The 121,896-nt window shown below is 47.9% G+C and overlaps 7 protein-coding genes across 7 annotated transcripts in view; 5 read left to right on the forward strand and 2 right to left on the reverse strand.

Moving 5' to 3' along the window:
* LOC149340538 (solute carrier family 2, facilitated glucose transporter member 6-like) overlaps positions 1-7,269 on the forward strand; it is an 11,493-nt gene extending 4,224 nt beyond the window's left edge. The window contains exons 4-5 of the mRNA XM_089551284.1: positions 4,207-4,479; positions 6,898-7,269. Of these exons, the coding sequence (XP_089407410.1) occupies positions 4,207-4,479; positions 6,898-7,261 (637 nt within the window). The 3' untranslated portion in view covers positions 7,262-7,269. The remainder of the gene's footprint in view (positions 1-4,206; positions 4,480-6,897) is intronic.
* Positions 7,270-11,482: 4,213 nt separating this feature from the next.
* Positions 11,483-18,939, forward strand: LOC149340539 (solute carrier family 2, facilitated glucose transporter member 8-like). Its single transcript, XM_089551146.1, has 5 exons — positions 11,483-11,547; positions 12,833-13,194; positions 13,783-14,006; positions 16,886-17,164; positions 18,907-18,939. Exons 1-5 carry the CDS (start codon positions 11,483-11,485, stop codon positions 18,937-18,939), a joined length of 963 nt encoding a protein of 320 aa, XP_089407272.1.
* A 302-nt stretch (positions 18,940-19,241) lies between these two features.
* On the forward strand, positions 19,242-21,266 carry LOC149340540 (uncharacterized). The gene is made up of 2 exons (XM_089551285.1): positions 19,242-19,508; positions 20,262-21,266. The coding sequence occupies exons 1-2, from the start codon at positions 19,318-19,320 to the stop codon at positions 20,614-20,616; spliced, it is 546 nt and encodes a 181-aa protein (XP_089407411.1). The 5' UTR covers positions 19,242-19,317; the 3' UTR covers positions 20,617-21,266.
* Positions 21,267-22,567: 1,301 nt separating this feature from the next.
* On the reverse strand, positions 22,568-34,957 carry LOC149340541 (cytochrome P450 3A8-like). Its single transcript, XM_089551287.1, has 10 exons — positions 34,846-34,957; positions 34,241-34,329; positions 32,243-32,379; positions 30,696-30,811; positions 29,803-29,950; positions 28,283-28,443; positions 27,495-27,586; positions 27,026-27,169; positions 25,622-25,778; positions 22,568-22,729 (listed from the first exon to the last, which is right to left on the reverse strand). The coding sequence occupies exons 1-10, from the start codon at positions 34,927-34,929 to the stop codon at positions 22,649-22,651; spliced, it is 1,209 nt and encodes a 402-aa protein (XP_089407413.1). The 5' UTR covers positions 34,930-34,957; the 3' UTR covers positions 22,568-22,648.
* A 21,371-nt stretch (positions 34,958-56,328) lies between these two features.
* LOC149340542 (endothelin-converting enzyme homolog) lies at positions 56,329-58,207 on the forward strand. The gene is made up of 2 exons (XM_089551288.1): positions 56,329-56,478; positions 56,951-58,207. The coding sequence occupies exons 1-2, from the start codon at positions 56,329-56,331 to the stop codon at positions 58,205-58,207; spliced, it is 1,407 nt and encodes a 468-aa protein (XP_089407414.1).
* Positions 58,208-65,350: 7,143 nt separating this feature from the next.
* LOC149340543 (uncharacterized) lies at positions 65,351-108,872 on the forward strand. Its single transcript, XM_089551289.1, has 3 exons — positions 65,351-65,673; positions 102,863-103,097; positions 108,352-108,872. Exons 1-3 carry the CDS (start codon positions 65,388-65,390, stop codon positions 108,590-108,592), a joined length of 762 nt encoding a protein of 253 aa, XP_089407415.1. The 5' UTR covers positions 65,351-65,387; the 3' UTR covers positions 108,593-108,872.
* A 6,734-nt stretch (positions 108,873-115,606) lies between these two features.
* Positions 115,607-121,582, reverse strand: LOC149340544 (uncharacterized). Its single transcript, XM_089549346.1, has 3 exons — positions 121,427-121,582; positions 117,674-117,842; positions 115,607-116,058 (listed from the first exon to the last, which is right to left on the reverse strand). The coding sequence occupies exons 2-3, from the start codon at positions 117,816-117,818 to the stop codon at positions 115,853-115,855; spliced, it is 351 nt and encodes a 116-aa protein (XP_089405472.1). The 5' UTR covers positions 117,819-117,842; positions 121,427-121,582; the 3' UTR covers positions 115,607-115,852.
* Positions 121,583-121,896: the final 314 nt, after the last annotated feature.

Raw genomic sequence — 121,896 nt, forward strand, 5'->3', positions numbered from 1 at the left:
GGTACCTAAGGAGGGTGGAGGCTCCTTTTCGAATCTACAGACGAGCCGCCGCCATTTTCGAGTTGCGACACCGGTACTACTCACGCGGTAAAACTATGGATGCAAATGTTCCCGGTTCCCATAGTGTGCACGGTGTCTATCTGGTGGCCCTTTCAAGCGATTGTGTTACGTAACATGCTGTAACCACAAAAAATAAATTCCGGTAATGAAAGCCACATGGGGGTACACTAATGACAAAGCAAACGTGCGCCAGAAGGCATTGCAATACCATTCTGCATTTTGCTCTTATGAAATGTCGGCAATGTCTTCCTCATGGGGCAGTGAGGATAACAGAATGACATTTAAACCTTAACGTACTAGAATGGACGAAAGAAACTTCACCCACCGCTCACAGTTATTCAGTGTTAATAACCAAGCCTCTGATTCCCTCCCAGTAATATTAGGCATCCCTAAAAGGCATGTGCTCAGTCTCTCTTTGCTTTTATATCTATCAATGGCTTGCACACGCATGCTTACTCTAACAACCCCATGTTCGCCGATGACTGCGTTGTCTCCAGCACAGTTACTAACTCATCCGATCAGCTTGTTTTCTAAAAACACCTAATGTGTGTGCAAAACTGGTGTAGCCAGCGGCTCATGGAGCTTAACCCAAATTAATGCAAACACGTGTTATTTCACCGCAAACGCAACCCCATTTTATCACCTTTCGTAATCTCAGGCGTAAAACATCTTGGCGTAACCTTGCGCGAAAACCTAACCTGGAATGCACATGCCACTAACATCCTATCGTCAGCTAACCCAACCCTTGGTTTTTTAAAACTGAATTTTCGCCATTCGCCGCCAAACGTCAAGCTTATTGCAGAGTTCGAACAAAACTAGAACTTGGATCTCGTTTATATAGCCCTAACCAAGTCTGTCTGGTCTGGAAATACTTATCTCCTTTATATAGTTCTAGCCAAATCTGTGTTACACTTTACTTTACTGTGTTACACTTTACTTTGTGTCACGACAAAATTGAACCACTAGATTCATTCATTCGTGCTGTTCATATAATGTCAGCATATCATATTTGAAAGTAATGTCCGGTCTAACAAATCTTGCTTGTCGTCGTCGAATTGCCAGTATGCGCTTGTTTCATAAGGTTTTTTGCAGCTCATTTAATATTCCGCCCTATTAAGCCCTCTGGCGCGTATTCCACTCCGCATCGGTCGTCCCCAGCAAGTTTCCCGTCCACACGATCATATACTATGACGTTTGCTGCATCATCCTTTACTCGCCCAGCCATAGTCTGCAACGGCCTTCCGCGCGACGTCACTGCAACCACCGTTCCGTCCACATTTTCGCATAATATTGCTGGTTTGGTTATGGTTTGTTTGTGTTTTACGTCCCAGAGCGACTCAGGCTATGAGGGATGCCGTAATGAAGCCGAGCACCATAACCACTAGGTCACCGCCGTGAACTTAAACTATATATAATATTGCAAATGATATTGTGAATAAAGACGAGGTGAATGAAGTGTCTCGGTGGAGCGCGTGTTCTGGGCTTGGGTGGCTTGGGTACCCTGTGCTCTGTGCGGACCCTGTTCTCTCGGTCTGTGCACTGTGCTCGGGTCGTTCTTAAGCCGTCCTCGCTTTGGGCCGCGTAACAATATAACTATTTAACCGATAATATTTTGTACATAAGCTTATTTGTACCTATATCCACCCCTTTGTAATACCCGCAATTTGGGGCTCTTTAAGGTAAAAAAACGATGCAATGTGGTGCTCGGCAAGGTGAGATGCAGCGAAAATAGGATGGTGAAATCTAAAATTAGACTACATTTGAACAGGGGATGCGAAAAAAACTGTAGTCAGGTGCAACCACAATCACCTTCAATATCGATTTCACTGAAGAAAATTCAAGTTATGTGTGTCTTGTTTGAGTGAAATAACTAGAATAAAAATTTTCCAGGCACTCTAAGATGACGAATAGCAGTTTACTAATATCCCCCATTCGAGTTGAAATGATTAAGAAATGGACTTGGGCTGAGCATGTAATGCGAAGGCAAGACAACCGATGGTCGTTAAGCGCAACGGACTTGATACCAAGACAAGGCAAGCATACAAGGGGTCGCCAGAAAATTAGGTGAGCGGATAAGATTAAGAAGTTTGCGGAGATAAGGTTGCCGCTGCTAGCACTGAACAGGGTTAATTGTAGATATGCCTTTGTCATGCAGCGGACGTAGTTAAGTTGATGATGACGGTGACAAGGAATACAACTCGTTAAAACCAGTGGTGAAAAACTTGCATTCGAAACGAAGTTTATGACAGTACAGAATGCTCTCGTAACTACGATGGGCAGGTATCTATCGGCGTTGTCCTAAATTCGGGCGCCAACAATCAGAGAGGCTATTATTTAAATTTATTAAATACCCTTTAGTTCCTCAAAATAAGGTATTACACTGGGGTCAGAGGTTAGCAATTACTATTGTGAGACAGAACAGCCATCGAGGTAGGTGAACGTGTGGTATCAGATGGTACTTCAATAAACCTGGATACAACGCAAAGAACACATGAGACGCAGCAGGAAGGGCAAAAAAAACTTTTTCTTTGTCCCCCATCATGCGCCATTATACTCCTACAGGGTTGTTTTCATACACACCAACTCTAATTTCATTACACGTTGTCGTAATCAGGCTTACAGTGAAACAAAGCTAACCATTTACTAGAATTTTTCGGCCATGTTTCCAACACCTCTAACCTCCACTGACATCCATGTATGGTGCTGCAGCTGAGAGGGCAGCAAGAAGGCTCGAAATTAGATAAATGACTTATATCATCGCATGTGAAAATGGTATCACAGGAGTAATTCTTGACAGGTACCACTGCAGCAACGAGAGGACGGGATTTTTCAGTAACATGTAATTTGCGGAGTAGATAACCGACGATTGTTTAGGGTGAGAGTGAGGGTTTGAAGGGAAATGAGACACAGCCGAGGGTGCCAGAAGTCGGACGAGAATCTGTGAGGAAATTTGAGCCAAGTGCAATACTGGCCTCGGCGTGTTGGAACGGGTGTCTGTAATCTGGACACGAAGCCTAGGATAGGCTGACTTTTCGTCCTTTAAAGGGTGAAAAGTTTTATTTTTATGCGAAGCATATAGCTACCACTCACGCCGTCGCCGTGGGACCCCCACGTGACACCGTGACGTCACACCACGTGACATCGGATGAGAGAGCCGGCCTCCACCTCGCGCCGTCGCCGTGGGACCCCTAGCCGTCACACCCGCGCATTCCCGCGCATTTCGAACGCGCGTTCACACTCGGTGTAGGTGAAACGCTCGCTCCACCGGGCAGGCAGACGCGGCTTCCGTGGCAATCCAGGCGCTCACCCAACGCGCGTCTCGGGGTTAGTCGGCGTTCCGCTGTAGCCATGCCGTTGTCTTCCCCCACGACGAAGGCTTCTAGTGGTTGTATTAAAATGACCAAGCATTCAACCAAGGAAAGCCATGTATTACCAAGCCTAGCCACTAATATGCTTCGCATTCCCCAGGCTTAGCCAAGCTGAGCCTCAGCAATTTTTTTTCTTTTTCTAACTGAATCTTAAGCTTTATGACCATGAGCAAGAGCTACGGGTTTCTTTTTCGTGGACCGCAGCGGTGGCCTAGGGATTTGAGCTTCGCCCTAGTATGCGGGATTTGCGGGGTTCGATCCTCAGCGCCAGCGGGTGCACACCATTTTTTTTATTGCGCAAATATGTCCTTCAGCATAAGAGAGTTACATGTACATGTGCAGGCAGGTGTCCGCTACAAATTCCAAACAGGCCCTGTATTAGGGCCCATGGGTCCAGATTCAAGTGTCGGGTGGCCGGCTGGGGTGGAAACCCTAAATGCCGAGATGTCGCTTGCGTGCATCCCGAAGTCCGGGGCAAGTTAGCTTAAAGTGAGCTAACGTTGCATCTGTAGCAGAAGCAGGGCAGAAGGGGCAGTTCAGAAGCGGGTTCTGTGATGTCCTGGAGGCCCTAACCGCAGGCGTCAGCGCAGCAGTTTTCGAGTTGTAAAAGTTTTCCCTTGGTCTCGTCCTCTCCTCGGCTTCTATGAGGAGAAATGCTTGGAAAATGCATGCTTGACCCCACCTTTTGAAGACGAAAATGCATTGTGACATGGCGCTTTTTGGCCGGAAGGTGTCCTTGAGCCGTTAAAATTCATCACCTCCTCTTCCTTTGCCCTAGGATGCTGTCCGTGTGCCTGCTGCTGAACCTGCTGCAGACCCTGTCGTGCTCGCCGTTGCTCCTTCTGCGGGCCGTGCAGGTGGTGGGCCCGCTGCAGGACATCATGTCTTCGCACGAGGCGGCCACCCTGGTGGTCGCGATGCACGTGGGCAGCTCGGCCCTGTTCACAGTGCTGACGCGCTGCGTGGGCCGCCGACTGCTGCTCGGCGTCTCGGCCTTGCTGGTCGCCGTCGTCTTGTCCGCCATGCAGCCGCTCGACTACATGGTCTTCAGGTTGGCCTCATGTATTTGCGCCGCGTACGTTACGCTTGTCCACAAGCTCTAGGTGGTTGAAATTAACCCGGAACTTATATCTCCACTTAACCTTGTCCTGTGCCAGCTGCGGCCACCCTAGCTTCGCAGGCTTCTTAACCTTATCCACCCACCTAGATTTATGCTGCCCCAGTTGCGCTTGCGTTCTCTTGGAATCCACTCCGTTACCCTTAAGGACCATCGGTTCTCTCGCCTTCGCATTAAGAGCCTTGCCCAAGCATATTTCTTTCTGTTGATTTCGAATAGGATGTCATTAACCTGCGTTTTTTCCCTGACCCACTCTGCCGTCTTCCTGTCTCTTAAAGTTACACCTATTTTCCTTTCCACCTGTAGCCCGCTGCATTGTCCTTAAGTCGAACACTTTTCGTTGTCAGAGGAAACCTGACAAATGCGCTCCACTCCATTATTATTTCAGTTATTTGACTCTCGTGATTAGTATCAGCGGTCACAACATGCCCTAAGTAGACGTATTGCCTCACCAATTCCAGCATCTCGTTACCAATTGTAAACGGCTGTTCCCTTCCGAGACTAGGTAACATTACTTTGATTTTGAGCATATTAATTTCCAGACCCGCCGTTCTGCTGTGTCTGTGTAATTCATTGATTTCTCATCTACCTTCATTCAGTGTTCAACAAGCTTATTTGTTCGTTTATTTTTCTTGTAGCGAATGACACTCGGAAACATATAAGTAAGAAACAGCTCTTCGACGTCGAAGCGAAACACTGACGAGTGTACACATAAGCGTGCTCATGTCTCTCCATTAAGAGGAGGGGGGGGGGGATAGAATTTCATGGTATCCCTTGTTTATGCCTTTGTGATATAGAAAGGAACAAAACTAAACTTAATTCGCCCTTCCCCTCACTTATCCATATTAGGGGGACCACTGCCACTCTTGACTTCCCTCCTCCTCCCTCTCTGCGCTTGCCTATGCATATTACTATACCATAGCATCAAAAAAAAAAACTTTATCCTGTCCTTGTCAGATGGCCGAGATACCTTGGGACCTGGCGGCTTCGAAAGCTTGTCTGATGATGGTCTTCTGCTCTTCCAGGTCCTGGCTGCGTAACAATATCTTCTCTGACTCCTTACTGTCCACTAAAGTAATGGGGTGGGCGCATCCCCATATCTTATGGGCCAGTGTGACCCGTTCTCCACAGCCCCTACATTTTCCGTACGTACAGTCATGGGGACAAGAAAGGGTCCCCTCCCTGGTTTTCCGAAGCTTGCTGCTCTTCATGGTGGCGCTACGTGACGAAGCCCTTTTGCTGCAGAGAGCGGCCCAGTGCGCCGTTCTCAGCAGCAGCAGGACTTCGTCAGGTGGCTCCCCCATGGCGAGCTGCAAGCTTCGAAAACGAGGGTGGGGGGCTCTTACTTTAGCCCAGCGCTGTACTTACAGCTGCTTATACACGACTTATTACCCTTGTATTGGTCATCTCAGAAAATATAAAAACAACATAAAAGAAAGAGAGAGTGATCCCGGACTAACAACGCTTTGCCAGGCTTAACGCCAATTAAAGATAAATGAAAAGGAGGTAAATACTCAAAAGAAAAAAAGACAACCTAAAGAGAAAAGCAGAGCAGTAAAAAGCAAAAGCAAAATTAAAAAACTGCAGGGAATGTTTACTACATTCGAATCGGAGCGAAAGCACGGATTTGTGCCACGTAGAAGACGACGGTGAGCAGGCAGTGGCGCAGGACGGAGCAGATGGAAGTTGATGAAGACGACGCTCTCCAATGCACAGTGCGAGAGTGTGGTGCAGTTAAACAGGATGCGTGCTGGCTGCGGCGATCGCCTAGTGGTCTCGCTGAGCGGCCCTTAAAGGAGATCTGTTCGCACAGCCGCGGGTTCGACTCGCAGTCATGGATATTGATTCAATTTCTTTTGCTCCCCAGGTGGTCGAAATTTCCGGAGCTCTTCACTACGGCGTCCCTCATAGCCTGAGTCGCTTTGGGAAGTTAAACCCCGTAAACCAAACCAAACCAAACCATCTTTTTCACGGTTTGACCCCTAACTCTGGTGAAGGTCAAAACTAGGCACCCGGTGATCGAAGCACGGTGTCCTGTAGTGAAGCTTTCGCTTCAAAACAAGAGGAAACCAAAGGCACAGCACAACCGCAGGCTTTTCAATCCACATGCGTTATGTGGTTCAGCCCAACGTTACTATATGGTTCAGTCTTATTAGGGCTACGTTTTCTTTGGCCGTTTAGGTTTATTACGACATACAACTGTGAAGCTTTCAGCCGGATTAAGTCTACCATGCAGCTCTAGCTGTGACGGAGAAAGACCGTACTCGGCTTATAAATTGTGTGTACTTCAAGTGCAACGATCTCCACTCTTCCTCAGTGATCAAAGAGCACATGCCTTCGATGCCCGTGCAGGCAGTGGTCGGCGGGGCAAAAGACACCCGACGGCACCCGCTGGGGTGCCCTGTGCTCCACGTGGCTGCTCGCGCTGACGTACTCGGTGGGGCTCTGCCACGTGCCGCCGCTGCTGACCTGCGAGCTGCTGCCCCTCAAGAGGTGGCGCTACTTGTCTTCCTCGTGCCTGTGGACCTGGCGCTGGCTGCTCGTCTTCGCGCTGATGCACTGCGACGAGGATCTGTTCGGCGACGAAGGGGACGACCGGCAGCAGCAGCTCTCTTGGGCGGTCAGCCTGGCGCTGGTGCTGGTCGCCGCAGCCGCGGCCTGCTTCGCACCCCCGACCGAGGGCCGCCCGCTGGCAGACATTCACCGAGACGAGTGACGCCGCTGGGTGCCTCGCCGACAGCCTTCTTCCGTCGGAAGACTCGTCCATCGATGCGTGCTCGCACGCCAGCTATTTGTTTTTTGACCATCTGCGCCTTGTGGATAGAAAACTGTCTTACAATGTTTCCCTCGTAAATGTTCTCGTAAATTCTCAGTGGATTAGGAAAATTATTGTGGCACAAAGAGCGCGATGACACACACTAAGTGAAGGGGGCACCAGACGCGCCAGACCACAATTACCGCCAATGATTTTATAAAATGCCGATCTTGTTTGCACGAATGCGTCGTTTTGTTAGGAAGTGCATATGGGTACTTTTTGTCAAAAAAAAAAAAGAAACAGATGGTATCAGCGCTAGTGTTATCCGTTTTGTAATGTGTGTCCCCTTTATTACTCGCAGAATTATTCGCACGCAACGTGGGCCATCTAGCTCAGAAACAAGTCATTCTCATCAGTAGGTCCGCCGCGGTGGCTCAGTGGTTATGGTGCTCGGCTGCTGACCCGAAAAACGCGGGTTCGATCCCGGCCGCGGCGGTCGAATTTCTATGGAGGAGAAATTCCAGAGGCTCGTGTACTGTGCGATGTCAGTGCACGTTAAAGAACCCCAGGTGGTTGAAATTTCCGGAGCCCTTCACTACGGCGTATCTCATAACCTGAGTCGCTTTGGGACGTTACATCCCCATAAACCATAAACCATTTTCATCAGTAATTGCTCTCTGCTTTGTATATACAGCGCCCTTTTAAGCCGCATGTGAGGAAGTGGACGTTCATAAACCAAACATGCCCAGAAATTCTGGACAAACGGATTTTTCAGCAGGAAATAGTTTATGAATGCAATTTTTCCATGTAGCGTCAGATTTCATTATAACAATATATCCGTAGATCTCCGATCGGCGGGCTTGCATTTTTTTTCGCTATTTTTGCTTTCGTCAAAAACATTACCCTGTCGTTTTTGCTATACATGGCAAGAATGGATCGTTGTCTTGAATATTTTTCTAACATGGCTTACAATATTCCAATATTCAAACTTATTGTCACACAATCCTGGATTTGTTCTTAGCATGAACAGGCAAGATGTGAAACGCGACAAAACCTCGCGCTGTCTGCTACATTTATTAATTATCCTTCCTCAGAGGTTCCCTCTCTGTTCGCTTGCATTCATCAAATTCAACGGGGCCAGTACAGGTTTCAACTGAACGAAAATGCGTGGTGCTTCCGTTTGTAGGCAATTAATGAGGCTCCTCGTTATGCTCGAATATGCGCGTCAAAGCTAGAAGGCAGCTGGGACGGATGTAAAGGCAGTGCCAACATGAGAGGTCTTCAGAAAAGAATGCGATTATAAATGGTGTGGCAGAACCAGGCGTGTTGGGTCATGGCAGCCATGCAAAAAGCGCTACGACATAGTTAGTCCAGGGCTACTTACGTCTCTAGCGATCACCACATGCAGAAAAACTGAGGACCTGCTGAGATATATACTGTCAGTGAACCGAATAAAATATTTTATCACTGTGGCTAACATGCCGCCATGCAACAAAAGTTTCACGACGACAGCAGCAAGAAATTGGCCCAGCTGGCCTGGGCACGAAGGCTATAGTTTAAGATGATAGTCCACGTGGTAGTGAGTGTGCGCCGTGTCAAAAATGTGCGTGATTTATGGATAACCGTGCCTCTAAGTGCAAGAAAAATTTAGTGTCTTGTCCTGTTTTTAGATTCGTCCTTTCAGCGCATCCGCCGCACACCTACCGCATCGTGGGAACACTGGTTGTCCCTGACCTTACCCGGCTAGCAGCTCAAACGCGAAAGCGTTAGGACTGCCGTTCTGCGCAACATCACTGTAGGGGGCAGTTCAGTAAATGATTGGTCGCGAATGGTTGTTCGGGAAGAGCACCTGCCATCGCAGGGCACTGGCGCATTGCCTAACCGTTGCACCACTGCGCCGGGTATGAGGACTTCCAGGGATCTGTGAACGCAAAGTCGAGGATAGCCTGTTCCGCACATAAGCTCATTAATCCATCAACGCTATTGCATCACACACTTAAGGTGGAGCTTAAGGAAGTATCCCCTTCAATTTTTTTCTCGAAGTCACCTGTTTTATGCCGCACTAAGGACCCGAGCATTGGCTTCACGCATATGGAGCCGGCCGAATTTGTTTGTGGTCTGACATCATGTGCGTGGTTGTGGATGGATTGGACTCATTTTTATATTTACTTCACTGCCTACATTTTTATTCAAGGTAGTTTGCTTCCCTATAAGAAAGTGCGCGCTCGCAATAATCTACAGCTTTGGTCAAAAGTCTTCATGCCACACGGTTTGCTTTTCAACTGTACAGTGGAGCACTCATACGATGCCGTTAAAAGATTGCAAGGTCTTTAAAAGTTAGGACTACGGTTGTCCTCGCCTTTCAGATATTAAGCTCTAGAGCAGTGTCGTAAGAGCTTCACTTAAAGGGTGAAAAATAATCAAATAGGCTTAAATGCTTTTGGTTTGGTTTATTAGTTTGGTTTATACTTCGTGTAACTTGTTTGACACGAGCTGTTCTGGCCTTTGTGCACCTTGCAGTGAGCACTCTTAAGCACTGAGATGGGAAAATTCAGGCTATCACAGCCTTATCACTAAAGCAGTTTAGCATATTATTACTGTGTATTATTATCGCATGTCGGTATACCGCCAACAGTGCATGGGCAAATCAACGTTTTTAGATCTAAAAACGTTGTGGGCAAATGGCCCCCAGGGGACTACGACAACAACGATGGTGTTGACGTACGGGCCAGTACCTTTGCGCACGCGACAAATGCTGAAATGCTGTTACATGTTTGCTCTGGAGGAAGGCGATAAGTGTGGGAGTGGCCCTTTTATCTCTTTTTTTTGTTGCTAAATTTAATCTTTACACTTGACTTTCTTGCGGTCATTTGTCATTCCAAGCCAGCGAATATTCTATAAAGCAAAAAGATGAGAAACAGGAGGCAGCCGCGTGAGAGTTCGTGCAAAGAAGACGAGGAATCAAGACTTGCGCACTGCCATTCATTCTCAGCGTAATCCTGGCGCATCGCAAGAAGTCTGACGCGTAAGCAAGTATTCCAGTATCTTAGTTTCGAGGACGTCGCTTGCAGAAAGAGTTTTGTCCGGTAGTGCTTACGAGGCCTCATTTACACATATAATCGCCGCGAAAAGGGCCGCAGGTGATTGCACCTAAGCGATTGCTAACGCAGATTTCTAACAAGTTCCATTGTAAAATCTCCACAGAAACTTGCGTGATAAGAAACCATACAAGCATGTTGCGTCTAACCGTATTCTACTGTTAGTGCTGCCGCGCTGGTTTGTTTTACGATGTCTAGACTCACCCAGGCTAAAGACAAGTTATGATACAATTGTTTTTCTTCCAATTTAAAACTTTTCTTGTAATATGCCGCTCCGAGGGAATAATTCCGACAAAAATCGTTTCTTGGCCGCGTTCGAGCAATTCAAAAAAGATGGAATGAATCAGAACGAAACAAATGAAATTGAAATGGAATATAATTCTATTTTGTCCCTTCCATTAGGAAAATACCCTGAAAGTTTGTCTATTTAAAGAAAGCCAGAGAAAACTAAACATTTTCAATGGCGCGAGAGCTAGCTTAGTCCGTACTCTATCCACTAAGCGTGTGCAGCTGCAAACATATCTACATATCGTGCATGCGACACGGTACTTTGTATTAGATTTGTACGGCCAGCGATGGTCGCTAACCTGGCAACAGTATGAAGGGGTCAGGTGACCGCCCATTTTGAAGCAAAAAACTTCATTAGGCTAGTCAACGCCGAGGCCAGCGTGGGCCTCGTCGTCAGAAAAAGCCACAGGTGCGCATGCGCGAACTGCGTGACGTCACGGTGGACACCCGAAGCGCGCCGTAAGGGAAGGAAAAAGAAAAGAAAATTGGTTTTAAGGAAAGGAGACGACGCCTGCCTCTCTCATATCTCGGTGGATACCCGAACCGCGCTGTAAGGGACTTAAGGAAAATGAAATGAAAATTGCTTTTAAGGAAAGCAAATGCCTGTGTCTCATATCTCGGTGTACACCCGAGAGGAATGCACGCCACAGTAAATCTCTAAAGCATCCTTCTAAGACAGCGCCGTATTCACTACACACGGGGCTCCTCCTCCGCCTTGCCGCAGCTTTTCGCTTCGAGATATCCAGGCTTAACCTGAGCTAAGCCACAGCCAATTTTTTCTTACTGAGTGGACAACATGGCAGAGCTGAGCAGCTCCACCGCCGAACCTCCGCCCAGTTTTCTGGCCTCACCAAGAAGGACGTGTACTAGTCCTGCAGTTGTCTCTGCACCCATAGGGGTGCAGAGACAACTGCAGGACTAGCACACAGGACGATGAGGCCTATAGGCCTCATCGGGACCCCTATTCATCGCAAAACTGACGCGAGCCACGCAATGAAATGTTTCGTTCGCTCGCTCGCTCGCTCGCTCGCTCGCTCTCACTCACTCACTCACTCTCACTCACTCACTCACTCACTCGCTCGCTCACTCACTCAATCACTCACACTCAATCACTCACACTCAATCACTCACTCACTCGCTCGCTCACTCACTCACTCACTCACTCGCTCACTCACTCACTCACTCACTCACTCACACTCAATCACTCACACTCAATCACTCACACTCAATCACTCACTCACTCGCTCACTCACTCACTCACTCACTCGCTCACTCGCTCACTCACTCGCTCACTCACACTCACTCACTCACTCACACTCACTCACTCACACTCACTCACTCACTCACTCACTCGCTCACTCACTCACTCACTCACTCAATCACTCACACTCAATCACTCACACTCAATCACTCACACTCAATCACTCACTCACTCACACTCAATCACTCACACTCAATCACTCACTCGCTCACTCACTCACTCGCTCACTCGCTCACTCGCTCACTCACTCACTCACTCACTCGCTCACTCGCTCACTCACTCACTCACTCACTCGCTCACTCACACTCAATCACTCACACTCAATCACTCACACTCAATCACTCACTCACTCGCTCGCTCACTCACTCACTCAATCACTCACTCACTCGCTCGCTCACTCACTCACTCACTCACTCGCTCACTCACTCACTCACTCACTCACTCACTCGCTCACTCACTCACACTCAATCACTCACACTCAATCACTCACTCACTCGCTCACTCACTCACTCACTCACTCGCTCACTCGCTCACTCGCTCACTCGCTCACTCACTCACTCACTCACACTCACTCACTCACTCACTCACTCACACTCACTCACTCACTCACTCACTCACTCGCTCACTCACTCGCTCATTCACTCACTCAATCACTCACACTCAATCACTCACACTCAATCACTCACTCACTCGCTCGCTCACTCACTCACTCACTCACTCACTCGCTCACTCACTCGCTCACTCACTCACTCACTCACTCGCTCACTCACTCACTCGCTCGCTCACTCGCTCACTCACTCACTCACTCGCTCGCTCACTCACTCACTCACTCACTCACTCACTCACTCACTCACTCACTCACTCACTCACTCACTGTCGGTCCAGGTCTCAGGCGTCGCTGCAAGCGCCTTCAAAAGGACCGTCCTCTGGACTCAATGAGAATGAGCAGTCGGCGGCGGCCAACGCGGCCATGGAGGCACTGCGCCACCTCCACCCTCCGGCCAGGGGCGGCACGCCGACCAGCGGCAGCGGCAGCGACAGCGCCGTGGTACGGGGAATCCATGTGCGCGGTATGTTGGCAGCCTGCCTGGGCTGCTGCGCCGCCGGCACCACGCTGGGCTTCGCGTCGGCGGCCATGCCTTCCATCGAGCGCGAGACCTGGTACCGCGTGGCGGAGAGCCAGACCGGAGGCCGTTGGCTCGCCGATGTCCTGCTGCTCGGAGCCGCCGGAGGAGCGCTCGTCTCGGGTACAGGATAAGCGAGGAGTCGCTGAAGACGTTCAGACGTTTGCTGTCTTTTCGAGCTAGTTAGCCACAAGGAACCTTTACCCTAACCGAAGGAAGAACGCCACTAATATCTTATACAGAGCGTTCGAGATAATGGGAAGCCGGAGGAGTTTTTTTTTAAGCAGGCGACAGCATGATAGCTCTTAACTGCAACGTTTTGTTTGCAGTTGAGAGCCACAACCAGCCCGAATACCTCCACTTTGCCCATAGTGTAGCGGAAAAATACGTTCTCCACATTGTACGTGAAGCAGACAGCACGACTTCTGCTGTAGATTTCTCTTGAGCAAAGGCAAACGGGACGTAGACATCTCTTCAACGTCTCCGAGAGGTCAAGACACGATGTCGTAGGCGTGTTTTGAACGAGTCTAGACAATAGCAAACCGGAACACGCCAGAAAGTGTCTTCGCGCACCTAGGAAACCTATGACAGTCCTTTCCCAGATTTCATCTAAAAGATTAACCTGGATCAGTACCAATGCCCCAGATGTTCATGTGTAACGGCTCCGCCTACAGGCATCAGAACCAAGCAACTCACCACCCGTCAATGCAGGCATTCCACTGTGGTGGCTGGGCAGCCGCAAAACGATGCTGGTGTGCTCCGTGGGACTGGCCACCTCGTGGCTGGTGCTGGCAGCGTCCACCAACATCGCGGTCCTCTTCGTGGCCAGGGTGTCGTGTGGCGCGTGGCTCGGCCTCACCACTATCGTCGTCAGCCTTTACGTGGCCGAGGTGGCACCCGCCGAGAAAAGGGCCCTCTACACGGGACTCGCCGAGGTCGGTGAGGAGTTTGGCGGACTTCTTTGCTACTCAGGGCAATCTGCGACTTTTGTGGCCCTGTTTGCCGTTTTCCTTACGTTTTCATTACGGAAAAAACTGGAGGCCTGTGTTCATGTCTAGCGATTTCAGAAAAATGTTTTGACAGTTGGAAAATTTTGAGATAACTTTGCGGAAATATTGAAGGTAGTGATCTATCCTTCCGATATTTAGCAAAATCTTTCTTGCAAATTATTTCCATCGATCGCATTGAACAGTTAAGACTCCCATAGAAAACCAATGAGGAATGGTTTTGACGATAACAAAAACATTGATAGAAAAAAATCAATAGTGCTGGCAGGTTATTGGCGGTTATATTAATTGTTAAAGTGAAATCTTGCATTATATGAAAAAACTGTGTTCATAAAAGCTTTCGCACTCAAAAATGCTTTAGTCCAGAATTGTTAGGTATGTGTGCGTTAGTGTGTGCACCCGCAGATGGTACAGAAAATCCCAGCGATGCAAGGAATATAAGGTGACGTCATCAAGCGGCCGTAGGACGCGCACAGCAAGTCGAGCAATGCCATTTATGACAATCATATTTATGCTTGTTCGCCTGTATGCCATACTATTTCTCGTTGCATATTAGCTTACATCTGCTAGTCAAGTTGGAGGCCAGCTTGCGACAGGGAATCGAACCGACGACCTATGCACCTTCAGTTGCGTACCTTTCCAGGCTCTACCTCTTCCCCTAATGCGCTGTTGAGGCGTGCACAGAGATGTGAGACAGTTGCAGCGCATTTCCTTTGTGCTCAGCATCAGAGCGCCTTATACGTTGAGTCGCCACTGACTGATAGTCGATTCTGCTTGGAAATGAGGCACATTCCAACACTGCTGTTTGCGTCCAAGACGGTCGGCTTCCGGTGGAACCTACCACCACGAGTGTACTTGCAAGAACAACCCCAGCAAAACACCATGGACAAAAACAAGAGGGACAAAGCGCTCCTGTCCGCTTCGTTCCTCTCATTCTTGTCCATAGTATTTTTCTTCTCTGATTCTTGAAATTACTGCAAACTGACTACCCCAGCAGCAGAGAGTGTTACTCAAGACGGTTGGTTCTAGTATTGCTCAGGGCTTCGAGATGCAAAAATTAGGAGTCACTTTGGCGACTAAAGTGGTGCAAGGCGAAAGCCTGAGTACAGCATTCTGCCACGAATGTGGTTGTCAATGATGATTCAAGTGCTACCAGCGAATGACGCGTCCATTGGCTGTCTGCGTGTGTTACTGATGTGTGGTTAACATGTTAAGCTTCGCCTGTAAGAGTGGAACGCGACAGCGTCTTGCAACGCTGCCAGGGAGTCCACAGAACGCCATCGCCAATTCGGCTGTACGCCTTGCTGGACGGTAAATTTATTTTTTGAGGAAAAGAAATGTATCTCTCTCGCATATCTGGGTGGACACCTGCACCTCGCCGTAAGGGAAAGGGGAAGATGGGAGTGAACGAAGAGGCCTTATTAGCTAGACGCGCCTTTGTTCATTCCAAACCATTCAGCTGGCATTACGGAGTGGCTAGCGTGCTCGTATCGCACTCCGGAGACCCTGGTTCGATTCCCCAACTCGACCAATTTCGTTCTCGGTTTTATTGATTTATGCGGTCTAACTAGAAAGGTTAATTAGGCTATTTCATATTTATATCGTATTTCTATCCATCGTGTTCTGTCATTCACCTGTCAAATGTTGGAACTGTCTAGGATGTTCGACACAACGTATATGAAACGAGCAACGTCGAACTTAGTGGGGAAGTGCGTGGTGGTGGAGCGAACGCGGCTTCGTACTTATCTGTTTTTTCAGCAGCGTCTCCTTCCGCGGACGCTGTTGTCGCTGCGACGCGCGTCTTTCTTTTGTATTCCTCTGTCTTTTGACCTCTTCATTCTCCTCTATCTTAATTAGGCTAATTGATTTATTAAGCAATTAACTAAACTCAGTCCCACTTAGTTGGAGCATCCCTATACGATCCCTTTGATTGGTTGCATGGTTACTAGCCAAAGTACAATTGGCCCCATTTGAAATTCGCGCACTGTGACGTCACGAGCATTTCGACCAATTGAAAAGCGTGACATTTTCTGTCGACAACTCCTGCTTACAACGATGAGGCATTAAAGGCTTCCGCCTTAATAGTTTTTAACGTGTCGCAACAAAGATGGAGTCATCGTAATCGATGTCTGCTGTCGGCATCGTTGACCGTAAGGGAAAAATCTATGAATAATACCGGAGCCGTAATCTATAGCAGGCAGGTGGGCAACCTTGTCCACGTGACCTTGCGGCTTCATCACAACCTGCCCACAGCATTCTGAGCAAGCGGACCACCTGTCACGTGACAGTGAAATTAATGATTTGTCGCGACAGGCTGCTCAGAAAGAGCAACCAGGCTCTCGCTATACCCAGCGGTGGCAGCACCTGTTATCCCAGGGCATTGGCACATCGCTTAACCGCCGCACCACTGCGCCAGGAGTGGCATGAGGACTCCCAGGAAACTGTTATTGTAAAGTGGAGAATGACCAATTCCGCATGTATGGGCATTAACCCATTAGCGCCAATGCGTCATACCTTTAAGGTGGAGCTTATGTGTACCCTTCAGTTTTTTTTTCTGTTGGACACCATTCGAGCAGAAAATTTCTGCTTCGTTTGGACATAAGTTATGATTTCGGTTCCGGTTTCGGATTCCCCGCCTCTTCGGGACCATTTTCGCCCGAGTTTGCCGAAAACTAAAAGCGTACGATGTGCGTAACAAGCCCTCCAAGCCCTAAAGCTTCTAGTCTTAACTGCTCTAAGTGCTACTATTTCTCCGAAGCAATTAGGCGCATCCAGTGCGCCTTGCTGTCCGCCCGTCGCTCCACCAGGCCTCCACCAGCGCGGGGATCTTTGCGTGCTACGTGCTGACCACCCTCTCATGGCGCATTCAAGCGGCGGTGTGGTCCGTGGTGCCCTTGGGCCTGCTGGGCGTGCAGCGATTCCTGGTGGAGAGCCCACGCTGGCTCCTCTTCTGGGGCCGCACCCACGACGCAGACACGGCAGCCACACGCCTCTACGGCTACGACCTGCCGCCGGAGCTGAAGCGGCGGAAGAGCCAGGACGACAGCATCAAGGCGCCCGCGTCGTACGCTGTGCAAGCCAAGCGAGTACATTTCACATTCCGCACCTCACACTTGGCCAGCGAATTTTACTGCGTCAGCTGTTGTAGACATAACCCCCCCCCCCCCCCCCCTTCGAGATACCGCGGCATCGTTATCCGCATAAAATGCCGTCATCACACATCAAGGTTTTGTGACCCATTGCTATAAGTCATGTCAGTCATGTGGCAGTGAAGATACGTTTGTCGTCCAAAACTACGAAATGATGAAGATTTTAAAATTGGTTTTTATTCATTCATTTATATTTATATCCATATGTTTTGTATCCCCTGAGAGCTCTTTCGGTAACTACATAGGACGGAATTAGTTGCTCAAAATTTATTACTACAGGCACATAAGCAAAAATTGCACTTCTCGATGTTCAGAGAGAAGTTTGTGGGGAAAAAATGGTAGGAGAAAGAAAGAAATTTCAGAAAGCCATCTAATGTTATACAGTTGTTATTGTAAAGATATTAAACAATTTACACAGTTTCAAACAACGATCTATCTGCACATATTACATCGAGCAGGGGATAAAATTCAGTGGAGGATACAGCCCCGTACATCAAACGGGAAAAAGAAAATAAAAAAACAAGCAGTCAGAAACGCCGTAAAATTACAAAAACAAAGCAAACCAGTGAGCTTGACATTCTAATCTGTCCAAAGCCTTCAGGAATAATTTGTGGTCAAGTATCTGGAAGTAACGTCTGTAGGCAAACTGTTCCATTCCGAGGTCGGAAATAGAAGGTGATTATTTAAACGAGGTAGCGCACGCAAATATCGGGCTAATTTTAAATGGGTAGTCTAAGCGAGAATACATGGGGAGAGCAGGGCGTAAAAAATGTTTCTCGAAGGTGGGATTAACCATGGTATAGTTTGTGGATGAAAGGTAAGCGGGAATTTCGTCTTCTAGTTTGAAGGGGCAGTAAGTTTATGCTTTTTACGCTAGTTAGGTTGTAATAATAACGGGCATTAAACCGGGCTACTTTATTTTGAAGTAATTTAATGGAGTTTGCTAAGTAAGCTTGATGAGGATGCCATATGATGGATGTACATAGGAAGACCGCTTCAACAAACTTGCAGGAACAGCACGAGGGCACGTGCACTAGAGCGCAAGAAAACAGAGCATGAAACTCTAGGCAGCAACAATTAAAGGGTCACTAACTGCCTCACTTCTCGGTGGACACCTCAACATCACCGTCAGGGAAGGGAAGGAAAGTGAGAGTGAAAGAAGAAAGACAGAACGGTGCCGCAGTGGAGGACCTCGCTGTAAGAAAAGGAAGGGAAATGGGAGGGAGGTAAAGAGATGCAGAGAAAAAGTTGCCGCAGTGGAGGGCTCCAGAATAAGTTGGGGAGGAGGGATAACCGCAAACTTGATTTCGATCACCCGGGGATCTTTAATGTACACTCACATCGCACAGCACAGGAGCGCCTTATTCGTTTCGCCTCCATCGAAAAGCGGCCGCTTAGCTCAGTGTGGGCACCTGTTTAGCTATCGTGGACGTGAGGAAGGGAGGGGGAGCCGTGAAAGAGTTAAGAGAATGAAAGAGAGAGGCTCACCACTATGCATCACGTAGCCATCAATCGGCATATACCTCCAGGGTCAGGAACGCGCTTTGCGTGTTCAACTGCGAGTCGGTCTAGTTAGACAGGCTTCAGGAAGTGCCAGCCAAGCAAGGCTCCATTCCTTTCAAGCCTCCTTCTGCGAGGAAATTGGGACCCTAGGGCATATCTTGGGCTTCTATCCACAGCACGAAGTTGAATGTAAATTCCTCGTCACCTAACTTCGGCCTCCTGGACGAAACAGAACATCTGCTCTTTCCCGAACGATACAATGACACGGCCTTCAAGTACACGTTAGAGTTCTTCGGATCCACCTGTCAACCGCCTCTCCCAACACCATCCACCCCCAACATCAGTGTCGTTACCCTGGACCTTTCCACTGTGTCTTTTCATACCCTCCTTCCTCCATTTCCTCATGACTCGGTTCAGATGCCCACCTCGAGTGAGATCGTTACTGCGTCTTTCCTTATCTTATAACCCTCTCTCCTCCCATCCCGCCGACCACCACCACGTGCAGGCACCTATGCGCCTGCCTGGCCCTACACGTGGTGCAGGGGTGCACGTGCGCGCACCTCTTCCTATACCAGGGCACCCAGATCATGGAAGCCCTGGTGGCCGATCTGACCGCGCCCGCGGCGGCCGCCATCGTCACCTTCATGCACGCGGCCTTCGTGGCTCTGTTCGCCTCCTTCACGAGCGTCACAGGTCGCAGGCGCCTGCTGGGTGTATCGGCGCTGCTCGTGGCCCTCTGCTTCTGCGTCTTCCAGCCCTTCGAGCACCTCATTTTCAGGTTCGCGATGGGTGGACAATGAATACGTCTTAAAATGTCTACGCAGGCAACTTTTGCTGAAAAGCCTCAACCACCTGGATCATTATTTTTAACGCCTGCAGCTTTTGCCAGCAAACCGAACGAGTGCACTCATAGCCGCTGAGCTACAGTGTTGGGTAACGAGGCCGAACCGTGGCGCCATCGTTGCAGATAACTCCAGTAGTCAATGTAGTGTGGATGGTACGCACGGAGCATTTTACCACATGGTTATGAGTAATAGCTCCTTTATTATGTTCTCTCAAAGAGGCATTGTGTATATGAGGTACTTTTACGAGCGCAAAATGACAGGGACCCAAACGAGGGACCCACACGCTGTTTATGTACTTCTTATGTGTACAGGCGCGGCCATAAGTAAACGGAGCACGCTATTGCGTTCGAAGTGCTATCACGCTTTCTCCATTGGCAATGAAGAAGCGTTGTTTGTCTGCAAGAAAGCCCACCAACCTCCGCTACCAGCATGCGCCTACCACTGCTGGAAATTAGGTGACGCGGGAAAGATATTCGAAGACAGTAGCGTGCTCCGTTTACTTTTGTCCGAGCCTGTACGTGCACTTTTCCCTAGTCAAGCTGCCTGAAATAATGAATGACCAACTAACCAAATAAGCGCTCGGGCATCGTATAATTTACAAATCTCTGCTGCGTTCACCATCTCGCACACACTGGTGCGTTGCCGCCCATTGCTGCTCCCACTCTCCTGGTGCACGCAATTCGCAGGCAGTGGTCAGCGGGACGGCGAGCGGCCGAGACGAGCTGGCGCGCCGTGTACTCGGTGAACCTGTTGGTGCTCAGCTACTCGGTCGGCCTGTGCCACATACCGGGGCTGCTCACTGCTGAACTGTGCTCTGGACCCGGCCTCCTGAACCACGCGGGCGCTTCGGTCGCCTGGAGCGTGCGCTGGCTGTTCGCCTTTCTCCTGCTGCGCTACGACCGCATGCTGATGGAGTTTGCGCAAAGGGAGAACGTGCCGCTCGTGGTGGCCGTGACGATGGCGCTTCTTACCGGCGACCTGGTAGTGTTCTTGCCAGAGACAGAGCACCGCAGCTTGGCCGCCATCGAGCACGGTCGCTGAGGCCTAGCTTGGCGTAGTGACATCGGTCGCCGCAGGACGTATGCGACAAGTGAAACTTTGTTCACTGAAAATTGGGTAGAATGCACTCTTCTTCCACAGCGAGAACACACCTGGATTTCATCGCACTCACATTGATGTCTGGCTGCATTGTAGCAGTTGGTGCCGCGTAAGGACTGTGCACAATCAAGAACACAGCTGACGGACTCTCCTCCAGTCCTTTGAGGTAAAATAAGGACATATCCAGCGAAGTTTTGTGCTTCCGTTTGGTAGCAGTTTTCAAGGTGCTCACAGACATTGTCACGCGCCCTTCGTGTTCTGCCTCTTGTGCAGCTTTGGCTGTACTCCGTACGTAGCACGGGATGGACGGTGGCCAACGTGTCTTTATCAAGCCTAATTCCAGAACAGTACTGCCTTAGAATATGTAACTTGTCGTGCGCTCAGCTAATGTGTTAAAACCACTATCTTTACTATTACTACGCCTTGCCCTTGCAATATTGTTTTTTTTTCGGTTTAGACAGCTTGATTTCAGATTTTAAAAAGCGACTTTGGTTAGTTCAACGTCAAGCCAATAAATTTCGCTGTATGTTCCCCTTCTCATGAGCTTGTCGTAGCCGAGAACATGCTGAGAACGATGAGGGGAAATTTGACATATGTCTGGGCTTTTTCTTAATAAACATGCTTTGTACGTTCAAATGAGACTGCGTTTCCAGTGCCGGTGCCAAGCTGAGCGCGTTTAGAGCAGTTGGGCAGGTGTGATTTGCCTCGAGAGCGACACAAATTATTGTTGTAATTCGATATACGCCTGGCAAAAAGCGATTTCAATATTGTACGTGACTTCTGCCAGCTACAGCTGTGCGATTCAGATTCATAGGATTGGTTCAATGTCTGAGCAGAGCAACGATACGCGTCATTACAGCACACGCGCATCAGACCATACGCTGTGTTCAGCGCGCCTACTGTTGTGGGTTCGAGTTTTGTGCGCTCGTTTAATGTGGCAAGTGTCGCTAAATGTGTCCTATTTCTCTCGCTTTCTTCTCTGTTCGCGCATAATTTATTTCCCCTCTCCTTTTTGAAGTGGGCAGATGTTGTGCCTCATCTGGCGCCAGTTGCCAGCATGCTCGTATTAAACTTTCTTTTGTCTCTATTCACGTTAACAAGCCGAATGGTAATAAATCATCCGGAGAACACTAGATGAGCTATACGCCCCCTTCTTTACGGATGCTCGTATACAGCTGTCGCGAGTCGAGGAGTCACGTGCTTTCGCGCGCTTTAGTCCCCGAGAAAACGTTTTACAGCGGTGTGCATAATGTGAATGGAACCTGCTACGTATGCGCCTCTACAAGGGCGTCTTGTTGCCACTAACTGGCGCGCAACGCTACGTAAAGGTAACTAGCCGCCTATAAAAAGACTACCGCTCACGTATTCGTCACGCGAAGCGTGATATGTGGAATACAAGGAGTAGGTGTCTATTGTACGGATGCCTGAAGCCGTTCGGAGTGACATGGCAGAAAACGTAGATCGACGATGTTTAGAGGTCGGTGTGATAGAAAAGGAGTGTTATTTCTTCCGCTCCTTCACCCATCTGCGTCCTCCTCTTCCCAGCGCATGTGTCATAATGGTAATCCTCTCACCTGACTGCGGTCTCATATTACCTTTTTATTTAGGTGGGAACCCGAGCACAAAAAAAGAAGACGAGAAGACGAAGACATGGACTCGCTGCTCGAGTCCGTTTTCTGTTCACTGTCCTCGTTCTTAGTGCACTGTTTCCAACCTCAGTCATGCACCAACTAGCTCAACAACAAGCTTTATTACCGTTTATTACCTTTTTATAGCCTTTAAACCAAGGTGCAAACTTTGAACCCACTCTGTATATCTTAACACGCCACCGGTCGTCCGTTCTTTCATGTAATTTTATTTCGTAAGCATCCAATGCTGCTTGAAACTGGGACGGGTGAGGGGAGGGGGCATGATGGTGAGAATCGATAGCCCTCTGGTATAGGTTTTCTTGCACAAGGCGTCGATGACTCAGTCGTCAAGGCATCCGTCTCCTCACTTTGAAAGACAAATGAGAGAGTTCGTCTTCTGAATTTCCGCTTCGGTACTTCGAGGAGAACTATAGTAAGAGAAGAAATGCGTAATGATTAAGTACAAAAAATAAAGCGCCAAACAGGACAGCGCAGAGGAAGAGGCGACGGGAAGGCGTGAACACGGGAAAAAAAGCGCCTGTTTGGCGCTTTATTTTTTCTACAAACCATGCGCCAACCTGCCCCGCAACGTGTTTTACTGCGTAATGAGTATTATATGGTCGGCTTCTTGCCGGTTGCATCTCCATGTACCGCTAGAAAGAAGAAAAGCAATTAGAAGCAACTGTTTCCTTATGTTTTCTTACCTCAGTATACCTCACCGAATAGTACCCCTCGTAAACACTGAAGTGCTGACCTCTAGATATTGGGATAATTGTCTCAATTGGAAAATTTTCGAACAAGCTCTCACATCGGAGGCGATCAACCAGACATAAAAACGTTTTATGAACATACACTTCTGACCAAGATTCAGCGAAGTTGCTGGCGCTCAGTTATGTTTAACTAGAGTATCCAAAAGGGGTACTGCAGACAGAGGAGAAATACGCAAGACACAAAGGTCAGCGCACTAACAACTGAGGGGAATAAACTGTCACTTCTTAGTGCGCTTGCATATTTCTCCCTTCTGCAGACCTCCTTTCTTAGCCCAATTTCGTGTAAAAATGCTGAACCTACTAGCCCAACGGCATGCCACCACCCACAGACTTAACACGAAAGCTCGATCGCGTAGTTTGGACTGACATTAAAGCCGCGGAGAAATGGTCGCTGTGCCCGAGACCACGCTGCACAGTGTGCTTGCGACGGCTGACGATGGAGGGTGCCCTACAGCTTGTCTAGCATGATGTCGCACCCAGCAACCAATGCTTCGGGTAGCCAGCGTCAGTCCAAGCCATTCGCTGGAGCAATCTTATCAAGTTTACGGGGGGGGGTGGTGCGGTGGTGATGGTGTAAAGGCACAGGCGAGATAGGCCTTACAGTGGCCTGTCGGCAATTACTCCGCGTGAGTCACTGATCTAAATGATTGCGTTATTGAGCACATAGTTTCTTATCAGCGGGCCGGCCGATGTGTAACTATAAAAAGAAAGTAAACCTGCATCACTGATACTGCGTCTATTGAAATGTGGATGGGCTTTTAGCGTGCGAATTGAAACGCTGATATTACTGCACAACCTTATGAAGGTGACCGACCTCTGGTACCTTCTGTGGCAATAACTCCTTTCTTGTGCACAAAAGAAATACTCGTCAACTTGCTTCTCGCTCTCTCTAGACCGCAGTTAAATTAAGAGCAAAAAAAGAAAACAAAACTTGCTGAAGCTGGTAGGAACGCTTTAATGGTATTCTATATTAGGTGAATTTAACATAGGCTACATGAATGTGTTTCTCATAAAGTGAAATTTGAGATTGACAGAGAGAAATCACCTGTGTTTTTACGGACCACGTCCGGCCCTTCGAAGTCTTTAGTCATCATATCACGCATGGGTTGGAACGGCCGAGCTGTATCTTTTTTCTCTCTCACTTGTAGTAATTCTCCCACGACCGGACGCCTTCCTTGTCCCATAAGCACAGATGTTCGCCCTTCCTACCGCGCACACATATCAATATATCTCCCACAGGTCTTGCTTGCACCTAGAGATCTCACTACCATGACAGTCCTAGGCGAAATCAAGGTGAAACTGTTGACACCTTGAAAACTCGCGCACTCTCTGTAGTCCAGCTGTGCAGCCATAAAACATCACTCTTTCGTCGATCCATCCCCTTCACAGCCCAACCGACTGGCACATATGGACAACTCCCCTCGTGGCACTAAAATGCACTCTTTGGAACTGAAGGAACCTGTGTGCCAGACGTGACAGGTATTGTTTCCTACTCCACGACAAATACTCGAACGTAGATGAATAACATTTTACGGCGAGAGGTGTTCTACGAATCCTCCCCTGACCCGAGCTTTTGTGTATAATCCGACGGCACAGCTGGCGCGACGCCAGAGCCATTGCGCGGACTAAGATGAGATAGAACTACGGAGGAGCTGATTGTTTCGTTCACGATAAGGTCGAGCCCTAGGCTTTAGTAGATGGCAAAAGCATACTCGGTGGTGCGGCGTTAGTGTGCTCACACCTATGTTAACTATAGCTGCTGTACGCTATGTAAGCAAAGCATGATAGCACAGCGCGAAATGAAACGGCTCTCGACGGAAACTGATGCGCAAGCAGCGAAGCTTAGCACTGCCTGGATTTTTTTCTCTCTTTCCTTAACAAAGAAGTTTGATAATTATTGATTTTGTTTGCCTAAAGTTGTTCGTGTTGCGCGGTAACCAAAGCGAAAGAGCAGGATCCTTCTTTGCTCCATAATTTTATCTTAAAAATTTATTCTAAAGAAAGAGGTACAGACTCGTTCAAAAATCTTAAGGCCAAAGGCTTTTCGCTTGAGCCCCATAATGGAGCCATTATGGACCTTGAAATGCTAGCAGAAGGTTTCTTCTGGATGTAAAGAAACTTCCTGCTTGACGTGTTCTAGGGACATTCATTTCGCTGCAGCTGAACGCTGTGGCCTTAGGACTATTGACCAACGCTGTGCATGCCTATTGCTGCGTTTCACTAATCCAGCTTTCCTCTTGCAGTTCCAAGATTTCGCCCAGCTCCGTTTTAGAGGAAGTTCTAATGTTTATTACAACCGCCAGCCACCTAGCGCCTGCCACCATGATAGAACCAATTTTTTGGCAACACACGCAAAAAGAAACGGTTCTTCATCACAGAAACCTGTTGTCGGTGACAGCCGTCAGCTAGAAAGATCGCTTCTGTCTAGAACGAAAGAGCTGCAAAGGAGGCCGCTCTCAGACCAACTCCGAAGAGTCGTCTCCCCTACAGTAAGATGCTGACACCACATCTCTGTCTATTCGGTTTCCTGAACTAAGAAACCTACGATACCTTCTCAGGGTCCACGAATTCGACGTTTCGGACGGCCTGAAGCAAGCAGACCTTCATGGCGTACAGAGCAAAACGCATGGCGATGCAGGTCCGAGGACCGGCTCCGAATGGCAAGTACGAGTACCGCACGATGGAGTCGTCGTCTCCTTTCAAGAACCTGAAAAAAAAAAGGCGGTTTTCTCTGTGTTATGCACGATTGTTGCGAACTTCTTTTTTTAAACATATCACTCCGTATGCATAAATACTCGTCACTTGATATTACGCTCATGTGGCAAATTATTACACGTTGGTGTATATATACATAACTGAGCTTTGATACTGGAGCGAAGTATTGTTTACGTCTCAAATCTTTACTTTTGAGCTTGTTTGTTGCCGGTATCGCATATCACTTTGTTTGCTGAACAAGAAGGCACCAGAGAGCGCTAGAAAAGCCATAATCGCGCTCACGTTGTTCCAGAGCAGATGACTGTCGTTCTTCCATGCCTCTTGCGTCTACTGCTAGATACTGTCTTTAAACTGAGCGTGACTGAAAACGGCAGAAATTCCGACCTTGGACGACTGCCAAGTGCTCTTACTGCTATAGCTGCTGTTGGTTTCTTCATTTCCTTGCGGACACAAAATCGTCCAATAAACAGTCTTCATTGGGAGCCTTTTGCTGTCTCCCACCTGCCGGACTGCCGTCACGACCACGCGACAATATAATAAGAATCCAGTGGTTGCTCATATGGGATATCGCACTCTTTCTGAATTGGTATGCAGGTAAGGCGACGTCTAGCAACTTCCTTGCGCTCTTGAATTGAGTACCTTTACCACTTTAGTATTAAAGAATCAGTCCATGAAGTCATCAAAATTATCCACAGGCGGCATCCTGGAACGGTGTCGGTGAATTACACTCGGCCTGCCGTTATAAATATGGTCTACAGAGTCTATAGACTTCTTATAGACTTCTTTAAGACTCTATTGCCTTCCTATAGATATTTCTTGTCTATTTATACTCTATAGACTGTCTATAGACAAAAGGCTATTAAAAGTGCACGCCGAATAAATCTATAGATTTTCTATAAGCGGTCTATAGATTATTCGCTAGGATTTTTCTATAAAGAGTCTATAGACCTGATAGACGGAAGTCTACAGACAGTCTATAGGCTATCTAAAAAAAATTGTTAGGGTGCAGCTTAGCTTTATGGCGTATTCCATTCGCCGATCCGGAGCAGCTCTCCGAAACAGCGAAAGAGCAAGATGTCTAGGAAGTCTAGGAAGTCTAGGAACCACACCGTCGCGGTCCAAACAAAACTCGGGATATGCGTCCAAATTGCCGCTTTGAAGCTTTTTGGTTTCACGGAGCAAAAAAAAAAAATTGCTCTGGATCGCCAACTGGAGTGCGACAGTAGATCAGTTGCTCACCTCTCTGGCATGAAACGTTCCGGTTCTGGGAAGAACTCCGGGTCATGGTGTAAGGCATAGAGTGGGACGAATATCGGCATGCCCTTGCGCAGTCTGATGCCCTGTTCGACAAGAGTGATGTCCTCGACGACGTAGCGTTCCAGTCTGCAACCAAAGTGATCGCACCACGTGTATTATAGCGTCATAAAGATTGATTTTGCTGCAGGCAATCAGTGCGACAGCTCCAAGAACAAACATCCTTCGTCTGTCTCGAAGAAACGCAGAACAATACACCATTGAGCTGGCATTTCAGACACCACCTGCTAGTGGCTTCTGTAATCAGCTGCGACTAATTTATTTTAGAAAAAGTGCTGGTCTTTTTTTTTCATTGCTTCGGAAAAAATAGAAAGGAAGCTTTATTGATCCTGCTTCTAAGTAAATCATTTTTTTTCTTCAGCATGTAATATATGCAGCTGGTCATCGAACTTACCTGGCAATTGGAGGATGAATTCGCAAGGCTTCAGATATGACAGCGTTCAGGTACGTAAGCTTGTTGATTTCTTCAAAGCTTGGTTCAGTGTCCTATAAATGTAGTAAGTCATGATGAAAAACAGGAAGTGGACATTGCAAAGCTATTCTAATACACTTACTGCGTTCTAATTTGTGTGTATTAGTTTTAACCCGATATCGTTATGGGTCCCGTATCGCAGAAAAGCCAGCGTCGTTGGCCATGCGCGAAGAAAAAAATCCACGAAAAATCTGCAAAGAAGCAACCTATGTGCCAGGTGGGTCACTTGGCCTTGTGACGTCATAACAGTCTGCCCCCCGGATTGTGAGCAAACTGCCCACCGTTGCAGGTGGCAGTTAAATTAATGATTGGTCGCCCCTGCACTACTGAAACAGGCGTGATATGAAGACTCCCAGGCATCTAGGAGTGTAAAGTAGAGAAAGACGAATTCCACCTACATGGGCATCCATTCTACTTGAGGCCAACCAACCAACACAATAGCGCTATCCCGTCATAGCCTTAAGGCGGGGCTTAAGTGTCCCCTCCAGTTTTAATGAAATTCTGCGCCGTTGAGGTGGAAAAACTCTGGAAGGCTACGCGTTACATACTGAGACACAATGAACGGCTTTTATCATTTAAAGAGACTTTTCTGGATGTCGAACAATACAGTCTGCATTGTCGGAGGCAGTGTTAACTGCGGAAACAGTTGAATTCAGTTTCTGAAATGCAAGCACCGGACAGAAATGAGCCATGAGCCGCAAATTTGTTACCGTTTCTGTGAAGCAGCTGTCGATTTCGTCCTTAAGCCTGGCTTGAATTTCAGGGTTCTTAGCCAGGTAGCTGGCCGCCACAGTCAAGGGTGTGACAGGCGTCTCAGTGCCCGCAATTAGATAAAGGGCGCACTGAGACATCATCTCGTCTGCAGTGACATCTGAAAGGGCGCAAAAATCACAACTGCAGCGACCTTAAGCACAACTACAACGCTCACTGAGGAAGCGCTAGAAGGCATTACATGCATTTAGGCCGCATTTATTCCACCAAGAGCATTTTTCCGATTTGCAGACGATAATAAGTCAAGGAAGGGCAGTAGTCCTAAAAGTACATTGAAGTGATCATGGCCACGAACATTTGTATTGCGAGTTTTACAAAACATTAAGACAAAGCAAGATAAATAGCTCAGATAGTTTTCCCGGAGGTCGGTCATCGGCTATAGTATAGTCTGAGGCAATCTGAGGTACATGCTTACGTGTGAGATAGTTTTCAACAGGAGCAATAAATTGAAATCATAGAAGCGGCCCCCGCGTCGATGTCTGTCATTATGCGCTGTTCTGAATGAGCGACCAGCTAATTTTCGCCTGTCGCTCTTGTTAACAACGTACAATAGTAACCATAACTTTTTTACCGAGGGTCAGAAAGCTTTGTGCCTTATCCCTGAAACGTTCACTCTTTTATGCGCAGAAACTAATGAATACTAGCACCATGCATGCATACGAAGCATAGAGCTGCGTGCGAGGGAGGGGAAAAACATTTATTTTAGTGCGCCGAATACAGAGCTACATTGCTCCTACAGCGGACCCAATACATCACAGATGTGTTGGGCAAGGAGAAGTTACACTCCTAATTAGCTCATTTAGAAAATGAGGACGAAATTTTACAGCTTATAACCGGTTTGTGCATGCGACCCATAACGCGCTGAGGCCATTAATTGTTTAAACAGCACAACCAATCAGCGTCTATATAACCTACCTTCTACTGACCTCTAGATTAAGATCGGGGGACATTTTAGGTCAGAAGCGTGAATTGCTTGTCCAGTTCGTTCACAGCTTACAAACAAACGAAACCAGCGGAAAGAGTGCTGTTTCTTTTTTTTTTATCCCTAGAATGCTGTTTTGATGCATAATTTTTTAATTATTATTAATGACGTCCGCCCTTCCCTAAGAGGAATATTCTTCATTGCAAAACCACACTGACGCCCAGTTTTGCGGCGAATAGATTCTAAAAAGTTCATGAAGTTCATGAACGTGCCATTCTTCCGGGAAACACTGGAACAAGTCAGGCACCATCGCCAGTATCGCCTCTCGAATGGTACCAAATGCAGCCGCGTGGCGGCGACACCTTACGTAAAACTTGCAAATAGCGCAACTTAGTTCAGAAACTGGGATCATTTTCACGCTGCAGCCTCGGCGCCTGGACTGTGGCGGCACCATCGATAGAAACTGAAACGGCCTGTCATGAGCAGATCAAATATGCCTTTACTTATCAGAGAAAGTGCGCAATAACAACAGAGTACCTATTTTTGAATATTCCTCCCTTTGTTCCGAGGGAATGCCTTGGCAGTGTTTGTGACCAGCAGTGGCCGGATCACGCCCCTCGAGGACCACTGTCAGGTCTTCCAAAGCGACTCGTAACAGATCCGTCCGTTCCTTCGAAGATACCTCCTGTTAAAGAACAAAAACAAAGTCACAGAAAATATAGCAGTGTCTTTGACAGTAGCGAGATTAGGGGAATTCCTTTACAGGCCGCAAATGTTCCGCGGTTGTAAGTTTATTATAAAATGGTTGGCGCGTCCCTTTGCAGGCTCAGAATTATTTGCTCAGGAAAAATATTTTCGAGTGGTTTCACGCATTTGAGCTTCGCATTTATTTTACAAAGCTGTCTTAGACGCAAGGGGAATGTTCGTGTTTTGTGCGCGGAAAGCTTTTGAGGCAAGTCTTCGGAGCTTCGTAGCAACGAACGAAACGCAGCTAACGTTTGTTTGCTGTTCGAACCATGACGGTCCAAAGTGCAAAAGGAAGGCCACAGCCACACATACCAAGGTCACAATATATCCATGATTGATAGTCTAAGATCTTTATGTCACCGATTCAACCTTTTACAGCGCTATAGTCGTCAATGAGATGTTCTGGCCCCTTCGCCCCGTCCTGTGTCCGTGGGGCCATCAATGATATACAGGTAGACGGAGTTAGCTAGCGCTGAGATTCGCCGCGTCTGGTTGTTTGGTGATTTTGCTTCGCTGGATCACAATTCGTAAAAGAACTTGAAAAATTCCAAGCAAGTAAGATGTAAAAAAAAGTGCAGAATTTCATGTGGCCTTATGTATGGGCTTAATGAAAGCAGCTAGCTTACTAAATTATGCATAATTATTTAGACGTGTAGAGCGTGTGCGCAAGCACATTCACTTACATTACTACGCTGCTTTCTGCGCTGAATCAGATTTCTCGCCGTGTGTTTGGCGAATTGAGCGTGACGCGGGTTGACAGGTCCAATCTTTAAAATTTGCGAGATGGTTGGAGAAAGATCTGCGCAGAAAAGGGTATCAGTCAGTTCGTCATCTGCATAGTCCCCTTTTGATGGGAATTTCAAATGGAAGCAAAACCAAGGCCATACGGATTCCCACAGAAAAACTATAATACTAAATTTATAGAATTTGACGGTAGTGTATTAGAGTTAAACATATTTTATTGAGTTTTAGTGCTCGGCACTGGCTCTCGCCTTCATGTAGAAACGTTTTTAATGCGACACCGTTATGGCCCCCTTTCACCAAGGTCGCTGTAGTAAGGCGTCTGGGTGAACTGACCACCATAGCGCCCCTAGCGGGGCGGAGCTCAACTAGCACTTGCGCCTGAGTTCCACCGGGGAGTGCGAGGAGGAGGCGCGGAGGGGAGCGCGAAACGGTTTGGTTCGTTGCATCACACCAGCGACGTCACTCGCCAGCTCTGCACCTCGAGCCTCGCGCTGCTTTGAGTTGTGCTCGAGGTTTCGTTTGCGATGGGTGCTCCCAGTCCCTCGTATAGCAAAAAAGTTGCCACAGCCCGGCGTGCTCGGCGTGTCGAACTGCGAAGGCTAAGGTGACCACCGCACCGCGAAGAGCAAGATACCAGGACTCAGCGCGCGAGCAAGCGAAACGGAAGCACCGTGATGCATCGTGATGCATGACTGATACTATTTTCAGGGGAAGTGTTAGATGTTTTGGAGCTACAGTTTCACCCAACGTTTACCGATAGCTCATACACTGGTCATCAGTTCTTAAAGACAAGTTGCGCAATAATAAAATACAGACACAGGAAGAGCACAGGAAGACGGAAAGCGTGCTCGGTCAATTCGGACTAGAGAAGGAGCGACTTGCCCGCTCATTGCGTTGCACGTACAGGGTGTGAGCCACGGCTCAAGAGCATTAAGATTCTGGGCAGGAGCAGAGACAAACAGTGCGTGAGCGTTTAGAAGCGTGCCACATCAAGAGACAAGACAGCAACTGTATCAGTGAAACTTAGGTAATGCTGTATAATGCAGAAAACATCTTCTTGCGTGGCTTTTGTTGACCAGTGAAAAGACTTGATTTGCCTTCCTTCTCACGTTTTCCCCTTTTTTAGGCACGTGGGCCCACTGCCTATGTAAGCCTTAGAGCTGTTAATAAATCTAGTTGATAGTTTGAGCTCTTTCCGTCTTCTTGTGTTCTTCCTGTGACTATCTTTTATGTGCGCGCAACTCGTCTTTAAGAACAACCATGTATCAAATAGCCGAGCAAGAAAAAAAAAGCTGGTCCTCAGTCCGCGAGTGACTGGGAAACGGGAAAGACGTTTTGGTGACCAATTTAAATTCCTGCTGAATTTCTTCGTATAAGTGACTTTCCTTCTCGGTCGGATGCGTATTTCTCACTGAAAGAATCGCCTCTGCACAGCATCTAATGCTCCCCATCGCATTTCGGGGATGAAACAATAATCAATTCTTACGTGCAATTGCTTGCCGAAGTGGTGCTGCTCTCCCCGGCGACAGTGTCCGCTTCACAAACTCGTCCATATCGAAGTAGTCCACATCGACTCCGAAGGCGCATCGCGCAATAATTTCCGCCGTGTAGTGGCCGAAAACACTGCGCGGACAAAATAAAAATAAAAATGCGCTTCAAAAGTGAGGTAACGTTCTGCTAGGGGGTGACTGATTAATCAAAGATTGAGAGATTTTAAACCCCTAGTCAGTCATTTCTTAGCAATCTCGAGCATCCGGAGCACTTTAATGTGCGTCAGTTTGTAGCATAGCCATGCCGTGCTCGCAGTAACGCCAGATCAGGGAAGCAGCAGCGTGGTCAGTAGAATCAAAAATTAACATTTATTCACAGGTATAGAGCGTATCTATAAGCAGCCGAGTGGCAGGAAGATAGGAAGGGGCACGTGTTAGTAGTGATAGTCCAAAGCCCTGAAGAATCGCCAGATAAGGCGATAAAAGGTGCGCGCACTTCGAAAACACACGTGAAGTTGCAACACAATTAAACACCTCACAGAAGTTTCTACATTTAGCCTGCACTGAACTTTGATTGCGCAGGAAAAACAAGCAGCGGCTTCGTGGTTTTAAGAAGAATAACGTCGTATGCACTGAGCCGTCGCTACCGGTCGGCCAAAAGGGAAACATGCCTTCGGTCTTGACGAGTTGGCTCCCAAAATGTCGGTATACTGTATGAGAATGTCTAGTGGCAAGAGTGTATATATAGTGACCATATTGATCTGCTACGACTGGGTCTGTGAGATATGCTTAATGAGGGTTCCAAAAGTCCGGTGCGTATTCTAGTTTAGCTCTCAGGAAAAATTTGATGGCATTCTGAGCGGCGTCCCGCAGGTATATTTTAAAAACCTTAATGTTTTGTTTACGAGCGGTATTGACACGCGCCTCAGCCGGTCCACCGCTGAGAAGCGTAGAGAGTGCCGACGCATTCGTGTGACCAATCAGCCGCCAGCAAATCCGGCTTCAACAATTCAACCTAAGTTTCTCGCTAGTTGTTTTTCCACTTCGGGTTTCTATATTTGGATATGCTGATAGAAATGCGTGCAGCGTGATAATAAACTTTCATGCTATTTTTCTCTATTCCTACCTTTTTTAAAGGCTCCTGCCCACGATTCATTTATTTTTAAGCCTTTACAGATGATGGTAGCGTACGTACTGGTGCACCAGAACACGCGTTCTGTACGCTTTGCGGTGAATGCATCGGACTCGCAACTGGACAGGCATACAGGACGGTTAGCGACGTAAGTACGACATTATGCTATCTCCGCACAATTTCCTCGCGCTTCTCATTGCCCTAGTAATGGGCGCTTCGGGATAGCGGCTAGCAATTACGATTTTGCTGGCCGGATTGCGCATTTTCCTGTCATCTCTGCACCCTTCCTTGCTGTGTTTGCTCCCATCAACACCATCATCTCAACAACGTTTCTCTGACACAACTATAACTGTGAAAATAATGGCACGAGTACTAGAACCCAACCACTGAACAGGTTCAAGAATTGACTGTAAAAATGCTGGTAGCTGTTGCAGAACCCAGCCAAAGCCGGATTTCTGTCTTCTTCTCTGGTGTTGATTCTCTCACATTTCTTCCTTCTATCAGATTTCCGTGCCATCCAATAAGGGACCGGGTGTCAAGTAATCTCAAAACCTTTCGTTCAGGCTGCCAATTCGAAAGGTATTTTATTGTAGCCTTGTACTTAGTGCGCGAGCTAACAATACAAAAGCCGATCCTTCATTGCCTTTTTTTGAGGCAGTACAGATAATTTTCTCTACAATAGAGACGCTTTGCTAACGCATATGGAGAACAAAACAATGAGGAACCACGCATTCGCAGCACCTAGTGGACTTGTGTAGTTCAGTCGTGAGCGAGTGAGAACAGCTCACTAGTGGAATCCTCAGCATCGCGCTCGTAGCTTTCACTTCGCTGGGAGCAAGAGCCACGGCGTCGGCTCACTTACTTGTCAGCGTCAACGCATTCATCCCTATCTGCGAAGTTGATCAAACGCTGAGCCGTTTTTCGAGCACATTCGTGGAGAACGTCGTTCATCTGAAAAAAAAAAAGCATTTATAGAAATATCGGAATTCATTGAACTGAGGTCTTAAATTTAACAAATTATTTGTGTTTCAGTTTTCAGTTACATTTACTTTGGCCTGACAGAAGAAGCATCATTAACACTCACTTGAGCTTACCGATATGGCTGCAGTATTAGCAGATATATAGACTACAGCCGCACGGCCACACGGTTGTGATGTTGATGTTAATTAACCCGCTGTTAAAAACTCGCTCAACCATTGGACGCTTCCCTAAAGCCGTTGTGCTAAAGTTTTCTTCGCTTGGTGTGGCAACCACCCAAACAGTGATGATCACACCTAACAGGTATATTTTGGTATATTTTGCACCAGCGTAATCCCCCCCCCCCCCCCCCCCCCCCCTTATTAGGATGACATCTGCATTCCGTTGAACGAGCCAGCATATCTGCGTTCTTCTTGCACCAACACTTCCCTCCCTCCCATGTGCGCCAAACGGGTGACAGAAAGTTGCACTGCTCACTTGAGTACGTACCTTTCTCAAGTTTCCAGTAGCGAAAGCTGGAAGCAGCAGTGGACGAATTCTACGCCAAACTTCGAACGGGCACAGGCTGAGCATATTGTCCAACACGGGGTCAAAAAATTCACCAACCTAAAAGAGAAACGTGAAAGGAAAGACTGTGGCTCCACCCGAAAACCCACACAGAGGCTTCACTGTTCTAATCCTTCTCACGCTTTACGTGGGGGGCGGGGGGGATGTATGAAGGTTCCTTCCGTTTGTACGCGAGCACACCAGCACGATTTCCTGTCACATGCATTAATAGCCACGTAATGTTCGCTGGGTAAGGTGTAAGGGGAATTTGATCGCTAAGGTGTGTTTCGTGTTATTATTTTCGCGATTATTTTACATCCACAGTCCAAAGTTATGGAATGCAGTATAAGCGAAAAATACTTGATTTAATAGCCACTTTGGGCGTAGCTTGCATTTGGTTTTGGTTTTGTCGTGTTTAACGTCCCAAAGCGACTCCTGGAGTTTTTTAAAGTACACTGACATCGCACAGTACACGGGCCTCCAGCATGTCGCATTCATCGAAATGCGACTGCCGCGGCCGGGATCGAACCCACGCCTTTCGGGACAGCAGCCGAGCGCCATATCCACTGAGCCACCGTGGCGGCTGGACGCAGCTTGGAATGGATACAGGCAGCCCAAGTCAGAGTGTGCGAGTTATTACGCAGTGCGCCAATTAATATCAAGTATGGCATGCAAAGAAAATAAATTTATAGGTTAAAGTCGCTTTTAACAAGCTTTTGAAGGCCAATTTAGAACTGCAAGAGCCGTGCAGTATAAGCGATCATTTTTCTCGTTTTTTTTTTCGTTTTTCTACCTATACATGCTTAATTTTCGAGGCGTAAAGCCCTCTACGCCCGTCCCTTTCCCACAAAGCAAGTGCAGAGTGCCGGCTGCACTTTTTAGAACATGCACTATTCAGACAGACTAGGTGACTGGAGTTTTGAAAACCCGGAGTCGCAGGGTAAGATGCTACTTGGCACGACTTTAAACTTAAAAACTGCTCAAAAGACGGGCACGGAAAGAAACTCGTCCAGTATGTTTCTTTTCTGTGAATCGTCTTTTGCGCAGTTTTTATATTTAAAGAATGGAGGCTGACGCTCCATAATGGTACCTACGCTCGTTGTGGCACTTAAGAGGGTTAAAGTATTACATCACTGATGCCTTGTAGAGCCTCCGCTGAGTTCCCCTGGCTAGGAAAGGCAGGTTCTTCTGTCGATACAGATTTATGCTAACACAGTACAACAAACTCCACGTGCTAATCCGGTCAAACCACGGACCAGACTGTAAAACGGCGACTGCACTGAGGACACGTGATCAGAAGCCTTCCTCGTGTCCTTTAAAGTCGTATTCTACTGTTGGAAAACACTTAGTAACTGCACTTCAGAAGGTGTGAGTAAAATAACATGTAGTAAATTGACGATGACACACAATTCCCGAATTAACACGTTCAAATATAGTTTTTTCTCACGAACAATACATGATTGGCACAATCTGCCTGAACAAATTGCTGCTTTCCCTCCCACATCTTTTTACAGCGCTTTGCAAAACCACCTGTTAATACGATTGTATTAAGTTAAAATGACTGTTAGCATCACTGATAATATCAGTGTAGCAATAGTTCTTATACTAGTGCATTGTGTTCCAGTTTTGTGTTGCTAAAACAGGGCTGTATTTTGAATGCCATTTTCTCGGCGTCTGTCGCGGGCGTGTTTGTCTTTTTGCAACGTTCCCTTCATTTTTGTCTTTCCTCCCATAGTTCATGGGTTTTCTCAGTATATTGCATCATCTGCCTCAATTACTGTATTTCATCTGCTTGCTTTTATGATGTTTCCCCCCTACAGCAATGGCCCAGTGGGGGCGCTGTAGGTATTATGTATTGTAGTGAATTACAAGTAACGCGCCTGAACTATTATGAATGCGCCTCAGGTTGCCTCGATGGCAGACGAAGAAGTTGACGACGAAGTGTGCCGGCGCGCGCGGCTCCAGCTCTCTGGCTGTGTAGACTGACTGTGATTTTGCTGCCGTCCGCTCAGCTGTTTGGCGAACTGTATAGCTGAGGTCACTAGTACGCGAACCCCCTTTCATTTGGTGGAGGTTGCGGTCGTCTGACGCCCTGGACCTTCGCAGCCGTCTTCTCCCGCCGCTCACAATGCCTAAGGACTCCGTGCCCAGTCCTGCACCACCCACCCCGACCGTTCTGTGCGCTGGAGCGCTGCGGCAGCGTGATCCCGCTTTCTTCAGTGGCACCGGCGACGATGACGTCGAGGATTGGCTGGCATCGTACGAACGGGTGAGCACCCATAACAAGTGGGACGATGCACTCAAACTTAACAACGTCATCTTCTACCTTTCGGACGTTGCGAACCTATGGTTCAGAAACCACGAATCCGACATCCCCACGTGGTCAGCTTTCAAGTCCAATTTTTCTGATGTATTTGGCAGGCCTGCGGTGCGCAAGCTGCGCGCGGAACAACGCCTGCGGAGTCGGGCGCAGCTGCCTGGTGAAAATTTCACCAGCTACATAGAGGACGTTGTGAACCTGTGCACACGAGTTGATGCCTCTATGTCTGAGCGCGCCAAGATTGAGAACATTTTGAAAGGAATCGACGACGATGCGTTCCAGATGCTTCTGGCACGCAATCCCACCACAGTCGCCGAAGTCATTACTCATTGCCAGAACTTTGACGAACTTCGGAAGCGACGCATCCTCACCCGTTCTCCGCTCTCGCAGCAGGAATCGCTTGCTTCCCTCACATCTGACACCGACCCGGCGCAACTGTCACCGCAGATAAAGCAGTTTGTTCGGGAGGAAGTCGCGCGTCAGCTCTCGTTGATGCCCTCCAGTCACGACGCTGCGACTCCTCTGGTGGCGCCATTGCAGGAGGTCATCCGCCATGAAGTTGCCGAGGCTATTCCTACTGCACATCCAGTCCCTTCGGTTGCTCCCTTAACCTACGCCGAGGCTCAGTATCCCCAACCATCTCCTATACCCGCCCGGATGACCTACGCAGAAGCAGCGGCGCGCTTCGTGCCCCTGACTGTTCCACCTCGTCAGCCCGTCCTGCGCCCCGCCCCGTCTCTACGACCAGCCCCGGTTTCTTCGCCGTCTCCGCAGCGGCTTTACAACCCTTGGCGCACATCGGATAACCGACCCATCTGTTACTCCTGTGGGTACGCGGGACATGTCGCCCGCCACTGTCGCCGTCGCATGGTGGCATCGTCGACCATCTCAACCCCTGTGCATCCATCCCAGATGTTTTATTCGGCTTCTCCATCCTCGCCGCTAGACGCGTACGCCCCCGACCGTCGTGCTTACGAGACCCGACGTTCTCCATCACCGCGCCGTCGCTCACTGTCACCAATGCGCCGTCGCCCTCCCTCCGCTGAAGAGGGAAACTAAGATCCGCAGTTCCGGAGGCAAGAACTGCGCGCTGTTCGAAAAGCTCAAGGCCTCCGTTTTCCCCACGCAACGTTCTTCAGGTCATCGTCGACGGACTGCCGGTACATGCGCTTATCGACACGGGTGCCTCAGTTTCAGTGATTCACGAAAAACTCTGCCGCCGCTTGCGCAAAGTCACGACGCCATTTACGGGTCTCTCGCTCCGCACCGCTAGTGAACAGTGCATTGCCCCTCTCGCCTCGTGCACAGCGCGAGTCGTCATTGAAGATATATTGTATTCAGTCGAATTGTTGGTGCTGTCCTCATGCTCACATGACATAATTCTCGGGTGGGACTTTCTGTCACACAACAACGCCGTCATCGATTGCGCCCGCGCTGAAGTTGAATTTTCCCCTTTGTTTGACGAGCTTACTACTGAAACCTCTGCCCCCTTGCCACTCAAGGTCACTATCGCTGAAGATGTTGAAGTAGCGCCGGGAGCATCTGCCCTTGTTTCCCTGTCGTGCCGTGCCGCGTCGGATGACACCGTTTTATTTACGCCGTCTGCTTCCTTTGTACGCCGGAAGAACCTGCCGCTACCTTCTGCTGTCCTCGATGTTCGGCGGGGTGTCACGAAGATGCTGCTCTACAATCCATCCTCGTGTGCCCTTACCCTGCTACCTGGTGAGTCCCCTGGCTGCATTCAACCTGTCTGCCTTCTCTCTGCCCTTAATGTCCACGAGGCAGCCAGCGGTCCCTCTCTAAACGCCATGCATTCCGAGCTCGCTACTGAACCTGAGCCTGACGAACTTTTCCGCGCCGCCATCGACGATACTCTTCCGTCCACCTACCGTCAGCAGCTTTCAGCCCTTCTCCACACTTTCCGCTTCGCTTTCGATGCAGCCCATCAGCCTTTAGGCCGTACATCAACCGTGGCTCATCGCATTGAGACCGGCTCCCACCCGCCTTTTCGGCAGCGCCCCTATCGCGTGTCTGCGGCTGAGCGTCAAGTGATAAGTGAGCACGTTGAAGACATGCTGCACCGTGGCGTCATCCGTTCCTCTCACAGCCCTTGGTCTTCTCCGGTGGTGCTGGTCAAGAAGAAAGACGGTTCTATCAGATTTTGTGTCGATTACCGGCGACTGAACAAAATTACCCACAAAGACAATTATCCGCTTCCCCGCATCGATGACGCTCTTGACTGTCTCCAAGGCGCCGAATACTTCTCCTCTCTTGACTTGCGTTCGGGCTACTGGCAGGTCCCGATGGCTGCCGCTGACCGTGAGAAGACCGCATTCGTTACCCCCGACGGCCTTTACGAGTTCACCGTTATGCCATTCGGCCTGTGCAACGCGCCAGCTACATTCGAAAGAATGATGGATAACGTCTTACGAAAGCTGAAGTGGCATACGTGCCTCTGTTACTTGGACGATATCGTTGTCTTTTCGGTAGATTTTTCCACTCACCTCACGCGCCTGCAGCAGGTTCTGACTTGCCTCACCGACGCCGGCCTACAGCTTAATCTGAAGAAGTGCCACTTCGGCGCCCGGCAGCTAACCATCTTGGGTCACATTGTATCTAAGGAAGGCGTTCTCCCCGACCCGGCCAAACTTCGCGCTGTTGCGGAGTTTCCCAAGCCGACAACAATGAAGCAGCTTCGGAGCTTTATCGGTCTGTGCTCCTATTTTCGGCGCTTCGTCCGCAATTTTGCGTCGATCATTGCGCCACTCACGAAACTGCTTGGAACAGACAACCACCTGTCCGCTTGGTCCCCCGAATGCGAAGACGCGTTTACCACACTGCGCCGTCTTCTTACCTCGCCGCCCATACTTCGCCACTACGATCCGAGAGCCCCTACCGAGGTGCATACTGACGCAAGTGGCGTCGGCCTCGGAGCTGTCCTGACTCAGCGGAAAGATGGTTATGAGGAATACGTCGTGGCGTATGCGAGTCGGGTGCTCAGCAAGGCTGAATGCAACTATTCCGTTACGGAGAAGGAATGTTTAGCGATCGTCTGGGCACTCATGAAATTTCGACCCTATCTGTACGGCCGCCAGTTTGATGTCGTCACGGACCATCACGCGCTTTGCTGGTTGTCGTCTCTTAAAGACCCGGCCGGCCGCCTCGCCAGGTGGGCTCTCCGCCTTCAGGAGTTCGACATCCGCGTTGTATATCGCTCTGGCCGTAGGCACATGGACGCCGACGCTCTATCTCGATCTCCTCTGCCCACCGCCGCTGCATGCTCATCCGTGCCTGAACCCGTCCTCTCGCCTCTTACCGCCTCTGATATGCTTGCGGAACAGCGCAAAGACCCGTGGCTTGCGTCGATCATCGACGTCGTGACCAACGCTCACACTGCTGTGCCTTCGCGCACTCTACGCCGCCAGGCACCACATTTTGCGTTCCGTGATGGCCTGCTCTACCACCGTAACTACACGCAAGATGGTCGACGGTGGCTCCTCGCGATACCTCGCCATTTACGTTCTGAGATCTGTGCCTCGTTTCACGCTGACCCACAATGTGCCCACGCCGGTGTGTTGAAGACGTTTCAAAGAATATCTCAGCGTTATTATTGGCGGGGCATGTACGGGTACATTCGCCAATACGTCCGCTCCTGCATCGCCTGTCAGCGACGCAAGTCTCCCGCGCCACGTACGAGCGGCCCCTTGCAGCCATTGCCGTGCCCGGCTCGCCCATTCGATCGTGTTGGCGTCGACCTCTACGGCCCGCTGCCCTACACGTTATCTGGGAACCGCTGGATAATTGTTGGCGTCGACCACCTAACCCGATATGCAGAGACCGCCGCACTACCCGCTGCTCCTGCTCGTGACGTTGCCCACTTCCTGCTGCACAATTTTGTTCTCCGCCATGGTGCGCCGCGCGAGTTGCTCAGTGATCGAGGCCGTGTCTTTCTTTCGGACGTGGTGGAAGCCCTCCTCAGAGAGTGTCGCATCATTCATCGGACCACCACTGCCTACCACCCTCAAACTAACGGGCTGACTGAGCGCTTTAATCGCACTCTCGGCGATATGCTCACCATGTACGTCTCGTCAGATCAGTCTAACTGGGACTCTGTGCTGCCTTTTGTGACGTACGCATACAATACCGCCACCCAGTCAACCACCGGATTTTCCCCTTTCTACCTGTTGTATGGCCGTGAGCCGTCCTCCACAATGGACACGGTTTTGCCGTACACTCCGGACGCCTCCGAATGCACGCCCCTTTCCGAACTCGCCAAGCACGCCGAGGAATGTCGCCAACTGGCCCGTTCTTTCACCTCGGACTCCCAAGGTCGCCGAAAGCATGAACACGATGCCTATCAAACCGCGCACGCTTTCTCTCCAGGTTCATTAGTTTGGCTTTGGGTCTCCTCCACTACACCAGGACAGTCTTCGAAATTTCGCAGAGAACATCATGGCCCTTACCGCGTCGTCGAATCAACATCCCCTGTTAATTATATTGTAGAGCCGCTTACACCCTCTTCGGACTTGCGTCGTCGCGGCCGTGAGCTTGTCCATGTCAGTCGCCTCAAGACTTATTACGACCCGCTCCTCTTGCCAGCACCATAGGTCGCCAGGATGGCTCCTCTTCCATCCCGGGGCCATTGTAGTGAATTACAAGTAACGCGCCTGAACTATTATGAATGCGCCTCAGGTTGCCTCGATGGCAGACGAAGAAGTTGACGACGAAGTGTGCCGGCGCGCGCGGCTCCAGCTCTCTGGCTGTGTAGACTGACTGTGATTTTGCTGCCGTCCGCTCAGCTGTTTGGCGAACTGTATAGCTGAGGTCACTAGTACGCGAACCCCCTTTCAGTATGAATAAATAATAAATAAATAAGCCAGGAGTTGCTTATTCGGAAACATTCCGCACTTCGGCGAGCTGCAAACAAGTACACTCGTACATCTTAAAATTTAGGCCAAAAAATGAATTTGACACTGGATGTTAAGATTTGTTTCGCGAAGAAAATGCCATGTTTCTTAAATGGCGTGGACAACCTTGATATCTAAGACATGTAAAACAGCAAATGGTTTATCAAACCACGATTTTTAGTTTTCTTTTGTTTTTGTAATGCATACTTTGCATCTGTAATGATGAACTTATTCACGTTGCTTTTGATTTACCAATTCTAGGGTACATTTGCAGTTTATTCAGCATGGTGTCGAAAGTTACGGGGCTTCGGTAGTCTTCGTCGAACCTTGGCGTCTTCTCTAGCCGAACTTTAATATAATGTTACAAAAAATAGTGGTGACACGCACACAAAACTAAAGTTCACTTTTCAGCAATCCTTCATAAAATAGTACTTTTTTTTTTAGTAGACCTCGTGCTTCTCTAGTCCCAGCGGGCGCCTTCTTTATTTTGCTTCCATACCAATTGCTCAAAACAAATTATTCGTAGAAAGTGCTAGGTTCCCTGTATACGCACCGTTGTTGATGACATGGACGCAAAATTCTTGATGAATATGCCCTTGATGAGTGCTGGGTCGCTAACGCAAAGGGCCGGTATGCTGCCCTGAAATGTACTGAGTGAAGAAGGAAATCCGTAATATTACGTTCTAAAATATTCCCGTGGACTTTTCCAGCTCAGCTTATTTAAGCGAATACTGAACACAACTTCATCCCGGTTTCTTTTTTTTTTTTTTTTTGTTCTCAGTAAGTCCAATATTTAGTCGTTTAAAGGTTTTTCTGAAGATTGTTTCGGCAGCAAGGACAATGATATCAGTTAAAAACCTCCAAGTTTGAGGTCTTGTTTTGCCACTACGATTCAAAGTTAACGATAGCATAGAATATCAATCACTGTGCACTGCGGGATGGAAAGAGCCCAGCGGTGTATTGTAGCCACCACCAAATGCAGGCTACCTCCAACCGAACGTTGCAGACGTGCTAGTGCAATCTAGTGCAAGTCGCACCACTAGATTGGAGTTACTAGAGATTACGTTTGGAGCTGCGGGCAGCACCATGGGGACCTCAGTCAAACAGTGTGTGGCATGTTTTTGAGATCCACCTCGATGGATCTTCATTTTCCTCGCTTTGCTTTTCTTTTTATGCGTGGCATGTTGCAATCACTCAGTTCAGCCCTTGGGCTCGGCCGAGCAGTCACCAAACCACGTGACATGACGTCACGTGGTTTGGTGACGTCACCAAACCACGTAAAAAAAGAAAAAAAAAGAAGAAACAGGAAAAAAAAAACAAAAAAAGGACGGCTGAGCACGGTGGCGGTTGCCACCGCCCCGTTTCAAAGGGGGCGCTCCTATCCATCTATCCATCCATCCATACGTCACGGAGTAAAAACTGCTGATAAAATCGAGCGCCGCCAAGCAATACCTTGCGCAAAAAGACCGCGCAATATGCAACGCATTCTTGGCTTAACCAAGCTAAGCCTGGGCATTTTTTTTTTTCGCCTTCGTTCTGAGGTCCAAGGGAACTAGCCGTTGCGAAACAAAACTCACTTTTCTATTCCGAAGTATATTCCTGGAAACGACAGCTCTTTTTTCATTTTTAAACGTTTCAAAAGAATGAGTTTCGACTGAAAGCAATCTTAGGAACAGCGCCCGCACAGAACCCGTCTGCCAAATCCTTTCTGTGTCCTCGTCTTAAAATGTAGCGCTGAATTTCTTATCAAGGAAACAATGCATAACCAACTAGCCCTGCAGTGTGTTTTTTAGAAACCAGTAATCTATCGATCTAAGTCAACTTCAGTCTGTGTACAGTATACCTTTAATACCCCTCAACGCTGTTCAGGAAAATGTGCACCCCTCACCCATACACTCTTCCGAGCCTCTTCAAGCGCTGCAAGTCTCTTTCCCCAGGAAATGACTGCAAGAAAACGGGAGAAAGGAGCTCCTTCATAATGCATACTTAAGAGCATAGTCGAAGTGGTTTTGCTGCAGGTGTACTGCAGACCCGGATGTTTCTAATACAATCCAAATAAAGTGTTGGTATTACTATTCCAACAAAGTTCCTGTACAGTGCCGCTGTGCCTCGAATGCAGCCATTGTTGCACCAGAACTTTTACAGCAAATGTTCGTTTCGCTGGAGTCACCCTCCTGATGGGCGCCCAGCTGTAGAGTTGTCATCATAATTAAGCAACTTCTCTCTTCTGTCACTGACCGCGCTGGCGAGTCACGTGCCTTTCGTACGTGAGTTATCGTTTTCTGCAGCACATAAACAAGCAATCACCTTACGCACGCAGCAGCAAAAAAAAAAAAAAACTGAGCGAAGCACGTTGATTTTCGATGTTGTCGAAAAGTTCGTTATCTATCGAGGGTAGCAGAGTGAGCGTCTCCAGTTACGAGTTTCTCAAGGCGCCGCCGTGAGTCCAGCATACTGCACGCTGTGCCAGTCCCCTTAAAGGGGCTGCGAAACACTGCTTGGGGGGATACCGGCTATACTTCAGGTGGATTCTTTATGTCACACAGATGCTGACTTAAAAAGAATCACAGGAATCGATGCACAGGAACGGGAGTTATTCAATGAAGAAATTTCAAAATACAAGCAAGGCCCTCAACTCGATTTTGGCGGGGCTTCTCACTCCTATTTCGCTCTCCCGATGACGGCACCTGGTGCAACCAATCAAAACAGCCTGCCAGAGCACGTCGCGGAAGTTTGCATTCGAATGTTGCCTGCTCTCTGTAACTCGTTCTTGCTGAGACTGGCAGCGTCGTTTCCATGCCAGAGCCCCCAGTGGTGTATTTTTATTTTACTTGCTTTGCAGGGCTTTTATCTTAACAAACAAGTTGATTTTGTTGATCTAATATAAAAACACCGACAGGCGACAAAATGTGTCTCTATTTATTCACACAATTTGCAGTATATTTACTGTTTGTCCAATCATCAAGCTCGCGCCAGGTGATGTCATATCCGCTGCTAAAACCCGCCACTGTATGGGGACACCATCAGAGCCATGAATTTGTTTTTGGGAGGATATTAAACTATTAAAAAACGGAATATACGCGGTATTACCGACGCTAATAGCACCATTGTAACTCACTGTATGCGATCAACAGGCAGAACAGTCAACTAAGATTGTGTTTCTGGGCCCCTTTAATTGCAAGTTGGTGCCTGGGAGCGGCCACTGGTTGGCCGATACAGTACTCCTACATTTTTTTTTCCGGGGGGGGGGGGGGGGGGGATGTTCTCTACGACGTATCGAAAAGTTCGTTTCTGCTGTGCAGAAAGGACGAAGACGAAGGAAGAAAACGCATACCACGGGGACAAGCATATGTGTGTGGGGTACGCATTTTCTTACTTTGTACTTGTCCTTTTCGCGCAGTACAAATGAAGCACAATAACGAACCAACTAGCTCGACAAGTTTTATTGTATGAGGCAATATGCGAGTAAATACGGTATCTTAATTTAGGGCTGAAACGTTTAGTACAACATGTAATAAATGTCTCTAGCATGAATGTCTTCGTTCTTCAACAAAAGCAACCCTACGGAAATGGTTTACTGACACGGTTTAATAAATTACAGCTGACTGATGGTCACAGAACAATAATTTTAGGCAGTTCCATTAACGATACAGAATTCCTGTTATTTAACTCACCTCTTTGTGATAAGGACTTGTTGCTGCAGATAACATAGAAAATTCTTCATAAGGGATACCCTGATTCTTCCAGTAGTGTCTGTTTCTAGAAGAATACCTAAAAAGAGGAAGCGAAACCATGCGATGAATTCAAGCAGCTTATGTTCGCTCGACTCGTGGCTGAGGTGTGAGCCACGCTCCAATCTCGCTCTCATTTCTTACACGGAGGAGGTGATAATGCTCAGTGGACGGCAGTACATTTACCCCATCAATTTCCACAAATTTTAGCACACTTCAGACGAATTCGGTTCCCCGTGGCTTTTCTTAGAGACCTGGAGCGAGTAATATATAGGACTGGCCTAATAACCTTGCACACATTTGATCACAGAATGTTTAAAGCTAGTGAATATTTAAAGCGATATCACATCCCCACTTGCCATGTCGATAATCGATGAATGAAATAGCAAGAAAAAATTTCTGTTTGCGCGCATAATAGCATGAAATGCGGGTCGTTAAAAAGCTCTCTCCTACAAACTAACGGCAGCGGCTGCACTAATATAAACAGATTTCATCCTGGCGATGGCATGCATGAGGCAGCGGTAGAACATTTTGCAGCAGTAAACGCTGTTTTTCAGAATCTGCGACAACATACGTGTGAGCTGAGGCGAGATTATAAATTGTATATAAATAGTTTATCTGTGTCACAAGGCGCGTATGGTTCCTACCTTGAAGGTTACAAACCTTGGTCTCCAAAACATTGTGGAGCAGGAAAAAGGAAACAGAAAAAAGCTGCTGAGAAGGTAGTAAGACTATTTGTGTTGAAAAAGTGAACAGTTTCATTGAAGGGCTGGCCAAGTTCAACAAAAATGATTCCCTAACTGTGAGGTGAGGTGTAATGGTTCGTACTTTCAAAAATCTACATGGTATTTTTCAGCGTTTGTTTAGGAAACTCGCAGTAAACTGCGTACTGCATGCGGCTAGTTATGCAGCACGTTGCCGGTAACGCAAAACAGTAAAAGTGAGAACCTTTGGTAAAAGAAACGAAAGAGAGCGATAGCCGAAGGTCATTAGAGTGACATCATCCCAGTGGGGACGTTGGGATGTATCAACGTTCCTTCATCGAGGAATATCAAGAAATAGCACAATCTAACAAAAAGTAAAAACAACGCTAATTCAACACAAACCACGCAGAAAGACTGACAGGACGGGCATAGGACGGGACGAGCACCCGTCCTGTTCGTCTTTCTGTGTGGTTTGTGTTGAATTAGCGCCTTTTTAACTTTTTTTTAGACAATGCTGCACCAACTATCCCGGCAAAATGTACTGTTAAATGAATAGCACAAAGCTGATCTTATCTCCTCCGGATGTGGAGCCTGTTCGTCAGAGCTGCTGCCTTTTGTCTGCTGGGGGAGTACAAGCACGCTGCGACTAGCCCCTGTTTTGAATGAACACAGTCATCGTTAGTTTAGGTTGTTCATGGTTGCCTGCGTCCATTGTTAGCTTTTGAAATCACAAGAGTGCAAGTAGGGTGAATCTTCAAATGTGTTTGTACTCAGCAGTTTTGTGCTGTTCGGATTACAGCTTCATCACAGACTCGAACATCCACGTCAGGGCGATCGCACGTGTATGAACTATAGCTCACTTTTATTTTAGCAAATGTTCTCACTATTGCTGCTGTGTGTTACTGAGTAAAAGCTGCATAACTGGCCACTAGACGTCGTTGACCACCAACTGGGTCCTTTGAGCTAGTTTGCGACTATTTTGCGCCATCCACCTTACAGTATAGAGATCGTAACGTTGGTCTTCTCACTCTATAGAAGGAGTAAAACCTCTGAAGGATACGCGTTTCACGGGAGGCGAACTGCACCGTTTTTTCTATCAGCAACCGCCTTCCTTCTTCAACGGAGGTATATTGAGATAGCGCACTGGTGACATAGGGGGAACCATGTCTAAATGTGTCGGCGTTTTTGGAAAGACGAAAACAATCATTTCAATTCCTTCATAATGAAAAGGTTCAGCGCAGCAGAGAACACTTAATGACTACAGCTCGTACGTTGTAGAATCGGATAGTATTCAGTGTGTTCGTCGGAAAAATGGGCATTTCTCGGCACACGCATGACGACGCTGGCAGATTCACTTAAAAGTTGTATAAAAGTGAGAGCGAACTGCACGAGTTCTAGCCATGCAAGCCGAAAACCCTGTCGTCATCTCTGCGTGCTTGACTGGACCCGATCCTGGCACTTCCGAATCCCTTACTCCCGTCCCTGAATTTGGGCCCAGGCTTCAGAGTCAAAAGTTGTATATGCCAAGCATCAGGCTAGCGGAGTTCTGATGGTGGCAGTTTCGTTCATTCTAGCTGGTGAATTGTGTGTAGCATGCTCTGGAGAAATATGCGAGAGGAACTGGGTTCAGATTACACATTCAAATACACGAATTCACCGTTAAGTTCTAACGAAACAAGCACGCAGGCAAATCGTAAAGAAGTAACTCAGTTAAACATTTCGCATTCTAATTGTTTGCTTCAATACACGCACTATGCCCAGCAAGGTAATGTAAGAAGACAAAAAATGGTGTTAAGTTTTTCTATCATTACGCTGCTGTATAGGTTATACCGCATTTTAAGCAAAACTTCGAGTTGGTTAGGGTAAACTGTTATCTCATGAATCGATCAAAAGGAGTACATAATGAAGCCACGTTAAATTATAGCAGTTTTGTTCACAAACGTGGTGAATGAGGGATTCTGTTACCCGACTTGTAATCAGAATTTTTCTACTGCACTTGCAACCCAATAGGTGCAGCATTAAAAAGAAAAGCACCCTTCATTTCACCTGCCAACAATGACAAAGAGACAAGAAGAATAGGCCCCAGTTATGCACTTCCATTGTCACGTCGCTTGTTGTCTCGCGCTTGAAGCGAGAGTGATGAGGAAAGTAACGATCGGCGGTGTACGCAAATAACTTACATATAGAACGCCACGCAGATCAGAATGGGAAGCGAAGTCCACGTCAAGAGTGACCACGCGAAAATCATCTTAAGCCTATATGTCTATAACGTCCGACGTTGCACTATCATAATGAGCTTCTCTGTAGGCGGGCTGTAAGCACACAGCGCTGTGAAAAAAACAAGCTATTCACTGCGCAGTACTACTCGCGTGTGTTTTGTCGCAGCTGTTCGCTCCGCGTGTATCGGAAGCAAAAAAAAAAGGCAACATAAAACAAGGCAGTTTGCTTATCCTTTCGACAGGAAGCGGGAGGTAGTCTAAGGTCATAGATGCTGTGCACAGCCGCGCTCATCTCTGGGCTATGCGTCAGTGCCGCCGCAAACACTGCTTGCAACGGGGTGCGACGGATATGAGTAGCCACCAGAATAGACAGACAAGCCCCCAGCGCCCTCTAGAAACTTTAGAAATAGTTGTCGGGCTGGTTGGTTATCGCCTTGTAAAGACATAAGGAATAGCACTAAAGATACGACGCAAAGAAAGACCCACACACAGGACGAGTACAAACTGACAACTGATATATTCGGAGGCTGTCACTAACAAATGCAGAAAAGCCAGCGTTTGTGCGTAAGACGCTGTCACAATAGGCCTGGGGGGGGGGGGGGGTATGCAGTCATCAACACACTCTACAAGACATAATTTAAAAAATTAATTGAGATCTGTACAATGTCACTGATGTGTCACTGATGCAGCTGTGCGTGTTCTTTATGAAAAAAGCTTCTATAATCTTTCGTGGTATGTCGCTCCTGCGCCTGCCGAGATTTTTTAAGTCATGTTGACGTGGTCGACACTTGCGCTTTTGCATTCCTGCGCCCGTGTGGTCGTACCAGCACAAAATGAAATGAAAGTGACCCCCGGCAGGCTACCCCTGGGTGACCCGGACGGGGGTAAGTGAAAGCCTGCTCCAGAAGATCTAAGGAAAATCGCACAAAAGCATTGTGCAGAAGTTAATTAGCATTTTTCTATTTTCTAGTTACGTGTTGATCACTGCACGTTTTTTGTTTGTTCGTTTTTTCCCCCAGGGAGCAAGCGGAGCCTTGGAATAAGGAGCCCACTTACAAGCTCGAACAACTTCCCTTCTTTTTAATAAATGTTTTTCTTCCTCCTACCCCTTCCCCAGGTGTGTCGTGAAAGCATCTCACCCATATGCGCCGACTTTTCTATATTTCGTTCCGACAGCCTCTGAATAAATCAGTTGTTCGCGCTCTTCCTGTCTGTGTGTCTTTCATTGTTGTTTGTTGCGTTTTAGCGCAATTTCTTACGGCCTTACAAACCCTCTTGAAAGGTTTCATTTAGCCATAAGTCCTTTATAGTTAATCGGTAAATTATTTCGTCAAAATTAAAAAAAAAAGGAATGACGGACGATTTAGCAGAGCGCAGACATCCAAAGCAGAGCGCGGGAGATTGACAGTTAAACACGCAGTTGTTCCGCTGTGAAGATGACGTACTCGTCCAATGACGCACTGGCCTCCGCGGGTTCGAAACCCACTCGCGGCCACAGAGTGCTTCGCCATAAGGTCTTCTGCATAGCTGGCCTGAAAGTCTGCAGACAGGTTGCCCACAACCCGGTGGGCATGGGCACGTTCCTACCTGTCAGAGGCTTCGGGCAGACAAACATCGGTGAAATCCGAATTGTGAGTTTTAAAGTAATAAAACCTGCAGCTCGACTTCAGTCGGCACGAAAAAGAATAGACTGCCCCGTTTTCCTCTTGTCTATAACCATCTTGACTTGCTGTGAGCCTCAGCAATTTCACTGCTCGGCTCCACAGCTTACCTTGGCTGCTCCGCTTCAATGGAACGTGCGCCACACCTACTCCTCCTCCACGACTCTGAAAAAGAAAGAAAAAGACACTGAACACAATTGACAAACTTTAATGCACCACCTCGCACGAAAGGGACAAGGTCAAATGCTGGATGGCATGCACGGTGGGAAATATTAAAACCAAAATATTAGGTCATCCACGACTTGGGCGATAAACATCAACTTGCTACTATTTCAAATCGTCTTCCTGCTACTGATACTCCAGACGGAACGTTTACGGTACACTGCGCTAAGTTGACGAAAGGCGCGAGATTTGAAAAAGCCGATTGACAAGAGCGTTTTATGGAAAGTCGATCGGTGCTTTTCTCATAGCTGCCTATATCTGTCGATTATGCGTTTGTGCCGTGGTTGGTAAGCTTCGAGCGCCAGCCGCGCCATTATGCGAAAGTTTGGTCGAGAAAATTCAAAATAAGTTCGACGAATCTACCGGTGAGCCAGCACAGGATGCCAGTGAGAACGTGTTCATTTGTTTACAGACATGACACGATAATATTTACTTCCATCAATGGGCAGAACAATCTCTAAACTCGCTGTTTTATGGCCACTACTCTGGCTTCACGAGATATGTATCTGCCTCACGCGCTGCCACTGTCCACGAGCCAGACGAAGAAGAAACCGCATCCCTTGATTCAGCCCTTGTCTGGCGTTCTTTCACGGTCACTAGCGGTGTACTTAATAATTCGGCGGTCATGACGGCAGGCGGAAGAAGCTTCCAGGTTCCTAAGCAACAGGGCTACGCCCCCACTAATTCCAAAGGCGGCGACTTTAACTCCGACCTGTCTTCACTCTCATCGTTCAACGAAGGCAGCGATGAGGACGCCGCCAAGAGTAGCAGCTTCTCGGCGGACACGGCGCTCCTGCTCCTCAGTCGCTACGGCGGGTTCGTCTCGGTCATGACTCTGCTTATGTTGATCGTGGCCTACGCAGCACCCGTCATTGTGCGTGCCTACGCGCTCGGCTGCACGGACCCGGGCTGCATGGAACCCAGCGCGTCTCTGGAGCTATCGCTGATGGACGCCAGGGGGGACCCGTGCCAGGACTTTTACGGCTACGTCTGCGGAGGCTGGCAGAGGGAGAACCCCGGCGTCTCCAGCCACTTCCAGGTGGGTACTGCGAGAAAGGGCTCTCTGTTGAAAGGGATGCCTTCGCGAGTCTTGGGGGCTGCGCATTGTTTTGGTGCGGTAGCACTTCTAGCCCCAAGCAGGACGGGTAATCGGCCCAGTATTGGATATGGCTGTTCTCACTCTGGCTCTTTATAGGGCTGGCCTTTGCCAATACATTTTCAATATTGGGCCAGTTAGGTGTGCTGCTGGGGGCCGGACTCCCCGGGTTTCAGCGGTGTCCTTATGTACATGTATGAAACCCCTAACTGGGTCAGTGGACTCAACCGCGCTTTGAGGTACGTGGCGGCGGTGCCCACCTGCAAAAAAACGTGTTTTCGCACAATATTCCGCCATTAGCAACGCTAAATCGGCAGCCATGATGGAGCGGAAGCTCTACTCCTCCCGTACAAAGCTGAAGGTCATGTGGCTATGTAATTTGACCTTCAAACAAGGAGGGGCGGAGACTTGGCTCTGACGTCATGCCACGTGATGCGTCACGCCTCGCGACAAAGCGCTTTGAGCTGACGGCGCTCGTTCGCCTCACAACTATCGAATCACGTGACTCGCTGCGCCTCGCCTTTGCACTCTCGCCACAGCCGGAAATCACATGACGCGCCATTCGCTATATAAAAGCACATGCGGGCGCTTACCTTCACACAAAACCATAGACGAGCAACGTGCCAGGACTAGTGCTTCAACGATGTATATTTGCCGTCCAAGTCAAACCACTGATATGCAATAAAGTTCATTCAAAGCTAAACCATGCCTAACCATCCAGAGCTTTCGCTCGCCTTACTAGGTTCACCTGGGTTGAACCACAGCTATCTTTTTTTTTTCATTGTGAGCCGGCAGAACTGTTGCGCGGGGAAAGCAATTAGCAGTGGTGGATAAAAGGTTTACTTTTTTGTTTGTATTGTAACGACCAGAGGCTGTCTGACCTGCATGTACTGCTTTCTTGTAATATTTCTGCGAAGCATTTTCCTGCCTGCGTCGGTTTGTGTAGTGGAAGGAAAGTCACGCGCCCGCCGGCGGCGTTCAGACAATAGAGGGATTTGGCAGAGCGCAGACGTACTAGCATAGCCCGTCCATGTGGTAATTATTATGCACTTGGAGAGAATTAGGAAATTTTCATAATTCTGTGAGGAGCATGCCGTGATTGCAGATATCAAATTGCCCTCTTCCTCGGTATTTTGGTATAGAATTTCTGTCGCGTCCTCTTATGTCTGAGTCATGGCTCAACGAGGCTTTGAACGCTCAATTATTCTTCTCTTTGCTCAGTGCTATTATATGACGTCTTTATGTGAACAAAGCAGGTAGTTCTATCAAGTTTGAAACACTCACGCTTGCAAAACAAGCAAGTGAAGACACTCGGTGGAACTATTCCAGAGCTGCCGTAAAACACGGCGACGTCAATTTTAAAAGCGATTTTCTACGTCGATTTGTTTTAAAAGTGATTTTCTGCGTTGACTTCTCATTCCTCGCTTAGCTGATAAGCTTTTGTGCACGATTTTTTTCTTTTTTGTTCACTTCGGGCACATCTCATTGCGCCCACTTTTGTGGACATTCCGCTTTGTATACGAAGATTTGAGAAGTGACGCTGAAGGAGCTACACTTAATTTTGATAACTTGGGTGGCAGGCTAGCATGCGCAGTGGCAGGCGCGCCTCCCCACCTACGATATGCCTACGCTAGTATATCTGGGCTATGCTTCAGCTGCGCAGCATATCCTAGGTTGAACTTGGTCGTAAGGAACCCGCACACAGGGAGTGTACCATCCGTGTTTCCGTGTTCCATGTGTGACTTGGAGTTAGTGCATTCACTAAAACGGCAGGTGTGATGCGGAGTGGCCCGCTTAATTCCTTCCACTTCACCATAAAAGAGAGAGAGTCGTATGGAAGCTATTCTTTATATCTTCCGAATACTACCTGTCTCTCTCGTGCTAAACTTAGTCTGTAACAACGCTTTGAAACTACCTTTTATCAGATTTGTTACGCATGGCTTCTGTTTTACAAGGTCCTGTCCTTCCCCTCCTACATGTTCGGCTGCTGCCCCCATGGCGGCGCTCGCAGGTTCTGCAGCAGCGTGTCGCCACCGCCGCCATCATGAGCCTCGTGCTGGAGGAAGGCGAGGAGGCGCTGCCGTCGCAGCAGGTGTCGCTCCTCTTCCAGCGCTGCGCACAGGTGGCCTTCAACGAGCAGCACCGGATGGACGAGCTGCAGGGCTTCCTGAAGCGCTTCAACCTCAGCTGGCCCACGCCCCAGCCTAGGTGCGTGCAGTAGCTAGGGTACGAAAAAAACAAACAGGGGTTGCAGGACGTAGGGTCATGAATTTACCAGTAATACACCTAGACGGCTCCGCTATCGGCTAGAAGTGGGCATTTAAAACGCAGCTTCAAGGATATTACCGTGTGTTGGACCGAGAAAAACGTCAGTCAACTACAAACCTTCTACTCTTTTGGCGAATTCACCACTCTTACGTATTGAAGCATTCAATACTGTATTTATGATGAGTATCAACAGCCGGCTGACGCCCAGGCCATTAGAAAGGCCTCTCCCGATTACCTCCAACACCTGCTGTTCCATGCCAGCCTGTCCAGCCTTATACCAGATTACCCCCCTGTACTATAGAGTACAGAGGGTCTCCACTGAGACCCTCAGACAAGGGCACCAGTGGGCCTAGACTGAGGGCTTCAATGGCCCCCCTGAAACTGTGCGCACGCTCGTAATTTCGTTTTCTTTTTTTTTTTGTCCACTGCGGTCCTCTATGGAGCGCTTAACTACCGTCTAGTCGACGCTCCGTGATGTTGCTAAAAGATTGTATTGGAGAGCTGTTCGCTTGTAAATACATGAGTTGATAGCCAGGTGGGCTCAGGTTTTTTGCAGGGGTAAGACACCATCATCACCATCATTGAGGCACGATCATATCCGGTTGCCAAGCAACGAAGTTGCGCCGTAGCTAATCGAAGTTGGAGCTCGCAGCTCGAGCAGTGCGACCGGACCATCTAAGCGTGCTGTCCAAGGTGCGTTTGGGCTGGGCTCATCTCCTGGCATCCTTCCACAACAACCTCAGCTGTTACGTCACACCGCGTGACTGATTTAATTGTTGTGGAAGCGGCACCTCCTAAAAATCGCATCTTTTTCTAGTCGTCTACTTAACGCGTTTTTTTTTTTTAGAGCCATGTTTTTGCCTCGAGGCGTGAAGAGGGTTAGTAATGATGGATGAGAGAAAAGGATGATTAAATAAATAAATAATGTCCATTCTAATGAAATTAAAGAATGTTAAGAAATGGGAAGTCCAGCACTCCATTGTCGCTTTGCAACACTCATGTCCTTACCTGAGGTCGTCGCTTCTTACCCTGTACAAGAGGTTCTTTCTGGTTAACCTTCCTGCCTTTCCTCGTTCTGTCCTGTCCGGCCCCTGTTTCAGCCATTCCTTTTTCCTCCTCCATCACGATGTGATTAAGGTGTCCTCCCAGAGCGAGACGTATGCCGCGCCTTTCCTCTCCTCCAAGGTCCAAGCTGTCGACGCTGGACGTTCTGGTCGCCCTATCCCTGGACTGGGGCGTGCCGGTGTTCTTCCAGCTGAGCGTCGACACGTACTTCAAGCGTCCGGGCTTCCGCACCCTGCACTTCTCCGGCAACCCGTACATGCTGGAGTGGTTCATGGCGCGAAACGCGCTCCAGGAGAGGGGCGCCCTGCTCGCCTACTTCGAGCGCGCCTCGGTCATCCTCAGCGGCTCGAAAGTGCCCAAGAGCGCCGTGGAGGAGGCAAGTGGGAGGAGCGAAAGTTTCTGATACGGAAGAAAAAAGATAGACTTACTTCACTTCGACTAAAAAAAAGTACTAGCTATCGACTCGTATTTTACAAAGCTCGCTGTTTATTATGAAGCTCTGTGCATTAGCGAAAACTATATGCTATACTCTAAACATAAATGATTAAAAAGGGGAGTAATCTGTACTCATGCCCACTCCCTTTTATAAAAGTGAGTGACTAGAGGACAGCTCACTCCCTTTTTATTCCCATATAAGTGTATTCATGTTTAGTGTGTAGACGTGGTAGTGCCTCTTCTCTGTATCTGAAGCGAGAGGCCAGCCACACAACTTACAGCATTTTTCGCTAAAGGAATTTTTAAGTTCCCTCTTTTGCGGTTATTTGCCTTGTCATGTCACACTTATATATATAGTACTCTGATATCTCCGCCGTAAATTAGTATATTTAGATCTGTAAGGTGCATACGTGTGTATACTATTTATTGCGTTGTTGCGCAGTATATCCACCTTTAAATTAACTTTACTGCGCACTTTGTAGATTTTCATACCACACTGCTACTAATTTATGTCGTAATCAAATTGTATCGTATCGTAACCGAAGCCTCAAGCACCGACATGCTTCAGGCATGTTCTTCCTATGGCTTGAGCTTCTTTACAGATGGTTCTTTTTAACCTAAAAAAATACTCCGCTTGGCAGTTATGGTTTGCAGAAAATAAGCTGCAGAAATCTGAGCATGGCACTTAGCTACCTGGCGTATTTCTCTTGGTCCGTATGCTGTCTTTACATCACCGCTGTTAAAACTTTTACTGCTTTATTCGGGCGTCTGAGAGGCGTTACGCGAAAATGTATATGCATGCAGGTTCTTCAGCTGGATAATCACGTGCTGATGACAATGGTGCCCTCTATGATGGATTCGCGGCCTGACGCCGACCTGGTGTACGTGGTCATTGAACACTTGGATTACATCACAGGCCCTTACCTGTCCTCCGCCGAGTGGCTGAAGGTGAGTGCGATCCCAAGCACACGGACTTGTACATTTACAAGCTGTGAACGATGCACCCATAAAATTTGTTATGGGTGGCATAAAATAATGCCACCTGGTGGTTTCACGTGGCGTCAGAAAGACAAAGAAGTTAGAGACGCGCGCGCTCTTCGAGTGTGCTTTTCCATTGCGAACAGCCGTTGACTCTGTGTCCGCTTGCCTTTTACTTTGTGTGGTGCTCGCTACTTCCGTGACAATATATACTTTTGTGATGTCGTCTAATCGCTTGGGTGCGGTAAAATTTCCCTCGACAAGCGCGTACTATATAGCTCTTTGAAGTCGGCTCAATCGTTGCTTTCACAAATGTTTATCGTCCTTGTTTGGGTCATTAGAAGTTGTTTGACCTGCGTGCATAAATACCGGTGCTACGATTACATGTGTTGCGCGTAATATTGGATGAAATTAATCAAGTGCACGCAAAAATTACCTCTAGGTTATCAACCGGCACTTGCCCGTGGAGATGGGCCCAGACGACGAGATTTTCGTAATGAACAAGCGTCTGCTGCGGCTCCTGGGGCTCCTCGTCGGCAGCGTGGAGGACACCACGGGACTGCTCGCCTACGCCACGTGGCACGTGGCGCGGCACCTGGCGAGCATGACGTCGTACCCGCTGGCGCACGCCCAGTTCGCCGTCGAGCCCGGCGCCGACACCACCACGCTGGGCTACATGATCGGCCGCTGCTACATGGACAGCGACGCGGTGATGCCCTTCGCCTTCGCGCGCGTCTTCAACCGGCGCTGGCTGCCGGCGGACTCCGTGGGCAACGCGAGCGACATCCTCGAACACATCCGCACCGTGGCCAACTCGAGCATGGCTTCGCTCTCCTGGTTGGACGACGAGACCAGGCGTGGCGCTCTGGACAAGCTGACCACACTGCACGCCATCGTGGGCAGCCCCGACGGGCTGTCCCAAGAAGACGCCTTGCGGCGCCTCTACCCGTACGTGCCCGCCCTGAGCGGCTCGTACCTGGACATGGCGCTCGCGGTGCGTTCGGCGGAGCTGCGCCACGCCAAGAAGTTCCTGCGCGTCAACGGGTCGGCGCGGTCCGTGGATGAAGTGAGCGTGCCGCTGACGCTGGTCAACGCGTTCTACCTGCCCGTGTACCACGTGATGGTCATCCCGGCGGCCATCCTGTACCCGCCCTTCTTCGTCGCCGGTTACCCGGCGTCGTACAACTACGGCAGCCTCGGGCACGTCGTGGGCCACGAGATGACGCACGCGTTCGACCCGGACCTTGGTCTGTACGGCCGCGACGGAATCCGCCACAACTGGTGGACTCCGGTCTCGCAGGAGATGTTCATGGCTAAGCTTCAGTGCCTGCGCCGGCTGTACAACGAGATACCCTGGTCCGCCGGCGGAGCCAACTTCGGGGAGCAGGCCCTGTCCGAGAACTTCGCGGACAGCGGCGGGATGATCAAGGCGTACCGGGCGTACCGGGCGTACCGGGCCACAGCGCAGCCGCGAGTCGCGGTGCCGCCGGGCCTGGCTCGCTTCAGCGACGAGCAGCTGTTTTTCGCCAGCAGCTGCTTCAAGTGGTGCGCTGGCGAGACGAAGCAGAATGCCGGCAGATACTCGCCACCGCGGCTCCGCTGCAACGTGCCCCTGCTCAACATGCCGGAGTTCGCGCAGGCGTTCGAGTGCGGCGCCGGCAAGGCCATGAACCCGACGAGCCGCTGCGACACCATGTGACAAACGCGACGCGCATCCTTGCCAGTATTGTGCACATACACCTATTTCATTCGTAGTTTGATTACGTTAGTTCCTACCATTCGCATACAAAAGTTTTTTGTTCCCCTATTAGCAAGCATTGCTTCTCATCGAACGATGTACAGAAATGCGCACAATAGCGAGTATACTGCGGCTCATGAACGATGTCAACGTTCTATATATGCACATTGCTTGATAGACAATGAATCGCGAGTGCCACTATGCAAAAGGCAGCTGTTAAGGTTCGAGCTTGCGCTTGTTAAAGGGATTATACTAGAACGACTTCCGCCGCATGTTGTAATTCCCAAGCACATGAAACAAAGGCATTTAGGTCACTGACGCTATCTTCTTTTTTTTTTTTCAAGCGTTTAGTATTTCTGAAAGTAAAGAACTAGTTATGATATGATGGTCTCTCTCCAATCTCATATTTCAGTCAAGACCAATCAAATATATCGCATATCGATCCTGTGTTAGTTCATATTTATAACTTGCGCGTCACAACAGGTACATTCGCAGGAAAAATGAAAATTGCAGAAGTGAAAGCGTATGATATAGATGAAATGCCTTGGAATAAAAAATTACTCCCCTGTCTATTCTCTCCTTTTTTTCTAAAGGCCTTGAAAATGTTCTAAATTATTTTCGAACAGATGGAAAGAAAGTAAGCACATGCGCTCGGTATGCATTTCTAAAAAATAAACATTTTCATGACAGAAAAATACATGCTGCAAAATCTCGAAAATAAGCTACTTGTAATAATACTATGAATTTTGCGAAAGATTGCGACTTCATGAGACATAACTTCTTAATTAGCTGGAGTGATATGGCATTATGGGTTTAACATTACAGTTACAAAATTCTTATAAACACACAGCAATTCATATCCATAGAAGCGAGACTAACACAAGAAGGTGTCCCTTTAACAATCCTCAGTCCTTTTCTGAACAAAATATAGATTAATGACATTTTTCTCATTCATATTGAGGCACAACTAAATTAAGCATACACTAACGTTTTTCGATCAAATTCTTACACAGGTCTAATAGCCGCGACATACCCAACAATTCGGGACAAAAGCATTTTTGAGCAGGAAACCGTTTATGAACGCAATTTTTTCAAGGGTCGCAACTTGAGGCTGGTTTGAAAGTGGTAATAGGCGCCGCAACTCTTCCCGTACAATTTCGCGGATCACATCCCGCGGTGGCCTCCGAATGCTGCGCCATCTGAGGAAGTTATTGAGGTCACTTGGAGCTGTCGAGGGAAATGGGGGGCTCGTGCTTCCAAAGTTTTCTCAATGGTGGCTGCTTCCCTGGTGAATTCAGCGACAGTCTTGGGTGGATTGCGGGTCAAACCAACGAAAAGTGCCTCTTTAGCACCACGCATCAGAAGCTCCACCTTCTTCTCCTCCGTCATATCAGGATCGACTCGTCGAAAAAGGCACTGACTCTGTTGGATGCGTGACTGTAGAAGCAGCTGATCTCTTTCTTTCCTGATAGTGCTAGTGAAGGCCTTCAGAAACTCCCGCTTGAATAATTCCCACGTCGCTAGAGAAGCTTCGTGGTTTTCGAACCATATTCTCGCTGGTCCTTCCAAGGCGAAGAAAACATGGCTCACTTTAGTCTTGTCGTCCCAACTGTTGAACACGGCGACACGCTCAAACTGTTCAAGCCATTCTTCAGGATCCTCGCCCGGCGAAGCGTTGAACGTGGGCGGCAGTCGGGGCTGGTGTAAAAGAGTGGGGGTAGGTGTTGTAGCCATGGCTGAAGTCGAGATTGAGGGGTCCTCCTTTGTTTGCGTGCGGTCCGGTATCAGTCCGAATTCTGGTGGACACCTCTGGAGACGACCGCTGCTTCGCCCTTCGCCTGCGGATGGGACGGCTTCTGCGGCTTTCTCGTGATCATCTTCGAGACGGCTCGGGCTACTCTGACGGCTCCCAGGGGGTCAGGGCGACAGGGACATCCGTTAGCACCTCCACCAGATGTCACGTATAGTGGTGACTGCAGTCCGGCAAACAGGAAAACAGCGAGAATGTGTTCAAAAAGACACTCTTTATTTGGGCTGACTTTTGCCCGCAAAGAACTGAATCACTCGTCTTGCATCACAAAAAAAACCGATAAAGCGGTGTGACGGCAGCTTTGAAGAATCAACAAACACTACAAACATTCTCGGCATTATACTGTAAGATTTCACTGTAACAATCTATATACCCGCAGATCAACCGATTGCAGTCTTGATCTTTTTTTTATTAACGCTTTTGCTATCGTCAAAAGCGTTCCCCATTGGTTTTCTGTGGCAGCCTTAACTGTTTGATGCTATCGATGGAATCACTTGATTTTGTTACATATCTGAAGAAAGGACCATTACCTTCAATATTTCCGTAAGACTATCTTAAAAGTTTTCAATTTTCAAAATTTTTGTCACAAAATGTTGGACATTATTCCGAAATTATCTCTCAAAATGGAGCCACGACAACTGTTTAGTGGCAAACTCTGAGTAAACTAAAGCAGTTATCCTTGAAACCTGACGTATGATTATTCCATTAACTCAACAGATTAATCTACAGTTCAGACAGTATTGATGTTGTTGATAGAGAAAAGGTACTTGGTTTATATTTCACCAACATAGTACAGTGGGACGCGCATGTAGATGTCATTCTCTGAAAACCGAGTCGCACATTACTGGTATACTAAACCGAAATAGGCATATTTGTTACCGACATGAGTTATTTATAATAGCATAATAAGTAACTTATAATACTTTGTCTCCCTTATGTAAACTATTGCCATCTTCTATTGCAATAATTTCACTAGTAATAATGAATTTAGGAATCCAGTACCGACTAGTCCAAATAAATACTTTAATGTTGGATGTATCAGATGCTCATCCTTGCTCTTTCGGTAATGGTACAGTGACAGGGCCAAGTACCCCTTTGTTATCGTCTTCTAGGTTCAGATCTCCCGCCGATCTCTTCGTATACCCTATATAGCAAGATCGATCATAAAGTAGCGCTGGAGAAGGAATAAATGAAATGACGCTCGAAACAGTCTACGCTATGAGGCTAAAGCTGACAAAAAAAGGCTCTTATAAGTAGATTTGTCACATTCTGACCAGTATATCACTAGGACATGTAACAAGTGAAGGCGGACTTGTCCTGTGCTTTCCTCTATTCGTCCTGCGTCGTTTTGCGCGGTTGCAATATGCACTCCAATATCACTAGGACCTGGCACATTCTTTATTTGAAATAGGGTTTTCGCACAAGTTTCCAGGCGTTACGAGCCCTTTTGTTATCATAGTTTCTGCAAAGGAAAGATGCATGGATTTACTTTCAATTGCAGTGCAGTTTAACTTAAATTTGGTTTCTGGATTTGACTCACTTTGAAAAAAAAAACTCCTTCTTTCCTGTTGTCGGGTAACTATTTTCAGCAATGCTGCTAGTTGATTACTCTTTTTCCCGCTCCCGATCAAGGCGAGACGGCTATGGTGTGCAAGCCAGGACTGAGTATGCCCCGTCTCATAAACGGCTGAAGCCATGTGTGTGTGTGTGTGTGTGTGTGTGTGTGTGTGTGTGTGTGTGTGTGTGTGTGTGTGTGTGTGTGCGCGTGCGCGTGCGTGTGTGTGTGTGTGTGTGTGTGTGCGCGCGCGCGCGCGCGCGCGCGTGTGTGTGTGTGTGTGTGTGTGTGTGTGTGTGTGTGTGTGTGTGTGTGTGTGTGTGTGTGTGTGTGTGTGTGTGTGTGTGTGTGTGTGTGTGTGTGTGCGTGTGCGCGTGCGTGTGCGTGTGCATGTATGTATGTCTCGAGTTCGTCCGTCGGGCCACTCTTCTATAGCGCAAGTGGCGTTTAACTGTGCCTCCATGATCATCAGTTTTGGGCCAGTCATCAATTCAGACGTCTTTCGCAAGCCGGCCGTTGGAAACCTCGATTATTCGTCCCTTTCGTCGAAAATTCAGCCCTAGACAACTGATTTTGCTCACGCAGTGCTTGTAGTACCACGAGTGAGTACTGACCTAAGAAACCGAAGTGGAGCCTTGTTCTTTTCTCCCTGATACCAAAAATTTCCTCGATAACCAAAAACTTTTTGTGGTAACCATGTAGCTTTCTTTTGTAGTCCTGCCTTAACCCAAGCTCAAGTGACAGCTTGCATATGTAGTTGGTTCGAATATGCTTTCCCTTTGACTGCTGTGACATATACGGTAACACGATTCTTCAAATACCTCGTGCGATATATAACGTCGGCACGATTCTTAAAACGTTTAATTAACGCTAAAATACGAGCCTGACTGGGCTCACACTTGAAAACTAGATTATAATCGTTTAAATTGCACAAAAGGTATGCCGAAACTTTTAATTATGGTGTGGATGGGGAAGAGTTTGGAGTGGACACTTGAGCTTCGCCTGAAGGTCATGACACGATAGCATTAATAGGTTAATGCCTTTATGTGCGGAATTGGTCCTTCCCAACTTAACTCTCGTAGATCCCTGTGTGTCTTCATACCTCTTTTGGCGCAGTGTGCAGCGGTTAAGCGATGGGCCGCTGCCCCGGGATGGCAGGTGTTGCCCCCTGTGGGGCTTGTGTGACCCAAGTTGCTCTTCTCGAGCAACCTCTTGCGGCAATTCATTCATTTCACTGCCACCTGCCAGGGTATTGATGATCTGCCGATCTGGTTGTGATGACCGGCATACAGGCCACCTAGGTGGCCCAGCTATAGGTTGGTTCTCTGGGGATTTTTCGCTGAACTGTACCCTTAACTCTATCGCATTAAAAAAATTTTTTTTTTGGGGGGGGGAAGAGTGACTGGGGACCGCTCCTCGTGGGCGGGGGTCCTCAGTCCAGGACACCGATATCTCCTGCTATCCCGCGGGCCCGCGCGATCAGTTTTTGTTTATTTCTCAGGCTAGAGCTATCTGTGTCCCCGGTTTGGAGCAAGTATATTGTATTTCTACCTTTTGTTTTACCGCTTGCCTAATAAGGTAAATCTTTACAGGCGATAAACACTTTCCTTTTAAGCAGTCTTGTACACGCTACAGGAACGAAGTATCGGTATCAATTACAATTAATTCAATCTAAACTATAAGTTATTTCAGTGGTCAATTACAGCCCCCAAAATTAACTGAACGATTAAAAAAGGGCAATGGATGATTATTACATTATTTTCCTTGCGACTTAGAGAAATATATGTAGACTAGAATGAGCCGGTAGTGCTCTTTGGTTCTATTGTCGGTTGCAATTCATACGCTGTTTATTTTCGCCACCAGTTCTTTTTCCAACTTCTCGTCGGTATTTTTTCCGCGTTTCCTCGTAAAAACTTCAGCAGCGACACTAGAGACTCTCTCAGTGCGCGCTGGAGGTCACGAAGGAAGACCTTGCGACTATGGGGAAGCAAAGCTGCGCTTCTTTGTTGTCTGCAGTTCGGGGGGGGGGGGGGGGGGGGGGGGGCAGAGGTCAAACTTACTAAACATCACACGTGCTGTAGTAAAGAAATGCGGACCACAAAACATGAGGCTAGGGAAATGCAGGCCGCTCAGGCTTGCAAGTGCGGACAAGCATGCGCAGGGTTTCTGCACAACGACCATATTCTAGGAATATTCCGCTCTAGCACTACTGCTTGCCATCGAGTTCAGGTTCTCGAAGTTATAGCGGGGGTTAAAACTTGTTTTCCCAATAGAAAGTAACTGATCACTAGTAATCAACTAATGAACAAATTATTAGGCTTTTGAGAACACGCCACCCCTCGCTAAAAGTAATCAATGCATTGCAAATTTCGTAGAAAAAGTAATTAATTACCAGTTGTCAGCTTCTTGTAACACGCCATGTATACAACTCCGCCTATAAGGTTTATTAATGCTATTACACCGCACAGTCCATGTACTCTCTTCTGTGGTTACGTAACTCCGTAATCTGGATAAACAGCATAAATCTGTTCAACTTTCAGATGCTCCCACAAAAAGAATCGTTCTTAAGTCTAAAATTTAAACCACGCGTCCAACGCATACGCTGAACCCTCGGGCGTTACTCATCACGTATTCCCGACAAGATCGCACTTTCCGCCGGAAAAATGACGGGAGATCAATGGCTGAAAGCAAAAACGAAGAAAGGAACAAAAACAAAGGTTGTATTTTTCCCCCTCCGTTTCGTCTTCCACTGGTACGTATGCTGCTCACCATCCCATACGAGAGCCGTCTTAATCTGCAATTCCCGACACGCATTATTCTAATGCGTAGCTTTCGAGAGCAAATATAGTCGTGCTAAGAATCCTCATCTTCGCCAGGCCCAGTCCTCGTGTGGGAGGTATTCACTTCCTCCTCGCAGCGAGCGCACTCCCATGCGAGGAGAAGATGTGGAGCGGCGACGGTGTGGGGGCACAGAGGCTGACAGCGGCGCGCGTTTCCCAAATAACCCCCAAACGATCCGGCCCGCCCCCATCACACCCGAGTCCGCGGCGCGGGGTCCACCAGCGCCGACAGCGGCAAGTGCCCCCTTCTCGGAATATCTTAATTCTGGGGTCGACCGGGCCTTTTATGCTGCTGCCCGGGCTTTTTGCGCCGCTCTGGGCAATATACATATCATTAAAGAAACGCGAGCTTTCGCCTCCCCCCCCCCCCCCCTTCCCTTTTGCGCCCAAGAGAGAAAAAAGAAACAAGGGGAGTAGAGCTCGTCTGTCCGATCTCGAGCAACCGACGACGCCCCGCAATTTCACGGCGCAAAGTAGCAGACGCAGCGACGCCGACGGGAAGGGGGGCAGGCCGGTGATTTCCTCGCCGCACGCGATTCGGACGAGAGGAGCGAGAGAGCGACCCGCCGGATCAAGAGCCAATCGGGGCTCCCGCCCCGTCGCCCGGAAGTGATATAAAACCTCGAGACGGTCACGTGGCTTCCGGCGCCGTCCAATGGCAGCCGTCGTCTGCTGCTCACTGCCGCCCCCCGGTTCCGCGTTTTCGCTCCGGCTGCTCGCTTTCATTTTGGTTTATGTGCGTTTTTATTTGTATAGCTCGTGCTCCCCAAACTGGCGGTCCGATGCGGCGCCGGTCTAATTTGAACGCCGCTTCGTGAAAGGAAAAAAAGAACGCCGCAAAGAGAGCGGATTAAAGCGGGAGGAATCTTGGGCCAAGTTCAAAAAGTGGGCACGGCCGCTCACGTCGATGAGAAGCGTCATCGGAACGCGGGCGGTATGAAGCAGGGCGACTCGGAGGCCGCCACCAACGCCGCTGCCGCGGAAGAGTCCGGACCGGAGCCCAAGGCGGCATCCGGTGGTCGGTCGTCGGCGTTCACGCCTGTTCCCGGCCCTGTCGAGAAACCCTGCTCGCCAGCAGAGCCTGCGGCGCCTCCTGCCACAATTGTAGGACCTCAGCTGTTCCGGCCGTTCCTGCCAGCGATGTTTCCTGCTCTGGAACCGGCACTCTTCTGTCGCAGCCTGACGGATTTCGCCCTCAACCCCGCCGCGTTGCCCATGTTCTGTGAGTGGATCAAGCTTGCCTTCTGCGTCATCACACTGAGCCAAATTTTTAAAAGATTTTGGGAGTCGAAGAAGAATATTCCATCGTTCATTCGGTCGAGCTCGTTCAGTCCAAACACGAGCACAGAATGTCAAAATATACGCTGATATCCCTGCATGTCATTCCCCTCTAAGGCTCTGAACGCTTGGCTGCGCGCATCCTTGTAAACTATATATTGTTGTTGCGCCCCGCGTCACTACTTACCGCTAATGCTTTGGATGACAGCTGAACTCACTCGAACTCGTTATGCTCCATCTTACTATCTGTCTGCATGTATGTCAGCTCACAAAAGTGCAATGAAGAGGCATTGGTTAAAACTTGAACGCATGTGAGCGCGTTCGCTTCTTTTTTCGCGCAGGTGGAATGATAACTCTTCTTGGAACGTTACTTTGTTGCCGTTGCAATTTGAAGCATAAGTTAAAATATCTGCTTGCAGTAATTTGAGGCTGAATTAGCCACTATTCGCTGTTTAATGATGTCAGTCTTTTTAGACTATTTATATTGTTATTTTTCTTCAACACTCGGTCAGGACAGGTTAAATAAATATCGGGAAAATTATAAAATGAAACTAAAGCAACACTATCGCTCTTCTTCCTTTCACGTTATTATGCAGAAAACGACAGGCTCCTGTACTCTAATAGGAGTTTAGTCAACTCGTTGGCTGTGGCTTACCGGCGTGTCGAAGGAGCAAAATGTTCAATGCGTGGAGGTATTCATTTTTTCACGGTCAATAACAAAGCAAGCTTTAAGAAATTCAAGTTTAGGGCAATTGGAAGTTGGAACACAAAATTGTCTCCTACCTCGATGAGTATGAGACGTTAAACCTGTTTCACTGCACATATGGCAGCATTGCGGCAAAGCGTGCTTCTGTTTCGGGACTTCAGTATACGTATAGCGAAAGATAGTAGGATAAGAATGTTAGGACTGATAAAAAAAATGTAAATAAAAAATATATTCTACAGAATTAAAGTGAAAACTCTGAACGTGTGAACATAAAAACACAAGTACTTAAACTGTCTGATTTCAAAGCATATTCGGCAGACTGCTATAAGCCCCATAGAAGGCATTTAACATATGGGGGGTATTTTTGAAGAAAGTCACCATTACTGGCTCGTATATTTTTATTTATGACAAGGCAGCTTTCCTCTCTCCTTGCCACGTGAAAAACTGAGGGTGCAATAGAAGTTAACAATTACAAAAGCTTGGGCATTCTCAGTCATAACCGATGAGAGTTTTTTTACAGCCTGTAGTGTTTTAAGAACGTCTCTTCATTATTCCTACTCATGCGTAGAAGTAGAGCACGCACCTTGCGTGCTATATGACCGCGGTTTGAATCCCGATGCCTCCCAATTCTCTCACCGGTTAGAAAAGAAAAATCCCCGTGTAAGTTTAATTGCATAACCATGTCAGGGGTGCGGCCTGGTCTCATTGACCAGGGCAGACAGCACGTTCCCTCACCAGAACAAGGTTAAGCCACCCATTTGTAATAATCGGCCACAACCTCCTATATGAATAGCCGCCGGGATGGCTAAGTGGTTATGGCGCTCGGCTGCTGACCCGAAAGACGCGGGTTTGATCACGGCCGCGGCGGCCGAATTTCGATGGAGGCGAAATTCTAGAGGCCCGTGTACTGCGCGATGTCAGCGCACGTTAAACAACCTCAGGCGGTCGAAATATCCGCAGCCCTTCACTCAGGCGTCTCTCATAGTCTAAGTCTCTATGGGGCGTTAAAACCACCATAAGCTAAACCAACCTCCTATATGAACACACCAATTAACACTCAGACAGGTCTAACTGGTGAGGTATGGGAAAGGCCTTTGTCTTACAGTGAGCGTAATCAGGCTGCTGCTTCTGCTTCTGCTGTTGCTGATGATGATGACTTATTATGAGTCATTATTCGCTGTTCAGCAACTGATTTATAGGTGCGGCCTAGGCCTGTAACCAACGTAATTCTGCAAAAAAAAAATAAGGCAGTCACTCTGTGCTTTAAAGGAAAGATGAGGTATTCGTAAAAGTGCCGCCACTTGCACTTACTTTCGAAGTCGCGAATAATTTGTTTCGTGCTGTATTTCTGCGAAAGGAAGGCTAACAGCTAATATGCACCGGCAAATTCGAATTAAAAAGCATGTTTTTGGACTCCCATTTCAGAAGGCGACTAATGAATGGTACAATGTGTCATGCTTCGCCAAAGATTCATCGATCGCCAGCAAAAGTTCTGTTAGGAACTACCGACATGGCAGATGAGGTCGATAAAAGAAGAGGTAAAGATACCGTAAGACATCTGGTTTTCTTTGGTCAGTTTTTATCGGAGGGAGTGCACTTGCAACTGATGCTGCAGAAACCTTCGCAGAACTTAACAAACGAGTGTAATCAGAGCAAAGAAACCTCTCAAAAGATAGAGCTAACTGGCTGTGGTCACTGTCTAACTGGCTGCGTAGACCTACAAACGGCACTTCTCACTCATCATAATCGTCACCGTAAAGAGCCATCAGAAAACACCTTTACAAAATTCCTAGCCAAAATTTACTTTTTAGGCACTAAATGGGAAAGTTAGGGTCCTCAGCTTTTGCGTAAAGGAACGTTAGCATAACATGCACTACCCGCAGCAGCGTTAAAAGCAAAATTAGAGTAGCTTGTTCACCATAAACATGGATTTTATTGCGAATTTTTTTTTTATCGTCAACCTTTATTTTACGCCGAAGACCTCAGCACTAATGCACTCACGCACCCACCCACTCTCTCTCTCTCTCTCTCCCTCCCTCCCTCCTTCACTCACTCACTCACTCACTCACTCACTCACTCACTCACTCACTCACTCACTCACTCACTCACTCACTCACTCACTCACTCACTCACTCACTCACTCACTCACTCACTCACTCACTCACTCACTCACTCACTCACTCACACTCATCACTAACTCACCCACTCACACTAACTGACTAACTAACCAACTAACTAACTAACTAACAAACGATTGATCTATAAAACTCTCTCACTGGCTTATACAACAGGACACACGATAAACTTTAAGGCACAAAACGGCCTTTTCAGGTGTAACTGTTTCCTTCATGTCCTATGAAGGTGCGGAGATCGCACAAGGCACTCTTTCGGGAACGCGCATTCCTGAGATCAAGCACCACAGCGAGGAGTCTAATTCAGCGCATTCACGTTGTTATGTGCGAGTCACCCCGGCAGCAGGTCTTAAGCCACTACTTTTTTTTTTTTTTGAATGCCAGTACTAGTCATAGTAAGCATAATAAGTGATGGTAAAGCAGAGTTTTATGCTATGTAAAAACATTGTGCTTCTCGCTGCAACGCGGGTACCAATATGGCTGTGAAAGTCTTGGAGTAAAATCTTACTTGTGTAGAGTTTTAAGTGTAACCGAGGAAACACAAGCGACGTCATTGCTTGTGTGCGGAGTTAACTATACGGCATACAGGCTATCTAAATTCCTTTAATTGCTTCGTGCGGCGCCATAAATGAATAAACCCGATAATGCAACTTGCCTTGCAATATTGTTCTTTCTTTTGTCTTTTGTTTGTTTAGTACATTTTAGTATTGCTTGTCAGAATAAGAGGAAAAAATGGTATGAATGGCAACGGGTTCACCAGAGTGTCAAGTCAAGCAAGGAGCAATGATGGAATCCCTGAGCGAAGTTCAACTAAACCCGCTAGAACGGAACTAAAGTCGCAGTTCACGACATGTTGTTTATGCTGTTTATGCGCTGGTGAGACTGGCGTTCATCAGGAATTTTAAGCCGCCACTACAAGCTGCTGCGCATTTTGTGTCTCAAAGGAAATACAGCTCAATTTAGGACCGCGTGAAAATTCGTCGGAAGAACGGCTGGTATAGAAAACGTTGTGAGTGTTTCCAAAACTAAATATCGACTTTCATTCTTCCATGCTAGAAATTTTTATGAATAAAACTTCTGAATTCATTCCCGGGAATAAAAATGGAGTAGAAGAGAGGGTTCCAAACTACCGTGAGAACCTAAATACAAATAAACTGCAGCGCGAACTATGAAACTGGGGCAACGAGAGAGGAGCACGCGAGACGAGGACAGAATGTGTGTTCCGTGTTTCCATTCCACTCGCTGTTACAGGTTTCGTCCACACTGCAGTGTATTTGGATTCAGAACGAGCCAACTCGTGCAAACTAGCATGATAATCGCTTAATCGAGAACTTTTGCCACTTTTTAAGCGAGGCTTGTTTACACTCCTTCTTCTGGCTTTCTCTCCCTTTCTCATTGTGCCTTACGGCAAACATCTTGAAAAGAAAAACGGCTTTTGAAATAACCATCTGGTTGAATTGAATTCTTATAAATACTGCACCGAGTGCGAAAATCCGTACAAGGTAGGTTTTACCTCATGACAAAGACTGCAACATGAAGGTCGCATTCAGAGAGAATCAGGCACACACTCTGAGCAGAAAGGAGTAAGAGAGTGTTAAACTGTCCCCTTTATAAAAGGGAGTCATCTATAGGACAGCTTACTCCCTGTTTACTCCCATATATTCGTATTCTTGTTTAGAGTGTGTACCTGAAACCGCTTCCAGCATATCACCCAGAACTTATTTTGTCTCCATTGTCCATACACGCACCATGCAACGTCTATGCAACGGCCAGGCACCTTGGCGGGGAGCTTCGAACCCCACGGAGCAATAGCAATTACGTTCGCGAACTGTGTTCATCTCTACGGGATCGCTGCTCATCGGTGCGTCGAGCGTGCGGCTTTTAATTGCGCCCATTTGTCGAGAGGGGGTGCGTCCGCGCGTGTAATGGGCTCCGACCAATTGATTGGAGGCCAGCTGCCCTCTTCGCGCGGGTATCGGCCAGGTGTTTAATTGTCCACCCCCTCGGCTCCCCCTAGGCTGACGGCGATGACGCACGGCCCTCGTGGCGGGCACGCGCCGATCTCCCCGACGACGGCGCACACCTGCGCTGCGCGCCCCTCGCGCGGATTCCCACTCGCGCCGATCCGTAGCAAGATGGAAGCAGTAGCGGCCGCGCCTGTTATATGTACAGGCTACCACGATTTGAAGGGGATCAGGCGCGCGTCCACAGAACTCTACGAGCTTCGCCGTATAGCTCTTTCTGACTAGTCTCTAATTGGTTCAGGCAGCTTGATGGAGCGGTAAAGAGATAGAAACGTATACTGCCCCTTGCGCGAGAAAGGCTGTGCGTGAGTGCTTGCTGTGCGTGAGGCTGGCAGTGCCTGCGGCTGACCTACGCAGGTACGGATTTGGCGGTGGCCACAAAAGCAGTGGAGAAATTCCGCAGAAGAAGAAGGCAGGCTGGACTTGAATCCCAGCGTTACTACTCAGTTGCTATTGCGACGACGCATGTGAAGAAATGTCATGGTTGGGAATTCCGCCGCCACTTCGTGGACTGTTAGTGTTTAGGAGCTGCCAGGCACTTCGCTCTCGATGTCTTTGCGGTGTGTGTTGACGAAAGTTGCCCTGAACGGGCCACAGCGCTTTTCGCGACCGTCGTGTACAAGGACGCGAACGGCAAACCGAATGGTCTATAGGAGCTCCGTTCGCGCAACTATAGCAGTTGCGATGGAATAGCGCCTTGGGCGAGCTGTACGTCACTGCGGCCTGACACCGCTCGCACAATGGCTACATTTGTTGAAGTGCCTTTATATGAATCCCAGACGTACATGAAAATTTATTATTCCCCAGACTGTATAAATCACGTCCATAGGGTCCCGCTTGTTTAAGCCACTGCGATCACTACCAGAGCACCGCGGCCTCAGTGAAGGATGACACGATAATGTTAAGTACAAAATGAAATGGAAAATATTCCACTGAAAGCTACTTAGTCGCTGTCTCCACGAACGGTAAATACTTGGTTTGTCATGCTGTGTAGAGGTCTATTATTCCTTGCTCTGGTTAACAAGAGTTCCGTGCCCTTTACGTTGAACGGTTAGCAAGCTCTATAACTGGTGCGAAAGACAGTTAATAGGCCGGCTAGCTTTGGTAACGTTCCACGGTAAGTTTAAAACTGTGTATACCAGGTGCGAATTGATGAGCAACTCTTGGTAAGGGCTTTCGAGGAGAGCCGAAGGAATTGATTTTCATATGCACGATACATTCCTTTAACTTCCTCCTTAGGAACCAGAAATAGTAGTTATTGTGGTTTCCCCACAGACATTTCCATATTCTCCCCCATCCTTTCCTTTGTGACGTACAGGTATAGAAGCAACTTGAGAGTCTCCGCACACTCCCATCTGCTAGCAGCCACAGAGACGTGTGCTCTTTCTCACAACGTGTTCATTTATCGGTCAACTAGGCGCATAGTTGCTTGCTTGGGGCGTTCAATTAAAGCGACAGAGACGGACAAACAAGACAACCTCAATTTCCCGCTCGACCTTATTCCATTCTGTGACATCTAAGCTGCGAAAGAGGCGTGGGTACCTCCTTGCACCACCGGCTTCTACGCTGGTCCGCGGGCCTATTTAGTGCCAGGTAGGTCGCGAAGGTTTCTCGGCCGCGGCGGAGGGCATTATTAAGCCCTGCCAGGTGTCCCCGGGAAGATGATTTCAGGCTCTCATTCACGCGAGCGTAGGAAACAGGAGGGGACAAAAAAAAAAAAACAAGAGTAAAGATAGAAACCTCCTACAAACTACGTAGAAGAAAGACAAGTGACGTAACAGTAATACAAAAGCTGCCCAATCCCTCTCCCCCCTCTCTACTGTGCAGAAAAGAGTAGAGAGTGAGTGCGAGCTGCAAGGAAAAGAGCACACAAAGGAGAGACATGGGTGCCCGCCCTCTCTCTGCGGCTCCTTGGCGGGCCATAATTAGGCTCCCCAAATCCCCTCCCGGTCTGAGGAGGTGGAGGAGGTTTTTCAGGTCTCCGGCTCCCGCGTCTGGCGCTGTACTTTCCGGGGAGAGTGGCTCAGGCAGGTAGAAGAACAAAAAAAGGAGGGAGTGGGTACAAGAGGGGGAGAAGGAACCCCGTAATGGCGCCATTGATTGCTCGCCGGGTGTAAAATGGGCGGCTGGGACATCCGTCATGCAGCACCCTGCACCTACGCGTACTCTTCGCTTATTTATGGCTTTTATTGTTTTTCTTTTTCTTTTCCCGGTTTTCTTGGTTGGCTGGCTTGCTCTCGGAGTGAGCTTTCATTTTAGGGACGAAGAGAAGAGAAAACAAAGAGTGGAGGGCATAGGGAAGAGGCGAACCACGACTATAGGAGGTGTACCGGTGAACTTTGGGTCAGGACATCCCATTTTAATGCGATAGAATTGCACTTGTGGTCACATCAAAATCCCACCAGTGTCACATACGAAATTAGCTGAGTGGACTAGAAAGTTTACATGACCTAGTGACGTCATCACAATCTTTTCACAGTGAGAGGTGGCAATGAAATTAAGAATTAGTCTAGAGAAGGCACGTGACCTCGGGACATCATTACAACCTGCCAACCAGGTCGAGAGCAATTTTCTAGGCAGTAACCTAGAAAAATAATCGAAGTCAAAAATAAGAAAAAGGGATATATGCAAATGTCTGCACCTTCACAGCGTAGCGGATACCTGCCACTGCAGCTAGCAGTCCGAATATGGAGGCTGATGGACTGAAAACTGGAAACTGACGCAAACACACATAGAAGTTGCAACAGAGGCTGCGACAAATCTGAAAGCTAATTCTATCGTATTTTACTCCTAAAGTGACTTGAGCGTCCTCGTAGCTTTTGCCTTTGTTTTTAGCGCCGTAAGCGTGCAGGCAGATTATGGACGGTGTTTATTTCCGTATTGTCGCGCTGTCAAGTTAGCCCTTCGTATACGCATTGATGCGAACGGAGAAAAAAAAAAAGAAAAGGCCTAACTGAGGAACATGCCCCAAGCGTCAGACGCGTATCAGGTCCAATAAATCCACAGCGAAATTTCTATGTCTGCTTCAAGTCCGGCCAGCCGCTGTGCCGTTTGTTGACAGCATATTAGAAGACAGTAGCGCGAGAGTCATCGGGTCAATTCGTGAAATTTGAAAGTTCGTGCAAATCAGAATGCTTTCCTGTTTTTGTTCGCTTATTAACGCGGGAAGCACAGGAAGTTGCGCAACTGGTATTATTGAAGTTTACGCTGGAATTTTATACAGCGAATCTATACAAAGTAAAGCTAAACTTTGTCCTAATGATAGTGACTAGAGTAACGATGGCCGTAGATTTGATGGTGATGATGTTGATTATGACAGTTAGGGAGCTGTGGTGTGGTTTCTTTTTATCTGCTTTGCGTAGCACGCAGCCGCAAAATCCCCTCACACTATTCTATTTATTCACCTAAAAGACCAACCACAGACAATCCGGACCAACCACAGACGTAAGTTACAAGCAAACAAGCAGAGATCACTGGGGTGCAAAGCAAATGCGTAACTATTCTAAAGCAAAACGCGATGACTGGCAGTGGTGGTTCTGTAGACACCTTCACATGTCCATCCTTTCACTCTAGGCAAGCTTCGAACAACGTGTGGGCTCTCAATTGCAGCTTACTGCGATCGCCTTGTGAGCGGGACTTTTTACGCCATCGCGATGTGAAAACCGTCGTACTGCCACCCCTCGTTAGTACTGCTAGCCATCGCTGCCGTGCACGCGCGCCGCGCGTGCTCGTTTATCCGGAGTCGCCTCTTTTTTAATGACCTCTTTGCGGCTTGACTACCTCTGTCCGTGCAATGAACACCCATTTAGGGGAGAAAAGAATGGAGAGGCCGCCCGTCGGGGCTTTAATGACACGCGCGTGCTAGGCTTTGTGTGTGCTGTTCTGCGTAATCGCCCCCCGCCGATAATGCGCGCCCACCCGAAGACACCTGGCACAAGCGGCATTAGCGCGCGAGCGATGTCGTGAGCGTACGTGAGCTGCGTGAGCTGCCGCGCTCGCAGTGCTCGGACCTCTGATGACAAGGAGCTGGGCGATTAGCGATTCGTATGATTCGCGACGAGGCTTGCGCGACCTGCTTTCTCTCCTGGAAGAGCGGCTGGCTGACGTAAAGGAATAAATGTCTATGACTAACCGTCAGCAGAAATTTAAAACGGGATAGCGGTTGGTTCTATATAGAGGTTGACACTTCTTACGAAAAGAACAGCCGTGCAGAACTCGATCTTTCTTTCATCGAGTTACATTCCTGATGCTGTAGACCACGTAAGCGCGATCTGTTCCTTGTACGAACGCGAGCGAAACGTGGGAATGCGGGGCTGCTTTCGTGAGGCGTTTTGACACAGCCCACGGACCTCGGACTTCACATTGGGTGCTGGGCCTGAAGCTCAGAGATCTCTCCAGGCAGCTTTGGCGTCTGAGGGCCGGTTGGTTTTCCGTGATTTTTTGGTCACGTTATACAAGACACCATGTATAAACTAAACGTTGAACAGTTACCTTAAGCTTAAACCAGCCGCTGTTCAAATATGGGTGTGCTTGCCGCGTCACTGAAAATTACTGCAACGCGAGAATCACGGCCGCTTCAGCACACACGCTCGCCCGCCGGCACAAATCTACATGTTCATGGCCACATGGCCAGCTCTACGCATCATGACATTATGTGTCCTATGTCTCAAAGAATCGCTAACACAAATATGCTGCGTGTATTGGGAGAAATTTTTGGCTACGAGCGAACGGCGAGGGATCTAGAAATGGACTTATCGAAATCATGTGCCGTCCGTTGAGATTATACGTCAACTTCAAACGTAAACATAAGCAGCGCCCTCTTGCCGTGTGGAAAGGTGTAGAGTAGTGTAGGTGTACGCGTACATTCCTTAGCACATCATGCCGAAATTCCCCTATCCATCTCCAGCCTCGCCTGCGCCAGCTAATGGCTTTAAAATCTTAGGGAGAGGCTGTGCCTATGTCCCATCGTTTAGAGTTTAGAGGTTAAGTGCTTCGCTGGCAGCTCTCGAACTGGATCGAGTAAATGAAACGAAGGTTTCAAGCATACACAAGATTACACTGCGATGAGTGCGAACTACACCTCTTTTGAGTGGGTGGATATGCAAAAATCCCGTGATTTTGTTTTTGGCTCACATGGACGCAAATGCGCCCTCATCCCACCCTATTGATCCCTTAAAGACCATCTTGGAGTAACTGTTGAGAAGGAGGTGGCGAGAGTGAAAGGAGGGGGGTGAGAGGCCCCTAATCGACGATTTACGCTCCCCAATCGCGAAGCAGTTTAATCTCGTTCGCCGTGTCTATTACGATGTGTAGGTGCCCACACGAGGACCGACTGCTCGTCGTTCCTGTAGAGTCGGGGCCGTCCGCCTTCGAGGTTTTGGAGACACCGATGACGGAGTCGCTTAAGCGATTTCTAATAGCGTTCCCTGAAATACTTGGTTCTGTTTTCGTCCTGCTAATCTTCTCGCCTTCTAGACCCTTCTAGGGGGAGTCTCCCGGTGCATAATGCATGCGCGCGAAAGGGTTAGACTATCATGATGACGATCTTCCTACTTCCCGAACGCCAGGCAAGCAAGTGCACATCGTTCATATTTTGCTGGTGTGGTACTAAGCGAAGGCGTTAGCTTAAATGGGCAAACTGCTAAGCGATCCTCTGTCCTCACCCCTCTTTAGTGCCCCACAAATATATATGCCTCTATGTATGCGTCACCGGGTTGGAAAGGAAGGAGGAAGCGAGGGAGGGGGAAGGGGTGTTGAGTGAGACCGATTATCATTCTGAACAACCTGTCTCCGACACCATACGTCATTTTTTTTCTCTCCTGAGCCGTTCGCTTCGCTTTGAGTTTGGGTGTCTGACTCTTACGCCTTTTCAACGAGCAAGTAACATATATATAGTGGGCGATGTGTATATATTTACTAAACATTTATTATTTTTTGCTAAGGAGAAAGAGCTATGATGAATACAGAGTCAGTAGAAAAAAAGCATACATATTGAAGCAATGACTGAAAGTGGACGCACCTTCCAAGAGCCCAAATACACCTCGGAAGCAGTAGTGAAACAATTCATTTGCAATACTGGGCCGATTGCCTGTCCTGCTTGGGTACAGTTTCATGTACAACGAGACGACATTGCAGATGTATCTTCCGTCCTCCAGTCTTTCGATGCGAGGCTGAAAGTGCACTTTTTATTAATGATGTGCAGGCACCGAACTACAGACCGTGTAACACAGCCGAGAAGTCGACGTGTACTGAGTGCGAATTGAGGGCTGGTATATGTCGAGCCAGTTCCCCATGGTGGTCTTGTAGTAACCATAATGCTTTGTTTTATTTTTACCCTTATTTCAAATTCATTAGCTCCGCCCATCTGTATTGCAATTGATTTTTGAGCCGGTAGCTGTAACAATACTACAGCACGTTGCCCACCTGTCGTCACCATGCGACGTTCACGTTTGCAAATGTCCCTCTAGCTGTGTAAGTTGCGGGTAACAAGCGTTAGATGCACTCACTATCAAAATTTTGTCGAACACGACATCGGCGCAGTGCCCACAGGCAGCTTGAATATTATATTTTCGCATGCGAGCAGTACAACGTCAGCGTCTTAAATATCGCCTAGGATTATTAACAACTAAACCTTTGTCCATTTAATAACCTCTTCACAGCATGGGCACCTCGTTACTTGCAACAAAGCAACTATGAGACTTTTCGTCCTCTGTCACGAAGCCGAGAAGCGAAAACACTGATGGGTCGCGATGAAAGAAGAAATAAACGTCCTGCCGCACTTGCCTGTCGGGCAATATATGATAACTTACATGGAACTATGCATTGGGAAAGATGTTCACAACATCAACAGCTCAAAGCTCTCGTGTACCGCAGTGGTGGCATATGGATTGAGCATCCGCCTCGCATGCGGGAGGTGTCGGGTTCGATACCCGGTGTAGCCGGGTACCCACCGGTGATACAACGGGTACAAGCTTCTTCTTGCCTGGTGCTCGGCTTAATCGGGGTGAAATTCTTGGGAAATAGGTCTTTGACCTCACCTTGGGTAAGCGAAAACACCTTGTGCCATGCCGCTCTTTGGCCAGAGATGCCCTTGCGCCATTAAAAAGCATCATCATCATCATCAAAGCTCTGATGGCTTTATCGTTGGACACGAAGCCCGTGTTCTTCAGAAGCTCCTTCATTTTGGGAGACAGCCCGAAGTTTGATGGCGCGAAGTCCGGCCTATAAGTTTCTGAAGTGATGGAAGTATGTGTGGACAGCCGGAGGAAAAGTGCTAGCTCGACAAGATGACACGTCGACTATTGTCCACATTGCCTGTACTGCAGACCTAGATCAAATGACAGGTTAGATGACTTGAACACGAGCGGCATGGATGACTAAGAAAAATGGACTCTGTAAACAACTTTCAGTGTTGCTATTATGATTACAGAACATTTAATCAGACTTACTCAGACTTTAATAGGTCTCTTTCTATGATACACATAAACGCTCGTAGTATGAGAAACAAACAAGACTGCATACATGATTTAATTGTACACACTAGATCTCGCTTTGACATATTGTTCTTCTCGGAGACATGGCTAACCGAACGCGATAGTCCCATGCAGGTTAAAGACTATGTATGCCACGTAAGAAACAGAGTCATCAACCGTGGTGGTGGCGTGGCAGCATATGTAAGAAAGACTATAAAACACGAAGTCATCCCTGAATTTTCCCTGATAAATCAAAATGTAGAATGCCTCCTACTTCGCTTAAACCGTACCTTAGCCGCAGTGTTGTACAGACCGCCATGCGGGAGCAAAATCCAGTTCTTTTCTTTTCTTGAGGACCTGTTGACGTATCTGAATAACTCCGGCAAAGCGTTTGCAATTCTAGGTGACATGAATATAGATATGTTGATCGACGACACGTGTTCAAGGCAGCTTAACCTCTTAATAAACTCTTACGCATGTTCAAACGCTATCACTATACCCACACGTAACACCCAGCATAGTTCCACTCTGATAGACTTGTGTATCACAAATGTACATCCCCCAAACTCGTCAGCCGGCGTTATGTCTGTAGACATTAGTGACCATTTACCAATTTTTTTCTTCATACCGCACCATAATAGCATAAGTAGAAGGGGTGTTTATTATTACCGCCGCATAAATTCAAGTTCACTGGAACATTTTCGCATCCTTATTGAAAATGTCAATTGGGTATCGGTAATAAATGAGACAAACCCAAATGATGCTTACAATAAATTTTTTAGTTAATTTATTACGTGCTACGAAAGAGCTTTCCCTGTGCAAACAACGGCTAGCCAGCATAAAAAAGTAAGGAAACCATGGATAAATGTCACACTGTACAAGAAAATACAAGAGAGGAATAAAATGTTTCATTCATTTATAAAGAGTCGCGATGCGAGTGAACTTGTTCGGTACAAAAAATTTCGCAATAAGGTTAATATGGAAACAAAAACGGCCAAACTTAAATATTATGAGGAACTATTTACGCGTATTTTTAATGATCCGAGGAAAATTTGGCATGAAGTGAGAAACTTAACTGGTAAAAATGGGCAGGAACACACATTGAGTGTTACTCAAAATGAAGTCTGAATGTTAAATATTCATTGGTAGCGCTGAATGAACATTTTATCAGTTGTGGAAATTATGTTTGCAGCCTCCATCAGCATGCTCTTTCTACTGTCCCGCCAAGTGAAAGCGTGGTAAACTCGCTTATATTGTCCCCTACCTCTCCTCATGAAGTCAGCAAAATTATTGATAAACTAAAGAATGATTCTGCCTCTGGTTTTGATGATATAAAAGCTGTCCCCATCAAACATGTATCCGACATTATTTCACCAGTTTTTAACTCACATTATCAATTGTATGCTTGAGACGGGAATATTTCCCAAAAGCTTTAAGATAGCTAGAGTATGTCCTATTCATAAAGGTGGGAATGATAGCTCAGTAAATAACTTCAGGCCCATATCTGTCCTCCCAATTTTTCAAAAGTGTTCGAAAGTATCATAAATTTAAGATTAATAAGCTTCATAGAGAAATACAGTATAATGAGCGATGCTCAGTACGGTTTCCAGAAGAACAAATCATGTGAACTCGCACTACTCAACGTCAAGCAAGAAATAATAAAGAACATCGAAAATCGTTTATACACAATAGGCTTATTTCTAGATCTTCGTAAAGCATTCGACTCCGTTAATTATGACATTCTTTTATGTAAACTGCAGAGGTATGGAATACGGGGGAATGCGCACAAACTCTTAGAGAGCTACTTGACCAAACGGTATCAATATGTGTCTTTCAACAAACTGTCCTCGCCACGATCAGTAATTTTAAATGGTATTCCTCAAGGATCGATACTAGGTCCTTTGTTATTTAATCTGTGCATAAATGATCTTCCATTAATGCCTTCTTCACCTCGAATAGTCATGTATGCAGATGACACAAACCTATTCTTTTCAAATGCGTCACTGCCTTAGAAAACCTCTCTTACTGGTTGGACACAAATAAATTACAGTTAAATGTAAGTAAAACCAAATATGTGATATTTAAACCTATAAATAAACAGTCTTTTGAAAATATTGTAATATTATTTCGTAACACGCGACTGCATGAGGTGACAGTTCAAAAGTTCTTAGGCGTATGGTTTCAAAACGATATGTCCTGGAACACGCATGTGAATAAATTAGCTGCAGAGTTAGGAAAAACCGTGGGCTGTATGTATAAAATTGGTAAGCTCATTCCTTTGTGGTTGAAGAAAACATTGTATTCCTCTCTTTTCCTCTCCAAGTTATCATATTGTAGTCTAGTGTGGGGTACTACTGCAGCTCATAACTATAACAAACTAACGATCCTCCAAAAAAAGGTGTTTCGAATATTTGAAAATTATCAAGGAAAACCATCTGATCTTCCAACAGACAAGCTATTTATTAAACATGAAATGCTTCCAGCTGCGCAAATATATTATTTCAAGTTATTACAATACATAAAAAACAATAAATTGTACCTCTCTGAAGCAAACCTCCAACAACCAAAATACACCTTACATAAACACACAAGAAGAATACCGCTCACTAGGACCAATTATGGCAGGCAGATCTTACATTTCCAAGTTCCTTATTTGCTGAATTACATAGGAGAAGAAATTAAATTCGAAAAACCGGAGTTTAAGAAATATGTCAAATCGTATTTGTTAAAAAAAACCATTTCTTTTCTTCAATAAGACATTGTTGCATTCATTAATTTTCGGTGTAATCAAGGTGTATATATATTATCAGAGTACGGTGTGCTATGTGTCTGTAATCTGTGTGTGTGTGTGTGTGCGTGTGTGTGTGTGCGTGTGTGTGTGTGCGTGTGTGTGCGTGCGTGCGTGTGTGTGCGTGCGTGTGTGTGTGTGTGTGTGTGTGTGTGTGTGTGTGTGTGTGTGTGTGTGTGTGTGTGTGTGTGTGTGTGTGTGTGTGTGTGTGTGTGTGTGTGTGTGTGTGTGTGTGTGTGTGTGTGTGTGTGTGTGTGTGTGTGTGTGTTTGCAATTACATGAGTTTTGCAGAGTGCCGAGATGTGCATTTAGCGTTTCTTTTTTCCCTTAAATTCTACTAAGTGTTGTGTAATCCCGTATATATATGTTCACTTTTATGTGTTGAAATATTTATATGTTCAAATGTGTTTTTTTTTTTGTAATTGAAAGCTGTTTCCCTGTCTATATTTTTCTTTTTATTAAGTGTGCACTGAAATGCCGAATTGTGCTACCTGGGGCAGGAGCCTCTGTCAGGCTATGAGCCTTTAGCTCCTGCTCCTTTTTTCTCTGTTGTGAGAAAATAAAATGAAATAAAGAAAGAATAGCTGCCCTCACTCGCTCATCTGCGATCGCATGCACACGCTAGAGCGCAGAACTAGAGCGTCGCTGACAGGACTAGATCGATAATGCGCTACTCGGAAAAAGAACATTACTGTCTTTCATTTCACTACAACATTTTAAACTTGTTCACTTATTAATTGAAGCTGGAGCCTACAGCAAAAATTGCAATGAAAATTCAGAAGAAAAAATTGAAAATAACATAGCTAAGCAGTAGAGCATGCGAGCCTTAGGCGAGCAAGGCATTGCGAAACTGAATGTCTTGGGCATCGCCAGTTTTTACCGGTATAGCACCTCCAATCATTGGACGACTCAGAAATAAAGGAATATTTAAAACGGCATTACAAAATCCCTGCTTGGTCACGGCTACGATCGTCACTGCGGAGTAGGTGACAAACCTTAGCACTGCAAAGTTTTTGGCAGAACATTTGGAAGCCAACGGATCTCTGTCGCGAGCAAGTACGCGTGAAGAACTTTTAACGGCGACAAGTGATTGAAAGAAATGGCCTAAATCTAAAGGAGCGCATATTCGGGCCAGCACCAAGCCACAGCACGCCTAAGGCGCATTTTTTTTTCTAAACTTGTTTTTCATCAGGTGGCATGGCATATAGCAGGACACGAAAACAAAGTCATGTCCAATTCGGGCAAAAATTTTGAAAAGTAGACAATTGTAAGATACTTTTACAGAAATATTGAAGGTAATGGTCCATTCTTCTTGTATGCAGTAAAATTTTCATTTAAAGTGTTTCCATCAATCGCGCCGAACAGCTAAGACTCTCATGGAAAATGAAGAAGGAACGCTTTTGACGAAAGCAAAACCGTTAATGAAAAAAAAAAAATCAAGACTGCCGTCGGCTGATCTGCGGATATATTGACTGTTATAATGAATTCTTTCATTATATTCAGAAATTGCGTTCATAAACGGTTTCCCTCTCAAAAATGCTTTTGTCGAGAATTGTTAGGTATGAATGCTCAAGGGATCACAGCGAGAGCACCAAAGCAAGAAAAACGGTGACACTTGATTTTCAATCCTTCCTCAACTATCTTGTGTGCACTTTAAATTAGTGATAGAAGCAATAAAGAAACTGCTAAAATGAACTTGGGTCTCGCTTGATTAAAACACCGTATATACTTCAAATACTACTCAACACTAACCTGCAGTTACCTCGAAGTACCCGAAAGAAAAGAAAATTCCTACTCGTACCTTCTCCAATCAAGCGTTCTTGCTATAGGTATATACGCCCACTCATAGGGGATATATATATAATATTGATTTCTGACTGATATCCTCGTCCCTTTCGCCAGCAACTTGCTCGGTGCGCGGGAAACGGACTGACCGGTGTCGGTGCATGGCGTGTTATACAGCAGTACTGCTAGACGAGACCACGTCTTTTTTCCGTGTTCTCCTTCTTTGCTGTGGTCTGGGGAGGTCGATCTGCCGCGGTGGTCATCCCCGTTACAACAACAATCGCGAGTAATCACTATGAGCGCCGTCGTTCGACCGGCATGTTCTTTTGTTCCTCGCACCATAGCCATTCTGTACTCAGACAAACGACGGGACGCTCATTCAAGCCTCCGTGGAAACAAACGCCCATCACACGGTCGCGGATTCGAAGGGCGCGCCCGGATGGCACGGTGATCGACCCGCTCCCGTCACGGATAAGGGGGGCGATCTGTGGGCTCGTTCTTGAGGTGCGCGTATAGCCGACGATCACCGACGTTCAGAAACCTCGCAATCCGCGAATCTTGAGGTGTCCAGTATAAAGTTGTCAGTGCTTTTCGGGAAGCTGAGAATAGGCAGTTGGTCTACGTGATCCCGCGTCCGCCACCGCATTATAACTGTTCTCAAGAAGCGGCTGGTAAGACTTTAAATTAGCGGAGATAGACACCTGCAGCAGTGTGGCCATCAGAAGAAGTGGTTTCAAGACGCTCGTAGAAACGCCTCTCCATGGTTGTTTTAAAAAATCTCTTACTGCTCGGTTTTCTACGGCACTCGTGAGACATCCTTCCTCCAAACATGATTCATTCATTCATTCATTCATTCATTCATTCATTCATTCATTCATTCATTCATTCATTCATTCATTCATTCATTCATTCATTCATTCATACATTCATTCATTCATTCATTAAGATTATAGTAAATTTCCTAGCCTGAAGACATAAATGCTGCGCGAGAAATGTTTGGCATTCGAAAGAGTACGGTCCTCTAGCCCATTGCTCTGTCGAGCTTTAGCAAAAGGCGGACTGAAGAAATCACTTGAGAATAAACTTCTCGAACCTTTCCGCGCATCGGAATCTTAACGATGTCTATGAACAGAACCTCAAAATTTGTCGCTTTGAGGCACCACTCTATGGACCAGCGTCAAATAGCTCATCAACCACAAAACCCTTGCTCTTTTTTGTGATTACCCTCATGGTTTATATTGTGTGTAGCCCTCCCAACATCTGGACAGTATCCCATGACTACTCGTGTACGATTGGGTCGACGCATCGCCAGCTAGCAGTTCTTCTGCCGCATCATAGTACGGCTCGGAACCGGAAAATTTGTTACCAATTTTTTAATAAAGTTCGTAGTTATATGCTTATTTTCTGGATGCTTGTAAACTGCCAGTGCTCTGAACGAAAGACTCAGCATTGGGAAGTTTAATGAAGCAGTCGCTTTCAGAGCGTCAATAATGACGCTCTGAAAGCGACGCGCTGCTTACGCTAGATTCCCATCATAAGCATTTGACAACTTGGTACTTTCTTACACAAATGGGTACGATGTGCAAGTTGTCACTGTTGCGACAAGTTTAACGCTCATCGGCTCATCTTCCTTTTTTCCCCTTTGTTCCCCTCCCCAAGTGTAGGGTAGCCAACTGGGCATCGCCTGGTTAATCTCCCTGCCTTTCCGTCCATTTCTTTCTCTCTCTCTCTCTCTGAACGTACCCGCGGAGATGCGATACCTTAGCTCCTGTGCACCTCCAATCATTGTCCCAGCTCACCATCTCCCCCCCCCTCCTTCCTTACACACACACCCGCACGCAAAAGAAAAAATTTAGGGTGTGGAAAGGCCACCTTCAGCAATAAAAAGTACATGACGGTACAAGTTTTCTTACTGTTGTATAGAATTGGAGAAAATTCTAGACCCCGAAAAACCAACATAAAAGGCTTAAAAAGAGAAAAGAGGTCCCGCCGAGTCGTCTCTCCCTTTCTGTTTTTCCCCTCATTGTGCACCTTCCACACAATTCAGTAACATCAAGTGATCAATACGCATGCCAATGTGCCTACTTTTCGACAACGAAACGAGTTATATGAGCTAGTATCACAGAGGCTGCAACCAGATAAAGTTGTCAGGTATATTCTAAAGATCAATATTAGTTCGGTTCCTGCCTCCATGTATGGTACAGAAAGCAGGACGAGTTGGATGGACTTCGCGTTCGAAGAAGCGTGATAGAGGAGCACATAATGAGAGAGACGTTAAGCGCGCGCAAATTGGACAAGACGTATAAGCACTCGTGTTGTGCCGTTCCTCTTTTCCTGCGCTCGTGTTTCACGCTTGAATTCATGTACAGTCCTTAACAGGCTCTGTCAGGTGCAAGAATTTTGAATGCCACACAAGCTTCGACTAAACTGTACTTTACCGCCTCATATAGGCTGCGTCTGTTGTCGGCAAAGCTAAAAGGGGGGCTCATTTTTTTGCGCAGGCATGAAAGTTTCTTCGCTTCATCTGTCGTACTCCTGCTTACTGAGAGCGCCGAAGTTTTCGATGCAACACAGTTTATTCGAAGTTCGAATTGCACGTACCACTTCTGCTGCCTTTGCAAAAGTTTGCGCTTGCGGGAGTTTTGTCCTGATGTACAGGCGGAGACAAAAGTCTCTGGGCGGCGTACTCCGTAAACGAAGCCGATAGCTTTGTTATTACCCGGCAGCTGGAGGACACCTTTGCAGAGGTGAAAGTCCGAATGCTGTTCTTTCCCTTCCACAAGTGGAGTCTCCAGCCGGCAGCTAATATCAGAGCTATAGGCTTCGTATACGGAACACGCGGTCAAGAGAGTTTTCTCTCCGACTGAGCCAGCGCATTTAACATCAGCAAATAAAAATATAGTGAGCAGGCATACTAAGACAGTGCAGTTTATTTTACATCCCACGTTTCAGGAACAGGTCCAAGGTGAAGACACCGCATTGTTCCATTATCTTTTCGCAGTCTTAGAACACAGCAGTTACATCATTAGCATTGCTAAATCGTCTTGTTTTCCATAGGAGCTCTCGAGTTTCCTTCATGCGTATTCAAACAGGACATTTTTTTTTTTCATCATTTCTCTGGTCAGCATTAAAAAAAAAAAGACTTCGAACGTCGCGTGCGTTGTAGCTGTTATCGGAATGGATGCATTCGGGTACATATGACCAGCCGCGATCGCGCGCAGGTGCTCCCTCTCAGAACAGCCCAACGCCCCACCGAGGCTCTCTGCTCTTCGAGTGCAGTCCCTTCATATAACGAGTGGAATCAAACGTCGCGGCGGCCAGTTGTGTGCGCACCATCGATGGTTGAGATGGACCCTCATTCGCTGAATCTCCCGCAGGCCCGCGCTTTGATTGCTCACTCAGAAAGGAAGGGGGGTGGACAGCCGCAGTGTGGTCATTGCGATGAAGTGCGACATTTTATAGGCGAGCCCCCACTTCGTGCAATCGCCTCGTTTTGAATCGATCTTCAAAGCGGACATCTCTGCTCGCGATGGTTCGGCGCAAAGTGGGTCCTCTAGAGAAATCTTAAGAGTTGATGGGGGATATCGTGAGAAGGTCCGGGAGTACATGCCTGCACTTGTAACTGCATGAGGCTGTCGAGGCATAAGACGACGCCGGCATTGGAAGCCCCGGCTATAAAAGTTGTATGCAGCGTGTTAGAGGCAGGCTTCAATGACTTCGCCGCTGAATAGGGTGGAATGCGGGGTAACGTTGCACCGAGATTTTAAAGCGAAATAGATCCTTGTACAGCTGGTGACAAAAACAGTTCAAGTGTTGTTTTCGCTCGACCACTGAAAAAAGGAAAAAGCTTTAGGTCCTGTCCGTGAATGCTTCCTCACAATCAGGCCGGCGCCCAGTCACTTCCCATACACTCACTCACTCACTCACTCACTCACTCACTCACTCACTCACTCACTCACTCACTCACTCACTCACTCACTCACTCACTCACTCACTCACTCACTCACTCACTCACTCACTCACTCACTCACTCACTCACTCACTCACTCACTCACTCACTCACTCACTCACTCTCACTCACTCACTCTCACGTATATATAAGTACACACGAATAAGGGCCGCTTCACATGCTGCGACTAGACTAGAACGAAAGTAATCGGCCGAGTCGGGGACGCCGCAGTGCGATTTTCCTTCATTGCTTTCACATGCAACGCGTACCCAGCGAATTTGGTCGGAGGGACACGCAAGGTTGCTCGATGTTTGCATAGGCAGCCCATGATTAAGCGCGACAGAAACGCTGCACAGAATGTATTGATGGCGTGTTTTTTACATGCAAGGCAATATTTCGTATCTGTTTATTAGAATAAACAGTTTTGCTTCCGCCCCTGCAACAGCTCCCCCGTGACCCCACGTCACACGCTGTCTCGGCGCTCCCCGTTGGCCAGTCACAGAGTGAGCGTACCGACGCTGCGATTGAATTCCTACCGGACGGAACTCGATCGCAAGCCGTCTGCGGCTAGACCGACGGCCCTCCCCAGTCTCAGACCGACAGAATTCTCAGCGTCGCAGGCGAGAATCGCATGCATGTGAAACGGGCCTGAGATTAGATACTAAAGTTTGATTCTCAGGTAACTACGTAATGGGACTCTGCGAATCCTTTGTTGCATTCTGCATAGCGCACAGGTTGATTGATTGATTGAAAACATCTTTATTTATTCAGTATTTTCAGAACATGTGGGTGGGCCGCCTAGTCCGGTAGTCCATTGGCTGCTGCTGCTGCTGTGGCCCTCCCCACCAGCCAGTGCTGACGGTCAGGATCATCGCTGAGCAGAATAGCCTCCCACTGCTCCTCCGAGGGGTTGGGAATGGGGTCAAGTAAGGGATTAAATTGGCATGCCCACACCATATGGTAGAGGTTAGCTACCTCTCCACAGTGTGGGCACTGCGGAGAGTATAGTGTAGGGTACCACAGGTGTAATTTAGCTGGTGTTGGGTATGTGTTGGTTTGTAGTCTCCTAAGGGTGTTCTCTTCTAACTTATTGAGGGATTTGTGTGGTGTTGGGTACTCCTTTCTGGCTGTTCTGTACGGCGCGAGATTGTCAGCATACACTGCTAAACCTATCAGGTCACGGCACCCTTCATGGTCATCAGGGGGAGACGCCCGGTATAGAAGAGCTCGGGCATGCCTGTGAGCGGCTTCGTTTCCTCCTGGTAGTTCCAGGTGACCGGGAAACCAGATGATTGAGGCTTGGTTGGGTGGATGCTTAGTCAGCAATGACAACCCTGACTTATGAATTAATCCGTAATTGAAGTTGCGACAAGCGTTCTGGGAATCAGTGAGCACAACGGCGTTGGGGTTAGATGCTACAGCTAATGCAATAGCTGCCTCCTCTGCGTGAGTGGGGTTAGATGTTTTCACCGAGGCGCAGTTCACCATCGACCCTGAAGGCGTTGAGACTACAATAGTCATGACTCCATTCTGTGGTCCTGCTGCGTCCACGTAAAGGGTGTTAGTCTGCTTGTCCCATTTCTTCTGCAGGGCTTCCCCTCTTGCCTTCCTCCTCTCGATGTTATATGCGGGATGCATATTACGCGGAATGGGGTGCACGTTGATGCGTCTTCTCACATCGCGTGGGACCTCTTCCCTTTGGTCAATTGTATAGGGCTGATTAACATGGATCTTCTCGAGCAGTTCTCTGCCGGGTGTTGTGAGTGCGAGCATATTGAGTTGTCTACATCAAGAATTGGTATCTTACATCTTCTCAAACTCATAGCAAAGCCATCATAGACATTATCGTGTCTCAGTTGTGCGCCTCTTAAAGCGTCCATTGTACATTCACATCGTTTTAAGTAGCAGCGCTCATAAAAACGTCATGCGGTGGCGTTAGCTCAAAGCGGAGTACGCACACACAAAGGAACGGTCGTGCCCCCTAGCGCACTCGGCGTACTGTACAGAACCGTTGTCAGAAGGACCAGTGTGCCGCGAACGTGCGCATTACGGCGGACGGTCGGAACGATGCCCCCTCCGCTCCGCCCACTCATATACTGCCCCGTGCGGACATCTTGTCCGATAAAGGCGAGGCCAGTTGAGCGGTGCAATTGGGCCCGCGTCTCTTTCGGTGAGAGATTGTATAAAAAGCCTTGCTCCCTCAATCGCCGGTGCTTGATGTTCGGACGGACTATACAGCGCACACGTGGGACGCATTCGCGTGGATGACGGTCATTCCCGCGATGGGAACCATCCGCACGAACCATAGGTCTATTAAGATTGAATTTGAGAACCTCCCATAGTTGTTTCCATCGAGTGATGTATCTTAGGGTTCGCTTAATGGCAATGCTCTCGCCTTACGCGTGATCTCTTCAGCGGTCGCAAACGCGCCTGCATATGCGCACTTCACTACTTCCCCCCAACCAGCTGCTTTTTTTTATAATTTATTTTATCTTCGTTAAACAAGACCCTCAAAGTAGCCATTATTCCGGATTTAGTGCCGATTATTTTTACTTTCGCACACGAACCTAAACTGCATATTTAACTGCGAAGACGACCGTTAAAAGTGCTTCCCGCTTTTCACGTGATTCATAGACTAGCAATTACAGCACGGATACAGGAATGGGTTGGATTTTAGCGAGCGCAATTCTAGGGCACCACCGCGTATTTTCTGTGCGATGAAAACTTTCTAAACGCAAGCATTCATGTTTCAGTGGCTATGGTGCTCGGCTGCTGTCCCGAAAGACGCGGGTTCGATCCCGGCCGCGGCGGTTGAATTTCTTTGGAGGAGAAATTCGAGGCCCGTGTACTGTGCGATGTCAGTGCACGTTAAAGAACCCCAGGTGGTCGAAATTTCCGGAGCCCTCCACTACGGCGTCTCTCATACCCTTAGCCGCTTTGAGACGTTAAACCCCATAAACCAAACCAAACCAAACCAAACCAAACCAAACCATTCATGTTTCAGTCTATTGCGTGAACAGTGCAATATTTTTATTCTTGGCGTAAAACTCCTAAAATCATCGCTCTTAGGACGCCGACTTATCATTCACGGTAAAAACTGAGAATGCCTCTAAGACCAATTGTCCATTAACTGTCACCGGCTGCATGGAATGCAAGTTGAGTATTTTGGAAATAATGTGCTCTAAGGACGATTGTGTTTTCCGCTGCGATCATTTCGCTGGGCTAAGCGCAGACGTGCTGAACCCCAAATATCTTCGCTGCGCAGACAACCCTTCCAACCGCAGTGGTGTCATTTCCCTCAGTGTTAACCGCAACGAACCCGGCAAACACGTTCACCGCCTGACGCATGCGCGTGTTGCTTACTGTGCGTATAACCGAAAGCCGCTACAGAGAACACAGTCTCTAAGTTGGGTTGTCTAATGCCTAATGACAGGGTTTGCTCAGGGAGAGGCATGGGGGAGGCTTGGGGTTGGATCCTGCCAGGCGGCACACAAACAATATGCGCCCTATCCTTTTATTTATACTTTTGTATACTGGCGCAGCTACGAGTCATTCGGCGCTGTTAACGCTTCATTGGACCGTGCCTCAACGGCTCACATCGGCGCCTGCCTAATAGCCGCAATAATCGAGCGGCGTTGCCTGGCACGCCTGTTCGAACGATAAAGTTGAAAGTAAAAAAAAGGGAAGAAAAATATTTCGACTCAACTCTGCAGTGTCAGCTGTCGGGAGAACAGCAGTCTATATATGTAATTTACTAGTTGGTAGCTTATGTGGGAATGCATTTTTTGCTTCTTTTTGCATGTGTTATCATTCATGACAGAAGCAGTGCTTTGTTTTCCCGAAAAATTCGACCACTAGAAAAGTTTTCATGTTGGGGTGAATGATGCATCACCTTGATATTGAAGAAACACTGCAAGGCAGATTCGAACGAAGTTCACAGGCAGCGTGCTGACCGTTCGTCCCTGTCATCCCTGCGCCGTTTTCTCGGGATCATCGCTTAAATGAGCAACACGCGCTTGACAAAATAGGGATCATGTCTGAACTCGAATGGTCGTGTACATGTGGATCGTTCAATTTGTGATTAGTAAAGCCACTTAAATCAAAAGCTTGTTAGCTTCGATAAATCATCTTTAAGAATGCAACATCACCTAATGAGCTGAAAAATATTTTCAACTGGGGTTAATCATTCCTGAAGCCTCTACGCTTAATTGCTGTGTTTGAACGCAATCCAATGGGTGTGAGCGATGGAAAAAAATACTGTTGTGGCCCAGTATATGTAACCTTTTTGCGTATAGCCTGATAAGTATTTTTATTTTAGCAAACGGAGTTTCAGTCCGTCATCGCGCAATTTATATGCATATAGTTAACTTCCTGCACGCGTACGCGCGTTACAGCCCTCGTATAAATATAAAGTAGAGTGGTCAGATAAAATGAAATAAAAACAATATTGCCTAGCCCGCTTCCTCATAGGAGCAGTACGATTTTTATGCTCCTGGTTTCTCTTACCTCCTGCCGAAGTCTTTTTGTATGCCTGAACGGCGAAGGTGTGGCGCGAATTATCTTTAAAGCGCTGATTACAGTTTACGTTAGAACTTGTAACTAATCTACTCAGTAATCGAGGTACGCCTGTTGCATCACACCCCGACATTAATGCGCTTTCTCTCGAGTAGTAGTAAGTGGCTGAATGAAAAGAGTGGGAAATTTAACATGCCTGTCGACTGGCACTAGCTGAGCCACTGTCACTTTCTCGTGCGAACAAAGAGAGAATGGACGACCGCCGCAACCACCGCGTACAACGAAGCGGCGACGACGGCTGCGACAAAAGCCAGACACCCTTCACGTTCACCCTCAGTTTTATCGCCAATCACGCTTGACCGCGCAGGACTTTAAAGGCATTATTACAGTTGCAAGCCGCATCGTTGTACCACGAGACAGCACAAAACACATAAAACGAACAGAACTTTCTGTTTTCCGCGGGATGGCCCCCGTTCTATGGGCCCAGTGTTCAAAGTGACCAACGTTCTAAGTGACCATACAGGGTTATAACTTCATTGTCACATGGCCGCTCTTAACCTCGGTTAAGGCAACCACGGTTTTCGCTAGCCATGGTTACTGCTGTTCGCATGACACAATAAAGTTAAGTCAGTCCTGTGAACAGCAACAGCCACTCTTTGCGGAAACCATGGTCATCTTAACCGCGGAAAAGTGGAAAATAGTCCACCTTTCTCGAGACGATCGTTTTCAGTGACCAGTGTTTTGACCAGTAGCACAGATCCCGTCCCAAGGGGACGGTACGTATACGCCTCGGACACGCTGCCGTCATCGGACGCAGGCAATACAAGAAAAGGTAGAGCAAAAAATATAAACGTTCCCGCGAAGGAGGAGGCGGAAATCACGCTTTGGCGCGTGCTCATTGTTGCGCATGAACACTCATCCGGCATGGTTCGGTTGGCACAGCGAGCCACCGGCAGTCCTCCCGTTGGGGGGGCCGCGCGGAACACAAAGGGAGTCCCGCGTGTTTGTAGCTCATCTACGCACTCGGAGAGACGGACTCCCCACCAGCTTGGGGAAGCTAGGGGAGGAGAGGCTAACAAAAAGGAAAAAAGAAAACTATAGGGAGACCACGTCCCCAAGCAGAAGCGACCGCGACACAAAGGGAGTAATGGCCCCAAATTGAGGGATATCTCCATTCCGTGTGCCCTCCCCACAGCCTTTTTTCCCTGACCCCGACCGAGCGAGCTAGAGCCTATTGCCCGCTTCGTGAATAATCGTTGCGTTTGCTCGCGGTGTTGTGGACACGTGTTCGCGTGTACGCGGTGAGCGCTATTATAAGAGCGCCACCGACCCGTGAAACCCGAAGCGCTCTCGGTGAGTGGTGCGCTGTTCATCGAGCTATGGCATTAAGGGAATATAGTGTGTCGCGATTTAACTAAGGGCATAAGCTGGCTCGTCTCTTAAAAAAGCGAGCTTGTAATTCTGACTGACAACGTTCGTTGGCCCGTTCGGGCCGAGCAGGGCCATTGTGCTTCCGACTTCTTCGCGTCGTCTCTGGTATAATGCAGTGTACACGAGCCCTATTATTGTGATCCATATCAGACGAAATGACAGCAAAAGCAGTGTGGTTTCATCAGAGTATGCTTTCGCAAAGGATGCAGATCACTATGTTTGGCGCATAAAGCTTTGTCGAAAGCTATCGAACGTCCTGTCCTTGGTCGTTTCAGGCTTACGAATTAAGAAGGCCTCGTTTAAGCTGTATGGGATTTTGTTTGGGCTTTTATTAGAGCGAATTGCGACAAGTTACTTGATAGCAATCGGCATGAAAGACTGCTGTGCGGTATTTTTCGTGTTAGCGCATAGTTTCAACGAGATGAACGTCCAAGCGTTCCCATGAAGATCCCCCCCCCCCCCCCCCTCCTAGTTGCGTTGCGTTTTCTAAACAAATAAATTTGGCAGCGACTGAGTACCTCAATATAAATGCTATTCCTGCTTGAGGTTCGTGTGGCGCTTGCTGCCCGCTGACACTACGACCTTCTCTTTTTTTTTTTTTTTGCATTGAGCTCACAGCTCAGTTAGACCGTTAATTCAAACGTCTATAATTCGTACCGCTTTATATTCAAGCATAAACCATCTGAACTCCGTTAAACTTCCGTACTGAATGGCCGCGCTGCCTTACCTGCTTGTCGCCGCCTGTTAAATTTCATCTCGCTATTTTCACTTAAAAAGGCGCACTTGCATAAAGGCAATTTTCAACTTCCGTAGAGAGTACAAATTGGACACTGATCGTTTTGGACGCAACACAAGCACTCGTTAAAAGTTCTCAATCCACCTCACGCCTTACTGCAACAGTCACCAACTTGTTTACATTGAGCAAGATAAACATTCCACTCTCTACAGAAACTTTGCAAGAACCCAGAGCCGTCTATGAGAAAGCCTGATCATTTTCGGGCAGTGCGAAAACTGCCAGAAGTTTGCACGAGACATCAGGGTGTCAGTGTCAAAGGAAGAATGAAGGGCATTCTACCTCTTCGTAAGTAGCCACAGGTAACACATATAAGTTTACTCTACGGGTGGAAGCCTCTCTCCGCTTTCTTCTCTCCCTCGCTTTGTTGTTCAGCTGATAATCGCGGCGCTGTCTCCTCTAGAAACCAACGTTCTCCTCCGCTTCCTGGTCGGTGTCAGTGGCGTGCTTCCGCAATCACTGCCACCTTCCCCAGCCGTGGAGGCGGGCCCGCACGGCTGGTTTACTCCAGCGCCATCTTTGTTTACTCCCCCCCCCTCCCCTCTCCCGCTGCTTCGCCCTCTATAGAGCTTCCACAGCAAACTGGGGCGGTCCGCGTCTGCGCATCTGTTGCGGCGAGCTGCGACGCGTGTACGCATTGACGCCTCTGCGCGCCATGCACCAGCGCGCGTCTTTCGCGCGTCACGCAGCTGTCGCAGCCGCACTCCGGTGGCGTTTAGAAAGAGGAGCAATTCTATTAGGCGATGCTCTGCAGACAGGGCGCGTGGTGGGCTGTGTTCTACACAGGTCAGTTCACTTGAAATCTATTACGGAGCCAGAATGGGGTCATTAGGGATCCATCGCTTCCTTCTTTCTCTCTATTTCCTTGAATTTGACGTCTCGGAATCATCACAAGCGTAGGCACATCGCATCTGGTTTAGGACGTTTGGCTGATACGGCTGGCTGCATTCATCGACGCCATATGTTTCGTAATCTTGAAAACAGATGCAGGCAGATAGTTTCCGTTGGTGGATCAGTCACTAGGTCACTGGTGGCAACTTTCATGGCCTGATCTCAAAGAGAAAATAAACTAAACATCATCCACGACTTCTACAGCCATGCACCTTTCTCAATAGCGATGCCAGACAGTGTGTGCTGTTACTTGCACAGATGTGGCTGTTTTTTGAGGAGCTAATCAGACGTCATGTGATGAACATCAGACTGAAGATAAAAATTAAAATTCTACAGAAAATGGTGAGTAATCGCTCCGCTCACGAGGGAGCGGCGAAGGCGGTCCGCTGCACGCAAACGAGTATGTTTACGCAGAAGCAGACAGCGCTTTCAGCAATGGCCTCTGAACAGTAGTGCCGTTTTAGAGACCAGACGCCGCCTGCCTTCTTTCCCGCTTTATGAGGAGTGCGACAGAGAGACACTGGGCTCAACCAGAGACTTCACATACGCATCCCGTCACGACGTTTTCCATTCCACGTGAACTTCCGCTTAGCCATGCAAGCCTCCTTCCTAGGCTATGAATTAACTGAACTCGCGGCCTCTTCAGACTGTTCTGCTTGTGTCGCCACTGAGACCGCAAGTACGCGTACTTGCGGTACGCCCGGTATATATGCGTGCGAGAGACGGGAATTGGCCACTTCTCTGGCACGTTTCAAGGGTAGGCCACTCTCATAAGGACCTTGCACTAAGCGCTCGGTCGATGAGTTGGAAAGCTCCCCAGGCAGGGCGGACAGTCCTTCGTTTCTTGCATAGAGTGGTGGTGAAAGCGCAAGGTGGACCGCGACTGGCGGTTGTAATTAGGCACATTGCTTATGTGGTGTTAGATACTTGCATCTCTCTGCGATTCACACGGTCACCCATCAAAGCCCTCCTTCTTCTTCTCTTCCCCTTGTCCAGTGCAGACTATCAGGCCACGTAGTAATTTTTCAAAACGACCTCTCAGCTGTAATAAGCTTTTCTCTCAACATCCTCTACGTAACGTCTTGAATCGGACGAAATATCTTACGTTTTAAACGAATCTCGGCAGAAATAAGCACATGCATATAGAAAGAAAAATATTTAAGGCAGCTTCTATCTTTTCAATCCTCAAATTCACGGAAGAAACAGTCGACACGATAAAGAGCGGAAAATTTATGCGTTAATTTCTCTTAACGTCAAGAAACTGTTCGTGATGAACGCTGCGTAAACAACGCAAGACAAATCAGCCCTCCGGGATGGCATCGTAAGCGGGCATACAGGCCCCGAAACAGAAAACTTGGCGGCGCCTTTTGAAAGCCGGACGAGTAGGACTTGTTCTGTTTACCCTCTCAGCAGTCCCAGAAAGCGCAACACGGGCTTGCAGTAAAGCTGCAAGTTAGAACTTCGAGCGGATGCATGCGCAAGCGGCAAAAACAACAGCTCCGAGCGCTTTCGCACGCGAAGTCTCCTAGTCCGAAAAATCACTCACGCCTCCACCGCTTCACACAAAGCGAGCCGCACGTTTGCGCAAGCCGCGGCAACAAGAACGACGGCAGCGGTGAGCGAATCAGGTATACTTACACATACAAATCCTGGAGGCCTTTATGGGAACTCGTCCACGCCGGAAAAGCAGCGCGTGCGTTCATCTCTACAGAGCGTCATCAAAAACTTGGCGTTCCGAGATTTTGATTTAGAGCGCGCGCTGCGCCACACTGCGGTTGTTGTAAAAAATGAGGCTCGTTCCTGTTGAAGGATGGCTTGTGCCTCCCTCGTTCGACCTCCCTGTTCGGCGCTGCGTTCCCTGCGTGCACCTCCGAGTACGGAAAACACAACGCCGTTAGCCCTCTTCCTGCCTCTTCTTCGACTGCGTACCGTGCACAAGCGCGCTTCGAAGAAGCTTCCCGTTCGGCACACGTCAAGACGTGCTTGTGAGCACCGGGGCTCGCTTTTTCTTCAGACCACCACCTCTCAACTTTTGCGTACCGCGAAATCACTTCGAAAGCATTTCGATCACGCGCGTGGGTGCTAATGGAGAGAAGGAAGTTTGAGCGAATGAACGATGGTTAACGTACCCGGGACGGTTTTAATGTTGTAGACGAGCGGCAGTGTTTTTTCTTACAAATGAATAAGAAGCGTTTACTGGAGCCTTATGGAAGGTAGTAGCTATTAGTTCTATATTCCCTGGGTTTGTTGTCTTGGCTTGTTTGCTCAGTGAGCGCAAAATATTTCGTACTATTCGAGTATCTATATTAGGCACAACTACGGTTTCGCGTGAAGTTTCCTCGTCAACCAAAGAAGGAAAGTCAAGCCTTTATGGAGCAATTCTCTGTCCGCAAGTCAATGCAGAGCTGTAAAGAGAAACTGAAATTTTCAATTTTTGCGGATTTCTTTAGTTAAGTATGAGGGGTGACTTTGTCAAACATTCTATATTCCCGCCGAAGCTAGGAGAGTGACTCTGGGATAGCCTAAATATGAAACGCAAAAAAAAGCGAAAGTAACTAGATATATTCTTGCCAGTAAGTGGATACTTATAATAGCCCTAAGTCCACGTTTCTGCTGAGCAACGTTTTAAGCTGAAGCGGTTCTCAATAGGTCTGTATTACGCTGTGCAAGCATCTTTAAGCATTACTGACTGTCGGCGCTTTCACAAAACTTCATTGACGTTGTTTATTTAGTCCTCTTTCCTACATACAATGTATTGGGGGCCGCAGTATGCAGACTTTAAACTGGTAGCTTTTTGTTCACGTATTTACAATACATTAATTTACCTGGAATTTTACACGTTAGCTGTAATGTGCTGGTTGCAGCCTGTATTTGTTTCATGTTGTGCTTTACTATCTGACATTATTGTAAGCCCTGACAGCGACAAAAATTTGCATGTCTGAAGTCAGGCCATTGCGAATAAAAATTTCAAAATTAAGTGGAAAATTACAGCCGTTTCGTCAAACATTGTGGAAGGTAAGACAAATATAGCGGGGACGTGAGGAAGGGGAGAGAAGGGCAGTAGTGAGTGTGCCGTCTATTTGCACAGCTCAACATTTCTTTCTCCTGCGCTATGATGACACTGTTTCGACACCGTCATCGTTTCCTCACTCGTCCTCATTTTCCTAGTGGCACCCTCTCCGGTTCCTTCCAGAGCCGGACGTAAAATTACACCGTTCAGATTGCCACGGAAGAACTGCACCATCGGTCATCCCGGTCGGTCGTGAATTTCCATCTGTCATCCGACTCCATCACAATCTCAATACTGTGTCCTGCATACTACCTTTCGAAGCAACCGCAGCCGTAGACTCCGCACGAGGACAGCCTGTGTATGTACGCACGCCGTTCGTGCATGCGGTTTTCCAGAGGAAACGGCTCAACATCAAATTTCTCCCTCCTCCTATCGATACATATACATTTGCGTACGCCTTCCTGCAGAGGCGAATGCACCCCGACCAACCCATCAGGTTCTGCCAGCGGGCAAAGAAAAAAAGTTTTGTTACAGCACTCGCATTAGTATTATTAATGGTTGCCGCGGCGCGCGACCCTTCTCTCTACCCCCTCCCTCGTTCGCAGACATCCGTTTGAAACAAGCCGCGCACGCCGTTGGCTGCGTTGCTGTCGCTGATGCTGCCCGCATTTTGATGGCATCCCGAAATGAGCAATGCTCGGGATGAGGATGCAGGCAGCAACAATCACCGCAGCAACGGTAATGCCCAGAGCCCGCGCATGCGCAGTCGCTCGCAACGCGCGTGCTGCGGCCAATCGCGTGGCAACTCCTGCACGGAGCGAAGGGTGCGCGAACGCCGGTGAACACACGGCAACGAACGGGCGCGCTCGCTACAGAGAGCCCGCAGAACGAATAACACGATTTAAATGTGCCTGATCTCTGTCTAGACTTCGTTTTTAAAGTGGGGGAAAGGCAGAAAGAAATTAAAGCGACCGCCAAAGAACAGGAAGGATGGAGGGCGAGAGCAGCGGGAGGTGGGGGAGGGTGGGGGGGTGCAGGGGAACGCACAAACGCATGTGAAAGAGTAGCGTTGAAGTGCTCGAAGCACGTGCGTGTGGCGTCGGTTCCGTTTTAAGCCTAATGACGGGAACACATGCCAACGCCTCCTCGTCATCGTCCCTCTTGCTCTTGCGCGTCGGTCTTCTCCCCGGGCAACAGTAGGAGTCGGAAAAGCCTGCTTTCCAGGAGTTCAGGCTTTTTTGTATTTTTTTTTTTGTATCCGCTATGCGGACGATACTCGGCTCGCATGCAAGCCTGATCGCGCGTGGTTTAATAAGCAGCGTGTTTCGGGATATTGTGGGTCCCGCCGTCGCGACGGGCGGGCGTTTCGTGACGATATCACTGAATATGGGAGCGCTGCCTCAATTGCTGCCATGTTTTCCCACGTGCCTATAAACAGACACCAGGAAATCGGCGGGGAGGGAGGTTGGCGTGCGTTTGTGTGCAAGGGCCATAAACCAGAGCTGAAGGTTTTACGCGGTGGAGCACATTACAATGCCTTTTGAATTCTGAAACAAGGTTATTCTGTCTTGGCGTGCGCGCAGCAGAAAGTTTTGATGCGTGCTCCTAATGGCGTCGCTGTGCGCGTTTGAGAGCATGTATACGGGGTGCTCAGTCGGCAGTCAGCGCGTCTCTTGTTCGTTTGCGGGCTTTAAAAATTGAGGGAGGAGGAGGAGGAGGATAAACTTTATTTTCGTTGACAGGTGTATCTGACGGTGTGGGGTTAGAGCCCCATCAAGTGGCCATGAGCCCGTGGCGGAAAATGCGCGCGTGGGTTGTTTGACAATGTCCTCGTTTCGCTTTGATTTGTAGCGCGATGAGCGCGAGCGGGCGAACTGCTGCACTCTGTGAACGTGCCATGTAATGCGAGGTGGATATGGCTGCACTTGAGAGCGTCCGTACAAAGGTTGGCATTTTCTTTACTTATTATCATACGGCTTTTACGTGAAAGGCCCTGTGTTGCAGAAAAATGGATGTCGGCGTTGCCGTCGACGTGACGGAAAATTTTGAACTAGTCGATTTCAAGAGGCTCCCCTAGATGGCGCCAGCCACATCCGCGCAGTATCGGAAACCCTGACCCTCGGGCCCTCGGGTTGCAAGTAAGTACGTTCGTACGGGTTGCTTGAAACCGGGCTCTATATATATGTCATGTGGTCTTTCACATAATGGATGACATTGTAAAAGTTTCGTGTCCATGTCTGCGTGGTCAAGAGGAGCTGCGGCCGCATCATGCCCCTAAATGCGGAGCTTAAATGCCCCCTAATTTTTTTAAGGCGCTTTGGAAAGCCTGCGATATATTGTTCTTATAGCTACGCTGAAGTTCGGGGCAGGGGTAAAAAATTTTAGGGGTCACTTAAGCTCCTCCTTAAAGGTATGACACGATAGCGTAGTGGGTTAATTCCCATATATGCAATGTCATTCTCTACTATACATTCATAGATACCTGGCAGTCCTCATACGCTTCCTGACGCAGTGTGCAACGGTTAAGCGATGCGCCACTGCCCTGCGATGGCGGATGCTCCCAGAGGTGGGCCTTGTGCGACCCAGTTTGACCTTCCCGAGTGACCAATGTTTAATTTACGGCCACATGTCTCAGTGAGAAGTTTGCTGACTACCCGGTGGGCAGGCTTCTGATGACGCGGCAAGGTCACGTGACCTAGGTGACCCACCTGCCTCCTAGGTTGCTCCCTGCGCGCCACCTGCCAGAGTCATGCCAGTGATTTTTACCTCACAACGCCGACGCCGGATTTTTCTGGGTAACGGGGCCTTCAACGCTATCGGGATAGTATACTGCAACATACCAGTATAACTGTAACGTTGAATAATGGCAAAACAAAATTACAGAAAGCGCCTGTTTTCTTTTTCGCTCTTCGTGGAGCTCTTTGCAACCATGGAAGTGAATTTGTGTTCGATACCCACGTAGACTGTATCAGGTAACTAGTCTTGAGCCACAAGAACCCAACACGTGCTCACACGCGCCGTGATAACCCAGCGGTTCTGCACTTCTACCACAGAAAACGAGGTCGCAGGCTCATTGCCAAGCAGTAGCAGCCACATCTTGAGGGAAGCAGCAACCTGTCTGCCTCTTCTCTATTTTCCAGACATCTTCTAAAGGCTTGTATATACATGAAAGAGACCAGGATTTTAATTAGGAGACCACTATAGGCATTTTATCATTGCTCTATCTTGCCGCAAGGCAGCGGGGCCTGAGGGTATCCTGCATCGCCGACAGAAAACAGGTGTGCAGAAGGGAAGGCCATCGTAATGAGTTACTTACAGTCGATGCCGACTACACGGGGGAAACCGAGAGAAATAAGAAAGCGAAAATAAAACTTTATTAAAATACAAAATTATGAAGAGAAAATTTATACTTTTTTTTTCCGCGTATTTAACCAGATCGGTCTCTAGAATTTTCATTGCAGTTTCATTGGTGTTTGCAAGCAAGATTGCACGTTGTGGGGTACGAAACACAGCCGCAAGTTGTTTCGGTGGAGAAAAGGGGGTTCGTTTCGATATCTATCAACGTTTTTGTCATGCTCACGTAACCTGTCATGCACGCATCGCCAGTAGGTCCAATGTGCTCACCTTCACAAGACGAGGGATTTCTTAGACCGCACCCTCCCTGTAGATGACAAAAAGGTTCTGGAGGCTTTTCAGTCAGTGCTGCGCTGTCTTGCAGTAAAGGTCAGTCAGTCAGTCTACCTAGCCATTCTATAGCTCATCTAGAGTGGAACAATATTGCTTATAATTGGCATTCTTTTGCTATCTTCTTCAGGCTGCGTGAAATTTCATGCACTTTCGACACCGCTACCATTTTCTGCTTCTCAGTTGCCACCATTCACGATCACCTTTCTTTTCACTGTCATGATGACGGCTGAGCTCCGCTATTTACCACATGCAATGCTGTTGACATAAGCAGAAAGAGAATGGATTAAATTGTTGCCGCGGCGACCACATTTCTATTGAGACGAAAAGCAAAAAAAAAAAAAAAACCTCCGTGTGCTGTGAGATGTCAGGGCACGTTAAATAGCTCGTATGTTCGAAATTAGGGAGGATCCTCGTTTCGAAGACAAGTTCAGACGAAAACAAATCATGCTGACAAAATTTTGTCCAGCAGACAGACTTCTCTTCTACTTCCGGACTTAACTTCCTCCTACCTTAACATTACTCCGCATAAATGCCAAGTTTTTAAAACTCCCTCCCCGATGCTGATGCCATATTGCACGGGTAGTAACTCCAGGTGGTACTTACATAGCGTTCCTCAAAGCTCGAAGGACAGCTTGAGGGCGAGAACATGCTATTGCTTTTTTCTTATTTTAACTAAACGCTGCGCGCTGCGGCTTCTGAAGGAGTGAGATGAAATATTTTATTTGACGGTTGTCCATGCGATTGCATAATCATAACACGATTTCCTTCCACGTGTAAGTGAAATTGCGTGTTTTGGGATATCCGCATTCTTATCTCGACCTGATTTGAACATAGCGTGCTTGCGCTCGCTCACACACACTGCTGCTCGGTTGCCGTTCTGATTCCGTCATCACGGGCGCGTGAATGAGTATAGCTACTGCGTCGACTATTTCACTCTGAGGCGCTTCGAATGCAAAGTCGTGAATTGAGCAAAAAAAAAAAAAATAAACGATCGAATAACGTTCTCTTTAGAGAGAGCAGATGGTTTCTTCTTTGGAAGTCAGTGGATTAATAAGTCGTAGTCTTAAACTCACGGCAGTCGTAAAGAATCTGATCAAGCTAGATGGGGAAAGTCCATCGGTACTTCCACGCATGAATAAATTGCTTGATCATCTAAGCAGTCCTGCTGGGTGCGTTCTGATCAAACATGAAATCTTCTACTGCTGGTGTTTTTCTCGCAACGACAGCGTGGTGACTGTTATTCGAAGCACCGCCCACAAGTGACTTGCGATCGTAAAACGAGACATATGACATGCGCTACGCCACTTAGCAACGTGAACGTCACTATCTGACCGACAGAACCACATTTCGGTCCCAATGTGTGACGGAGTGCTTTTTTAGTGCTTCCTTAGCAGAGCGGAGGCCTAATAGCGCAAGTGTATAGCGGATCAACCGGGTCCGACCAAATTGGGACGTGCACTTGACCACTTGCATGTATACGTGTACTATCGTGCTCAGTATGACTTGCAACGACCGGCAGCGTGGCCCGAACGTTTACCGGAAGCATGGCGGGGCCGCGGCGCGCTCGAAAATTAAAGAGAAAGAATTTTGCTGTTTCCACAGTGAACCTTCTCTCCTGTGTCGTCTGGTCTTGAAAGAAGCATAGCGTTATCGTATCGCCAACGCTAGCGCGGCGACATTTGTGTGACAGTGCAGGGCGCATGTCGCAGTTGATCTCAGATTGCCTAGAGCAGACGACGCTGGGTTTTGAAGCACGCCGCTTGTTGGCACCACTGTGCATCCGGAAAGCGCTGCGGCCACACGCTCGTGTGTTGCAAGTCATATTGAGCGCGACAGTACTACATCACGCACCTTGCTGTTCCGGTAAGCGTCGAGGCTAGTACACCTCCGCTTCGCTAAAGCTCTGTACTAGTGTACAGCTTGAGCTGACGCCCCGGACAACCCCCGCAGTCCAGCGTCGGCGGCGCAAGGACGGCCGCCAGCGGCGCCAGCGCACCACGTTCACGAGCGAGCAGACGCTCCGGCTGGAGCTGGAGTACCAGCGCAGCGAGTACATCAGCCGGCCGCGCCGCTTCGAGCTGGCCGAGGGACTCGAGCTGACCGAGACGCAGATCAAGATCTGGTTCCAGAACCGACGCGCCAAGGACAAGCGCATCGAGAAGGCCCAGCTGGACCAGCAGTACAGGTATGCGACTCGCTTCCTCTCTACCACCTCCCTGCCTTTCCTCTTATTATTCCTCCTCCTCCTCCTCTCTACCTCTCGCACTCGGTCCCCTCCACCCTACCCGAGGAGCACTGCAGCCATCTGTATTTCCTGTACACTGACAAGTGATTTCGGACAGTGCTGCGTTTTTTAAGTGAATGCGCTATTTCGAGTGAGCGAACCCTCACGTAGTGCCTTAAAGCTCCGACACCACCATGTTACTCTTGAATGTTCGCTGTTGCCGTAATGCCTGTGGCTGAGTTGCCCATACATCCGGGTACAAGCGGTAGACTGTAAACGATACCTGCAGCGCACCTCGAAAGCTACCCGTCGGCGTGTGCGCTATCGCAGGTGTGGATAACGATACTGAGTGTCGTCGAAGCGACGGTCGCGTGGAATCAAGGACTTAATGATGAGTGGAAAATTGAGTCAAATAATGAATACAAGCAGGTGAAGATTGATGGAGGTACAAAGTGGACTCTTGAACGCATCGAAGACGTTCCTAAGTCTCTCGAAGACGCGCCGCAGTGAAAGGGAGGCTAATTTTCAGCCACTCATTAAAATCACTGTAAGGTGATGCTGCAGCGAAGCTTATGATGTTTTAACGGCTGTACAGTCGCCTGTTCTCTTTCAATTCATGCCAGTTCGAAGAAAGCGCACAAGTCTATTATTCTGAAAAATAGGAAGTAATTCACTCAACCTCAGCATGTGGGCCTTTAAGGCTCTTTCACTGCGCGTCTCAAAAACTCAAGATTATATCTGGGCTGCATGAGCTCCCGCAAGAGATAGGAGAATGTAGGCGTCAACGAGTTTCCGCATATTCATGCTTTATGTAGACCCGAGCCCGCCTACTCGCCAGTACAAAACTATACGCGGACCACCATAGCACAGTTGTTCTTTCTCCGCCTCCCTCGAAAGAGCAGCTTAGAAGTGCGACGGCAGCGTTACGCTGCCACCTACGCTACCACCGTTTTTTTTTTTTTTTATTGCGGTAAAAAATCCAGCCCTTAGTTTCCTGTCGTGCGCCTCATGGTGGCGAAGAAAGCGAAATAGGCTGTACTCCCGAATCCCTGGCAACGAGGCCACGTGTGACGTCTCGTCACATGCGAGCGATGCCCTGTGCAGCGGATATGATCAATTAGCGAGAAACACTGCGTTACGACGAAACTTTGTTCTTCTTTGTTTTCTTTATTATTTCTTTCTTTTTGTCGTTGTGTCGTGGCTCTTGGCGCACCGACATTTTCAACAGGCATCGCTGTATAGTCTTATCGCTCTGCATGCCGCGCTTAGCCATGAGACAAACGCAGTTGTGCACAAGCATCGTTGGGACGTAGTCAGTAACGCTGGGGTTCTATAGCCACGATATGGAAATGACCTATGTATGGCCCGACAGCGTCTCGTTTGTAGAGTTACAGAGGTAAGACCACAATCATGCACGGGTCAGCAAGGGAAGCAATGAGAACGTCTCGTGCGATATCTGCACTACGTCTTGTTTCTAAAGCGAACCAACGAGCATCAATATGGTTTCACCTGCTCCAAGTCCTCGAATCAAAAGCTCAACTGTGGGGACCATCTCCTATGGTTCTACCGTACGCAGTGTCTGGCCAACGGATCGCGCCCAGTAGTAGGGCCGTCCAAAGCCGTCCGTCCGGTCCGGCCAGCCAAGGAGACCGTCCGGCCGCAACAAGGGGGCGAAGAAGAAGAGGTGGATGATTCGCGAAACGAGGCGGATTTCGTCGCAGCCCGGGAGCGGGGCCGTGTTTGAACTGGGCCCGCTCAATAATGCAGGCCGGCGCTCCCCACCGGCACACCTGCCCGCGCAGCCGCGGACAGCTTGTAATGGTTATGGCCATGAATATTTAGCGAGGCTTCGCCCTGCCCAATTTCCCCTCGTCGGAAGTCGGGCGACGAAACGGCCGCCCCCGCCGGCGGATTGCATGCCTCGGCCCCCTCTTCCCCACTTCTAGGTCTCGTACTCATCGGCGGTCCCACGCCGAGCGGCCGCTGCAGCAGCGCACGCATCGAGCTGTCTAGAGTGCGGAAGAAACCTTTGCACGCACGCACGCACGCACGCACACCGGGTTTCGACGCCAAGTTACGTGGTCGTTGGCACGCGCGCGTGTTCTCCTCCTCCTCATCCGCCTGGCAGCTGCGGTTATAACACCGGGGTGAGATTGGGGCCGCATGGTCGGAGCTGACTGGGCGGTGATCCTCAAGCGGTTGCCTGCGCTTGCCGCATGCCCACGAAGTTTTGTTTTTCGGTCATAGTCTCCAGCTCAGAGGAGTTCTGGAATGGCGACGACACCTTTTTTAAGGTGCAAGATGTGGGTGCGGGTTTTTAGTGAGTGACTGGATTATTCATTGAGTGAATGGGTTAGTCAATGAGTGAGTTATTCAGAGTGATAGCTAGTTTCCCAGTGACTGAGTAAGCAAGTCATTCAATCAGCAAGACAGTTAGTACGTGAGTGAGCTAGCTGTCCAGTTAGTCAGTGAGTGAGTGAGTTCACCGAGGAACTGAGGCTTGTACTGAGTTGTGCGTGTGAACAAGTGAGTGAGTATGCTCGAGTTAATGAGCAAGAAATTGAGTTATTGTGTAAGCTGTTTAGAGCGTAAATAATTGAGTTCGAAATTATTGAGTAATTCAGACTCTAATTGAGGCGGTGGTTACTAAGCGGGCGAATGAACGATTTAGAGAGCGAGTGGGGATATAGGAAGTGGCTTATTTCCAACGCAAGTAATTCTAAAGGAACCAGAAATGTGCTAGTAGGTTTGCCTTTCTTGTTTTCGCTTGATTTAAGTTAGGCAGCAAAGACATATACATCTGGCCAGTTCTTTAACAGCATCCCACTAGCGTCGAACAAACTGATGTACACTGGCGTATGACGAAGCGAGAAATCGAAACGGGCGAGAATACGCACAAGCGCATGAAGTGCTTGCTGTATGAAGTCCATTTTTCCACTCTGCTTCGTAACAAAACACTGTACTGCCGCAACCTCCTATTACCTGCTTGACGCTCGCATGATACTGTTAAAGAAGTGGCCGGGCGTACATCAAACGGTTGCAAAGCAACAGGTAGTGCTGCCCAAAGGAGCCCGTATTTATACCCGGCGACAGCTGTGGACCTCGCAATCGCCGCGGCACTGCAAGACTTTTCTCAATGAGATTCTCCTCATTCAAAGTTAGCCAGCACGCCTCGCACGCTTGAACACTCCTCACAAGAGTTTTCCTGGGTAGGCTTTCTTTATCTTTTTTTTTTTGTTTTTGTGTGCGACAGTATATCTTGTGTGGGACTTCCTCAAATGTTTACATGGTGTAGCGTCGTAGTATATTTTACAGGTGCACTGAAGAGGAATCTGAACTCGTCTCTTTACAACGGGAACTCGATCTACACGTTCTGAGCATTCTTAGACACTTCGAATTATTGTCCTGTGCAGCTGATTTCCATAATTTAAATCGGATTAAACGTCCCGGTTCCTGACTTTTTTTGAACTCAACCGCTGACGGTAGGAGGAGTCATGTAACGCGTGGAGTGCCTTTCAGGCAGTCGCGTGGCAGCTTCGCTTTCGCTTTTATTTTTTTTAGGCTTTCGTGAACAAAAAGATCCAGTCAGAGGCTACATAGGCGCAAATTAGGCCCACGGAAATAAAAATACGCGTGGACTCATTGCTTTCGCCGATCACTACGTATCACTCCGCCGATGGCAGAGCGGCAAGCCGCCACGGGACTGGCTTGAAAGGTTGGTTGACTCCTGACTCCTCCTGCCGTCTGCGGTTGAGTTCACAAAAAGGCGGGAGCCGTGACGCTTAATCCGATTTAAATTATGGAAATCGGCCGCACAGGACAATAATTCGAAGTTTCTGAGAATTTTCGGAACGTGTAGATTGAGTTCCCGCGGTAAAAAGACGAGTTCAGATTCCTCTTCAGTGCAACTTTAAGAAAGAACTATCCACATTCACCTCTTGCCCAAATCCAGCGTCGCTGGACTGCACCTGAGTGACAAGAGAGAGAGAGAATCTCTTTAATCGAAAAAAGAAACTGAGAATTGAGCCAGCGTTTAAATCCGCTGGCGTGGGGAAGGTATTCGGTGAGGGAAAGATGTAATGAGCGAGGTGTATGAAATGGGTCGGCAAAGTTCACTGCATAGGGAATGAGAGTGCTTAAAGGAAGGATTACAGTTTGTCTACAAGACCAATGAGTGGAATCAATATAAACGTATGGGCCGTGCAAAGAGCGCTCACAGGACTCTGCCATACGGATTCCCGTGGTACCTGTTGGCCTATAGGAATGGTTTTATTATTGAGGACAGGGTGTGGCGGAGTTTTGTGACTGGGCTACCACTTTCAGTTCTTTGCCCAGGGTAGGATAAAAATACACTTAACCACAGAAATCGTCCAGGCTAGTTTGTGATCGAACACCTTCGGGGATTAATAGGACAAAGAAAGGCGGGACGGACAGGAGGGGTGACAGGAGCTTGATGAAGGCACAGCCAGCGCCGAATGTATAGAACCCAAGAGACTTCCTTCGAGGCAAGCTGAGTAGCCCGTTTAGCATCCCCAACATTCCGAATATCTTGAAATTGGGCAGAACTCTTCCTTTCACCACCGCTCGGCATTGCGAATCTCTTGAAATTAGGCGGAACTCTCCCCTTCCCCACCCCTTAAAGTTACGAATTCCACGGATGCTTCAAGAGCCCCACTACAGGGCTGAGAAGCGAACCGCCTGGACACTTCACAAGTTTTGACAACAGCTGTACCATGCGTGCTTAGCTGATCAATTAAAGTTAATTCAAAGTTGCCGCTGGTGTGTGCCACATCCTGTGCGTCCCGTCTCCTTCGCGCGCTAGTCACGCTTAGACAAAGAATAGGTTGGGGCAACCAAAAGGAAATAAAAATAATAAGCCCCTGCCTGCACCACATACGTACAACAGGCTTAACCCAATTTGAAAATATAAGAATAGGCCCTTAGGCAAAATGTAATTTCGCCACCCGTGGGTGGAAAAATAAAATAAAAGGAAATAAGCTACTGTAGCGCAGTGAGACGCATGGAGTTCCTTTACTGCGCAAGCTGTTATGCGAAGCCTAACCACCGAAGCCTCACGTTGCCAGGCATTGGCTTCGCCAAACTGACCACCTTCAGTTGGAGAGGCGCTCGAAAGTGTCGTATGGTGGATGCCGAGTCCACGCTTTTTTTTTTTCTTTCGTCGAAATTGAGGCGACATGTTTTTTTCTTGGCACAGGTGCTTGGCCCTGGCCAGTGGACTGGGCTCGTTGTGTGCCACGCCTTCTGCCGTGGCCGCCAGCCACGCGGCCACCAACGGCGGCAGCCCCGGCGGTGCACAGCCAGGGTCGGCCGGAGCATCTGCAGTGCAGCCCTTCTGCGGAGCCTGCTACTTCAAGCCGCCTCCCTCGGTGCTGCCGCCTCCGACAGCCGCGGCTGCCGCTGCTGCGGACTCGGCAGCCGCAAGGTTCAGTCTCTGAAGAGAGTGCACGTCATGGAACCGAACCGTTCTTAGTGCCGCTGAGACAGGAGTCGCAACCATGCGCGTTTGGCCCCGTGGTCGTCACATCGACCCAGTATGGCGCAGACCACAGACAAGACAGGAGACTGGGCCATTTGTGCACTAGGCGTCGACGTCTCGAGTTCGACTCCCTGTCGCGACGGACATTTTGCGATATTACCGGAAGGCAAGAAAAAGAAATTGACAAACAGCAGCCCATATGTGCACATCAAATTTGTGGCACGCGTTCAATTCTAAGACGTGGCTGTATATTGATTGATGCGAACGCGTTGTCGTGGATCTGTCAGTCTTTTGTCCTGTATATAGAGCGACTTTTGGGGCTTTTTTTCGTTTTTTTTTTGTGCGCGAACAATACGCCTCAGTGGCGTTTGCACATGACCATCCTTTGTGAATATGCACTATGCTCACCAGTTTATTCCCCTGTACGTGCCCTGTACATTACTTTTCCAAGCTGTCTAATCGGAACGATTAAGAGTGCAATGCACTGGGGCATTGCTCCGTTTTCATGAACGCTCCTCTTCGACAGCGGATGACATAGTCCTTAGTGGCAAGCCAAATCGCCCTTATGGGACCTTGAGGGCACGCTGCATGGGCAACATGTACGTGTCTATGGAAAGACACTGTGCTAGGTCTGTTTCCTGTCTTCCGGGAACCAGTGCCCCTCAGCGTTCACGCTCCTCGTTGGTGTTTTTATAGCACAGAGCATGTTCGCATTAGGGACAGTAACCTTGTGTGAAGCGTTAATTTTCATTTTTCATAACGGTAAAGTTGGTAAGAACAGTTAGTGAAAGGAATTATTTCAGTGGGATCCTGAGACATAAGTCGCATCTCTGCTCATCGCAGTGGAGCACTGCTAGATATACGCAGTAACACTGCAGTCGAGCTAATGCATTCTGTCTTGTTAGTGCCCCGTGGAGGCCTCTCTGCAGTAAAGCAGTTGCCTGGAAATCTTATTCTGAGCTGTATGCTCAGACAGAGTTGCATGAACGCTCTACTAAACTGGAGCCTGAAAATCAAATCAATAAAACGGCGATGTCAATCTGCGAATAGCCTGGTCAACAAAGGATTCACTCGCTGCTGACGAGTCACAATAAATTCCGTACTTTTCCGGTCACGAGGTACCATAATTTTTTCAGACATGTGGCTCCAGCACAACAAAGAATGCAAATAAAAACAATTAAGGTTTTATTGTTATCCGAAAGAAGCTAACATTATTGTCCTCCGAAACCACTCGTTCGAAAAAAAAAAAATGTAAGCTACGAAGGCAGTGGCTTAGTTCGGCTATGGCAGGATATACTTAGCGAAAGCACAGCTGGCGAAGCGAGTGGAGGCTAGGGCAACGACGAGGCAAACGGTGTGACGTCACACCAAACGGCGGCAGCGGCTCCGCGGCGAGGCGTGCGGTATGACGTCATGCCAGATGGCGCGGCAGGCACTCGGCGTCCGCCAGCTGCGGCGGTTGATAGCCTCAAGGTCGGTCTCTGTGCCTCCTCGGAGCACCGCCACAGCGATATTGAAAGTTCGTGGCCCTGTAGCTTTCGCTACAAAAAATAAGGGCATGTCGCACATACATACAAGCTTATGATCACATTATGCTTTACGCAAAGATGCAATCATTATGGAGAGTGCAGAGACCACTCGCAAGCGTCACTGTCAACTCTGGCAGCTCTCCCCGATATCGCGTGCCCCCAGATTGCGAGGCGCACTCTGGTGCGTACTGCCTTGGGTCCTCAAATCCGCTTTGGACACCTGCAAAGTGTTTGACGCTCTTTTGACAGAACGCGTAGATTTCGACAGCACTCGGGCCACGAGCCGACATATCACCCAGGAAACTGGGCCCTGAACCGGACTTTTGTTCCCCTTGTTGTGCTGCCGGGCACCCAGAAGGACCCGGCTGCGTGTAGGTGGCACATACGCGAACGGCTTTCGTTATGTGCCGGTACTTACCGTCAGGAAATGGCACCATCGAAAGCGAGGCCGCCTTTCGTGTCCAGGTTCGGTCGGGAAGTCTTTATTGTTGGCACAGATGTACATGCCGCTCCCTCGTTTGGTCCGAAGTCTGTGAGATAAACAAAATGCCAAGAGCGTTGTGTGTTCCTGTCGCGTACGGCCGTAGCTCTGGTGGCTAATTACAGTCGCGAGGAACGTAACGGCCGGAAGAGCGTCGTTTCGTCTCGATGTTCCAACCTGTGTGTCGTGGCATGAGTTCCTTAATGATGATTGGCGCTGGACTTCACGTAGCAGACACGTGATGTTGCTTCATGAAAGCAGTCTCATCATGTTCGGAAGCCCTGCTGCCATTCGTGATCTGGCTCCGTGCCAGCCCTGTGTTGACACGCAACCAAAATGTGCAGAAGACAGTCTTGTCATTGTACCTTGACATGTCAATACACCTGTCAATGCTTGTGAGACATGCTACGCTTTCCGAGTCGCGGACTCATGCTGGGCTCGAAAGGCCGTCACATTGAGAGCGTACTTACAAAATGTACATAGTGAGTATGAAACCGTTGGTTCCTTGTTCGGTACCATGAACACTGTCTCGTGTGGGTGGATACAAACTTAAGCTGTCGCTTGTATTTCCTGTGCTTATAAGTCGAACCCCGCTATAACGAAACGGTTCATGACGAAGAAACGGATATAACAAAGGAATGACAATTCCCCTTGGAAGCTTTGTCAGCATGGGCTGTAACCAAGCTACGGCTATAACGAAGTATTCGCCGATCCCCTTCAGCTTCGTTAGAACGAGGTTCAACTACATTGTGTAAGTCAGGGACTGTCTTTTTTTTTTCGTGGTTATATTTGGTGTCATTGAGCTGTTAAAAAAGGCTTTCCCGAACCGCCCGTACGCCATGCTCACAAACGCGGGCTTCTCGCAACGTGTAAATCTGGCACATGTTCAAATAAAGGCGGTCTCCCTCGAGTATGCTTTTTTGTTAATGCGATTCACGTTCACACTTGTGGACACAGCCCTGACGGAGACCGTGGAGTATGCTTCCACTGGAGATGAAAACTGAACTCAAGTCCACCATGGACTTGAGCTCAGTTTTCATCTCGCACTTGAGCTCAGTTCAGCGAGCTTTCCCATATTCGCGAGGAAATACATCATAGCCCGGGTTGAGCAGAGTTTGCGTCATTCTCGACGGTGCACGGACACTGAATGTATTGCGTTTTGCTAACATAATGCATGCGGGAAACGTATGCATGTTTCCCGCTTTCGCTTCGTGTTAAGGGTGGGCGAATAGTTGAAAATATCGACTAATAATTTCAGTATCCCCATATTCGTTTCGGCCAACGAATAAAATAGTGTATGTCCAAAATTATTCGAAAGGAATCGTATATGTTTCCGAATGTTTTTCGAATAACTGGCACTAAGTTTGAATAATTTGCATTGTAGTTGTAGCACAGGATGGAGGGTTCAACGCCGCGACGCCATCCATTTATGTGACGGCGTTCATAATGCTCATACATGACCTCCAAGACCGGGCTATGCGGCAGGGCTCAGGAGGGTTTAGCTAATCCTGCCTAGATGGCAAAACATGGAGGCCATGTTTCAGTTGGGGCCCTATTGGTTATTATCAGTACAGCAAAGAGTAATTTTTCTATACGTACAACATGACGGTCATGATGTTAGTATACTGACTTCGTGTTGCGGGCACCGGTGGAGACCAGCGTTGCGCCTTTTGATAGCTGTAGCTATAAATATAAAAGTTGTATCCCCGTAAAATCGCTGCCGCTAGCACTTTGCTGTTCCGCGTGCGATTAATTGTTTTGTACGTATATTTACTACTTGTGCGAATATCCGCAAAGGCATTTGATTCGTACTCTATTCGGATTATAGCTACACTATTCGTTTTCAATTCGGTTTCGAAAAAAAAAATGGCGGACCATTTCGTGTGGTTATGCCAAATGCGCAATAGGTGCGCTAGCAGTTCGGTTTTCACTTCGGTTTCGGTTCGAGGCTCGGTTTTCAAGGTCAAGCAGGCTTCAGACAAAGACTACCGAACGCGGACTAAATCTCCGCCTAAAGGGTATAATGCGGTAGTGTTAATGGGTTGTTGCCTGTACCTGTTGAATTCTCAACTTTACAGTCGTAGATCCCTAGGAGTCCTCATATCACTCCTGGCTCACTGGTGCAGCGGTTAAACGATGTGCCATTGCCCCTGCGATGGCAGGTGCTGCCTCCGGTGGGGCTTGAGCGAACCAAGTTGCTCGTCTCGTGCATGCCCAAGGTCACGGAGACAGGCTTCGGACAAACAGACATAGGTGAAATCTGAGATTGGAGGTTTTAAGCGCACCAAATTCGTCCACCCCTACTTCGTGTGGCTGCGAAACAGTGTGCTGTTTTTCTTTGTGCGTGATAAAACTTTGTTCAGCACCACCTGGAAGGTCCATGCGGCCTGTGCTGCCTGGCGATCAGCGTAAGTCTGCACGTTCTGCCGACCATTTTCTACCAACGGTGTGGAGACCGGTTTGCATCAACACGTAAGAAACGGCGGGCGAGTGCCCTGGAGTCGGCGGTACTGTAGTCGCCGCACTAATCCTATTTAACCCTAACTTATTTATAACGCTCTAGCGTTAAGGCTCCTGTATCGCAGAAAATCCGGCGTCGTCGCCATCGGCGGCGACGTGAGCTAAAAGTCCATATTTGTAGAAAAGGTGGTGACGTCACACGTGAAGCGGAGGATTCTAAAAGCTATTAAAACGTTAGAAAACCGGTGATATAAAAAGTCGAAATGGGACTCAAACGTCATTAGAACATGTCAGTATATGAAGTAAATGAATTGTGCTGAACAGAAAATTGAGGCAATTAGTCGGGAATCGAATTCCTGGCCCTTGAGTTGCCCTTTAGAGGCGTTACCAGTAGGCCATGTAGGCTTTTTTTTTTTCTTTCATGGTATTTGTAGGCGAGTTCGTCCAGCTTGGTTAAAGTGGAGCATTATGCGTACTGTATATCGTGTGGTCTTGCACACAATATAGAAACAGTGCCCTTATCTACGTGGAAATTAGGAGCCGCTGCTGGTATTTATTAACGCTATGGAATCGACACCTAATGTTGGTGTCATGTTTTCTTCTCTATAATGATGCAGAAGACACTTCTATGCATGAATCACCATATGTGCATTCCCTACGGCCGGTAAATAATCTATAATCTAATTTTTATGGTGTGCTCTTTTGGTTTCAGCTTCAACAGCCGAATGATGTCTCTGACGTCAAAGAGAGGTTACAGGTCACCTGAGGTATGGCAAAACTGCGACGTAATCGCTGCTTCATCGTTTTAATTCACTACAGTGCTGAAGCCAGCCTTCCTCAAGAGCTGGAACGACAACATATGCAGACGCACCAATAAAATTGCAGTTTTTCATGCCTCACGCGACCTATAACCTTTCTTTGACGTCACAGCCACCGATCGGCTGTTGAAACGGAAACAGCACGAGAAAGAAATTAGATTATAAATTTTTCAGCGGTCGTAGGATGATACCACATGATAATCCGTGTATAAAAATGCCTTTCGCCTCATTACAAGGGAGAAAACACGCACCAAAAAGTTAGGTATCTATACTCCTTTTCCAAAGTGTTCCCTAAATTTTGCATTTTTTTTTTTTACCAAGCCATTTGAGCAACACCACTCGTCATAAAATGAGACTTGCGCCGCTATAGGATCGAAAAGTAACAAAGCCTTCTGCGTGTTTTGGAGCTAAAAGAGGGAATTAAGTTAATTTTTTTTAAAACTGGTTTTCGCTATACTTGCCTTACGCAGAGACGCTGCCGCAGCAGTCGACGTTGCATCAAAATGCTATTGCTTCGTTTAATGGCTGCTAAACTCTCCCTTGATGATCGGGCTGGGGTAAGGCTCACTTTCACCCAATGTGTTTCCCGTGCCTATTTACGGCGAAATCTGGAACGTAATGGCTTAGTTAATCATTTTTCGTCACGCCCCAGACTGAATGAGGGCGCTTCATTCGTCGACAAAGAAAAAAAGAGGGAAATAAACTGCGACTGACACGAGAGTAAAGTGCGCAGCTCGGTGAAGCAACTTTTCAAGCGCCGAACTCACTAACGGTCGAGTTTAAAACGCCCGATATGCATGCCAGCTTGTTTCCATCCACGATCATTATGAAGAATATCGTGCTATCATGACGATGCCGAGCCCTCTTAGCAGTTTCATTTGTATGCGGAGACCGACCCGCACGCACCCCCCCCCCCCCCCCCCCTTTTCTCCCTGGAAAATAATTAACGGTTGAAGAGCAGACTCGTTCAAACTTCGGGATCATCAGTGTGGAGTGATTAATTATCACTATGGAACTCGCGTGCTGTTCAGTGTTCAGAGATGGGATCCGCTTTGCCAAGCTATTTCAGCAGCAATTCCCTCCAACCTCTAATCGTTGAACCACAGCTAGAGTTGTGTTGTGGCGCATAAGCATCTAAGGCTATCATGCACCAAACACAAAAGCCGCAGCTAGTAGTACCTAGTTTTAATAGCTCGATGGCTGAAATGAGAAGCTTACCGAGATATATTCGTGTAAAGCATATAGTAAAATAGCGCTTTTTGTTGAGGCTACAGTGTTCGGCATCCTTGAGGAGGAGCAAAATTCAACTGACTGAACCCATGCTAAAATGAAATTCTATTGAAATTGAAGAATTTCTCAAACATGGCTACGAGCATGCTAATTGTGCAATTATTAATTTCGGGGGAATTCCCATCATAACAGCTGAAATTTCACCACCTCTGCGCAGCATTTCTACTTCCTTGCCTTTTCTGTCGGCCTCTTTTTATAGACCTACGTCATTCGTATTGTATTTATTTTGAGCTATAAATTGTTTTGCACTGCGTACCTGAGGTCTCTGCACAGGGAAACGTAGGTTTCTTTCAATTATAATAATACCTTCATGCTATGATTGATATCAGCGACGCGCGTAGACCTCACGGAACCGAGATAGCGCGGTAACAAAAAAAAAAAAAAAAAAGACGTGATTCCGCGGATAACGCTTTATTCGTTTTTTGTTTTTTATTCATAAAACGTGTCTATGAGCAAGAATGCGAACAACAGTGAACGGAACGACTTGCGATTTTCATCCCGTGGCTACATTTGTCTCCTTCGGCGTGCGTTGATCATCCATCCCCGAATAATTGCGCTTTGGCTGGCTGCCCGAACTTGACGGGGCTCGTTCTGGGTCGAGCCTGCTCCTGTAGGTCGTGAAGGGGGGGCGAGGGAGACCCCTAGGAAGAAGGGCTGGGGGCCCCGGGCGAGGGCGGCCGGACGTCCTCCGTGCGCAGGGGCTTGAAGAGCTGCCTGGTGAAGCCGAAGGCGTCGGTGGCCGACTTGCCGACGCTGCTGCCAGCGCCCTCGGCCCACGACTGGAGGCGGGAGGCTGCGTTGCTGAAGCTCAGTGGGAAACCGTCGGCCACGCGCTGCAGCTGGCCGCCTGTGCAAGGAGGTTTGATTGATTGATTGATTGATTGATTGATTGATTGATTGATTGATTGATTGATTGATTGATTGATTGATTGATTGATTGATTGATTGATTGATTGATTGATTGATTGATTGATTGATTGATTGATTGATTGATTGATTGATCAGCATTGTATTGATTGAGTGCGTTTAGCGGATTGCAGTAATTACAGTAGTAATGAACTTATCTAGCACGCTTTATGACATCCGCCAATGCCGTCGCTACGTCCGCGAAATAACCACAATTTTACCTAAAAAAACCTATTTTCAAAATTACGTAAAATAGCTGCAGAAAGGCCAGTCGGTTCATGTTTTGCGAAAGGGACACGAACGGAAGGAAGGAGCAAGACGAGAAAGCTTTGGCAGTAGGCTCGACTTCATCTTTCGAACCGAAGCAAGAAAACTACAGCTCCCTGCCCGGTTGCTACGACTGGCAGCGTCCATCTACCCTGTGATATGATGAAGACTCTACAGAAAGGCCCAAAGTTCTGCTTCCAGACCGCAACTGTTTGCAATGGTACAAGTCGGAGCTCTTCTCGTCTTGCTCGCTCCATCCGTCCATGTCCGTTGCGTGCCACGTTAACTTCATACTTAAAAACAGTCTGTATAATGGGCGAAGCAGTCAATTTTGAAAGCAACGCTGTCTCCCTTACTCTTCCACTACTTCGACACTTTGATCCAATCAAGTTGCGTAGCATATACACGACTCTATGCTTTCGCATCCCGCATAAACATTTTTTCAGCTTCCATCAGCGTTATCAAGAATGTTAGCATGGAGCAATAGTCCATTTACTCTTTAAACACCGCTCAAAGCGCAGTCACCTAAAGCACACTGGCGGAGCAAGCTAAATGGTGCGTTTCCAGCACTCTCTGTGTCGAAGGGCAAAGGAGCGCGGCAGCTTCAGAGCGATATCTGGCCCATCTCTCTCATAATACTCCTCCATCAGCAGACTGAAATGTCAACGCTTCAAACACGCTGGCTAAAAACTCCACCCTTTCCTCTCTCTCTCTCTCTGGTGGACTTGCTGCTCGCAAAAGGAAAGAAGAAAGCCTAGCAACACTTCATGCCTACAAGTTGCCTATTACCAGATCTCACCTGGATGCTGTTAACGCCCGAGTCATACCCAAGTAGTACAAAGAAATGTAGAACAATGTGCCAATATAATGCGAACTGCCAAACGTGGTGTTTTTCCTTCCTCCACTGAAGCAGCTTGTTTCCGAGCTACCCACCCAATCAAATGTTGCATTATTAGTTGAACATTTAGCATTATTTATGCTCGTTATAAACAAGGCACAGAAATTTAAAATCTACATCTAAACTGCAGGTCTTCCGTGCGAGGAAACGGGTAGCTTTAGTGGAGACTTGCCTCTGACAAACTGGACAGTGTGCAGGTACATTGAAGGAATAAAAAAGTTTACCTCCTCCGAGAATACTCAAAATTTCGTGACTTAACAATGCTTTGAGGACACGAAGGCAGAAAGTGGAAATTTAAGCGATCAAAGAGGGAAATTTCTCCTCGCCAGTTTGGCGACCCTTGATTGATGTTCAGAGCCTCCTCTGGTCAGGAGACACCACGTCAGCTTACCGGCCGCCTTAAAGGCGTCGAGGAGTCCTCCGGTGGGACCTGAGGAGGGGTCGACCGGCTCTTCCTTGTCTTCCTTGGCTGGCGCCGCCGAGGCAAACGCCGCGATCAGGGCCACGCAGGCCAGCACCAACACGTAGCGACTCATTGTGGGAAAAACTAGATGGTCGATCTGTCGGTAAAAACGGGAAAATTATTTGACTGTATTCTGTCGCGATATTCGCACTGTCACCCCATACGCTCGTCGTGCTTGCGCGACAGGTTTTGGCTTTGCAGAATGCATGTCCTTAGCTGACGTCCTTGGTTCTTACCTCATGAATATCTTTCATTTCTCTCCCTTTTAATTTTTCTTCTCTTTCCCCAGTGCACAGCACCCAACTGGAACACTCATCTGACGAACGCCACCGCCTTCACCGTACTCTCTTACAGAACATATTACGGTGAGTTTAATGCGTTAAGTGAGATGAACCTTTCGACTAGTGAGCTTAAACGTTGGGGATACCAACGGATATTTTCCCCTTGTGCCACTAGGATGCTTGGATATCTCCTGAAACCAAGGCAGTGTAACTAATGACAATCGTGATCAAAGGAGGAAAGCTAAGTACGGAATGCACCTAGTCAACAAAGTTACCCTTCGATAGAAGCACTAATACCTGATATGACGTCAAGATGGCGCCTGCTGGCCTTGGCCTAGCTCGTGAGTACACGTGCAGTTCGGTATAGATAACTATCACGAATACTGCATGCAAAAGCCAACTATGCTGCATAACAGACTGCTTTTGGCGCCAGCAGTAAACTGATGTAGACTTCGTTTCTTCTTAATGAACCTCATTCACCACCTGCTGTGGGTTTGCTCGGCGCTGAAGCCGACAAGAATCCGGAACCTGACGGCAGCGGGTCTTTCGCCCAACAATAGTGCTTCATACACCGCTTGGACACAGGGACCTCATCATCGTTCACCGCTCGATTTCATTAGATCACAAACCCGTCAGTCGAGCAGTGGGAGGAGCTGCTGTCCAGCTCCGACCCGCAAGATCACCTTGCGCTGGTTGAGCGGGCCGAGGAGGCAGCAAGAACAAATGGGATCCTGTACCTAGGGACACCACCTGCTGCTCAAGACCCCAACCCCTAAACCCCGTCCCATTTTGCGGAATAAAGTTTTATACTACTACTACATTAGATCAGCGAACCTTTTCTCAGTTATTTAGGCTTCCTCACCTATCACTGCATACCGTTTTATGCCCTGAGGCAATCAACATCGCTTATAAAATACCTGCACCCTCAATTCGTTGACATTGGCTACCCTAAATGCTTTCGTGCAATATGCGAATATAGGGCAGAGAAGGGGCTTCAGTTATAAAGCTGTTTTACTGTGCAATTTTTTTATTTCTTTTGCTCTAAAATACTTGTGCAGTTGATCTCTCTTGTTAAATTACGTGAACAAAGTGGCAATAACATGTATATTTGCCTATACTTTTCTTAAAGACTGTTGGCTTTTCTTTTTGCATACGTGTAATACTGGCGGTTTCATGCCAACGCATTTTTTTAAGCTGCTTCTTTCACTGGTTTTACTGGTTTCTTCCTGCATAAAAAAACTGCAAACGTTGTTTCAGCGTTACACGCAAAAATATCTATTCATGAGTGCTGCAGCATTGGCTATTTCTGTTACCTCGCATCTGCTAAGAGAGTCTCCTCGAAGGAAGACCTCGAATGCACAACGTTGGCGGTGATGTTTGCTTTTAAGCGCTTATTCCTTTTCTTCTCAGTCATCGCATGCTGAAAGCTAAATGGTGCATGCGGGCGCGATATATACCTCAGGTCATCCATGCAATCACCCCCTAATCATGCGTCAGCATCGTGCTGCTTTTGGTCGTCTTTCGGAAGGCGCACTTGTAAACGGAATCAGCTGACGCGCCGCCAATAGCAACATATCACTTTCAGTGACGTTGTAAGTCATTCTTGTGCAACACGCACCACAAAGGGTGGCGAATGACCGAAAGAAACCCGGGAACAAGAAACAAGAAAACAGGTGCGTTTTCCCGGCTCTGAGATGTTTTGTAACTGCAGCATAACATAACAGCATAAATATAGGAGGACGTATCCCCACTACGCTAATGCTGTATTCATTAGCTTCAATTTTCGTACGTAAGCTGCAAGTACAACTTTTTCCCGATGACTGTCGCGGATTGAAACTATTTTGCTACAAATGTACTTGAACGGAAGCATGTTGCGAAGGAGCTAGAAGATTTATTTTATGACTCCTAGTATTGTTGTCGTGTGTTTTGCTAAAATGTTTTAGTGCTTTTTTTTTTTATTTAAGGACAACGCCCCTCCTGCTTGGGCCAAACTGTGGCCGCGGTTTTTACAAATGAATAAATAAAGAAATATATTTAATTTAACACGAAATTAGAGCGGCCGCGGACATTCATGCAACAAACGTACTTTGGCACATAAGGGTAGTGGTAATATTTTTTTTTTTTTCTGCCCATGCTGAAGGTGCCGCTGTGACCAGTCGGCGAGCCACTGTCACATGGAATGTTTTATGTTCAAAGTATAAGGACATCCCTCCCGCCTTAGAAACGCCTCTTTTCGCTTAGCTGTTATGCATAGTCATCCTTGCCCTAGCTGCATCCCCCAGCAACATGCGGAAAATGCAGGCTCTAATGGGCTTCCAGCGCAGTTCACGCTCTTAAGTCTCGAGAAGACCTTGAATGCCGCGACTCGCTCACAACACGTGCCGTCCATCAAGCTTGCCGGGTGGTGGTCAGCAAGCATACTAGGTGAGCAGACTACTAAACAATCGCGTGCGCTGTAACATAATGCTCTGCGCTCTGCGACGGCGTTTTCCTTAAGCAGCGGTGGCGTGAAAAAAAAAAACACAAAAGGAAGAAAAGCGGTGCCTACAAGCGAGTTGCAGGTCTTTCCTTCTTGACGAACGATCCCAGCATGGGCGAGCTCCACCCTTCGTTTGAGGAAGCAGTTTGCAGTGCAGTGGTTAAGCAACGGGAAGAGGCCATATGCTGTTCTGCATAGCTTAACTCCCTTGTGCGCGTACTCGAGCAGTATGCAAATGCAGTTATTACAGCATTGATTATTCATCAGTTCAGGTGTCTTCGCATTCACTCCAGAACTTCGTCTGAATAACATCCGTTCCTCTTTCTCAAGCGATGCGAACTAAGCTCGAAAACAGTTTACACATACTTCATCCGGTTGCTTACAACATCGAAAAGCGGGGATTAGGGAAACGAGCCTTCGCGACAGCGACACGAACGGACCGCTTCGTGCTGTCAGGGGCGCATTTATAGGCCCTCCTCCTTTCAAGCCAGAAATTTTGCGCAGGATGACCGGATTGAACCCCCCTTTTTTGCGACCAAAACAAGTCCAAGATAAATGTGGTTCAAACTGGACCTCTTCACCCCCCCCCCCCCCCCCCTCTTTCGTTCTTAAGAGTGACCCATACATCAGCCCCTGCGTGCTGCCTTGATTTTAAACAATGTCTGGCGCATTAATGACGTCGGAGAAATACTCCAAAAGTCGTTATCGCTGCATCATGTCGTTGTTACGTTTTTTTTTTTTTTTTTTTTTTTTCAAATAGTAAACATGGAAGAAGCCGGCCATAGCAAAAGCCACTCTTAATGGCAGCGCTGTATAGGAATTCAAAGCAAGAATTAAATCTTAAATATGTAATATAAGCATAGAGGAGCCGTATAGCTTGAAGTCTTGCTTGAAAGATTAGAATACGGAGCAAGTGCTCACCTGGAAACCGCGAACGAGGAGTGTCACCGTTGCGTGCTCGCTGTCGAATGCGCGTCGAGTTCTTCTCCGGCACCCCTCGCCGCTCGCTCTCTCTTTCCTCCTCCGAAACCTTCAAGCGGACGAAGGGAGAAAGAGAGAAGTCTAGCTGCTCTCTCGCGCGGCGCTCTCAGCTTTACCACGTCAGACACGCAGCCCAAAAGTCACACGGGATGACGCATTACGGAATGGATTTCCCGGAACGGTGTCGCCACTCTCGTCTCAGCTATCGAGCTCTCATGTATTCAGTTTCTATTGGTGACACATGCAACGCCCGTTTTGTTTTCACAGCTATGAGAGAGTGTGATCTCCAAGGTCAAGTTGAGCAAACAGAGGCTTCGCTCAAAGGCCGGACAGTCTTTAGAGGAAAACTGCGTAAATGAGTGTAGGTGTCCGGGGAGAGTGCGGCTAAGATTAGCCGGGCGGCTTTTAAG

Source organism: Amblyomma mixtum, chromosome 6 (assembly GCF_055824585.1).
Source record: "Amblyomma mixtum isolate Tamu chromosome 6, ASM5582458v1, whole genome shotgun sequence".
Taxonomy (NCBI): Eukaryota; Metazoa; Arthropoda; class Arachnida; order Ixodida; family Ixodidae; genus Amblyomma; species Amblyomma mixtum.

Excerpts from the sequence above, each read along its gene's own strand:
- LOC149340539 (XM_089551146.1), top strand. The coding sequence starts at position 11,483 with ATGGCAGAGCTGAGCAGCTCCACCGCCGAACCTCCGCCCAGTTTTCTG. Across the intron at positions 13,195-13,782 it reads CGGAGGAGCGCTCGTCTCGG|GCATTCCACTGTGGTGGCTG; the intron begins GTACAGGATAAG and ends CCGTCAATGCAG. Across the intron at positions 17,165-18,906 it reads ACGCTGTGCAAGCCAAGCGA|CACGAAGTTGAATGTAAATT; the intron begins GTACATTTCACA and ends TTCTATCCACAG.
- LOC149340540 (XM_089551285.1), top strand. The coding sequence starts at position 19,318 with ATGGAAGCCCTGGTGGCCGATCTGACCGCGCCCGCGGCGGCCGCCATC. Across the intron at positions 19,509-20,261 it reads TTCGAGCACCTCATTTTCAG|GCAGTGGTCAGCGGGACGGC; the intron begins GTTCGCGATGGG and ends CGCAATTCGCAG.
- LOC149340541 (XM_089551287.1), bottom strand. The coding sequence starts at position 34,929 with ATGCTCAGCCTGTGCCCGTTCGAAGTTTGGCGTAGAATTCGTCCACTG. Across the intron at positions 28,444-29,802 it reads GGAGGAATATTCAAAAATAG|ATGTCACTGCAGACGAGATG; the intron begins GTACTCTGTTGT and ends GCGCCCTTTCAG. Across the intron at positions 27,170-27,494 it reads ATTCATCCTCCAATTGCCAG|ACTGGAACGCTACGTCGTCG; the intron begins GTAAGTTCGATG and ends CTTTGGTTGCAG.
- LOC149340542 (XM_089551288.1), top strand. The coding sequence starts at position 56,329 with ATGCAGGTTCTTCAGCTGGATAATCACGTGCTGATGACAATGGTGCCC. Across the intron at positions 56,479-56,950 it reads CCTCCGCCGAGTGGCTGAAG|GTTATCAACCGGCACTTGCC; the intron begins GTGAGTGCGATC and ends AATTACCTCTAG.
- LOC149340543 (XM_089551289.1), top strand. The coding sequence starts at position 65,388 with ATGAAGCAGGGCGACTCGGAGGCCGCCACCAACGCCGCTGCCGCGGAA. Across the intron at positions 65,674-102,862 it reads CGCCGCGTTGCCCATGTTCT|TCCAGCGTCGGCGGCGCAAG; the intron begins GTGAGTGGATCA and ends CAACCCCCGCAG. Across the intron at positions 103,098-108,351 it reads CAGCTGGACCAGCAGTACAG|GTGCTTGGCCCTGGCCAGTG; the intron begins GTATGCGACTCG and ends TTCTTGGCACAG.
- LOC149340544 (XM_089549346.1), bottom strand. The coding sequence starts at position 117,818 with ATGAGTCGCTACGTGTTGGTGCTGGCCTGCGTGGCCCTGATCGCGGCG. Across the intron at positions 116,059-117,673 it reads CGACGCCTTTAAGGCGGCCG|GCGGCCAGCTGCAGCGCGTG; the intron begins GTAAGCTGACGT and ends CTCCTTGCACAG.